The 140,145-nt window shown below is 44.4% G+C and overlaps 3 protein-coding genes across 3 annotated transcripts; 2 read left to right on the top strand and 1 right to left on the bottom strand.

Annotated features, from left to right (window-relative positions):
* Positions 1-17,545: 17,545 nt before the first annotated feature.
* On the top strand, positions 17,546-23,327 carry LOC311117969 (claudin-18-like; the record flags this gene model as incomplete). The annotated part of the gene is made up of 5 exons (XM_084192853.1): positions 17,546-17,765; positions 21,707-21,871; positions 22,067-22,211; positions 22,855-22,974; positions 23,192-23,327. The coding sequence occupies 5 exons, from the start codon at positions 17,546-17,548 to the stop codon at positions 23,325-23,327; spliced, it is 786 nt and encodes a 261-aa protein (XP_084048979.1).
* Positions 23,328-25,012: 1,685 nt separating this feature from the next.
* On the bottom strand, positions 25,013-39,100 carry LOC311117970 (cilium assembly protein DZIP1L-like). The gene is made up of 17 exons (XM_084192854.1): positions 38,914-39,100; positions 37,469-37,740; positions 36,988-37,280; positions 36,134-36,218; positions 35,484-35,608; positions 34,664-34,825; positions 33,923-34,039; positions 33,675-33,737; positions 33,410-33,550; positions 33,248-33,278; positions 33,096-33,158; positions 32,866-32,999; positions 31,603-31,807; positions 31,045-31,204; positions 29,490-29,713; positions 29,133-29,275; positions 25,013-25,328 (listed from the first exon to the last, which is right to left on the bottom strand). Exons 2-17 carry the CDS (start codon positions 37,680-37,682, stop codon positions 25,161-25,163), a joined length of 2,328 nt encoding a protein of 775 aa, XP_084048980.1. The 5' UTR covers positions 37,683-37,740; positions 38,914-39,100; the 3' UTR covers positions 25,013-25,160.
* A 7,825-nt stretch (positions 39,101-46,925) lies between these two features.
* Positions 46,926-110,425, top strand: LOC311117971 (heparan sulfate 2-O-sulfotransferase 1-like; the record flags this gene model as incomplete). The annotated part of the gene is made up of 7 exons (XM_084192855.1): positions 46,926-47,049; positions 104,200-104,432; positions 105,823-105,908; positions 107,998-108,136; positions 108,778-108,875; positions 109,368-109,525; positions 110,199-110,425. The coding sequence occupies 7 exons, from the start codon at positions 46,926-46,928 to the stop codon at positions 110,423-110,425; spliced, it is 1,065 nt and encodes a 354-aa protein (XP_084048981.1).
* Between the last annotated feature and the right edge of the window lie 29,720 nt (positions 110,426-140,145).

The raw sequence follows: 140,145 nt of genomic DNA, 5'->3' as shown, positions 1-140,145 counted from the left end.
CATTAAGTTTTGGTGATTAATCAATGTTCTCATGGTATTTTCATGGTAAACATACATGTTGGATCAATGATTCTGTGGAGAAAGATGAAACAATGAGAAAGAGTACTCACTGAGACCAAGGACTGACCATCCATGATATCAACATTATAACTCTAACCTATACAGACCAAGGACTGACCATCCATGATATCAACATCATATAACTCTATCCTATACAGACCAAGGACTGACCATCCATGATATCAACATCATAACTCTAACCTATACAGACCAAGGACTGACCATCCATGATATCAACATTATATCTCTAACCTATACAGACCAAGGACCTGACCAACCATGATATCAACATTATAACTCTAACCTATACAGACCAAGGACTGACCATCCATGATATCAACATTACAACTCCAACATATACAGACCAAGGACTGACCATCCATGATATCAACATTACAACTCCCAACCTATACAGACCAAGGATTGACCATCCATGATATTCAACATTTATAACGTTAACCTATACAGACCAAGGACTGACCATCCATGATATCAACATTATAACTCTAACCTATACAGACCAAGGACTGACCCATCCAATGAAATCAACATTATAACTCTAACCTATACAGACCAAGGACTGACCAACCATGATATCAACATTATAACTCTAACCTATACAGACCAAGGGACTGACCATCCATGATATCAACATTATAACTCTAACCTATACAGACCAAGGACTGACCAACCATGATATCAACATTATATCTCTAACCTATACAGACCAAGGACTGACCATACACAATATCAACATTATAACTCTATCCTATACAGACCAAGGAGTCCTTGGTTTGTATAGGTTAGAGTTATAATGTTGATATCATGGATGGTCAGTCCTTGGTTTGTATAGGTTAGAGTTATAATGTTGATATCATGGATGGTCAGTCCTTGGCAAGGACTGACCATCCATGATATCAACATTATAACTCTAACCTATACAAACCAAGGACTGACCATCCATGATATCAACATTATAACTCCAACCTATACAGATCAAGGACTGACCATCCATGATATCAACATTACAACTCCAACATATACAGGACCAAGGACTGACCATCCATGATGTCAACATTACAACTCCAACCTATACAGACCAAGGATTGACCATCCATGATATCAACATTATAACGTTAACCTATACAGACCAAGGACTGACCATCCATGATATCAACATTACAACTCCAACATATACAGACCAAGGACTGACCATCCATGATGTCAACATTACAACTCCAACCTATACAGACCAAGGATTGACCATCCATGATATCAACATTATAACGTTAACCTATACAGACCAAGGACTGACCATCCATGATATCAACATTATAACTCTAACCTATACAGACCAAGGGACTGACCATCCATGAAATCAACATTATAACTCTAACCTATACAGACCAAGGACTGACCAACCATGATATCAACATTATAACTCTAACCTATACAGACCAAGGACTGACCATCCATGATATCAACATTATAACTCTAACCTATACAGACCAAGGACTGACCAACCATGATATCAACATTATATCTCTAACCTATACAGACCAAGGACTGACCATACACAATATCAACATTATAACTCTATCCTATACAGACCAAGGAGTCCTTGGTTTGTATAGGTTAGAGTTATAATGTTGATATCATGGATGGTCAGTCCTTGGTTTGTATAGGTTAGAGTTATAATGTTGATATCATGGATGGTCAGTCCTTGGCAAGGACTGACCATCCATGATATCAACATTATAACTCTAACCTATGCAAACCAAGGACTGACCATCCATGATATCAACATTATAACTCCAACCTATACAGATCAAGGACTGACCATCCATGATATCAACATTATAACTCTAACCTATACAGACCAAGGACTGACCATCCATGATATCAACATCATAACTCTATCCTATACAGACCAAGGACTGACCATCCATGATATCAACATCATAACTCTAACCTATACAGACCAAGGACTGACCATCCATGATATCAACATTATATCTCTAACCTATACAGACCAAGGACTGACCAACCATGATATCAACATTATAACTCTAACCTATACAGACCAAGGACTGACCATCCATGATATCAACATTACAACTCCAACATATACAGACCAAGGACTGACCATCCATGATATCAACATTACAACTCCAACCTATACAGACCAAGGATTGACCATCCATGATATCAACATTATAACGTTAACCTATACAGACCAAGGACTGACCATCCATGATATCAACATTATAACTCTAACCTATACAGACCAAGGACTGACCATCCATGAAATCAACATTATAACTCTAACCTATACAGACCAAGGACTGACCAACCATGATATCAACATTATAACTCTAACCTATACAGACCAAGGACTGACCATCCATGATATCAACATTATAACTCTAACCTATACAGACCAAGGACTGACCAACCATGATATCAACATTATATCTCTAACCTATACAGACCAAGGACTGACCATACACAATATCAACATTATAACTCTATCCTATACAGACCAAGGAATCCTTGGTTTGTATAGGTTAGAGTTATAATGTTGATATCATGGATGGTCAGTCCTTGGTTTGTATAGGTTAGAGTTATAATGTTGATATCATGGATGGTCAGTCCTTGGCAAGGACTGACCATCCATGATATCAACATTATAACTCTAACCTATACAAACCAAGGACTGACCATCCATGATATCAACATCATAACTCTAACCTATACAGATCAAGGACTGACCATCCATGATATCAACATTATAGCTCTAACCTCTACAGACCAAGGACTGACCATCCATGATATCAATATTATAGCTCTAACCTATACAGACCAAGGACTGACCATCCATGATATCAACATTATAACTCTAACCTATACAAACCAAGGACTGACCATCCATGATATCAACATTATAACTCTAACCTATACAAACCAAGGACTGACCATCCATGATATCAACATCATAACTCTAACCTATACAGATCAAGGACTGACCATCCATGATATCAACATTATAGCTCTAACCTATACAAACCAAGGACTGACCATCCATGATATCAACATTATAACTCTAACCTATACAAACCAAGGACTGACCATCCATGATATCAACATTATAACTCTAACCTATACAGACCAAGGACTGACCATCCATGATATCAACATAATCACTCTAACCTATACAGACCAAGGACTGACCATCCAGGATATTTAACCATGTTTGTTTACATTTACTTTGTTTACAGACATTGGAGTAAAACAAGTTTATATTTTGGGTTCTGATGGGGTACGGCATTTCAACTAAGTTCATGAGGCATTAATAAGTTATATTTTTCAAGATCAATGGGTATACTGTATATCATTCATTTATACGTCTAAGAATGGATGTAGGAACTGCAGATTGGCCCTTTGACTTGTACCTATTATATAAAAACTTCTCGTCCTCTAAAGCAAAAATTTAGCTGAAAAGTGCCATTTTGTCATTTGTGAAAGCTTATGTAAAAAGCTAATATCATAGGCAGGAATACGAAAAACTTTACAACAAGGTTCTCCCAAAGCAGGGTTTTGTAAAGGAGTGCTTGGATGTAGAATGCTGACCTACACTATTCTCCCGTCAACCACGGAGGTTACATTTGTTCTCTCACAGAGGTTGCTATCTAGCACAACAGGACTCCACTCAGGGCAGTAATCTGCCCTATTCTGTCACTCACTTACAGTCCTTCGAAACAGAAAGGTAAAGCAGGAAAGTACTCTACACTTCCTCCTTCCATGGTTTGTGAGCTCAAGACTGCAGGTAGATGACGTCTGAAGAGACGTCAGATAAGCCCTGACATGGCATGCTGCATCCTGGTTGTGAGGACAGGAGGGTAGGACAGGTAGACTGTGTGTCCTGGTTGTGTCAGATTGGTCCCGAAGAGCATGGTGCAGCCTAGTATTTAAAGCTTCCAACACAAAGCAAGGCTGTCATCTCTCCTCTCCACCTCCACCTCCTCTTCACCTCCCCTCTTCACCTCCTCCTCTCCCCCTCTACCTTCTCTCCACCCCACCTTCTTTTCACCTCCCCTCTTCACCTCCTCCTCTCCCCCTCTCTACCTCCTCTCCACCCCACCTCCTCTCCCCCTCCTCTCTACCTCCAACCCCCTCTCCTCTCCTCTCCTCTCCTCTCCTCTCCTCTCCTCTCCTCTCCTCTCCTCTCCTCTCCTCTCCTCTCCTCTCCTCTCCTCTCCTCTTCTCTCCACTTCACTCCACTCCACTCCACACCACCCTCCTCCTCCTCCACCTCCCCTCTCCTCTCCACCTCTCCTTATCTCTAACTCTCCTCCTCCTCTCCTCTTACCCTCTCCTCCTCCTATCCACCTCCTCTCCACCTCCTCCACTCCACCTATCCACCTCATCCTCCTCCTCCTCCTCCTCATGTCCTCTCCACCTCCTCCTCCTAATCCTCCTCCACCTCCTCTCCTCCTCCTCCTCCTTCCCACCTCTCCTCTCCACCTGTCCTCTCTTCCTCCACCTCCTCTCCACCTCCTCCTCCTCCTCCTCCTCCTCTCTACCTTTCATCTCCTCCTCCTCCTCCACCTCCTCCACCTCCTCCTCCTCCCCACTTCACCTCTCCACCTCCTCCTCCTCTCCTCCTCCTCCTCCTCCTTCTCCTCCTCCTCCTCCTCCTCCTCCTCCTCCTCCTCCTCCCCACCTCTCCTCTCCACCTCCTCCTCCTCCTCCTGAACCCCCTGAATGCAGTGTTCTGACGGATACTGTCTCTAATCCTGCAGCTGTATAGACATAATTAACCCAGGCTGGTTGACTGTGGTTTAGCCTGAAACCTCCACATCCCCCCCCCTACTCTTCTGATCAACCTCAGCTCAGGTAAATAGTGGAATTAAGCACTGCTAAGTATCTTGTTGTGCACAAACAGATCAGGAACTCTGCTCAGTTGCTGCTGGCTTGTTATAGTTGTTGAGCTTCTACTCTGTTTGTTAGGTACCAGAGGTACATCTTATACCCCAATAGAGTCAGTTACACAATAGCCAGGTCCCCAAAAAATGCAGACATGTAGGCTATTACATTTACGTCATTTAGCAGACGCTCTTATCCAGAGCGACTTACAGTTAGTGAATACATTTTTTTTTTTTATACTGGCCCCCCGTGGCAATCGAACCCACAACCCTGGCGTTGCAAACGCCATGCTCTATCAACTGAGCTACATCCCTGCCGGCCATTGCCTCCCCTACCCTGGACGACGCTGGGCCAATTGTGCGCCGCCCATGAGTCTCCCGGTCGCGGCCGGCTGCGACAGAGCCTGGATACGAACCAGGATCTCTAGTGGCACAGTTAGCACTGCGATGCAGTGCCTTAGACCACTGCGCCACTCTATTGTAAGACTATTGTAAGTCTTTGTTGCTAGGCAGACTGTCTGCACACTCAACCAAGATCTAGACCTACTTGGAGCAAGGCAACGTATATTGCGCTGACACAAGACGGTGCACAGAAACCTGACATAGTCCAACTCCCCCTACCAAGCAGGGAAAGAACTAACAGAAGCCCAGTTCTTTTTCCAGAGCAGAGTTTTGTTTTATCAAGTTTCAGCCAAGGTAGAGTAGCTACCGTCTGTCTGTCCCGGAGGTCCAGCCAACTTAATCTCTCGTGCACCCCCCTCAACGCCAAACAGAAGGGAACTAATTTACTGGCTCATCCTCATTCTTTCAGCGGCGCCAAGTAGCTGTACACAGAACATACCAGATCAAAGCCGTAATTGAAAAATAATTATAGGCACTTAATCATAGAAAGCAGTGGGCTAATTGAAGTGGCAACAAGGAGGCGAGCGGCGGCCCTCGGAATCCTGGCAGAATAGATCATATTGTATTGTCTTTAATAAAGCATCTTCTTCAATCCCCATTGTCTCTCAGATTAAATTGGAGAGGGCTATTAGCCTGGTTAATTGACTCTCTAATTTAGATCTCGCCCCACTGAATGCATAACGGATGCGTGCCTGTCGTCCAATGATGTGTGCACTCTGTCACACCATCCTGCTAGACTCCGATTGGTTAATTGCTCAGGGAATTTAGAAGTTTTCAGTCATTCTTCAAAATGTAACAGAACGGTGAGGTGTGAAACTCCCTTCCTCTCCTCTCCTCTCCCTTCCTCTCCTCTCTCTCTCTCCTTCTTTCTTTCTCTCTCTCTCTCTCTATCTCTCTCTCTTTCTCTCTCTCTCTCTCTTTCTCTCTCTCTCTGTCTCTGTCTCTGTCTCTCTGTCTCTGTCTCTCTCTGTCTCTCTCTCTCTCTCTCTCTCTCTCTCTCTCTCTCTCTCTCTCTCTCTCTCTCTCTCTCTCTCTCTCTCTCTTTCTGGCCTCTATTTGACAGAATAGTAAAATGTGCGCTGAAATCCTAATTGTCCTCCTTCTGACCTGTTCACATTCTCTAAAAGTTCCTGAGGCCCGTTGAGAAATACAAATGGCACATTTCTGCTCAAGGCCTCTTTGCGTGAATGAAGGCGTTCTTATCACGCTCTCTGCAAATGTCTCCCCTGCTGTGACGGTGGAGACAGCCACGGTGGAGACAGCCTGCTCCAGCTCTGCCCTCTGGTGGTGAAGGGCTGGCAGGTAAAGTGATTGCTGGCAGAACAAGAGCCCATTTGAGGAGGGGTTCTGCTTCCCAAATGGGACCCTATTCCATATATAGTGGACAACTTTTGACCAGGGCCCATGTTATACCAGGGCGTCATAGTGCTGCACTTAAAAGGGCATAGGGTGCCATTTGGGATTCCGCCGAAGGCGGGCAAGGCGGGCATCTGACGGTGAAAGGAAGGTAGCAGGAAGTAAATAAATACACCTATTTTACCTCCATTTCCCAGGGCAGCCTTTCATCATTTTCAAACAGAGATCGGTGTGTTTTGTGTTCCTTCCTTTTCTCTGTGGCCTCACTAATGGAAGTCCAAATTCACTCACGAAACACGAACTCGGTGGAAAGAAAGATGCCCCCTGAAAGTTACAGTCCTAAAAACTTTTTCTACAACATGTTCAGCGGTTGTAAAATGACAGTAGGCTGATAAAGCAGCCATATCGCTCAAGATTGATTTAGAAATTGGACGTCTGTCCATGTCCTGAGGATTTCTGGAAATCCTTTCAAAAACCGGCCACTAGGGGGGCAACAGTGAGCGCAATTACCGTCAAGTAGGTTTGGGTTTTGCGAGGGATTGTAAGACAGGGGTGACGGATGGTTGTAATCACATGACTCCAGAACCAAAGGTGGCGTCTTCAATCTTACTTTAACCCTATCCCTTCACTTAACCATTCAGAATGAATGCCTAAACATAAGGTTGTAACCCTGTCCAAAACCTTAACTTAGAAATGTTTTGTTTGTGAAAAGGGAACGATGCAGAGCAGCAGGAGTAACCAGGGTAACAGCAGGGTGTCACACTTGGAAATTTGATGTTTGGAGAAACGTGGATAAACGTCAGAATCTGAAGTCAAAATTGGTAAAACCGTGAGATCTTGTTGGCCCTGGTCAAAAGCAGTACACTATCTACAGATGTGGGATCTTAATTTGAGCAAGTTTGCTACAGCAATAAAAGAATCCTGGAAATTAAGATCATACATCTGTAGGGCATAGAGTGCATTTTGGATAAAGCCATAGTGTCACGCCCTGACCTTTAAATGCCTGTTGTTTCTCGTTGGTTTGGTCAGGGTGTGAATTTCTATGTGTATATCTATGTGGTGTATTTCTATGTTGGCCGGGTGTGGTTCCCAATCAGATGCAGCTGTCGATCGTTGTCTCTGATTGGGGATCATACTTAGGTAGCCATTTTGCCTACCTATGTTGTGGGATCTTGACTCTTGTTTGGCTTGTTTGTGTGTAGCCATTTTGCCTACCTATGTTGTGGGATCTTGACTCTTGTTTGTGTGTAGCCATTGTGAGCTTCACATTACGTTGCTTTTGTTGTTTTGTCGTGTGTTAACTTAGTGAATAAACATGTATGCATTCCACGCTGCACCTTGGTTCAATCCTGTACTCAACGAACGTGACCCATAACCTGCTGCAAGAACTACAGTAGCACTCTGTTGACAGAGGGATAACACCAAGTAGTCAGGTCACAGTGGGAATACGTACAAAATACTACTACCGGTATACTACTTGAATACGGCCTAAGTTCCTTATTCTAAAACTATAAACAACTTTCATTAAATATTATAGCTTAGTATTTATTGAGCCCTGTTCCCCGGAATGAGGAAATGCTTGTGTTCTGTTTCTGTCTTGTCACACAGTTTGAGTTGATCTACTGGCACCGTGTGTTCCATTCTCTGGGCGGACTTTCTGTCTTATCACACAAGTTTGAGTTGATCTACAGGCACCGTATGTTCCATTCTCTGGGCGGACCCCGTCCAATCTCTTCATCTAACCGATTAGAGTTCTAATGACCTGAGAAGGCCTTTCCACCACAACACAGTCTCACAGGATATCTCTGTTGACTCTCACATTTTTTTCATAAAACTACATGGAGACGTTGGCTTTTTGTGTTCGTTAGAATGGGCCAGTGGCTTTCAGGTATATCTATCACTCTGCAGCTCAATTGGTAGAGCGCGGCGCTTGTAACGCCAGGGTAGTGGGTTCGATCCCCGTGACCACCCATACGTAAAAAATGTATGCACACATGACTGTAAGTCGCTTTGGATAAAAGGCGTCTGCTAAATGGTATATTATTATTATTGTTACTCTTTCTGTCACTTTCTATCACAGCAAATATATAACGTACTTCTGTCAAAGTGAAATACGTTTCCAAATCAAATATATAACGTACTTCTGTCAAAGTGAAATACGTTTCCAAATCAAATATATAACGTACTACTGTCAAAGTGAAATACGTTTCCAAATCAAATATATAACGTACTTCTGTCAAAGTGAAATACGTTTCCAAATCAAATATATAAAGTACTTCTGTCAAAGTGAAATACGTTTCCAAATCAAATTTGGGCTACTATAACGGACAGATATTTTAAAAATCAGAAACCTACATATTCTGTTGGATAAATCCACTTAATCTTCTGTATGTTATATTCAATGACCTGAAATGACCAATATTTTTTGTCTCTCCGAACGCAGGTGTCTGACATTTCTTTTCAAGGTATCAGCCTTTTATTTATTTCTTTTTTTTTTTCATTTCTTTTTTTTTTGGGGGGGGGGGGGGGAATGGATCAGCTTAATATTGCAGATAGATTGTATCTTCTATCAATGTAATTGTCTGCATCACTTCCAATCCCCCATGTTTTTTTTTTTGTTGTTTGTTTTTAAATATATATACTCCCCTTTATTACTTTTCAACCCCACCATTCTTTCCCTACTTGGAGTAAATTAGTGAACAACAATGCCCAGGCCTCTACTTCCGGTCTATACTTACTATCTACACCTTATGGACAGAGTTAATTTTACAATAATTATATTATATATTTTTTTTTTATATATTTTTTTTATTGCTCCTGAACTTCTTCTACTCTCAACCTCTCCGATCATTTTCATGATGTCCATCCGGTTTGCTTCTATATGCCATATCTTTCTAACTGTGCTCTTTCCCAAAAGCTCCCAACATACAACCTATATACTTATTATGGACACAGTATGCTTACATTATTAGCTATCTTTGTTATTATTTGTTGTTATTTGTTATTAGTCCCATCCTTCAACTCTATTCAATACCTCCCATCTATCTCTTAACACCATCCATATAGGATTTCTATTTGCCATATACAGTGGGGAGAACAAGTATTTGATACGCTGTCGATTTTGCAGGTTTTCCTACTTACAAAGCATGTAGAGGTCTGTAATTTTTATCATAGGTACACTTCAACTGTGAGAGACGGAATCTAAAACAAAAATCCAGAAAATCACATTGTATGATTTTTAAGTAATTAATTTGCATTTTATTGCATGACATAAGTATTTGATCACCTACTAACCAGACCTGTTTCTTCTTTTTTAAGAAGCCCTCCTGTTCTCCACTCATTACCTGTATTAACTGCACCTGTTTGAACTTGTTATCTGTATAAAAGACACCTGTCCACACACTCAATCAAACATACTCCAACCTCTCCTTGCCAATGGCCATCTGGATGATCCAGAGGAGGAATGGGAGAAGGTCATGTGGTCTGATGAGACAAAAATAGAGTTTTTTGGTCTAAACTCCACTCGCCGTGTTTGGAGGAAGAAGAAGGATGAGTACAACCCCTAGAACACCATCCCAACCGTGAAGCATGGAGGTTGAAACGTCATTCTTTGGGGATGCTTTTCTGCAAAGGGGACAGGACGACTGCACCATATTGAGGGGAGGATGGATGGGGCCATGTATCGCGAGATCTTGGCCAACAACCTCCTTCCCTCAGTAAGAGCATTGAAGATGGGTCGTGGCTGGATCTTCCAGCATGACAACGACCCGAAACACACAGCCAGGGCAACTAAGGAGTGGCTCCGTAAGAAGCATCTCAAGGTCCTGGAGTGGCCTAGCCAGTCTCCAGACCTGAACCCAATAGAAAATCTTTGGAGGGAGCTGAAAGTCCGTATTGCCCAGCGACAGCCCTGAAACCTGAAGGATCTGGAGAAGGTCTGTATGGAGGAGTGGGCCAAAATCCCTGCTGCAGTGTGTGCAAACCTGGTCAAGACCTAAAGGAAACGTATGATCTCTGTAATTGCAAACAAAGGTTTCTGTACCAAATATTAAGTTCTGCTCTTCTGATGTATCAAATACTTATGTCATGCAATAAAATGCAAATGAATTACTTAAAAATCATACAATGTGATTTTCTGGATTTTTGTTTTAGATTAAGTCTCTCACAGTTGAAGTGTACCTATGATAAAAATTACAGACCTCTACATGCTTTGTAAGTAGGAAAACCTGCAAAATCGGCAGTGTATCAAATACTTGTTCTCCCCACTGTATATTTCAACCGTACTGTGATGTTTTACAAAAGTTCTGAACCTTTCTATTCTCATTGCTTCTACAGATTGTGAATTAAAAATAAACATTTTTGCTAAAAGTATTATTATATTATTGATTGATTGACTATGACTTTTCAGATCACCCAGTAATGCTATCTGCAAGGTTAGTTCCAGGTAAATATTGCAATCCTTTAGCCATTCCTGGACCTGATTCCAAAAACAAGCTACAAATGGACAGAACCAAAACAAATGATCTAATGATTCTGTCTCTTCACAGCAAAATCTGCAGAGCTGGGAAGATTGTATCCCCCATATAAATAACATTCTATTGGTAGCAAGAATTTTATATAATAATTTAAATTGAAAGATTCTTAATTTTTGAATCCGGTGTCGTTTTGCGTGTCAGTTCATAAACACTATGCCATGGGATCGGTACGTCAAAGATCTCTTCCCAACTATTTTGCAATCTATATGGGACGGCTGTCAACCCTTTGGTCCTTAAGTGAAACTGATATACTTTTTTATTTATCACAGTTTTCCTTAACCAATTATGTTCTTTAATGCAAGGCCGACAGACAAGTTCCTTACTTTCTCCCCCTTCCACTTTCCTCTTCCACTTTTGCGGTAAGGCTGCAATTATTTGGTTGTAATTTTGGGTAGAGCAGACATTTCCATATGTTTTTGTCAGCTGCATGTGCGACATAACTCCACCAGTCCTACCGATGATATCATTTACGAAGATTATACCTTTTTTAAACATTCTGTCAAAAAAGAAAGGTTTTTTGTCAATTAGTATATTTGAATTTAACCACAATATTTGTTGCATTATTTGTTCTGTCGTTTCTGGAGGATTAAATTGAAATTGCAACCAACTTTCTATGGCTTGTTTTAGAAATAGTGACATTTGGGAGATTATTTCCTTTTCAAATAACTGAAAGTGAGAGGTTGTAATCTGAATAAAGGGAAAAAGGCCTTTCTTGAACATTGGGTGAGACAATCTTACTAATTTGCTTGAGAACCAGTTCGGATTTAAGTATAACTTTTGTATGACTGAAGCTTTTAGTGATAGGTCTAATGCTTTAATATTTAATAATTTCTGTCCTCCGAATTCATATTCATTATATAAATATGCTCTTTTAATTTTGTCTGGCTTGCCGTTCCAAATAAAATTGAATATTTTTTTCTCATATAATTTAAAAAACTGTTCGCTAGGCATAGGCAAGACCATAAGCAAATAGGTAAACTGGGATAATACTAAAGAGTTAATCAGGGTGATTTTTCCACAAATTGACAGGTATTTTCCTTTCCATGGTAGTAAGATCTTATCTATTTTTGCTAACTTTCTATTAAAATTTATTGAAGTGAGATCATTTATTTCCTTTGGGATATGTATTCCGAGTATATCCACATCACCATCAGACCATTTTATTGGTAAACTACATGGTAATGTAAAAATTGTATTTTTTTGTGATCCAATACGTAATATAGTACATTTGTCATAATTTGGTTGTAATCCAGAGAGGTTAGAAAATGTATCTAGATCCTCTATGAGGCTGTGGAGGGATTCTAGTTGTGGATTTAAAAGAAAACATGAATCATCAGAGTACAATGACACCTTTGTTTTTAAGCCCTGTATTTCTAATCCTCTGATATTATTATTGGATCTGATTTTAATAGCTAACATCTCGATGGCCACAATAAATAGATATGCCGATAGTGGACAACCTTGTTTCACTCCTCTTGACAGTTTAAAACTTTCTGAGAAATAGCCATTATTTACTATTTTACACCTAGGGTTACTATACATGATTTTGACCCATTTTATAAGAGATTCTCCAAAATTGAAATGCTCCAGGCATTTATATATAAACCCTAGTCGAACTTTATCAAATGCCTTTTCGAAGTCTGCTATGAATAGCAGGCCTGGTTTCCCATATTTTCCATAGTGTTCTATTGTTTCCAATACTTGCCTTATATTATCTCCAATGTATCTTCCATGTAAAAAACCTGTCTGATTAGAATGAATAATATCCGACAATACCTTTTTAATTCTATGCGCTATACAATTTGCTAGGATTGTTGCATCACAACACTGAAGTGTAAGGGGCCTCCAATTTTGTAAATGGACTGGATCTTTATATTTTCCACTTGTATCCTGTTTCAGTAATAATGAGATCAGACCTTCTTCTTGAGTGTCAGATAATCTACCATTTACATAGGAGTGGTTAAAACATGCTAATAATGGTCCTCTTAGTATATCAAAAAAGGTTTGGTATACCTCGACTGGTATGCCATCCAACCCTGGAGTTTTCCCAGACTTAAAGTCTTTAATTGCATCCAGAAGTTCCTCCTCTGTAATTTCACCTTCACATGAGTCTTTCTGTGTGGCTGTTAATTTGACATTATCAATAGAAAAAAAATCTCTACAATTAGCTTCAGTTAGAGGAGATGGAGGCGACTGAAAAGAAAACATATGCTTAAAGTACTTTGTTTCTTCCTTCAAAATGTCATTTGGTGAATTATGGGTGACTCCGTCAATTGTAACCAGTTTCATTAAGTTATTTTTGGTAGCATTCCTATGTTGAAGATTAAAAAAGAATTTTGTGCATTTTTCCCCATATTCCATCCAGTTTGCTTTATTTTTATAATATATTACACTTGATCTTTCTTGAATAAGTTTCTCCATTTCTTTTTGTTTTTCCTCTAATTTATTCTGAGCCTCTATGTTACAGTTTTTATTGCCATCTATCTGTTCTGTTAGACTTTCTATTTCCTTTCTTAGTATAAACTCTTTTGACCTAAATGGCTTTTGTTTTCGAGATGAGTACTGAATTGCATGGCCTCTAAAGGCACATTTAAAGGTGTCCCATACAATAAGGGGATTCGCTGTACCTATGTTATGTTGGAAAAAGTCAGTTATAAATTCCTTAGTTCTAATTATAAATAAATTATCATCCAATAGGCTTTGATTAAATTTCCAATATCCTCGCCCACGTTGAAATTCAGTAAGAGTAATGTACAGTGGGGAGAACAAGTATTTGATCCACTGCCGATTTTGCAGGTTTTCCTACTTATAAAGCATGTAGAGGTCTGTAATTTTTACCATAGGTACACTTCAACGGTGAGAGACGGAATCTTCCAGAAAATCACGTTGTATGATTTTTAAGTAATTAATTTGCTTTTTATTGCATGACATAAGTATTTGATACATCAGAAAAGCAGAACTTAATATTTGGTACAGAAACCTTTGTTTGCAATTACGGAGATCATACGTTTCCTGTAGGTCTTGACCAGGTTTGCACACACTGCAGCAGGGATTTTGGCCCACTCCTCCATACAGACCTTCTCCAGATCCTTCAGGTTTCAGGGCTGTCGCTGGGCAATACAGACTTTCAGCTCCCTCCAAAGATTTTCTATTGGGTTCAGGTCTGGAGACTGGCTAGGCCACTGCAGGACCTTGAGATGCTTCTTAAGGAGCCACTCCTTAGTTGCCCTGGCTGTGTGTTTCGGGTCGTTGTCATGTTGGAAGACCCAGCCACGACCCATCTTCAATGCTCTTACTGAGGGAAGGAGGTTGTTGGCCAAGATCTCGCGATACATGGCCCCATCCATCCTCCCCTCAATACGGTGCAGTCGTCCTGTCCCCTTTGCAGAAAAGCATCCCCAAAGAATGATGTTTCCACCTCCATGCTTCACGGTTGGGATGGTGTTCTTAGGGTTGTACTCATCCTTCTTCTTCCTCCAAACACAGCGAGTGGAGTTTAGACCAAAAAGCTCTATTTTTGTCTCATCAGACCACATGACCTTCTCCCATTCCTCCTCTGGATCATCCAGATGGTCATTGGCAAACTTCAGACGTGCCTGGACATGCGCTGGCTTGAGCAGGGGGACCTTGCGTGTGCTGCAGGATTTTAATCCATGACGGCATAGTGTGTTACTAATGGTTTTCTTTGAGACTGTGGTCCCAGCTCTCTTCAGGTCATTGACCAGGTCCTGCCGTTTAGTTCTGGGCTGATCCCTCACCTTCCTCATGATCATTGATGCCCCACGAGGTGAGATCTTGCATGGAGCCCCAGACCAAGGGTGATTGACCATCATCTTGAACTTCTTCCATTTTCTAATAATTGCGCCAACAGTTGTTGCCTTCTCACTAAGCTGCTTGCCTATTGTCCTGTAGCCCATACCAGCCTTGTGCAGGTCTACAATTTTATCCCTGATGTCCTTACACAGCTCTCTGGTCTTGGCCATTGTGGAGAGGTTGGAGTCTGTTTGATTGAGTGTGTGGACAGGTGTCTTTTATACAGGTAACGAGTTCAAACAGGTGCAGTTAATACAGGTAATGAGTGGAGAACAGGAGGGCTTCTTAAAGAAAAACTAACAGGTCTGTGAGATCCGGAATTCTTACTGGTTGGTAGGTGATCAAATACTTATGTCATGCAATAAAATGCAAATTAATTACTTAAAAATCATACAATGTGATTTTCTGGATTTGTGTTTTAGATTCCATCTCTCACAGTTGAATTGTACCTATGATAAAAATTACAGACCTCTACATGCTTTGTAAGTAGGAAACCTGCATATTCAGCAGTGCATCAAATACTTGTTCTCCTCACTGTATATGCCTATTATATGATGGTCCGACCGCATTCTGTCCCATATCAACACTTTTTTTACTTTTGGTGCCAACGAGAATGACATAAGAAAGAAGTCAAGACGACTAGCTTGATTCAGTCTCCGCCATGTAGATCTCACTAGATCAGGATATTTAAGCCTCCATATATCTACTAGTTCTAATGTATCCATGACATTCACAATTTCCTTAAGAGCATGTGGGTGATTGTTTGTGGTGTGATTTCCTTTACGGTCCATTGAGCTATTTAAAACAGTATTATAATCCCCCACCATAGTAATATTGTCTTGAGTTGCTTGCAGGCTTGATAATTGATTATATATATTGTCAAAGAATTGTGGATGATCATTATTTGGTCCGTAAAGGTTAATGAGCCATATCTGTTTATGGTCCAATAACATATTTAAAATAATCCATCTACCTTGTGTATCTATTTGTACAATTTGCACATTCGGATCGAAATTACTATTAATTAATATCATCACCCCTTTTGAATTTCTTTGCCCATGGGAGAAGTATATTCCCCCCCCCCCCCCCCCATTCTTTTTTCCACGCTACTTCATCTCGAATTGTTGAATGAGTTTCCTGTATACAATAGATATTATATTCCTTCTCTTTGAGCCATGTAAATATTGTTCTTCTTTTGTTATTATCAGCTAAGCCATTACAATTATAACTGGCTATACTTATTTCACCATACACCATAATGAGATACAAGTTTCAAGTCTATTTATCATTATATATGTTTGTAAATTTACCAATAAAAAATAGCGTAATGATTGAGTGTCCATATAGCTGTACCGTGATATTTGCATTGCTACGGAGCAACCCTTCAATTGTTCTCCACTAATTCCCCCGCTAAAGCCCCTCCCCATCCCAAGTTATCAGCCTTTGTCAAATGGGTTTCAGTTCTCCACAATGATACAATCATATCAGTTTTTTCTGTTTACCTTAGCTTGGCTGGCTGGCTGGTGGTGATACAGAACTACAGTGTGTCAATAGCATCACCAGGTATCTCTATCAAAAAGGGACAGAAACGGGCACCAAACATAGAAACAAAAGCAGCAAATGCTTTTCTATCAACATCTGCATTTGAAGGACGCATTAGATACTTCCAGATTATCCTTGATTTTAAGGCATGAATGTAAAAAGTGCTTGTATAGAGGAATACCTGACTTCATGCTGCTTGCTACCATGTGTGGGCATCAAATATACAACAAGTTAAATACTGTAGGTTGAGTTTTTATTGACTTTATTAATAATTAATTAATTAAATACTTTTTATTATTATTTTATTGTCCATTGACTTCTAGGTTCTCAGATCAGTTTGGGTAAACCCCCGGCTAAATGTGGAGTATCAATTTAGAAATTGAATACATAGTCTTCTTATCGAAGTATCGGTCAACCTCTTAACTTCCTGGGTGATCGTTACTCCTAATGTAGCCTCCTACGCCCCACCCAAAGGTACAGCTACGTCCCAAATGGCACCCTATTCTTTATATTATAGTGCACTACTTTTGACCAGAGACCATAGTCAAAAGTAGCGCACTATATAGGGAATAGGGTGCCATTTGGGACGCAGCCGATGACTTGGCAGCAGTGGGCAAACACAGAAGGACAGATGTAACAGTCCTCTATGAGGTCAAGCCTGCCAGTATCAGATTCACTTCAAACACAGCGAGTCTGAAGCCCAGTCTCTGTGTTGGCATTGGGGCATTAGAAACACACAGGAGCTGAGAGACTCCGCAGAAGCCAGGGTTTTAAAAAAAATTTAAGAGTTATTTTTACCTACCGAGAGAGAAGAAGGTTGTGATAGCGTTGAACGTTAGCTTTACCACAGAGAGAGAGGCAGGGTCTGAGTTGGTTTCCCACTGACAGAGAAGACAGAGAGCCATCAGCATCATGGCGGCGACCCTGTGCCAGGTGATGGGCTTTATTCTGAGCCTGCTCGGTGTGGCTGGGATTATAGCCGCCACCGGGATGGACCAGTGGGGGACGGAGGACTTGAATGACAACCTTGTGACCTCCGTTTTCTCCTACTCAGGACTCTGGAGATCCTGCGTCCGACAGAGCTCCGGATTCACAGAGTGCCGACCCTACTTCACCATCCTGGGGCTACCAGGTACGTACGCTATGCCAAATATCCTGATAAAAGGTCGACTGAGACCAAAACATTGGTGATTAGATCCATTAAATGGTTGGCATCAAGATCACTGACGTGCTGGAGTTTTCCTCATTTTCAAACGTTCACCATGCCAACCTTACTTCCTGGGGCTACCAGGTACGGCGAACGCCATTGTCCTCACACAGCAGCAGCAGCAGGCTCTACTCTACACAGTAGTGACCAGAGCAACAAGTTGACATGACATGAGCTCTTTGACAGAACATGTAGAAGTAACTTGTTGATTTACTGTGAGAGTTTAGTTACTCAGTTATTATGGATCCAGTTCAACAGTTAATTGAATGCAACTGACTAAAGTAAGTTGGACAAATTCCCATTTTATGTTACATAAACATAAAGCCAAGAAAGTCAGGAAAAGTAGGACATTAGTTTAGGGAATGTAAATTTACATAATGTATGAATAGATGGACATTAGTTTAGGGTAGGTTAATTTACATAATGTTGGAATAGATGGACATTAGTTTAGGGTAGGTTAATTTACATAATGTTGGAATAGATGAACATTAGTTTAGGGTAGGGTAATTTACATAATGTATGAATAGATGGCAATATTGATTAATTAGTAAAAGTCACACCTCTGGGGGGATAGACTCAGAATCATGATTGAGAAATAGGTAAATATTGTCGTGTGGTGATTGGGAAATGTCTAAATACTTTGGATTTTGTTTCCTGAGAACCACATATGAAAAGAAGGTCAGGCGAGGCACACCCTTACTCGTACTGAAAAACAACCGTTGCCCGAAACTGTGACAGCAACTGATAACAATTTTTTGCAAACACCTCATAAGGTTATTTCCCTGTTCAAGAGTACATAGTGATAAGAACCAGAGGATTGACAGCCATTTCATGACTTCATTTACATCATGAAGCCAAGGAGGGGTTTGACATCGAACAAAAAGGGAACCTAAAATGGCCGCCGCAATGGTTCGCTTATCGGCTTTATGCTGGGTGTATTGGGCCACGTTTTGATATCTGCTGCCACAGCTATGTGGGGTTTACAGGACCATTATTTCTTAGTTGTAACATCTCAATCGAGCTTTGTACGTCGAGTACCTCTCAAAGGTGTGGCTCTGTCTAGAAAATATATTACATCTGTTTATATAAGTAGACATTAATAAGTGGTATATATTTTTTTTCACTTGACTTTGAAACAAACCATTTTGAGCATTTCGAATCTAGTTTCTTCAGCAGCGTTTGATCTTTAACAGTGCGGGTTAAAGGCAGGAAGTGAGATTATCTTCCTGGGAAACAAAATATAGTTTAGTCAGTGGGTCATTTTAAGGAGTAGAGTTCAAGGCAATGATCCATAAAAGGTAAAGTTTGTTTTTGTCTCACAAATTCTAGTTTTATTGATTCAAACAACTTTAATAGATCAGATCGATCTTTAATTGATGCTAATTACGTTTTTTTTTTATCCCCATAAAAATCTGTCTGTTTAAACTAGAGATATTTGTTTTTGCACTGGCTGCATCTTAATCCACCACATCCGCCGATGTAAGCCTTCCGCATCTGCAGTGGAACGTGATAGCCCTGTTCGTCACAAGATATCCCGAAAAATCGGTCTTCTCATGAAAATGTCTGTAGCATCCGAACGGTTTGGCATAACAACTAATGTGACCCCACTATGGAAAGGGGAGACTTTCACGAACACAATGGTGTTTTTCAGCACCCACAAGTGTCACGGGACTCGTCTGAAGGCAACCCGTTACCGGTAAAAAAAAAATAATGGAAGTATGGAAGTAGTTCTGTGCCCTCCCCCCCAAAAAATAAGGGGTTAAATATGTGTCCAAAAAAACTACAATATTTTCTGATCTTTCTTACATCTCCTAGATATAGGACAGACACTTCGAAACCTAATTCCTTATGATAAAATTTTTTGAATGTCTATTTTGCAATTTATTAATGTGTTATTTCATACGTTTCTATGGGTTATAGCAGTAAAGACCAAATTCAATATTTTATCAATTAATTATATATTTTTTTAATTGATACCTGCAGGGGTCCTAAAATTCAAAACCAAATAGCTAAATGATCCATGGTATGACCTTCTTAAAACAATTCCAAATGTTAGCTTAGTAGAGACCCCCAAAAGGCTTAGACCTTTAGGGGTAAAATAATTTGTCAAGAGCAGGAAGTGAGATTATCTTCCGGGCACAAAATATAGTTAAGCGGCCCCTCAAAACAGGAGTACTATACAGTGCCTTGCAAAAATATTTATCCCCCTTGGCATTTTTCCTATTTTGTTTCATTACAACCTGTAATTTTTATTTGGATTTCATGTAATGGACATACACAAAATAGTCCAAATTGGTGAAGTGAAATGAAAAAAAGAATTTATTTCAAAAAATTCTAAAAAATAAATAACGGAAAAGTGGTGCATACATATGTATTCACCCCCTTTGCTATGAAGCCCCTAAATAAGATCTGGTGCAACAATTACCTTCAGAAGTCACATAATTAGTTAAATAAAGTCCACCTGTGTGCAATCTAAGTGTCACATGATCTGTCACATGATCTCAGTATATATACACCTATTCTGAAAGGCCCCAGAGTCTTCAACACCACTAAGCAAGGGGTACCACCAAGCAAGCGAATACTTTCGCAAGCCACTGTAGGGCCCTAATCAATACAATAAAACAGGAGTACTATAGGGCCCTAATCAATACGACAAAACAGGAGTACTATAGGACCCTAATCAATACAACAAAACAGGAGTACTATAGGACCCTAATCAATACAATAAAACAGGAGTGCTATAGGGCCCTAATCAATACAACAAAACAGGAGTACTATAGGGCCCTAATCAATACAACAAAACAGGAGTACTATAGGGCCCTAATCAACTATAGGGCCCTAATCAATACAACAAAACAGGAGTACTATAGGGCCCTAATCAATACAACTTTTTTTGTCTTTTGAATGTAGATTTTAGAATAAATGTAGTTTTTAGCTTTTTTAAATGTTGGAACTGTCACGACTTCTGCCGAGGCTGCCCCCCCCCCCTCCTGGTTCGGGCAGGCTTCGGCGTTCGTCGTCACCGGAGTACTAGCTACTGCCGACCCCATTCTCATCACTCCACTTGTCATGTCTTGTCAATCACACACACCTGGTGCTCATTCCCCTAATTAGTATGTGTATAAGTGTTCCCTCTGTTCCCCTTGTCTTTGTGAGTAATTGTTTCATTGTGAGAGCCAGGAGCTCGGTTGAGCTACTCTTCCATTTGTTATTGCCAAGGTGGAATATTTCCCTTGTAATAGTTTCGTTTTGACGCTGGGTGCGTTTTATTTATGTAAACGGAATAAACTCTTGACTTCGGTGTTTCACCTCCTGCGCCTGACTCCTTCATTCACACCTCGTCACAGGAACGTCTGTGATCTACATTAAACACCACAGTACTTTGGTAGATGTACAGAACACTAATAGGAAAGCAGTACTTATAGGATACACAAAATAACGGGACACCTAAGTTTAAATTGAAGACTAGTTTATCTGACTGTATGTTTTGGTTTGACCCGTAGCTATCTGACTGTATGTTTTGGTTTGACCCGTAGCTATCTGACTGTATGTTTTGGTTTGACCCGTAGCTATCTGACTGTATGTTTTGGTTTGACCCGTAGCTATCTGACTGTATGTTTTGGTTTGACCCGTAGCTATCTGACTGTATGTTTTGGTTTGACCCGTAGCTATCTGACTGTATGTTTTGGTTTGACCCGTAGCTATCTGACTGTATGTTTTGGTTTGACCCGTAGCTATCTGACTGTATGTTTTGGTTTGACCCGTAGCTATCTGACTGTATGTTTTGGTTTGACCCGTAGCTATCTGACTGTATGTTTTGGTTTGACCCGTAGCTATCTGACTGTATGTTTTGGTTTGACCCGTAGCTATGCTCCAAGCTGTGCGGGCCCTGATGATAGTGGGGATAGTTCTGGGAGCCATCGGCTGTCTGATCGCCATCTTTTCCCTCAAGTGTCTGAAGATGGGGAACATGGAGGACAACATCAAGGCTACCATGACGCTGACCTCTGGGGTCATGTTACTGCTCGGAGGTGAGGTGACGTTGTGGTAATGTTTTGGTAATGTTTTTGGTATTGATTTTCATAACTGGCAAGCAAAATCATTCTGATTCAATTTGGGTTTAAAGCCACAAAAATAAAAATTTCCGTGATCTGAAAATGACAATGGACAATACAGTCTTCTTCTTCTTTCTAACAAACATGTCAATGTAATTTCCATCCTCCTAGGTGTTTGTGGCATTGCTGGAGTGTCTGTCTTTGCCAACCTAATCGTTACCAGCTTCCGGTTCACCACCTACGCAGATGGTGGATATGGAGGAGGAGGATTAATGGGGGGAGGGTTAGGAGGACTTGGAGCATCTCTCACTCCCAGGTACATTAAAGCCCTCATGCAGTCTTTTAAAATTTAGTTTATCAGCACTGTAGTCTAATAAACTAGTGTTTTTATTTATTTATTGACGAACAGTAACTCCAAATATATTTTTGTATCATTTGTGCCATTGAAATGCTCGGTCTAATTGTGTGGGCGTGTCAACACAAATGTAAATATATTTACATACACAGCCCTGATTGGCGGATAGGATCGTCTAGAGCCTACCCCGCTTACCCCTTTTTAAAGTAGGAGGATACATATGCAAATAAAAGATGACTGGTCATTGATCATAATAATCAGATCAGATTGTGATGTTTTTTTTTTAAACTGCACTGCCCCTTTAACTGCAACATGAGAAGGATTCAGTTTTGCTGCATCCCAAATGGCATCCTATTCCATATATAGTGCACTACTTTTGACCAGAGCCCTATGGGATGAGATATGGAATTTGTTTCTATTAGTGGACATGAACAAGTGGTATAAAACAAATATGTGGGCCCTGGTCAAAAGTAGTACGATATGTAGGGAATAGTGTTCCATTTAGAAGGCAAGCTTGGTTTATTAGCTGGTATCAATCATAAGGTCGTGATGCCAATTTGTCATTTTTTTTTAAATGTGGCAATGTATCTCTTTGGTTTCTCAGGTACACCTTTGGCTCCGCCCTCTTTGTGGGTTGGATAGGCGGAGCCGTGCTGGTGGTGGGCGGGGTTTTGTTGTGTATGGCCTGTCGGGGGATGGTTCCACCAGAGGAGAAGAGACAAAAGTGAGTCGCATTTTATCCAGCAGAAACGGGCTCATTCCCTCAATAGAAATGACATCATTCTCTTGGAAAAACACACAAGGACTTTCAAATCATGAACACACGCCTCGTACGTGATCCATCAATGGCTTTATAAATGTTACTGTGTGACCAAACTTTCAAGTAATTCCGGAATATTCCCATGTTATTCTTAATCGTTTAGTTTTCTTTCTCTCCTCAGTTATGGGATGGCCTACAAGCCTGCCTCCCACCACACTGCCGCGTACAAAGCTCCCACCAGACCCAGAGCGGCCTACGACGATTCTTTCAGAGCCCAGAGTATGGATGGAAGACAATCCAACCAGCAATATGTGTGAAGAACGTAACATTATGTACCAGTTAGGTTAAAGAGGTTCTCTGAAACTAAGCAAAAACTGTTTTAATGTATCGACGCCAATCTCATGTAGCTCTGAGGGGCTTAGAAGATTTCATAGAGTTGCTATAGAGGTTTCATAGAGGATTGCTTTTTTTTTTAGGTTTGATTAGTTATTTTTGTACTTGGAGCTCCCTTATATTCTGTTTTTGTTATTCTGCATTTAAGGGGACAATATTGTAATTTTCTAATGCATCTGTATTAAAATAACCAAATATCCAGAACTTCATGTTTTTTGTTTTTTTTATATACTCAAACACAGCTATATATATATATATATATATATATAAGGTTGACGAACAATGCATTTCTTCACACATTGATTTGAGAAATATTTAATTAATTTTTCATTATTTATTCATAATGCAAATAAGAAATATTATGAATATTGGTAATTTCCTTTAAAATGAGAAAATAAAAAATATATAACAGTAGCTATTTCAAAATCATAAAAAAAAAAAAAACATGCAGTAAAAACATACAGTACACAATCCCTACAGGGCCTTCAGAAAGTATTTCCACCCCTTGACATTTTAAACATTTTGTTGTGTTACAGCTGGAATTTAAAATGTCTAAACTTATATTTTGTGTCGCTGGCCTACACACAATAACCCATAAAGTCAAAGTCGAATTATGTTTTTAAACGTTTTTACAGATTAATAAAAAAAATGAAAAACTCAACTGTCAATAAGTATTCAACCCCTTTGTTATGGAAAGCCTAAATAGGTTCAGGAATAAAAATGTGCTTAACAAGTCAGATAATGAGTTGCATGGACTCACTCTGTGTGCAATAATAGTGTTTAACATAATTTTTGAATGACTAACTCATCTCTGTACCCCACACATACAATTATCTGTAAGGTCCATCAGTCGAGCAGTGCATTTCAAACACTGATTCAACCACAAAGACCAGGGAGGTTTTCCAATGCCTCGCAAAGAAGGGCACCTATTGGTAGATGGGTATAAATAAATAAAATCTGACATTAAATATCCCTTTGAGCATGGTGAAGTTATTAATTACATTTTGGGTGGTGTATCAGTACACCCAGTCACTACAAAGATACAGGCGTCCTTCTGAACTCAGTTGCCGGAGAGGAAGGAAACCACTCAAGGATTTCACCATGAGGCCAATGGTGATTTTAAAACAGTTACAGTGAAAAGAAGGAAGCCTGTACAGAATACAAATATTTAAAAACCTGCATCGTGTTTGCACTATTATCGCACACAGAGACCATGCAACGTATTATGTGACTTGTTAAGCACATTTTTACTCCTGAACTTATTTAGGTTTGCCATAACAAAAGGGTTGAATACTTATTGACTCAATACATTTCGGCTTTTTCATTTTGAATTAATTTGTAAACATTTCGAAAAAAATAATTCCACTTTGACATTATGGGGTATTGTGTGTAGGAAAGCGACAAACAAATCTAAATGTAATACATTTTAAATTCAGGCTGTAACACACAAAAAATAAGGAAAAAAATCAAGGAGTGTGAATACTTTCTGAAGGCACTGTATTTCATTTTCAATACATTTGCTAACATTTCTGTTGAGTTTTATTCTGGAAGATTGAATAAAACTGAAAGGCTATTACACTCCAGCTCCTCATCACGTTGTAATGCAGCTTCTGTTATTGTTTTATGACTGGGAAAGAATAATGTATATATATTACATATGGCCATTGAAAAACAGAGATTTCCATCTCAAAAGGCACTCATCTGGATAAATAAAAGGACACATACCACTAAATAAAATCAAAAACATGAGAAGCGTTTTAAAGCCCTCCTGCTCTGCTGGTTGAGGAGCTCCACACGCTGGTTCCTGAGGTTCCTCCCAGGCCCACCTCGGTGCTCCCTCGCCCCCCTAGGGACTGAGACTGGCCCCCTACCGGCAGGGGCTCCTCGATGGAAGACAGTTCTAGGTCGCTCTCCTCATCTGATAACTAGGACAAATGGAACATGTACGAACATTGAATAATGATTGTGTAAGTATCACACAATGAAACAGAAACAGGTCTATGGCTAAAGTATTGCGAGAGAAAATATACAATAAAAGTATACTGATGCATCGAGATACATTATAAAAAGGCTCATACATGCTTATAACAATTTATAAAGCATTATACCTACAACCTTAAGTAACGTGTTAGAGTTTACAGTTCCTTCAGAAAGTATTCATAGCCCTGGACTTGTTCTACATGTTGTTGTGTTACAGCCTGAATTCAAAATTGATTAAATTGATATATATATTTTTCTCACCCATCTACACACAATACCCCATAATGACAAAGGGAAAACTTATTTTTTAGAAATGTTAGCAAATGTATTGAAAATGAAATACAGAAATATCTAATTTACATACACTACCGTTCAAAAGTTTGGGGTCGCTTAGACATTTCATTGTTTTCCATGACAACATACATGAAATGAGTTTGAATAGGAAATATAGCAAAATTAATAGGAAATGTAGTCATTGACAAGGTTAGAAATAACGCTTTTTAATTGTGTCCTTCAAACTTTGCTTTCGTCAAAGAATCCTCCATTTGCAGCAATTACAGCCTTGCAGACCTTTGGCATTCTAGTTGTCAATTTGTTGAGGTAATCTGAAGAGATTTCACCCCATGCTTCTTGAAGCACCTCCCACAAGTTGGATTGGCTTGATGGGCACTTCTTAAGTACCATACGGTCAAGCTGCTCCCACAACAGCTCAATAGGGTTGAGATCCGGTGACTGTGCTGGCCACTCCATTATAGACAGAATACCAGCTAACTGCTTCTTCCCTAAATAGTTCTCGCATAGTTTGGAGCTGTGCTTTGTGTCATTGTCCTGTTGTAGGAGGAAATTGGCTCCAATCAAGCGCCGTCCACAGGGTATGGCATGGCGTTGCAAAATGGAGTGATAGACTTCTTTCTTCAAGATCCCTTTTACCCTGTACAAATCTCCCACTTTACCACCACCAAAGCACCCCCAGACCATCACATTGCCTCCACCATGCTTGACAGATGGCATCAAGCACTCCTCCAGCATCTTTTCATTTGGTCTGATTCTCACAAATGTTCTTCTTTGTGATCCGAACACCTCAAACTTCAATTTGTCTGTCCATATCACTTTTTTCCAATCTTCCTCTGTCCAGTGGCTGTGTTCTTTTGCACATCTTAATCTTTTCTTTTTATTGGCAAGTCTGAGATATGGCTTTTTCTTTGCAACTCTGCCAGAAGGTCAGCATCCCGGAGTCACCTCTTCACTGTTGACGTTGAGACTGGTGTTTTGCGGGTACTATTTAATGAAGCTGCCAGTTGAGGACCTGTGAGGCGTCTGTTTCTCAAACTAGACACTAATGTATTTGTCCTCTTGCTCAGTTCTGCACCGGGGCCTCCCACTCCTCTTTCTATTCTGGTTAGAGCCAGTTTGCGCTGTTCTGTGAAGGGAGTAGTACACAGTGTTGTACGAGATCTTCAGTTTCTTGCCAATTTCTCGCATGGAATAGCCTTCATTTCTCAGCATAAGAATAGACTGATGAGTTTCAGAAGAAAGTTCTTTGTTTCTGGCCATTTTGAGCCTGTAATCGAACCCACAATTGCTGATGCTCCAGATACTCAACTAGTCTCAAGAAGGCCAGTTTTATTGCTTCTTTAGAATCAGCACAACAGTTTTCATCTGTGCTAACATAATTGCAAAAGGGTTTTCTAATGATCAATTAGCCTTTTAAAATGATAAACTTGGATTAGTAAACACAATGTGCCATTGGAACACAGGACTGATGGTTGCTGATAATGGGCCTCTGTACGCCCATGTAGATATTCCATTAAAAATCATCAGTTTCCAGCTACAATAGCCATTTACAACATTAACAATGTCTACACTGTATTTCTGGTCAATTTGATGTTATTTTAATGGACAAAAAATTGCTTTTCTTTCGAAAACAAGGACATTTCTAAGTGACCCCAAACTTTTGAACGGTAGTGTGAGTCAATACTTTGTAGAAGCACCTTTGGCAGCGATTAGAGCTGTCAGGCTTTCTGGGTAAAAGGCGCTGCATGGCCAATCCGACGTCTGCATTGGTCATGCAGCATTTACGGTGATACGACAGCAGAAGTCAGGGCATTCATACTTCTTGCGCTTCGCAGAGCAGTGCAGAGCTGTTGTCAAGGAAGTGAGTTTGTGTTTATACAGGACCTCCCGCCCCCACCTACCGTCAACCAATCATGTCAATGCGGAGCTATACGGAGCCCTTCTCATTGTTACAACATTTGGGAGGCGCACAGCGATGCGGCACGGAGCTCAATTTGGCCTCTGCCATGCCTCTGGAGGCACCTCGATATGGAGCCTCCGACCATTGGTTTTAAGTCTCTAAGAGCTTTCCATACCTGGATTGTACAACATTTGCCCATTATTATTTTCTAAATTCTTCAAGCTCTGTCAAATTGGTTGTGTAGCTCAGTTGGTAGAGCATGGCGCTTGCAACGCCAGGGTTGTGGGTTCGATTCCCACGGGGGGGCCAGTATGAAAATAAATGTATGCACTCACTAAAACTGTAAGTCACTCTGGATAAGAGCGTCTGCTAAATGACTAAAATGTAAATGTAAAATGTTGATCATTGCTAGACAACCATTTTCAGGATTTTCAAGTAGATTTAAGTCAAAACTATAACTCGGCTACTCAGGAACATTCATTGTCTTCTTGGTAAGCAACTCCAGTGTTGATTTGGCCTTGCGTTTTAGGTTATTGTCCTGCTGAAAGTTGAATTCACCCCCCAGAGTCTGGTGGAAAGCAGGTTTTCCTCTAGGATTTTGCCTGAGCTTAGCTCCATTCCGTTTCTTTTTAATCCTGAAAAACTCCCCAGTCCTTAACAATTACAAGCATACCCATAACATGATACAGCCACCCCTATGCTTGAAAATATGGAGAGTGGTACTCAGTAATGTGTTGTATTGGCTTTGCCCCAAACATAACACTTTGTATTCAGGACAAAAAGTGAATTGCTTTGCCATATTTTTTGCAGTATTACTTTAGTGCCTTACTGCAAACAGGATGCATGTTTTGAAATATTGTTTTTCTGTACTGACTTCCTTCTTTTCACTCTGTCAATTAGGTTAGTATTGTGGGGTAACTACAATGTTGTTGATCCATCCTCAGTTTTCTTCTAACAGCCATTAAACTCTGTAAATGTTTTAAAGTCACCATTGGCCTCATGTTGAAATCCCTGAGCGGTTTCCTTCCTCTCTGGCAACTGAGTTAGGAAGGACACCTGTATCTTTGTAGTGACTGGGTGTATTGATACACCATCCTAAGTGTAATGAATAACTTCACCATGCTCAAAGGGATATTCAATATCAGCTTTTTTTATTTTTACCCATCTACCAATAGGTGCCCATCTTTGCGAGGCATTGGAAAACCTCCCTGGTGTTTGTGGTAGTCATTCAAAAATCATGTTAAACACTATTACTACACACAGAGTGAGTCCATGCAACTTATTATGTGACTTGTTAAGCTAATTTTTATTCCTGAACTTATTTAGGCTTGCCATAACAAAGGGGTTGAATACTTATTGACGCAAGACATTTCAGCTTTTCATTTTTAATTTGTAAACATTTCAAAAAACATAGTTCCACTTTGACATTATGGGGTATTGTGAGTAGGCCAGTGACAAATAATCTACATTTTATTCATTTTAAATTCAGGCTGTAACACAACAAAAATGTGGAAAAAGTAAAGGGGTGTGAATACTTTTTGAAGGCACTGGGTACCTGTAGGGTTTTTACAGCTGTCCTGGGTTTGGGTACGACCTTGGCTGCTGCTGGTGGCACCACTCTGGTCCCTCCTACTGGCTTGTTCATTGGAGAGTTCAACTGTCTCTCCAAGCTTCTGGTCAGGGATTTAACCACAGACCCTGCCAACACAAACAAGGAACCCAGCTCAAATCATCCTTAAAACGCTGATAATTCTTTAAAATAGAGCCCTGGCAAGATGAAAACTTACTGTATAGTAATGCAATGACAATATAATGTGTTGAACTGTAAGATTTACATAGTGAGATGACAAGCGTTGGGAGATTGGCCCCTATCGTGGGCTAAAAGAGATCCAAATAAACTAACAAGCTTAACCTTGTGCTCCACGGTGGGCAGTTAGACTGGCCGGCCCTTCTGAGAGCTCTGTGTCTGTCCCAGACCAGTCCTCTCCCTGGGTAGAACCAGCCATAGGGTACTTCTGCCTTGGGCTGGATCCAGACCGCACCACCCTCACAGAGGGGCCAGACCTACTGCCAGGGCTGGTGACATAGGCACTGTCTTCTCCTGACTCCTCACCCTCAGAACTGAAAGGAGGGGTGCTGAGAGAGAAATACATGTTTCTGACACTAACGCTCACTTAAAGAGGAGGGGGATCTTTATCTTTATTTAATTTTTTACATAAAACATTAAAACAGACACAATTATAAACTGAAATCTATTCAAAACACATTCTTACAAAACAAATCCCAAGACAGGGAGAGGTGCTGAAAGAGAAATAAATATTTGTCACTAATAACACACACTTACAGGGGAGGGGTTATGCTCCTCAGGGAGTTAAAAGTAAGTACAATACAGGAGAGGACAGGAGAGGAGAGGAGATGAGAGAACAGGACCGGAGGGCACAGGAGAGGAGAGGACAGGACAGTATAGGAGAAAACCGTACAGGACAGGAGTGGGGTGTGTTCAGTGTATACTGTGGGCATGGCAGTGGGGTGTGTTCAGTGTATACTGTGGGCATGGCAGTGGGGTGTGTTCAGTATATACTGTGGGCATGGCAGTGGGGTGTGTTCAGTGTATACTGTGGGCATGGCAGTGGGGTGTGTTCAGTGTATACTGTGGGCATGGCAGTGGGATGTGTTCAGTGTATACTGTGGGCATGGCAGTGGGGTGTGTTCAGTATATACTGTGGGCATGGCAGTGGGGTGTGTTCAGTACATACTGTGGGCATGGCAGTGGGGTGTGTTCAGTGTATACTGTGGGCATGGCAGTGGGGTGTGTTCAGTATATACTGTGGGCATGGCAGTGGGGTGTGTTCAGTGTATACTGTGGGCATGGCAGTGGGGTGTGTTCAGTGTATACTGTGGGCATGGCAGTGGGATGTGTTCAGTATATACTGTGGGCATGGCAGTGGGGTTTGTTCAGTATATACTGTGGGCATGGCAGTGGGGTGTGTTCAGTATATACTGTGGACATGGCAGTGGGGTGTGTTCAGTATATACTGTGGGCATGGCAGTGGGGTGTGTTCAGTATATACTGTGGGCATGGCAGTGGGGTGTGTTCATTATAAACTCTGGGCATGGCAGTGGGGTGTGTTCAGTATATACTGTGGGCATGGCAGTGGGGTGTGTTCAGCATATACTGTGGGCATGGCAGTGGGGTGTGTTCAGTATATACTGTGGGCATGGCAGTGGGGTGTGTTCAGTATATACTGTGGGCATGGCAGTGGGGTGTGTTCAGTATATACTGTGGGAAATGCAGTGGGGTGTGTTCAGTATATACTGTGGGCATGGCAGTGGGGTGTGTTCAGTATATACTGTGGGCATGGCAGTGGGGTGTGTTCAGTATATACTGTGGGCATGGCAGTGGGTTATGTTCAGTGTATACTGTGGGCATGGCAGTGGGGTGTGTTCAGTATATACTGTGGGCATACCTGTTCTTTTTTCTATGAGTGCTTGGTGTCTGTTGAGGTTGTGGAGCTTTCTCTCTCCTCGGGGAGGCCTTCACCTTCACCGGGGTCCTCAGGGAGGCCTTCACCTTCACCGGGGTCAGCCTGCTCTTTGGGCTCTTCTCCCGGCTAGGTCTCCTCTTCTCTGAAGACAAACATGTTAGTGTGCTAAGCAGGGCTGGGGGGGGATTTCAGTTCACTTCCTGAATTGACTGAATTGAAATAGAATTGACCCCATCCCTGGTACTGAGAGCATGAGTGTGTGTGTGAGAATGTAGGGACTGAGAAGCACTGCCCCCTGGAGGTATAATAATATAATAATAATATGCCATTTAGCAGACGCTTTTATCCAAAGCGACTTACAGTCATGCGTGCATACATTATAATTGTTTTGTGTATGGGTGGTCCCGGGGATCGAACCCACTACCTTGGCGTTACAAACGCCGTGCTCTACCAGCTGAGCTACAGAGGACCACAAGGTGGTGTCACATGGTTCTTGGACCTGAGGGTTAGGTACAACATGGAGGTGGTGTTGGTCCTTACTGTGGGACTGAGGGGTGGTACTGGGTAAAGTAGGTATGGTGGTCCCCTGGCTCCTCTGCAGGCGGTGCACCCTGCGGGTTAGCTCTCTTGCCAAGCTCTCTCTGAGCTCCAGGAGGTCTGCTATCTGTCTGGACATCTGCTGTCGCTGACCAGATACCAACGAGCTCAGGCTCTTAAAGGTATTCTTGGATATACCCTTGGTTCCCTGGAATATAACAGAAGGGATTTTAGATATACATGACTTCTCCGATTAGGACTTTTGGGATCACTTATTCAGTTAGAGACAGCACGGTCCTGAATATATGGATTTCCTTGCATGGTACATACATTAGGGTGTCCAACCATAAAATGATTATTAAATTAAATGTTAATTAAATATGTTCATTCAATAGAGAATGACATCAGAAAAATATTAGTCCAACCCGTATGTCTCTACCATATATATATGTTACAGACGATCTACTCTGAGAATTTAGCATGATTAGAGTGAATGGAATGTCATTGGTCAAAAGTGGGCGCTGCTCAATAGAACTCTGTCACTGCTCTGTGGGCAGAACGGCGCTAACTTCGAACGTCAACTCGCTAGCTAGCGGCTGCAGGTCTGTGTGTGATAACATGGGCTTTTTCTAAACGAAATCCGCGGAACACAAAACAAAATTGAGCCTATATATACACAGTATATATTAATTTACAAAGCTAACAGACTGAATTTCAATATCCTCCCTCTCTGAAGAAAATTATAATTTGAATTATGTATTTCTGAGTCTTTCCCTTTAAATCGCCATAGAAACAGCCCCTCAACACTGATTGACCAGGGTTAGAGGAATAGAACACCATGGATCTGGTCAGATGAAAATGACGAGGGTATCAAGTTGATTTTTGATTGGTCCAAAGCGCAGAAACGCCTCCTAAATGTTACCACCTCCCAACGCCGAAATATGGAAGAGATACAACCAAGAGCTGAACAGTCTCAACTACCAACGGTCACAGCAAACAAATGTTCTTATTTAAATCAACACTTAAGTAAAAACATACTTAGGTTATAATATTGAAGAGAACAATCTAATGTTTAATTGTATGTAATTCATAAATGACATAGGCTAAAGAAAATAAGGTTTAGACATTCATTTCGTAGCCCCCTCTTGAACTGACCTGTATTCCCCTACATTCTAGAGCAGAGAACACCCTATATACACTCACTTTAACTTTGCGACAGCTGCTGATTTGATTGACTGAGTGATTGATTGAATACAGTGCACGTACCTTTCTGAGGCCCATGTTCTCCAGCCTCTCCTCCAGGGTTCTCTCTAGTATGGGTCTGAACTCCTTCACCAAGGCGGGGTTCCTCCGGAGGGACTCCAACAGCCTCCTCCTGGTCTCACCAGAGTCCTCCAGACCTAGGAGATATCACAGGATAGCAAAATGTTGACTGTATTGTTCTAGAAAAAGCAGACTCCAAAAGATTCATGATTCATAGTATGATTAATACATACTTTCTTCCTCCTCCTCCTCCTCCTCCTCTGTGGAGTGTTGGACCGCTTGTTTGATGGGAGTGTCTGAAATAAAACCATCACATTAACATAGAACATAGTATCTTGAACACAATAAAAGTCTAGAGTTATGAGGCCTGGTGTTTTTGTATTACCTGCCACTGGTCTTCTAGACATCTTGTTGATCTGTAACGCAGACAGTAATCCAACCCTGATAAAAAAACGCTCTTGACCAAGACAATAACTTAACACAGCGCCATAATTACAGACGAACATCATCAACAACAACGGCGTAGCTTGGTAGCCGATGACAGTACCTTATCCTCCTGAGACCTGATGAGCCGGTCTTTCTGTTTGACCCTGGCAGACAGGGAGGTGACCAGCTGCTCTAGCCTGTGTAGGTCTGACCTTTGGTCTACAGACAGGGCCAGACGCAGCCTGTCATTCTCACTCTGCAGCTGAGGAGGACAACACGTTAGAAGGAGAATACTTTAGTGTCCGCTATTCAACCCAACCCCCGACACACACACACACACACACAAATCCAAAGAAGGGGGCACCAAGCACAGACATGCGTCTTACCTCGTCTCTCTCCAACAGGTGCCTGTTCTGGACCTCCTCAAACCGTTTCTTCCACTCACGCTTCTGAAGGAGACAGACAGACATGCTCTAACATGGATTTTAGTTTAACCTTTTGTTAATTCTCATGATCTCATAGCAACATGTCTTTAATAGCCCACATACTGACATTTCAGCTTGTGATAGATAGATACCGTCCAGAAGTGTACAGAACCCAGGTAGTGGGCATGTTCTGGAACGTTCTGTGTTACCTGCTGAGTCATCTTCTCCTTCACCTCCCTCTCCTTTCTCTGCTGCAGCTCATCCACCTCATGATAGGAGCCCAGGTTAGAAACGGTCACTTCTCTGGTCTGCAGCTCCTGCAGTTTCTGTCAAGTGAGTTTTCACCATCTTGTTAAGTCATGAGACAACATAGCAGAAGCCCACCCACAGTAAGTAAAGACAAAACTGAACTTATGTTAAATGTTGGCGTTAAGCATTTGTTTTACAAAAAATATATCAAGGTATTAAAAAAAAAGGAAAACCTGCATCCGCATTTGGGGAAACAGCGGCACTGTTCGCCTCAGCGGCTTGTTATTGTTTTGATGGTGAAACGGATGAGAGGAGCGTCCGGCAGCGTTGTAAAAACGAATATAATAAATGGCAGTACATATTCTGCTGTTCTATCGTGCGTGCAATGATGTCCGAGGGGAAAGAAACAGTGTTGATTGTTTGCAGTAACTCACTTGTTGTTGAAAATATCCCAAACGGATGTGACCGTTTCGCCATTAAGGATTCTAGCGTCAAAGGCCTCAGAAAAAAAGACTGCTACTGGATTGTGTGTAGGCTAGCAGCAGGGGTGTGCTCCAGCTTTGCAAGCTGCTCATTCTTTACACTGTGGCGCCATCTAGTGGCTGGAAAAACACTACACCTTCTATTGGATCAACATCACTTTACCACCGCGCCACTAGGCCCTGGTTCATGCATGTCCTTTAAATGGGAATAGGACTCACAGCCTCGATGGAGGAGCTCTTGCTGGCCATATGTCTGAACTCCTGCAGGAACAGCCGCTTCAGGTCCCTCATCTCCTCCTGAAACGTCTTCCTCTCCTCCTCCTTCCAGCTCTCCATCTTCTCTCGCTCCGAGGCCTCTTTCCTTCGCTGATAGTCCAGCTCCTGGTGGTTAAACCCATTGAAGCACTCATGAGAGACAGCAGTATAGATATAGATTTGGGATGGGCAACTTTGATGGGGGTGGGGACCACAAACAAAATCTGAACACATCATGAGGGGCCACAGTGCAGAGAGAGTACTGTCCTGAATTTGCCTGTATTGGGGGGGGGAGTGGTTTCACCTCTTTTCTGAGTATATAACCAGCTTCTCAGGCTCCATCTCAGTGTGCTTCATTCTATAGCTAGAGGACTCCTAAATCTCCAGGAGTGATAAGTATAATGTTTGTCTTTATCTGCTGTCGTCTAGTACTGTCTTTTTGCTGGCTAGGGCCATCTACATTAAGTGCTGCCTTTCTTCCCAGTAGCCTACTTGGTGTGTGAACGGCTGACTGCTCATAACTTGCAGATGATTGTTGACACATCAACCGGGATCAAGAGGCAGGGCAAGTTTTGGTAATCAGTGGCTATCACCCACCAGGTGCCCTTACATAGTTCCTCAATGAGCTTTACACCTTGATAAACTAATTTCCTGACGATGGCTCATCGTACGTACGTCTTCCTTCAATTAATTTCTTTCCACCTTCCTTTCCCCTCCTTGACTTCACCCTTTCCCAGTCCCTTCATACTCACAAGGCAGGCAATACACTTGTGTGTGGTGTTACCTGCTGTTTCCTAAGGGCCTCTGCTTCCCTCTCCATCTCCAGTCTGATCTGGGCCAGTTTCAGCCTCTCTCTCAGCTCCTCTATCCCATCCTCCATCTGTTCCACCTGCCTCTTCTTCTGCCGCTCTGAGGAGAGGACAACAGACAGCGGTGATCTGCCTCTCTGAGGAGAGGACCGCGGTGATCTGCCTCTCTGAGGAGAGGACCGCGGTGATCTGCCTCTCTGAGGAGAGGACCGCGGTGATCTGCCTCTCTGAGGAGAGGACCGCGGTGATCTGCCTCTCTGAGGAGAGGAGCGCGGTGATCTGCCTCTCTGAGGAGAGGACCGCAGACAGCAGCGAATGCAACCACTCAGTGAATATTAGATCATGGTGTAAGTAGGAAACATTGAGGTGGAAGGTTCAATTCATGCATGGGGCATATGTGCCACTTTCAATGGTGACAGTTCTGTAAGTCACTTTGGTTAAAAAGAGTTAAGCGTCTACTAAATGAACATATCATTATTTTTTAAAATGTACTCTAATCACATAGTACTGTTCAAACCTCCTAACCAGATAAACATGTTTTATAATGCATTGTGTGTTGACTGACTACATACAATAAAGAGTAATCAGGTACAAAGGGTCTGAGGAGTGTGGTTATCAAACCAACCTGTGTCTGTCACCTCTGGATGCCTGCGTTGTAGGTGGGCTTGTAAGTAGGAATAGTTGATGAAGGATTTCTCACAGCATTGGCACTGAAAAATATCATACTTTGGTCAGGGTGGAGGGTACAGAGATGGTCAGAGTGGAGGGTACAGAGATGGTCAGGGTGGAGGGTACAGAGATGGTCAGGGTGGAGGGTACAGAGATGGTCAGGGTGGAGGGTACAGAGATGGTCAGGGTGGAGGGTACAGAGATGGTCAGGGTGGAGGGTACAGAGATGGTCAGGGTGGAGGGTACAGTACAGAGATGGTCAGGGTGGAGGGTACAGAGATAGTCAGGGTGGAGGGTACAGTACAGAGATGGTCAGGGTGGAGGGTACAGAGATGGTCAGGGTGGAGGGTACAGAGATGGTCAGAGTGGAGGGTACAGAGATGGTCAGGGTGGAGGGTACAGAGATGGTCAGGGTGGAGGGTACAGAGGAAGAACTGTCAGAAGAACAGTCTTTCCTATTGGCTTAGTGTTTTCTGTCATTCTTACAGTCAGTGCAGACTGCAGAGGTGAAGCTTTTCATGAGGCATTTACTTAAAACGAAATTATGACACTTAATAGTATTAAATTCTTGGTCAGGAGGACAAAAGGGTTTAACGACATTGTGATCTCATCAAACTGACATTTAGAACTACGCTCACTTGATACTAAACCTGAGTACCCCAAGCCAATTTGAAAGAATAAATTCAAGACAGCAGTAAAGCACAGAAGTGAGTTGACACTTCTGGGGATGGGTAAAATAAAAGAATATAATTTGATGGTCCATCCGGATGTAAAAAGGAGAACCGGGTGTAGTCCAACGATAACGTTTACCTTGTGGTAGTTGTTGAAGCTAGCCTGTAGCAGAAGCTGCTGTGTGGCGATCATCTTCTTCCTACGCTTGCTCTCCTGTTTGGTGGCCTGTAGCTCAGAGTCCAGCCTGGCCCTCTCCTCTCCCTCTCGGTCTGCCTTAGAGAGGGCCCTCTGTAGACGGTCCTCCAGACCAGACAGCTGGGAGCTCAGGTAGTCCTGACAGTGCAGCAGGTACTCTGTGCTGAGCTGGGACATACGTAGGAGCTTGACAAGGGCCGGGTCAGCAGGGCTACGGCAGTGGGGACACCTCTCACCTTCAGGGATGGAGTTGGGGTCCATTTTAAATCTAAACAGTCCTTGTTTGGTGCATTAAACCAATAAGCAATAAAGTGTTGTTGTTTTTTTTATGGGTGGTTCGCACACAAAAATGGAAAGAACTCAGGACAGTTCAATTGACCGAAGTAAAATGGAATTGACCCCAGCGCCAACCCTGCTCTGTTACCTGTGACATCACAGAAGGTGACAGCAGATATGTACTCCTGCAGTAGAACCACGTCCATCTCCCTGGCCACGCGATCCACGTCCAGGGCAGAGAGGCGCCGCCAGTCCATGGTTTCAGTTCGGGCTCGGAAACATAGGGGCTGCAGGGGGCCAGGGCTCCGTGAGGAGGGGAAGGAGACAGGAGGGTCACTGGGGGTGCTGAACCGGCCAGGCATGGTGGTGTAGGATCTGGGAGGGAAGGAGGTGGGGTAGTGGGCCTCGGAGGAGATGCAGCTGTGAAAGAAAGATAACCATATTTACACTGAACAAATATATAAAACGCAACATGTAAAGTGTTGGTCCCATGTTTCATGAGCTGAAATTAAAGATCCCAGAAATGTTCCATACGCACAAAAAGCTGATTTCTCTCAAATGTTGGTTTACATCCCTGTTAGTGAGCATTTCTCCTTTGCCAAGATAATCCATCCACCTGACAGGTGTTGCATATCAAGAAGCTGATTAAACAGCAGGATCACTACACAGGTGCACCTTGTGCTGGGAACAATAAAAGGCCACTCTAAAATGCGCCGTTTTGTCACACTACACAATGCCAGAGATGTCTCAAGTTTTGAGGGAGTGTGCAATTGTCCTGCTGACTGCAGGAATGTCCACCAGAGCTGTTGCCAGAGAATGTAATGTTCATTTCTCTACCATTAGAGAATTTGGCAGTATGTCCAACTGGCCACAACCGCAGACCATGTGTAACCATGCCAGCCCAGGATCTCCACAGCCGGCTTCTTCACCTTGGACTCAAACATTAACTGGTGGTAACTATCTTGTTTCAATAAACGCCTGGAGAAGAATGGCTGATTACAAAACACAAACAAACAGGATTGTTGCTGCATCCTTGTTGCTATCCTTTCCACAGGAGAGAGAACAACAGATCACCGCCTTCCTTTCAATAGGGATTTGACTGGTCCTGTGTGGCAGTTGATATGAGGGAGGCGCTAGCTAGCAACGCCAATGGGTCGTGGGTTTAATTCCCGCATGGATCGCATACACACAACTAGGATTGTGGCTAGCTAAACTCACGGGACTAACGTTAAATGGCACGAGACGTAACTAGCTACCTAGATCTGACGGCAAAGAGTTACCCGTAAATGAGAAAATGCATCATGGCATATTGAAAGTTTCAAAGTTAGCTAGCTTGCTTACCTGTCCTTGGCTTAGCCCTGTTTTGCCCACTTGCTTGCTGCTGGGAAGTGAACGTATTGGCACTATTCTAAAATTTGCAATATTTCAGTAAAAGTTTTCTAGACACACAACTTTACAAAAAATGTAACTTGCACGAATAATGCACAGGGTGTTCTCTAGCTTGCACCAAAAACTGTGTGATGGGTGGAGGGCTGTCCCCCTGCTGAGTTCTACAGGGGAGGGTGGAGCAACAAGGCACGCTCCGGCTGTTACCTAGGAAACGAAACGCCCTTTGGGCAATTGTCTTGCGTCAGATGGCGTCACTCCTACGCGACGCTCGTCCCACGAACTATTTGGGATCGTATGGGCCTGACTTCAGTGCGTTCAAGACAGCTGGGAACTTGGAAAAAAACGAGCTCCGACTGGGAAAGATATTTTGAACAGTCATCCAACTCGCAATTCCAAGATGGAAACGCAGGTATCTTTCTAGAGCTCCGACTTTCCGACCTGAAGATCAGTGACATCATGATTTGACCTAATTTTTTTCTCGAGTTGCCAGTTGTCTTAAAAACACCATTATGCCGCGTTCAAGTACTAGTCGGAACTAGGAAACTCAGAAATGTTTGACTTGCTAACTGGTTGAACGCAGCACGTGTATAACTACAACCTGTTAGCATGTCTGAGCATGGGCATTAATATCTTCTGGAAAGGCTTTCCACTAGATGTTGGAACATTACTGCGAGGACTTGCTTCTATTCAGCCACAAGAGCATTAGTGAAGTCGGGCAATGACGTTGGGCGATTAGGCCTGGCTCGCAGCCTGCGGTCATCCCAAAGGTGTTCGATGGTGTTGAGGTTAGGGCTCGGTGCTGGCCAGTCAAGTTCTTTCACACCGATTTCGACATCGACCTCGCTTTGTGCACAGGGGCATTGTCATGCTGAAACAGGAAAGGGCCTTCCCTGAACTGTTGCCACAAAGTTGGAAGCACAGAATCGTCTAGAATGTCATTGTGTGCTGTAGCGTTAAGATTTCCCTTCACTAGAACTCTTGGGGCCGAGCCCGAACCGTGAAAAACAGCCCCAGAACATTATTCATCCTCCACCAAACTGTTCTGTTGGCACTATACATTCAGGCAGTTAGCGTTCTTCGGGCATACGCCAAACCCAGATTAATCCGTTGGTCTGCCACTCCAGAGTACGCATTTCCAGTGTCCAATGGCATGAGCTTTACACTACTCTAGCCGACACTTGGCATTGCCCATGGTGATCTTAGGCCCGGCCATGGGAACTAATTTCATGAAGCTCCTGACGAACAGTTATTGTGCCGAAGCTGCTTCCAGAGGCAGTTTGGAACTTGGTAGTGAGTGTTGCAACCGAGGACAGACAATTTTTACACGCTTCAGCACTCGGGTCCTAGATGTTTCCACTTCACAATAACAGCAGAGATTGGAGATTGCATGGCTGTGTGCTCGATTATATACACCTGTCAGCAACAGGTGTGGCTGAAGTAGCCGAATCCACTCATTTGAAGGGGTGTCCACATACTTTTGTATATATAGTGTACTTTTCCCAAAACACCATGCAGAGAGAACATATGTCAATAATAGTAGGATCAAAAGAAAGGCAAGGCAGCTCTCTGATCAGCTTTCTCCATTCAAATCTGAACTTAAAATGTGAATTATTCCACAATACTGACAACGGATCAGCTCCTAGAAAGGTATAATCACATATGGCTGAAAATATTGAGTCATTTTATTATAATGCTTACGCTATAATAATGCACTAAATCAAGATTTGGAACATCATTGCTCACATGTTTAAGGCTACCAATCATGAAAAATATTCAAACAAATTACAGACAGTAGCAATCAATTAGCAAAATAGAACTCAATTGATTGAACATTACATTGAAATAGGTCTATAGCCTACTGTAGGCTATTTAAATGTAATGCTTTCATCTCGGGTTTTAATTTGAAGCATTTTTTATATGTCGCTTGTTTTTATCAATTGCTAAGACATTGGCAACTTTGTATTTGTAGTCCACTTTGTTGTGAAGTTATCTGCGGTCACAGAGAAGCGGATAAACCATGTGATTCTGTGTATAAAGTTATGCGGGAGGGCAAAGAATCATCTAATGACACACGCTTGTTTTACGAGTGGTCTGCGATTACGAGTGTTTAAGTGCAACTTTGGTTTTGGCACAGTTTCTAAACCCAGAGGCGCAATATCGCGAGACTGTCGGGAACGCTTGCAAAACAGACCAAACAGACAAGGCCGGGGTTTGGGGTTTGAGAAGTCAATGAGAGAAATGAACAATTATTCCTTAGTTGTTCATTTTCTCAAAATCTAAAGGCACAACCTAGATTCGATCCAATGTCTTAAGTAGGTAAACATGGTATTACTCCAATCTCGTGAAAGTGATGAACTGACACATTTTCATTTTCGTCAAAAACAACTTTATATCGAAGGAGTACCTTTGATTTAACGGCCAGCTCATGCGCAGATCGGCGCGAGACGACCGTGAGACCCAACGACGTGTTTCTACGCCACAGATAAAACAATGAGAGAGATATTTCACTGGACGTATAAATGTGAAGCATCCGCTGGCTGGCAGTGTGGGAAGATGGAACGAGATGGATTTGGGCCGATATTCTGCAAATTTTCTCATCGATGAAACATTTGCTCTCAATACAGTTTTCTGTTCCCAAAACTAGAATCTGCTATGAACAGAGTGGACTAAGTTTTGTAGACTTTACCCTTTTGCAAAAAAATTTTTTTTAATCGCACTGTGTAGAAGGAGTGCAAAGGCGAATTGAGTTATTGCACACGCAATAACAGAGTAGGCGTTCCCTAACGGAAATATGCAGACCCCTTGCTAGAATGCGCCAATAGGATCTCGCTAATGCGTGCTTGGCTCTGCCCATCTCCTTGCTTGTTCTGCCCACTAGGACTCATTTGTTCCCATTGAAAATTACCAGTAGTGGTCTATCTTGGTTTAGTTATAAATCTTTGGTTTAGCTAGCCAACCTCGCCATGACATTACCTACAAGTGTGATCGGGGATTTGTATTGGAGAAGCAGTTTTAGCCAATCTTCATACTGTACTGTCTTTGCTTTTGGGAAAGATTTGAGATGCTCTTACGAAGGTTCTAATGATGAATTTAGCCATAAGATGCTTTTGGGAAAACGGGCCCAGTGCGGTTGTGCAGAAGGAATCGATGTGCTTTCAAATCAAATACAATTTTATTGATCACATACACATATTTAGCAGATGTTATTGGGGGTGTAACGAAATGCTTGTGTTCCTAGCTCCAACAGTGCAACAGTGCAATCTAACAATTCACAACAATACACACAAATCTAAAAGTAAAATAATGGAATTAAGAAATATATAAATATTAGGACGAGCAATGTCGGAGTGGCATTGACTAAAATACAGTAGAATACAGTATATACATATGAAATGAGTAAAACAGTATGTAAACATTATTAAAGTGACTAGTGTTCCCTTATTAAAGTGACCAGTGATTCCATGTCTATGTACAGTATATAGGGCCAGCAGCCTCTAAAGGTGCAGGGTTGAGTAACCGGGTGGTAGCTGGCTAGTGATGGCTATTTAACAGTCTGATGGCCTTGAGATAGAAGCTGTTTTTCAGTCTCTCGGTCCCAGCTTTGATGCACCTGTACTGACCTCGCCTTCTGGATGATAGCGGGGTGAACAGGCTGTGGATCTTTTTGGCCTTCCTGTGACATCGGGTGGGTGCTGTAGGTGTCATGGAGGGCAGGCAGTGTGCCCCCGGTGATCCGTTGGGCAGACCGCACCACCCACTGGAGAGCCCTGCGGTTGTGGGCAGTGCAGTTGCTGTACCAGGGGGTGATACAGCCCGACAGGATGCTCTCAATGGTGCATCTGTAAAAGTTTGTGAGGGTCTTAGGGGCCAAGCCACATTTCTTCAGCCTCCTGAGGTTGAAGAGGCGCTGTTGCGCCTTCTTCACCACACTGTGTGTGGGTGGACCATTTCAGATTGTCAGTGATGTGTACGCCTGAAGCTTTTTACCTTCTCCACTGCGGTCCCGTTGATATGGATAGGGGCGTGCTCCCTCTGCTGAAGAACACGATCAGCTCCTTTGTTTTGTTGACGTTGAGGGAGAGGCTATTTTGTTTCCTACCTTCACCCGTCAGGAAGTCCAGGACCCAGTTGTACAGGGAGGGGTTCAGACCCAGGGCCCCGAGCTTAATGATGAGCTTGGACGGTACTATGGTGTTGAAGGCTGAGCTATAGTCAATGAACAACATTCTTACGTAGGTATTCCTCTTGTCCAGATGGGGTAGTGCTGTATGCAGTGCGATGGCGATTGCATCGTCTGTGGATCTATTGGGGCGGTATGCAAATGAAGAGTGGGTCTAGCCTCTCAAAGCACTTCATGATGACAGAGGTGATAGTCATTTACTGTAGTTCAGTTACTGTAGCTTTCTTGGGTACAGGAACAATTTCTGACGTAAGATAATGCTGTTGGCAATAATGGGCTCTTTCCAGCAGATCACTTTTGTCAAGACCTTGACCAACGTTGGTCACCGCCTTTCAAAGCGTGTTGCATTATGGGTATAGAAATTGTCCGACATGCCGCATGACCTTTTACAACAACCATGTGATCAAAGGTAATTAACTTTCAACTGCAGTCGACTGGAAACCAAAGCATTGTGGGAGAGAACCTTCTTCGTTTTCTTTGGAAGCAAAAGGCACCACATGCTCATAAATGGTTGATGTCGCCACCTATCATTGGTTATTATCAATGCATGTTTACTGTTTTGGGTGATTGACTATTTAGAGCTTAAATACATCTTTATCCTTACAATCTAATTACATAGGCCTATATGTGATCCAAATTTCTAACATAAATAAATGAAATATCCCACTTGCGACCATATAGCTAACGTATTTATCTAGATGTTACTCACAGGAGGCTGCTGAGGGGAGGACAGCTCATAATAATGGCTGGAACGGTGCAAATGGAATGCCATCAAACACATGGAAACCATGTGTTGGATGTATTTGATACCATTCCACCAATTCCACTTCAGCCATTACCACGAGCCCGTCCTCCCAAATTAAGGTGTCACCAACCTCCTGTGATGTAATTTTATAGCCTACAATTTGTCTAATCTGTAATATTGTTGTCACCAAACAAATTAAAATGTGTTGATTGTCTATTAAGTTTGAATCAAATTGTATACATATTGTAGGCTACACATTGTAGGGGAATTCTACACGGGCAAATTTAGAGGCTTAATCTGTGTCCGGGAAACCGGCCCTTAATTAGCAAGTACTCCAGACACCAGTCGTGGGGTCAATACCAAGTGCATTTGACTGCTTGGCATATTTCTTTTCACAGTGTTTACCCAGTAACTTATGTGAACTGAGGTACATGTAGTCCAACCCTTTTCTGTACAGTGAGTGTTTTGGCCTTCATGTGATTGATTCAAATTCTGTTCTTTACATGCTTACTGAAAAAAAGCAACATAAAGGTTGAGAATTTAAGAAATATACTGCAGGCTGTAGTGATGCTGACATGCAATCAATTACCATACAGTAAGAATCTTTGTGGACTCCATTTAATCACATCAGTTACAATTCTATGTTGCACATTCACAAATAATAATGAGGAAGGTACAAGGTCATGAAGTAATGACAAACAACAGAGCATGTCCTATATGCTGCAAAAAAACACCTACAGTATACGCTCTCATTCGAGTAGTCTATGCACTCACTACCTGGTTATATTTGGAGAAAATACAAAACAAGTTTTGTGAATGTTAGAAAGAGCTTGGGCTGGTATCTAATTTCCTCATCATCAGGATATTCATTCCTTGGACCATGTTGATCATGTTCAGCTTCGTATAGGAGAAGGGAACATTTCGATAGCATCTACTTCATCAGCAATAACGAAGGCGAATGCCATGTCTGCCATTGTTGTGTTTCCTAGAAACAGCAGAAGTTGTCTGACTTGCAGCCAGTGCGTACTGTATGTCCCTCCCCCCAACCACCATCTAGTACACACTAGCTAGCAAGAAACCTTTCTATTGTCACGTACACGAGATTGGCATAGTGAAATGTGTTGTTTTATAGGGTCAGACATAGTAATACACTGCCCCTGCTGCAAATTAGGGTTAAGTATCTTGCTCAAGATCACGTCGACAGAGCTAGTTAGTCCACACTAGTTAGTACACACTGTCCAGCTAGCTAGTACACATAATATCTGCTGGAGCCAGACCCTATTGAACTCAAATCTCGCACGGCAATACTTGGTGGGTGCATTGTGGGAACGAACTTCCGTATACGCTGCGCCCCCCCCAGTCTGCGGTCCGCAGATAGACCCTACTTCTCAATGTTTCCACCACTGAGGTATAAAAAGGTCTGCTAAATGACTAAAATGTAAAAGAACAGTTGCCGCCACCACTTTGCTTGGCTGCCGGATTCACACGATCTTATAATTTATCATTTAAAGGCCCCTAGCTAGCGCAAATGAGAAGTGCAAGATTTAGATTTAGAATGTACAGTTTAGGGCAGTATTTCCCAAACAATGGGTCGCCTGATTTGAAAATGGGGTTGCGGAGAAACTCCGTTGTCACTAGTTACCACACCCAGCAGGTCTGCCTACTCGACCAATCAGATGAGGGAGTGTGATGACGTGTATGCCAACCGGCTTGGCAGCGATTACAGCCTTGAGTCTTCTTGGGTATGACGCTACAAGCTTGGCACACCTGTATTTGGGGAGTTTCTCCCATTCTTCTCTGCAGATCTTCTCAAGCTCTGTCAGGTTGGATGGGGAGCGTCGCTGCACAGCTATTTTCAGGTCTCTCCAGAGATGTGTTCAAGTCTGGCCTCTCGCTGGGTCACTCAAGGACATTCAGAGACTTGTCCCGAAGCCACTCCTGCGTTGTCTTGGCTGTGTGCTTAGGGTCGTTGTCCTGTTGGAAGGTGACCCTTCGCCCCAGTCTGAGGTCCTGAGCAGGTTTTCATCAAGGATCGCTCTGTACTTTGCTCCGTTCATCTTTCCCTCGATCCTGACTATTCTCAGAGTCCCTGCCGCTGAAAAACATCCCAACAGCGTGATGCTGCCACCACCATGCTTCACGGTAGGGATGGTGCCAGGTTTCCTCCAGACGTGAAGCTTGGTAATCAGGCCAAAGAGTTCAATCTTGGTTTCATCAGACCAGATAATCTTGTTTCTCATGGTCTGAGAGTCTTTAGGTGCCTTTTGGCAAACTCCAAGCGGGCTGTCATGTACCTTTTACTGAGTGGCTTCCATCTGGCCACTCTACCATAAAGGCCTGATTGGTGGAGTGCTGCAGAGATGGTTGTCCTTCTGGAAGGTTCTCCCATCTCCACAGAGGAACTCTAGAGCTCTGTCAGAGTGCCCATCAGGTTCTTGGTCACCTCCCTGACCAAGGCTGTTCACCCCCGATTGCTCATTATGGGGTATTGTGTGTAGATTGCTGAGGATTATTATTATTTTTTAAATCCCTTTTAGAATAAGGCTGTAACATAACAAAATGTGCAAAAAGTCAAGTGGTCTGAATACTTTCCGAAGGCAATATACCATACCCCCTTTTGCCTTTTTGCTTAATCATAGCAGTCAAACGAGGTAAATCAACATCCATTGATGGAAAATGATCTGACCAGTTTAATAAGGGTGAATTATATTTTCTCTTGCCACATATTCAAATTCCTTTATCAAGTCATGTCATAGCTTGCAATAATTGTTATTTTGAGGAAACCCGAATTTTGCTTCTAACGTCGTTACAAGTTACTATGATATTCGGTCTTAATTGGCTTGATAACGTTATGGGAAAAGGGTTTATTGTGTAGATATGGCAACTCCTCTCTTGCTGTGAAAAAAAATGTGGGCTAGTTTTCAGACCTTTTTGCGGGTTTTCAGTGGTCATTCGGCTAGAAATATAAGCTTGCCTGGCAACCCTGCTTGAAAGCGCGCTGTGTGTAGCAGGCTGCTTTTCACCGGAGCACGGATGAAACCACGGACGGAGCAGAGAAAATTTGGACCGCGAAAAGAACAAGACCCAACGTTGAACTGATTGATAAGTGTCAGATACTAAATTAGTAGGTAGCATCAGCTAGCTTTTCCATCCTTGATGAGTGAACGCTAGTCTCGGACATTGCCATCGTTCGCCGTGCATTGATGAACACAAGACTTGACTTCGCTCTCTCAGCTTCATTTTTTATAAATATTGAATTCGCGGTATGAATTGTTTGCATCAGATAGTTTGATGGGGCTTTTAAGGATTATGATGCCGCCCAAATTCCAGCTTTTGTCTATTTTGGCTTTTGGAGTGGCGATGCTCTTCATTGAGAACCAAATCCAGAAACTGGAGGAGTCGCGAGCAAAACTGGGTAAGTATTCGAACGTTCTTCTGCAGGATATTTATAAAATATCAACAGTAGTTACATAATAATAATAATAATAATAATAATGTGTTAAGTGTTTGTAAACATTGTGTTGGAGAACTACAATAATCGAAACTTGCGATTTGGGTAACGTTAGCTAACGTTAACTAGCAAGATAGCTTTCCTGCCAAGAGTGCAATTTTACATTCTAATCTAGCTACTTTAGGTCACTAGCTAGTTGGCTGGCTACAATTTTCCCGTATTTCCACATTTAGCAGTGGTCTTTGATGTTTCCAACAACAAACTAGCTAACTTGGCACGTTTAGTATTTGCCAGAAGATACTGAACCTACCTTTACGCTTTTTTACACTGAGCTGCACTGGGGTCGGAACGCAATCATGGTTACATTAACGTTTACATTTTTACATTGAAGTCATTTAGCAGACGCTCTTATCCAGAGCGATTTACAAATTGGTGCATTCAATTTAGGATAGCCAGTGGGACAACCACCACTGGGGGAGGGGGGGTGTTGAAGGATTACTTTTATACTATTCCAGGTATTCCTTAAAGAGGTAGGGTTTCAAGTGTCTCCGGAAGGTGGTCAGTGACTCCGCTGTCCTGGCGTCATGGGGGAGCTTGTTCCACCATTGGGGTGCCAGAGGGGCGAATAGCTTTGACTGGGCTGAGCGGGAACTGTGCTTCCGTAGAGGTAGGGGGGCTAGCAGGCCAGAGGTGGATGAACGTAGTGCCCTCGTTTGGGTGTAGGGTCTGATCAGAGCCTGAAGGTAAGGAGTTGCCGTTCCCATCACAGCTCCGTAGGCAAGCACCATGGTTTTGTAGTAGATGCGAGCTTCAACTGGAAGCCAGTGGAGTGTGCGGAGGAGCGGGGTGACATGAGAGAACTTGGGAAGGTTGAACACCAGACGGGCTGCAGCGTTCTGGATAAGTTGTAGGGGTTTAATGACAGGCAGGGAGCCCAGCCAACAGCGAGTTGCAGTAATCCAGACGGGAGATGACAAGTGCCTGGATTAGGACCTGTGCTGCTTTCTGTGTAAGGTAGGGTCGTACTCTGCGACTGTTGTAGAGCATGAACCTGCAGGATCGGGTCACTGCTTTGATGTTAGTGGAGAACGACAGGGTGTTGTCCAGGGTCACGCCAAGGTTCTTTGCACTCTGGGAGGAGGACACAATGGAGTTGTCAACCGTGATGGCGAGATCATGGAGCGGGCAGTCCTTCCCCGGGAGGAAGAGCAGCTCCGTCTTGCCAAGTTCAGCTTGAGGTGGTGATCCAACATCCACACTGATATGTCTGCCAGACATGCAGAGATGCGATTCGCCACCTGGTTATCAGAAGGGGGAAAGGAGAAAATGTAATTGTGTGTCGTCTGCGTAGCAATGATAGGAGAGACCATGTGAGGATATGACAGAGCCAAGTGACTTGGTGTATAGAGAGAATAGGAGAGGGCCTAGAACTGAGCCCTTGGGGACAACAGTGGTGAGAGCACGTGGTGCGGAGACAGATTCTCGCCACGCAACCTGGTAGGAGCGACCTGTCAGGTAGGACGCAATCCAAGAGTGAGCAGCGCCGGAGGTGCCCAACTCGGAGAGGGTGGAGAGGAGGATCTGATGGTTCACAGTATCAAAGGCAGCAGATAGGTCTAGAAGGATAAGAGCAGAGGAGAGAGAGTTAGCTTTAGCAGTGCGGAGAGCCTCCGTGACACAGAGAAGAGCAGTCTCAGTTGAATGTCAGTCTCAGTACTCCTGAGTGGCGCAGTGGTCTAAGGCACTGCATCGCAGTGCTAACTGTGCCACTAGAGATCCTGGTTCGAATCCAGGCTCTGTCGCAGCCGGCCGCGACCGGGAGACTCATGGGCGGCGCACAATTGGCCCAGTGTCGTCCAGGGTAGGGGAGGGAATGGCCGGCAGGGATGTAGCTCAGTTGATAGAGCATGGCGTTTGCAACGCCAGGGTTGTGGGTTTGATTCCCACGGGGGGCCAGTATAAAAAAATATGTATTCACTAACTGTAAGTCGCTCTGGATAAGAGCGTCTGCTAAATGACTAAAATGTAAATGAATGACCAGTCTTGAAACCTGACTGGTTTGGATCAAGAAGGTCATTCTGAGAGCGATAACGAACGAGATCCATAAAGCAAATAGGGGGCAATGAAACAAAGGAAACCCATTCCTTTTCAATGAAGGAAGCGAAGTGGGTGGGAACAATTGGCTGACGCTAACATGGGTTAGGGACATGAACATGGCAGGACCAAAGTTGGGGAAAGCTGAACTGAACTGTGCAAATCGCGTTGCTATTGACCAATCGAAGCTCACTATAGTTTCCAGCCGCTACTGGATTGGCTGTTGATACCTAGTTGTTGCTAGCACCAACATGAGGGTGAAGCAAGCGTGGTTATCCAAATTTACGTGGAAAAGGATCTCGGCCTTCGGACACCATGGAGCCAGGATGAGATATGGGTCGGAAAACATACCTCAATGCAGGGATGTGATATACCACTCTACTCCAAATTTGACCTTTATCCACATTGATACATCGACAAGATTGAAATACAGCTATTTTTCCCGGAAAAATGCCCTTTTTGTCCTCATGCTAGCAGTAGAGTGGCTACTGCTAGCTAGCATGAGGTGGCTGCGGTGGCTACTGCTAGCTAGCATGAGGTGGCTGCGGTGGCTACTGCTAGCTAGCATGAGGTGGCTGCGGTGGCTACTGCTAGCTAGCATGAGGTGGCTGCGGTGGCTACTGCTAGCTAGCATGAGGTGGCTGCGGTGGCTACTGCTAGCTAGCATGAGGTGGCTGCGGTGGCTACTGCTAGCTAGAATGAGGATGAAAAGGGCAGTTTTCCGGATAAAAACGAGCAGTATTTCAATCTTCTCGCTATAGCTGCACTATAACTCAGTTGGCGGGGAATCTGGGTCGTCTTGTTCAATACAAGTTGATGATACAGCAGGAATGGCTCTCATATCTATGTGTGAAGTGTTTTGATTTGAAGGAGCCAGCTGTCACAGCTATAGCTGTGTTGATCTGCTGGATCCCATTCCCTTAGAGGCAATTCTGCATCATGCAGTTGTCCCGTATTAGGTCTGATCCAAAGGGTTTCCCCCTCCAACAAATAGAATGTCAGGTTATCATTTCACCTGTGTATGATGATACTGCTGCATCCAGACAGCAGAGAGAGCACGCCCCTATCCACATCGACAGGGCCGCAGTGGAGTGGGTCAAAAGCTTCAAGTTCCTCAGGGTGCACATCACCGAGGACCTGTGATGGTCCCCTTCACACCGACAGCTTGGTGAAGAAGGCACAACAGAGCCTTGTTGGAAGAAATTAGTCTTGGCCCCTAAGACCCTCACAAACTTCAGATGCACCGTCGAGAGCATCCTGTCAAGCTGTATTACCGCATGGTACGGCAATTGCACCGCCTGAAACCGCAGGGCTCTCCAGAGGGTGGTGCGGTCAGCCAGACGTATCATCGGGGACACAATGCCTGCCCTCCAGGACACCTAAAGCAGCCGGTGTCATAGGAGGACCAAGAAGATCTCGTCGAGGACCTCAGCCACCCGAGCCACGGCCATTTAGAAGGTGGAGACAGTACAGGTGTATCAAAGCTGGGACCGAGAGACCGATAAACAGCTTCCATCTCAAGGCCATCAGACTGTTAAACAGTCACCACTAGCCGGGCCTCCGCCCAGTACCCTGCCCTGAACCTTAGAAGCTGCTGCACTATGTACATAGACATGGAACACTGGTCACTTTAATAATGTTTACATACTGTTGTACCCACTTTATATGTATATACTGCATTCTACTCATGGCTCATCCTAAATAACTACCGCTATACACACCTTTTCTATTCACATACATATATACTCTGATCCAGAAGCTAATTTCCTGCAATTCTATCCATTTTGCCATAGTGTTTTGTACTGTGTATTTAAATACTATATTCTTGACATAGCACATTTATATATTTCTACTACTGTACATGTCCTTTGTTTATACACACCACATAGTTATTATATACTGGGTTCTTGACATAGCTCACTAATATCTCTACTACTGTACATATCTTTCTTAGTTTATCTTGTGTAAATTCATCCACAGAGCCTTCAGAAAGTATTCATACCCCTTGACTTATTTCACATTTTGTTGTGTTACAGCCTGAATTCACAATGGATAATAAAAAAAATATATATATATATTCTCACCCATCTACACACACTACCCCATAATGACAAAGTGAAAACCATGTTTATAGAAATTTTAGCAAATGTATTGAAAAAGAAATACAGAAATATCTCATTTACATAAGTATTCACACCACTCGAGTCAATACTTTTTGTAGAAGCACTTTTTGCCATTGACTACAGCTGTGAGTCTTTTCTGGGTAAGTCTCTAAGAGCTTTCCACACCTGGATTGTGCAACATTTGCCCCATTTATTCCTTTCAAAATTCTTCAAGCTCTGTCAAATTGGTTGTTGATCATTGCTAGATAACAATTTTCAGGTCTTGCCATTGATATTCAAGTAGATTTAAGTCAAAACTGTAACTCGGCCACTCAGGAACATTCACTGTCTTCTTGGTAAGCAACTCCAGTATAAATTTGTGTTTTAAGTAATTGTCCTGCTGAAAGATAAATTGATCTCCCAGTGTCTGGTTGAAAGCAGACTGAACCAGGTTTTCCTCTAGGATTTTGCTTGTGCTTAGCTCCATTCCGTTTCTTTTTTTATCCTAAAAACTCCCCAGTCCTTAACGATTACAAACATATGAATAACATGATGCAGCCACCACAATGCTTGAAAATATGGAGAATGGTACTCAGCAATGTGTTGCATTGGATTTGCCCCAAACATAACACTTTGTATTCAGGACCAAAAGTTAATTGCTTTGCCACATGTTCTGCAGTTACTTGAGAGCCTTGTTGCAAACAGGATGCATGTTTTGGAATATTTATATTCTGTACAGGCTTCCTTCTTTTCACTCTGTCAATGAGGTTAGTATTGTGGAGTAACTACAATGTTGTTGATCCATCCTCAGTTTTCTCCTATCACAGCCATTCAACTCTGTTACTGTTTTAAAGTCACCATTGGCCTCATGGTAAAATCTCTGAGCGGTTTCCTTCCTCTCCGGCAACTGAGTTAGGAAGGACGCCTGTATTTTTGTAGTGACTGGGTGTATTGATACACCATCCAAAGTGTAATTAATAACTTCAACATGCTCAAAGGGATACTCAATGTATGCTTTTATTTTTATTTATACACATCTACCAATGGGTGCCCTTCTTTGCGAGGCATTGGAAAACCTCCCTGGTCTTTGTTTTAAATTCACTACTCGCCTGAGGGACCATACAGATAATTATATGTGTGGTGATTCAACAGTCATGTTAAACACTATTATTGCACACAGAGTGAGTCCATGCAACTTATTATGTGACTTGTTTTTATATATTTTTTTGTACTCCTGAACTTATTTAGGCTTGCCATAACAAAGGGGTTGAATACTCATTGACTCAAGACATTTAAGCTTTTCATGTTTAATTCATTTGTAAACATTTCTGAAAACATTAGTCCACTTTGACATTGTGTGTGTGTGTGTGTGTGTGTGTAGGCCAGTGACAAACAATCTAAATTGTATAAATTTTAAATTCAGGCTGTAACACAACAAAATGTGGAAAATGTCAAGGAGTGTGAAATACATTCTGAAGGCACTGTATGTTTAGATTGCATTTGGATTACTGTTACAGTGCTATTTGGGTTGTTCATTGGATTCGTTCTGACATTTCTTGATCTAGTTTGTTGTTGATTTATTTGTGTACTTTTACTGCATTTTTAGGAGCTTGTAACATAACATTTCGCTGCACCCGCTATAACATCTGCTAAACTGTGTCCACGACCAATAAACGTTTTTTGATTTCAGGTGGGAAGGTTGGGTTGTTCTGCTTGCCATGTCCATTAGTTTGTCTGCATAGGCTGAGCCATAACCAACATATTCCCTCCAGCTTCCACCGGAGTAGAGGCAGAGCTGCTAGTCTATAGACTAGCCATTATACTCCCCATTGGCATGGTTTAATGGTGTAATTTACATATTTTCATCATTCATTATGGTTTGAAAAGAAGGGGGGGGGGGGGGTTTAAATATAGCTTCATTACATAAACAATCAATCGAGTATATCATGAATAATGAACACAAAGCATGTATTTTTTTTTCATTTTCAAATATATTTATATTCCCATTTATTCCCATCAAATTGTATTTGTCACATGCCTCATAAACCACAGGTATAGACTAACGGTGAAACGCTGACTGACGGGTCCTTTTCCAACAAATGTAGAGTTAAAGACACAATCAAAATAGTGACACGAGGAATAAGTACACAGCTTTCAGTCATGTTCTGCGTTTTTCATTATGGATAATGGAGGAGATGGGGATCTTTTAAATCCAATAATGCTGTAATTAAATGGGATTAAATGTGGACGGCTGCTATATCTGGAGAGGTCAAAGGTGGGGAGCAGCAGTGGGGATTATGCCTTGTAGCGCTGCCAGCCTGGCCACTGTGGTTCAGTCTCTGACACATCAATGGCTGCATCTGCGTCCCAAATCACACCCTATTCCCTAAATAGTGCACTACTTTTGACCAGGGCCCATATGTATTTCATACTCTGAATGGGGGGGGCTTGAACTGTATTGATAAAGTCACTTTTACATATAGGCCTATTATGTAGGCTACCAATACAAATTGATGTTTCAATCAAAAAAAATTAGAGCTAAACCTGGTGCTATCATTGTATGCATTTCCATTATGATATGCTGCACAGTGTCAAATAAAATGTAATTTGTCGCATGAGCCAAATACAACAGGTGTAGGTAGACCTTGCAGTGAACCGCTTACAAGCCCTTAACCAACAATGCAGTTTTAAGAAAAATAAGTGTTATGTAAAGAAATAGATAAATACAAAATAGTTAAAGAGCAGCAGTAAAATAACCGTAGGGAGGCTATATACAGGGGGTACCGGTACAGAGTCAATGTGCGGGGGCACAGGTTAGTTGAGGTAATATGTACATGTTGGTAGAGTTAAAGTGACTATGCATAGATAATAAACAGAGAGTAGCAGCAGCATAAAAGACGAGACTGCATGGGGTGGCGGGGCAATGCAAATAGTCTGGGTAGCCATGATTAGCTGTTCAGGAGTCTTATGGCTTGGGGGTAGAAGCTGTTAAGAAGCCTCTTGGACCTAGACTTGGCGCTCCGGTACCGCTTGCCGTGCGGTAGCAGAGAGAACAGTCTATGACTAGGGTGGCTGGAGTCTTTGACAATTTTTAGGGCCTCTGGTATAGAGGTTCTGGATTGCAGGAAGCTTGACCCCAGTGATGTACTGGGCCGTATGCACTACCCTCTGTAGTGCCTTACCGTCGGAGGCTGAGCAGTTGCCATACCAGACAGTGATGCAACCAGTCAGGATGCTCTCGATGGTGCAGCTGTAGAACCTTTTGAGGATCTGAGGACCCATTCCAAAGCTTTTCAGTCTCCTGAGGGGGAATAGGCTTTGTCGTGCCCTCTTCACGACTGTCTTGGTGTGTTTGGACCATGATAGTTTGTTGGTTTTGTGGACACCAAGGAACTTGAAGCTCTCAACCTGCTCCACAACAGCCCTGTCGATGAGAATGGGGGCATGTTCGGTCCTCTACTTTTTCCTGTAGTCCACAATCATCTCCTTTATCTTGATCACGTTGAGGGAGAGGTTTTTATCCTGGCACCACACGACCAGGTCTCTGACCTCCTCCCTATAGGCTGTCTCATTGTTGTCGGTGATCAGGCCTACCACTGTTGCGTTGTCGGCATACTTAATGATGGTGTTGGAGTCGTGGCTGGCCATGCAGTCATGGGTGAACAGGGAGTACAGGAGGGGACTGAGCACGCACCCCTGAGGGGCCCCCGTGTTGAGGATCAGCTTGGCAGATGTGTTCTTACCTACGCTTACCACCTGGGGGTGGCCCGTCAGGAAGTCCAGGATCCAGTTGCAGAGGGAGGTGTTTAGTCCGAGGGTCCTTAGCTTAGTGATAAGCTTTGAGGGCACTATGGTGTTGAACGCAGAGCTGTAGTCAATGAATAGCATTCTCACGTAGGTGTTCCTTTTTTCCAGGTGGGAAAGGGCAGTGTGGAGTGCAATAGAGATTGCATCATCTGTGGATATGTTGGGGCGGTATGCAAATTGGAGTGGGTCTAGGGTTTCTGGGATAATGGTGTTGATGTGAGCTATGACCCGCTTTTCAAAACACTTCATGGCTACAGACGTGAGTGCCAGGGGTCGATAGTCATTTAGGCAGGTTACATTAGTGTCCTTGGGCACAGGGACTATGGTGGTCTGCTTGAAACATGTTGGTATTACAGACTCAGTCAGGGACATGTTAAAAATGTCAGTGAAGACACTTGCCAGTTGTTCAGCGCATGCTCGGAGTACACGTCCTGGTAATCCGTCTGGCCCTGCGGCCTTGTGAATGTTGACCTGCTTAGAAATCTTACTCACATCGGCTACGGAGAGCGTGATCACATAGTCATCCGGAACAGCTGGTGCTCTCATGCATTTTGAGAGTTGCTTGCCTCCAAGTGAGCATAGAAGTGATTTAGCTCGTCTGGTAGGCTTGTGTCACTGGGCTTCCTTTTTGTAGTCTGTAATAGTTTTCAAGCCCTGCCACATCCGACGAGTGTCAGAGCCGGTGTAGTACAATTCAATCTTAGTCCTGTATTGACTCTTTGCCTGTTTGATGGTTCGTCGGAGGGCATAGCGGGATTTCTTATAAGCGTCCGGGTTAGAGTCCCGCTCCTTGAAAGCGGCAGCTCTACCCTTTAGCTGAGTGCGGATGTTGACTGAAATCCATGGCTTCTGGTTGGGGTATGTACGTACGGTCACTGTGGGGATGACATCATCGATGCACTTATTGATGAAGCCAGTGACTGATGTGGTGTACTCCTCAATGCTATCTGAAGAATCCAGGAACATATTCCAGTCTGTGCTAGCAAAACAGTCCTGTAGCTTAGCATCTGCATCATCTGACCACTTTTTTTTATTAACCGAGTCACTGGTGCTTCCTGCTTTAGTTTTTGCTTATAAGCAGGAATCAGGAGGATAGAGTTATGGTCAGATTTGCCAAATGGAGGGCCAGGGAGAGCTTTGTATGCGTCTCTCTGTGTGGAGTAAAGGCGGTCTAGAGTTTTTTTCCCTCTGGTTGCACATTTAACATGCTGGTAGAAATGAGGTAGAACGGATTTAAGTTTCCCTGCATTAAAGTCCCCGGCCACTAGGAGCGCTGCCTCTGGATGAGTGTTTTCCTGTTGACTTATGGCCTTATACAGCTCATTGAGTGCAGTCTTAGTGCCAGCATCGGTTTGTGGTGGTAGATAGACAGCTACGAAAAATATAGATGAAAACTCTCTTGGTAAATAGTGTGGTCTACAGCTTATCATGAGATACTCTACCTCAGGCGAGCAATACCTCGAGACTTCCTTAGTGTTAGATTTTGTGCACCAGCTGTTGTGTACAAATATACACAGACCGCCACCCCTTGTCTTACCGGTGTTAAGTTGCGTCAATTCAAATCTGGTATTAGGAACAAAAGAGGTCAATACACGTCTTCTAAAATAGACTAGTATTCTAATTAATGCAAAACACTTCAATGGTAAATATGATGTTCATATATACGGGTCCGCTGAAATACCATGCAGGGCACTCAGAGAACTGATCCATTGTTCTAAGTTCTTCTTTAAATACTCTGACAGAGATAGTTCCCGCTCCCTGCTGGCCAATCAGAGTAGAGACTGAGCGTGGTTTAGACTTACTCAGCCAATCGTTGGCGCACAGGCTGGTCCCAGGCCCTTGGCGCTTTACCGTTGCACACTGTTGCCAAGCATAAGTTGTTATCATCACAACCTGTAGAGTCAGCACCCATAGACACTGTTCCCCTGTACTCCTTGTACCTACGTCCTTGAGCGCGGTTTAACAAAGAGGCAGTGTGCATGTGTCTGTGAGAAATACAAGTCTGTCTCACCCTACTCCCTAACATTCCTCACATGAATCACAGCTTGTTATGTGAAACAATTTATATCAGTACAGTACAAACCTATTATGTTTAATCATTAATGCATTCTTTCTAAACTAGGCATCACATCTAGATCCCCACACCGGAGTCAGCCGTTCTATCCTGCGATGTAGCGTATATCCCATCAGCTGTATGTTGTCCATGTCGTCGTTCAGCCACAATTCGGTGAAACATAAGATATTACAGTTTTTAATGTCCCGTTGGTAGGATAACCGTAATCTTAGGTCGTCCAATTTGTTCTCAAATGATTGAACATTGGCTAATAGGATTGATGGAAGAGGCAGTTTACTCGCTCGCCGTCGGATCCTTACAAGGCACCCCGACCTACGTCCACGATATCTCCATCTCTTTCTCATGCAAATGACAGGGATTTGGGCTGTAAAACGGCAGCCATCTTCTCCGGCGCCACAAGCAACGCCTCATTTTCACCCAATTCTCTCATTCTGAAAATTTAACCACATACTGTAGAGGGAAAACATTAGTTCATAGGTAGCAGTTAGTTAGCTAGTTAACATTTCACACAGATTGCCAGGGTCCAGTGAGCAACTAACGTTATATAGCTTGAGGAACGGCAAGGAGTCATATACCAGTTTATTACAGTTTTTCAGGTCCCGTTGATAGGATAGTCTTAAAACGGAGCTCATCCTGTTTATTCTCCAGTGACTGCTTGTTCGCCAATAGAACAGAGGGCAATGGCGGTCTATTTCCTCGCCTGGCTCTCTTCGCCGTCGCTTCCTCTTTCGAGTCCCGGGGATTAGGGCCTGGTCCGGAGTAAGCAGAACATCCAGAGCAGCTGACTCGTTTTAAATATAAATCTTCCTCCAAATCGAGGTTAGTGATCACTGTTCTGATGTCCAGAAGCTGTTTTCAGTTATAGGAAATGATGGTGGAGACATTATCTACCAAAAAAAGATACGCGTAAAGATACCCAGAATTGCAGAATTGGTCAGGAGCCTGTAAGACGGCTAGTATCCACTATAGCGCCATATCGTCGGTCATATCCATAATGTGTGAATACTAGAGTGTAGACTAATTGAAGAGGTGCCATGTGCCACCTCACCTCTGTTTAAAGACTGCAGAGAGCAACATTAGTCTATTTAGTCTCAACTTTGATGTGCTTGCATGAGAGAGCCTACACACTCCCTCTGGCTTCATTTTTTTTTTTTTACTTCAAGGAAACATGAAAGATGCAAGGGCACTGTCAGACAGTGTGAGAGTTCAAGCATCTGCTACTACTCCTTAGTGAACCACTAATAAAACACCTTTTGGGTAGACTGGATAAAGAGTAATTTAATTGCGCTAAGACTCCGATTTTTCACTTTAAAATGTATGCAAAACAAAAAACCATTTGATTTCAAAGTTTAACAAACCATACAACTCTATGCACAAGGACTACTTTTAACAATTTTACACTGACGATTTTACAGAAAAACACATTTACTGGGAGAACTGTGCAGATGCAAAGTTTGGTATTTGAGAATTTTTGTAAAATGTCCCCTTTTTGTGACCACGTTTTCCAAAAACTCTTAAATATCTGTTCCGAATTAAGAACCAAAGATGTGACATGATCAGCTGTTACGTGACACCTTTACTTTTACATGGATAATGCCCATATCTAAAATGCCATCCTCCATAGCTCAGAAAATAGATAGCCTAGGCCTAAGTATGTTTTTGAAGGATTTCCTGAGAGTATTTTAGTGAAGTAATCAATAAAAAAGCAACCCAAAATAAAGAATTGTAACTGACTGACAAATACTCAAGGCAGCACAGAGAACTAGGCAGACAGACACAACAGCCCTGTGGAAGCGATCCGATCGGTGACAGACAGTGAAAGAGAAGGCCACCGTAATCTCTAGGATCTCCCTCTCCTCTCCCAGTCCTTATCACCACCAATCACTTCCCTCTTGTCTGGATCAATACAGCTGTCCTGTCCTGGATCATGTTGGAGCTCAAACGGTTTGTCGTTTCACCACCAGAAGTTGGGTTTGTTTTCCGGTGAACTGGTGTAATAGCAGGAAGTGGAACAAGTTCAGAATTACAGTAGTCAAGAGTCCTGATCATGAACTGGAATGTCTGGAAAGTGATAGGTCATTAATTCAGTATGGTAGTCTGGCTGCAAGGGCATGATCAATTATGCATAACATTTGACATAAATTACTAAAAACGATACAAAAAAGGCCCAAACTATAAAATTCAAATCCATTCAAAGAAACACACACACCGAAATTGAGGCCTAAGCATTATCAAGCAGGACTAAACATGTATCTTATTAACGTTCCAAAGGATATCTGTAACACTCTGGCTCTATGGACGTTTATATTGAGCCAGGGTTGTTCATTTTCTTGTGTTTGGGTGTATTTCATTTGGTGGTGTTGGGGATGGGTGAGTTTCATTTTGTTTGTATGTAGTGTGATTGGTTAATGACTCCCAATCGGAGGTAACGAGTGTCAGCTGTCGGCTCGTTATCTCTGATTGGGAGCCATATATATTCTGTGTGTTTTCACCTTTGTTTTGGGGGTTATTGTTTCTTTGTTGCTGTTAGTAGATTTCAGTATTAGAACTTCACGGATCGTCATTTGTTGTTTTCTTCGTGGTTGCTTTAAGTTAATAAAGTCATCATGTTCACTCGCAACGCTGCGCATTGGTCTCCTCCTTCAGACGATCGTGACAGAATAACCCACCACAAAAGGACCAAGCAGCGTAACAAGCGGCAACAGGACCTACCTACACAGGAGCCGAGGGTCTGGACATGGGAAGAGCTTTTGGACGGAAAAGGGTCCTGGACGTGGGAAGAAATCCTGGACGGCATGGATCGCCGTCCATGGAGCGAGACAGAGGAGAGGCGACGGAAAGAGGAAGCGCGGAGTCGAGGCTGGAAGCCCGTGGTTACTCCCCAAAAAATTTTTTGGGGGGGGCACATGGCTTGGGCGCCTGGGCAGCAGGAGGCTGCCACAGGGAGAGCTGGAGAGAAGGCTATCGGATTACGGGAGCCATTGGCGAGTAGAGGGAGGGAAGTTGTTGTGGCACGGCATGAGAGACTGAAGTGTGTTCCCAGTCTGGTCCGGTCCGTTCTTGATCCCCAGTTAAGGCCAGTGGTGGGTGTTCCCGGTACGGACCGGTCTGTTCCTACTCCACGCACGAATCCTACGGGGTGCGTCACCAGTCGGCCAGAGTCTGCCGTCTGCCCAACGGCGCCTGAACTGCCCGTCGGCCCTATGGCGTCTGAACTGCCCGTCTGTACTGAGCCTGCAAAGCCGCCCGTCTGCCATGAGCCTTCAGAGCCATCCGCCAGACAGGAGCCGCTAGAGCCTTCCGCCAGACAGAATCATACACCTGCTATGGAATCAGCAGGAGCCGACGCAGCCCATACTAGACTGGAAGCTCAGGTTCGGGACCAGAAAGAGCAGATCCTGCAGATGGGAGCCGCCCTGCTGGAGGTGATGACTGCAATCCGAGGCTGGGGTCCGCCTCCACCGCCAGCCTCCCAGCCAGCACCGTCGGCCAGCCATGAGCAGCCAGATCCGTCAGCCAGCCATGAGCAGCCAGACCCGTCAGCCAGCCATGAGCAGCCAGGTCCGTCAGCCAGCCATGAGCAGCCAGATCCGTCAGTCAGCCATGAGCAGCCAGATCCGTCAGCCAGCCATGAGCAGCCAGACCCGTCAGCCAGCCATGAGCAGCCAGATCCGTCAGCCAGCCATGAGCAGCCAGACCCGTCAGCCAGCCATGAGCAGCCAGGTCCGTCAGCCAGCCATGAGCAGCCAGATCCGTCAGCCAGCCATGAGCAGCCAGATCCGTCAGCCAGCCATGAGCAGCCAGACCCGTCAGCCAGCCATGAGCAGCCAGATCCGTCAGTCAGCCATGAGCAGCCAGATCCGTCAGCCAGCCATGAGCAGCCAGATCCGTCAGCCAGCCATGAGCAGCCAGATCCGTCAGCCAGCCATGAGCAGCCAGATCCGTCAGCCAGCCATGAGCAGCCAGATCCGTCAGCCAGCCATGAGCAGCCAGATCCGTCAGCCAGCCATGAGCAGCCAGATCCGTCAGCCAGCCATGAGCAGCCAGATCCGTCAGCCAGCCAGGATCCGCCAGAGCCGTCCAGCCAGGATCCGCCAGAGCCGTCCAGCCTGGATCCGCCAGAGCCGTCCCGCCGGGATCCGCCAGAGCCGTCCCGCCGGGATCCGCCAGAGCCGTCCAGCCTGGATCCGCCAGAGCCGTCCCGCCAGGATCCGCCAGAGCCGTCCCGCCAGGATCCGCCAGGGCCGTCCAGCCAGGATCCGCCAGGGCCGTCCAGCCAGGATCCGCCAGAGCCGTCCAGCCAGGATCAGCCAGAGCCGTCCAGCCAGGATCCGCCAGAGCCGTCCAGCCAGGATCCGCCAGAGCCGTCCAGCCAGGATCCGCCAGAGCCGTCCCGCCAGGATCCGCCAGAGCCGTCCAGCCTGGATCCGCCAGAGCCGTCCCGCCAGGATCCGCCAGAGACGTCCCGCCAGGATCCGCCAGAGCCGTCCAGCCAGGATCCGCCAGAGCCAGTCAGCCAGGATCCGCCATCTAGTCAGGTACTGCCCCTTAGTCCGGTGCTGCCCCTTAGTCCGGTGCTGCCCTTTAGCCCGGTGCTGCCCCTTAGTCCGGTGCTGCCCCTGAGTCCGGTGCCGCCCCTTAGCCCGGTGCTGCCCCGTAGTCCGGGACTGCCCCTTAGCCCGGTGCTGCCCCTTAGTCCTGTACTGCCCTTTAGTCCGGTACTGCCCCGTAGTCCGGTGCTGCCCCTTATCCCGGTGCTGCCCTTTATCCCGGTGCTGCCCCTTAGGCCGATGCTGCCCCTTAGTCCGGGGTTGCCCCTTAGTCCAGGTGGGGTTAGGTGGAGGGTGGTCATTGGGAGGAGGCTACCGAAGCAGGTTGTGACTGTGGTGGGGTGGGGATCACGACCGGGGCCAGAGCCGCCACCATGGACAGACGCCCACCCAGACCCTCCCCTAGTCCTGATGTTGGTGCGCCCGGAGTTCGCACCTTTAGGGGGGGGTACTGTAACACTCTGGCTCTATGGACGTTTATATTGAGCCAGGGTTGTTCATTTTCTTGTGTTTGGGTGTATTTCATTTGGTGGTGTTGGGGATGGGTGAGTTTCATTTTGTTTGTATGTAGTGTGATTGGTTAATGACTCCCAATCGGAGGTAACGAGTGTCAGCTGTCGGCTCGTTATCTCTGATTGGGAGCCATATATATTCTGTGTGTTTTCACCTTTGTTTTGGGGGTTATTGTTTCTTTGTTGCTGTTAGTAGATTTCAGTATTAGAACTTCACGGATCGTCATTTGTTGTTTTCTTCGTGGTTGCTTTAAGTTAATAAAGTCATCATGTTCACTCGCAACGCTGCGCATTGGTCTCCTCCTTCAGACGATCGTGACAATATCTCAGGATATCTCGGATGAAATGCCTGTAGAAACTGTCATGTAGCCAGTTTTCCACTCAATGACTAGCCTATTCTACAACACTATTCGGTTGAGTCGCCGATGACATAAGTGAATGTGGATACCCAGCTGGAATTGAGATGAGGGTATGGGTGTGAACGTTTAAAACAATAAAACGAAATTGGGATCCTTAACGTTAATAAAAATCCCTGACCGAGAAACTTTAGTTTTTGCTCCCCCCCCAAAAAATTTTTTTAATCACTGTGCAGTTATCACAGAACATTTTATTCTCCGTGTTATAGCCCAAAAAGACAATAGGCTATAAAAGGGGAAAGTTGTGTAATTTGAAATGGTAGACTCAGCGTTAGACAGGAATCAGCATGCCTTCAGCTGAGACAGGGAGAGGAGGAATACATGTGACTGGAATAAGGAGAGTAATGGTGAGCTCGGCGGAGCTCTTCCTGCTTTTCCCTTCAGGTCTCATCATTTAGGCCACCAGGTCTGCCATAGTGCTCATGTACTCACTTCCACTCTAGTTTAGAAGAATGAGTCAGAGGAAGCTTGGGTATTTGTCAAGTAAATAAGCCTAACAAAACTAGAATAAGACCCGAGTCATTTGTTTCTAAAAAGAGAACGATGAACCTCATCCACTGCGGTCTGTCTCGGTCTGTCTCTGCCTGTCCGTCCAGCAGTCTGTAACACGGCTGAGACTGCGGTCTGTCTCGGTCTGTCTCTGCCTGTCCGTCCAGCAGTCTGTAACACGGCTGAGACTGCGGTCTGTCTCGGTCTGTCTCTGCCTGTCCGTCCAGCAGTCTGTAACACGGCTGAGACTGCAGTCTGTCTCGGTCTGTCTCTGCCTGTCCGTCCAGCAGTCTGTAACACGGCTGAGACTGCGGTCTGTCTCTGCCTGTCTCTGCCTGTCCGTCCAGCAGTCTGTAACACGGCTGAGACTGCGGTCTGTCTCTGCCTGTCCGTCCAGCAGTCTGTAACACGGCTGAGACTGCGGTCTGTCTCTGCCTGTCTCTGCCTGTCCGTCCATCAGTCTGTAACACGGCTGAGACTGCGGTCTGTCTCTGCCTGTCTCTGCCTGTCCGTCCAGCAGTCTGTAACACGGCTGAGACTGCGGTCTGTCTCGGTCTGTCTCTGCCTGTCCGTCCAGCAGTCTGTAACACGGCTGAGACTGCGGTCTGTCTCGGTCTGTCTCGGTCTGCCTGTCCGTCCAGCAGTCTGTAACACGGCTGAGACTGCGGTCTGTCTCTGCCTGTCTCTGCCTGTCCGTCCAGCAGTCTGTAACACGGCTGAGACTGCGGTCTGTCTCGGTCTGTCTCTGCCTGTCCGTCCAGCAGTCTGTAACACGGCTGAGACTGCGGTCTGTCTCGGTCTGTCTCTGCCTGTCCGTCCAGCAGTCTGTAACACGGCTGAGACTGCGGTCTGTCTCTGCCTGTCCGTCCAGCAGTCTGTAACACGGCTGAGACTGCGGTCTGTCTCGGTCTGTCTCTGCCTGTCCGTCCAGCAGTCTGTAACACGGCTGAGACTGCGGTCTGTCTCTGCCTGTCCGTCCAGCAGTCTGTAACACGGCTGAGACTGCGGTCTGTCTCGGTCTGTCTCTGCCTGTCCGTCCAGCAGTCTGTAACACGGCTGAGACTGCGGTCTGTCTCTGTCTGTCTCTGCCTGTCCGTCCAGCAGTCTGTAACACGGCTGAGAGGAAGACGACTAAACCGGTGGAAATCAAACCTGAACTCTCATCGTGGCAGTTTGGTAGGGACTCGCACGAGGAGAGCCCACAGCAGCAGAATGAGGAACCCTGTCTTAGTAGAACCCCACCCACCAGAACCCCACCCAGTAGAACCCCACCCACCAGAACCCCACCCACCAGAACCCCACCCACCCACCAGAACCCCACCCACCAGAACCCCACCCAATTGGCGGTCTGGCCTGGCATCGCTCCCCTCACCACTAAATTTGCAGTTTGACCGGCAGCTCGTTTATCAAAGCACTGCTGAGTAATACAAAAGCCAGCCTCCTGAGAAAAGATGAATATAGACATACACAGAGAGAGAGGATAGTCCTGCTGCAGATGCATTAATCACGTACATACATACATTCATTCATACATACATGCATGCATACATACACATCTCCATTCATCACTCAGCTAACCAGTATCATAATGGATGTGCTGCCAATCACCAACTCAACCAAACTTACTCCAGTGGACTCGGAGGATGCTTACAGTGAGCAAAAACATGAATAATTTATTAGTTACACAAAAACAAAACAACCTTATTTTGGGGCTGGCAACACCTAGTTATGTGGGACAACAGATAAGGTTTGTAAAAAAAAAAATATATATATATATATATATATATTATATACACATACCTTTTTAATGAAAATTTATTTTTTTGTCCTTGTCAAATCGCCAGTTGGCAATCCTTCCCCTTATGGAATGAATTGACACAAAACAAACATTACAATGATTCTCAGAGATAACTTCGTAGTGTGAAAAACAAATCAAGACATAATAGTAGATAAGGTTATCCAATCAGTAATAGTAGCTCAATCCTAGAACAGTAAAACAATTCAACACATTTTAAATATATGGAACCAAACATGGAAGTTAGCTCTGTCTCTGCACCATTTGCAACAACAAATCAGAGGGCGTTTTGCTGGGATTTCCTACCTTCCATGACAATACAATGGCTCCAGCAGGTTCAATGGAAAAGCTGCAGTCTTTGTGATAAGGCTGCTGAGCAGAGATCCAGACTGCGCAGACCAGAAAAGCAGTCCCACAAAAGAACAGGGCTTACTGAACTGTGTTAGAGGTGTTTGTCAATCGCGCCACCTCATCCTCTTTCCTTCTTCACTCCTTTCTTCCCCTCCATGAAGCCCACTTTGCCATGGAGACCTGCCAAGTACCAAGAGAATCCACTCCACAACTAGAGCCCTGCTAATGTTGCAGTGGGATGAAGTGGGGAAATGCATTGAGGACACCCTTGGGAGGACACCCTTGGGAGGACACCCTTGGGAGGACACCCTTGGGAGGACACCCTTGGGAGGACTTGAAGGAAACAGCCCCATTTAGTTTAGTTTCACAATGAAATGTAGAATAAAAGTAACATGAATATGAAACCCATCACAGCTCACATACCAGAGTTAAGATATACAAATAGTGGCTTGCGAAAGTATTGACCTTTTCCCTATTTTTTTGATTTTTGGGGGGGTTTGTATCATTTGATTTACACAACATGCCTACCACTTTGAAGATGCAAAATATTTTTTATTGTGAAAAAAAAAACAGAACTTGAGCGTGCATAACTATTCACCCCCCCCCCAAAGTCAATACTTTGTAGAGCAACCTTTTGCAGCAAATACAGCTGCAAGTCTCTTGGGGGTATGTCTCTATAAGCTTGGCACATCTAGCCACTGGGATCTTTGCCCATTCTTCAAGGCAAAACTGCTCCAGCTCCTTCAAGTTGGATGGGTTCCGCTGGTGTACAGCAATCTTTAAGTCATTCCACAGATTCTCAATTGGATTGAGGTCTGGGCTTTGACTAGGCCATTCCAAGACATTTAAATGTTTCCCCTTAAACCACTCGAGTGTTGCTTTAGCAGTATGCTTAGGGTCATTGTCCTGCTGGAAGGTGAACCTCCATCCCAGTCTCAAATCTCTGGAAGACTGAAACAGGTTTTTCCCTCAAGGATTTCCCTGTATTTAGCGCCATCCATCATTCCTTCAATTCTGACCAGTTTCCCAGTCCCTGCCGATGAAAAACATCCCACAGCATGATGCTGCCACCACCATGCTTCACTGTGGGGATGGTGTTCTCGGGGTGATGATAGGTGTTGGGTTTGCACCAGACACAGCGTTTTCCTTGAGACTAAAATTGAGCTTTTTGGCCATCATCTGACCAGAGTACCTTCTTCCATATGTTTGGGGAGTCTCCCACATGTCTTTTGGCGAACACCAAACGCGTTTGCTTATACATTTTTTTAAACAATGGCTTTTTTCTGGCCACTCTTCCGTAAAGCTCAGCTCTGTGGAGTGTACGGCTTAAAGTGGTCCTATGGACAGATACTCCAATCTCCGCTGTGGAGCTTTGCAGCTCCTTCAGGGTTATCTTTGGTCTCTTTGTTGCCTCTGATTAATGCCCTCCTTGCCTGGTCTGTGAGTTTTGGTGGGCGGCCCTCTCTTGGCAAGTTTGTTGTGGTGCCATATTCTTTCAATGTTTTAATAATGGATTTAATAGTACTCCGTGGGATGTTCAAAGTTTCAGATATTTTTTTTTATAACCCAACCCTGATCACAACTTTGTCCCTGACTTGTTTGGATTGCTCCTTGGTCTTCATGGTGCCGCTTGCTTGGTGGTGCCTGTTGCTTAGTGGTGTTGCAGACTCTGGGGCCTTTCAGAACAGGTGTGTGTATGTGTGTGTGTATATATATATATATATATATATATATATATAAGATCATGTCACACTTAGATTGCACACAGGTGGACTTTATTTAACTAATTATGTGACTTCTGAAGGTAATTGTTGCACCAGATCTTATTTAGGGGCTTCGTAGCAAAGGGGGTGAATACATATGCACGCACCACTTTTCCATAAATTATTTTCTATACTTTTTTAAAACAAATTATTTTTTTCATTTCACTTCACCAATTTGGACTATTTTGTATATGTCCATTGCATGAAATCCAAATAAAAATCCATTTAAATTACAGGTTGTAATGCAACAAAATAGGACAAACGCCAAGGGGGATGAATACATTTTTATAATGCACTGTATAAGCCTATTAGGCCTACTTGTTCTTGTGAATTCAGCCATGTAGCCTAGGTAATGGACACTGTCGTATGTGTGCATTCAAAAAGCTGTTAAGACTGCAACAGGGAGGGGATAATGATCAATCCTGCACATGGCAAAATGCACCCTACAAAATCATAGGGCAGATGAATCCTGTTAATAGGAGAGGATTTGAAGGGGATAGTCACATCTGGTCAGGCCAGGTAGTCACATCTGGTCAGGCCTGGTAGTCACATCTGGTCAAAAGGGTTGACAATAGTAACAACACAGGGTTGATTCATCTACTTTGGATCCATTGGCATGATGGGTATTGCCACTGTAATTTGGAGTTCCGATCTGTCTACTCAAACATCCCTCCAATTAGCCTAGGATTCCCGTCGTCAGAGCAATAACTTCAGAGGTATCGTCCCGTCCCTACCATCTATTAATACAGAGCCCTCCTTCCACTCTATAGCCCTTCAAACTTCAATCATTGGACACTGCCCTCAATGTTAACCGATCCCTGCGGACAGAACAACAACCCCTATGAATGATGCTGCTACTGTCTAGTAGCCTAACCCCAACATCAATCTGATGTTCTTCTGTTGAACGATCAACAGGGACATGGACAACAGAGGATAATGGTCTGTCTAAGCGGCTTCTTGTCTACCTAGTAACAATTATTCTAATCCACTTTGTTTCCAGGGTTATGTCAGCAGCTTCCTGGTGTTATGGGCCTTGACAATAGCCTTAATGACAATAGCAATCTATTAGAAAGTACAGTACCACAAGGAAACTGCTTAGGCTAGGTCCAATGCTTTTCACACAATGACCTAGCCTAACCTATAATGGCTGCCTTTTTTTACAGGCTCCTAACCAATTGTGCTATTCGTAGGAGAAAGAGCCGGAGATGGGTCGGGGTGCCTTGTAAGGATCCGACAGCGAGTGGGTAATCTGCCTCTACCATCAGTCATATTAGCCAACGTACAATCATTGGACAACAAAATAGACTTAACTACGATCACGGATATCCAACCAACGGGACATTAAAAACTGTAATATCTTATGTTGCATCGGCAAGATAGAACAGCCGCCTCCTGTAAGACAAGGGGTGGTGGTCTGTGTATATTTGTAAACAACAGCTGGTGCACGAAATCTAATACTAAGGAAGTCTCGAGGTTTTGTTCGCCTGAGGTAGACTATCTCATGATAAGCCGTAGACCACACTATTTACCAAGAGAGTTTTCATCTATATTTTTCGTAGCTGTCTATTTACCACCACAAACCGATGCTGGCACTAAAACCGCACTCAATGAGCTGTATAAAGGCCATAAGCAAACAGGGAAACGCTCATCCAGAGGTGGCGCTCCTAGTGGCCGGGGACTTTAATGCAGGGAAACGTACATCCGTTTTACCTAAAGAAAACTCTAGACCACCTTTACTCCACACAGAGAGGTGTACAAAGCTCTCCCTCACCCTCCATTTGGCAAATCTGACAATAATTATATGCTCCTGATTGCTGCTTACAAGTTAAAACTAAAGCAGGAAGCACCAGTGACTCGGTCAATAAAGAAGTTGTCAGATGCTAAGCTACAGGACGGTTTTGGTAGCACAGACTGGAATATGTTCCGGGATTCTTCCGATGGCATTGAGGAGTACACCACATCAGTCACTGGCTTCATCAATAAGTGCATCGATGATGTCGTCCCCACAGTAACCGTAGGTGCATACCCCAACCAGAAGCCATGGATTACAGACAACATCCGCACTGAACTAAAGGGTAGAGCTGCCGCTTTCAAGGAGCGGGACTCTAACCCGGACGCCTATAAGAAATCCCGATATGCCCTCCGACTAACTAACAAACAAGCAAATCGTCAATACAGGACTAAGATTGAATCGTACTACACCGGCTCCGATGCATGTGGCAGGACTTGCAAAGTATTACAGACTATAAAGGGAAGCACAGCCGCGAGCTGCCCAGTGACACGAGCCTACAAGACAAGCTAAATCACTTCTATGCCCGCTTCGAGGCAAGCAACACTGAAGCATGCATGAGTGCATCAGCTGTTTCGGACGACTGTGTGATCACGCTCTCCATAGCCGATGTGAGTAAGACCTTTTAAACAGGTCAACATTCACAAAGCCGCATGGCCAGACGGATTACCAGGACGTGTACTCCGAGCATGCGCTGACCAACTGACAAGTGTCTTCACTGACATTTTCAACCTGTCCCTGACTGAGTCTGTAATACAAACATGTTTCAAGCAGACCACCATAGTCCCTGTGCCCAAGGACACTAAGGTAACCTGCCTAAATGACTATCGACCCCTGGCACTCACGTCTGTAGCCATGAAGTGTTTTCGAAGGCGGGTCATGGCTCACATCAACACCATTATCCCAGAAACCCTAGACCCACTCCAATTTGCATACCGCCCCAACATATCCACAGATGATGCAATCTCTATTGCACTCCACACTGCCCTTTCCCACCAGGAAAAAAGGAACACCTACGTGAGAATGCTATTCATTGACTACAGCTCTGCGTTCAACACCATAGTGCCCTCAAAGCTTATCACTAAGCTAAGGATCCTCGGACTAAACACCTCCCTCTGCAACTGGATCCTGGACTTCCTGATGGGCCGCCCCCAGGTGGTAAGCGTAGGTAAGAACACATCTGCCAAGCTGATCCTCAACACGGGGGCCCCTCAGGGGTGCGTGCTCAGTCCCCTCCTGTACTCTCTGTTCACGCATGACTGCATGGCCAGGCACGACTCCAACACCATCATTAAGTTTGCAGATGACACAACAGTGGTAGGCCTGATCACCGACAACGATGAGACAGCCTATTGGGAGGAGGTCCGAGACCTGGCCGTGTGGTGCCAGGATAATAACCTCTCCCTCAACGTGATCAAGACAAAGGAGATGATTGTGGACTACAGGGAAAAAAAAGAGGACTGAGCACGCCCCCATTCTCATCGACGGGGCTGTAGTGGAACAGGTTGAGAGCTTCAAGTTCCTTGGTGTGCACATCACCAATGGTCCAAACACACCAAGACAGTCGTGAAGAGGTCACGACAAAGCCTATTCCCCGTCAGGAGACTGAAAAGATTTGGCATTGGTCCTCAGATCCTCAAAAAGTTCTACAGCCGCACCATCGAGAGCATCCTGACTGGTTGCAACACCGCCTGGTATGGCAACTGCACGGCCTCCGACCGCAAGGCACTACAGAGGGTAGTGCATACGGCCCAGTACATCACTGGGGCCGAGCTCCCTGCCATCCTAGACCTTTATACCATGCGGTGTCAGAGGAAGGCCCTCAAAATTGTCAAAGACTCCAGCCACCCTAGTCATGGACTGTTCTCTCTGCTAACGCATGTGAAGTCTGGAACCAACAGCTTTTGCCTCCAATCCATAAGACTGCAAAAAAAGACTGCTAAATAGCTAATCAAATTGCGAAATAGCTAATCAAATGGCTACCAGGACTATCTGCATTGACCCTTTTTGACACTTTACTCCTTACCTATACAGTGGGGGAAAAAAGTATTTAGTCAGCCACCAATTGTGCAAGTTCTCCCACTTAAAAAGATGAGAGAGGCCTGTAATTCTCATCATAGGTACACGTCATCTATGACAGACAAATTGAGAAAAAAAAATCCAGAAAATCACATTGTAGGATTTTTAATGAATTTATTTGCAAATTATGGTGGAAAATAAGTATTTGGTCACCTACAAACAAGCAAGATTTCTGGCTCTCACAGACCTGTAACTTCTTCTTTAAGAGGCTCCTCTGTCCTCCACTCGTTACCTGTATTAATGTCACCTGTTTGAACTTGTTATCAGTATAAAAGACACCTGTCCACAACCTCAAACAGTCACACTCCAAACTCCACAATGGCCAAGACCAAAGAGCTGTCAAAGGACACCAGAAACAAAATTGTAGACCTGCACCAGGCAGGGAAGACTGAATCTGCAATAGGTAAGCAGCTTGGTTTGAAGAAATCAACTGTGGGAGCAATTATTAGGAAATGGAAGACATACAAGACCACTGATAATCTCCCTCGATCTGGGGCTCCACGCAAGATCTCACCCCGTGGGGTCAAAATGATCACAAGAACGGTGAGCAAAAATCCCAGAACCACACGGGGGGACCTAGTGAATGACCTGCAGAGAGCTGGGACCAAAGTAGGATTACTTTATCCTATCCCAGATATTCCTTAAAGAGGTGGGGTTTCAAATGTCTCCGAAAGGTGGTGAGTGACTCCGCTGTCCTGGCGTCGTGAGGGAGCTTGTTCCACCATTGGGGTGCCAGAGCAGCGAACAGTTTTGACTGGGCTGAGCGGGAACTATGCTTCCGCAGAGGTAGGGGAGCCAGCAGGCCAGAGGTGGATGAACGCAGTGCCCTCGTTTGGGTGTAGGGACTGATCAGAGCCTGAAGGTACGGAGGTGCCGTTCCCCTCAAATACCAGCAACGGTGTGTGAAAACCTTGTGAAGACTTACAGAAAACGTTTGACCTGTGTCATTGCCAACAAAGGGTGTATAACAAAGTATTGAGAAACTTTTGTTATTGACCAAATACTTATTTTCCACCATAATTTGCAAATAAATTCATAAAAAATCCTACAATGTGATTTTCTGGATTTTTTTTTCTCATTTTGTCTGTCATAGTTGACGTGTACCTATGATGAAAATTACAGGCCTCTCATCTTTTTAAGTGGGAGAACTTGCACAATTGGTGGCTGACTAAATACATTTTTCCCCCACTGTATGTACACCGCATACCACGTGTATGGTGTCGTTTGGGCGAGCGGTTTGCTGTTGTCCATGTTGTGAACAGAGTGCCCCATGGTGGCGGTGGGGTTATGGTATGGGCAGGCATAAGCTATGGACAACAAACACAATTTGCATTTTGCATTGAGGATTGGGACAACATTCCACAGGCCACAATCAACAGCCTGATCAACTCTATGCGAAGGAGATGTGTTGCGCTGCATGAGGCAAATGGTGGTCACACCAGATACTGAGTGGTTTTCTGATCCACGCGCCATGGTTTTTTTTTTGGGGGGGGGGATATTTGTGACCAACAAATGCATATTTGTATTTGCAGTCATGTGAAATCTATATATTGCTCTGTATGTGACGCAGCTGCTTAAATGATTTATGAGGTTGTGATTGGCTTTACCTCTATTTATCCCATCTGCTCTGTCTGTCCGTAGAACAGCATGGGAGCATAGCCGACATTCACCACATTATCCCATCTGCTCTGTCTATCTGTAGAACAGCATGGGAGCATAGCCGACATTCACCACATTATCCCATCTGCTCTGTCTATCTGTAGAACAGCATGGGAGCATAGCCGACATTCACCACATTATCCCATCTGCTCTGTCTGTCTGTAGAACAGCATGGGAGCATAGCCGACATTCACCACATTATCCCATCTGCTCTGTCTGTCTGTACAACAGCATGGGAGCATAGCCGACATTCATCACATTATCCCATCTGCTCTGTCTATCTGTAGAACAGCATGGGAGCAAAGCCGACATTCACCACATTATCCCATCTGCTCTGTCTATCTGTAGAACTGCATGGGAGCATAGCCGACATTCACCATATTATCCCGTCTATCTGTAGAACAGCATGGGAGCATAGCCGACATTCACCACATTATCCCATCTGCTCTGTCTGTCTGTAGAACAGCATGGGAGCAAAGCCGACATTCACCACATTATCCCATCTGCTCTGTCTATCTGTAGAACAGCATGGGAGCAAAGCCGACATTCACCACATTATCCCATCTGCTCTGTCTGTCTGTACAACAGCATGGGAGCATAGCCGACATTCATCACATTATCCCATCTGCTCTGTCTATCTGTAGAACAGCATGGGAGCAAAGCCGACATTCACCACATTATCCCATCTGCTCTGTCTATCTGTAGAACTGCATGGGAGCATAGCCGACATTCACCATATTATCCCGTCTATCTGTAGAACAGCATGGGAGCATAGCCGACATTCACCACATTATCCCATCTGCTCTGTCTGTCTGTAGAACAGCATGGGAGCAAAGCCGACATTCACCACATTATCCCATCTGCTCTGTCTATCTGTAGAACAGCATGGGAGCAAAGCTGACATTCACCACATTATCCCATCTGCTCTGTCTATCTGTAGAACAGCATGGGAGCATAGCCGGCATTCACCACATTATCCCATCTGCTCTGTCTGTCTGTAGAACAGCATGGGAGCATAGCCGACATTCACCACATTATCCCATCTGCTCTGTCTATCTGTAGAACAGCATGGGAGCATAGCCGACATTCACAACATTATCCCATCTGCTCTGTCTGTCCGTAGAACAGCATGGGAGCATAGCCGACATACACACCACATTATCCCAATTGTAATGTCACTGTGTGAGTGGTGCAAAGACTGGTTCTCCGATGTACTAGGAAAATATGAGAGTTTCTTAAATAATTAACATAAGATCCGTGGGTAGAAGTAATTTATTTCGCGTAGGTCTCATCGCACTTGGGAAGTACTTTCAGAGTACACCAGCAGGGCTTCTCCAACATGGCTGAAGAGGACACCGCAGAAAGATGACATGTTAACTTCCATGTTGAATCTTTTGCACAGATCTCCCACTGGCATCAACAGTCCGCAGCAATAGATGTGTATTTAATTAGCGTACGCAACACGCGGTAGCCTAGCTCCAGGAAAATATCAAACTGTAGGTCAATGTTGTTATGAGACTGACAACGTCATTCATTAGAACACCTGTTTTAGTTATTGATTTAGCTGTGAAGTGGGATGATAATTATCATTTGATGAAGCACGTGGCTTGAATTGATTAGGTCTATTAATCATCATTATATCAACACAATGTGTCCAATGCTGTGTCCCAAATGGCACCCTATTCCTGTTGTAGTGCACAGGGCCCATAGGGTTCTGGTCAAAAGAAGTGCACTATATAGGGAATAGGGTGCCATTTGGGATACGTACAGGTCTACATGTTTCACTTGCCAATGCCTTATTGGCCTGTGATTCATATGCTATGCTGCAGATAGTTAACAGAGAGAGAGAGCGGGAGGGAGAAATGAAATCAAATACTTTCTCTCTTTAGCAGTGCCTTTTGTAGTGATAAATAATTCAGGGAGAAGTCAGTTGGGACGCTGATAAGTGAACTCATCTCTGACAATAAGATGCAGTTCCCAATGTTGGTGTAGCCTACAGTAAGCAGAGGTAGGTTATATGGCTGGGAATTGCCAGGGACCTCACGATACAATATTATCACGATACTTCGGTGCTGATTATGATATGTATTACGATTCTCACGATTTTCACGATTCTGTGTTAGGATTCGATATTTGATGTTCCATACATATTGCTCACCATGCAGAGAGACGAGACAGCATGAAAAATGTATGCACTCACTAACTGTAAGTCGCTCTGGATAAGAGCATCCGCTAAATGACTTAAATGTTAAATGTAAGCATGATAAAAAATGTGTTTGGATCATTCAAGGAAATAAGGTCTGAACATGTTGACTCAATATTTAAAAAGATGTAGAACAAGCTAGAGGATGAAATCGATACTTAGTCAAACATCTACGACAGAGACTGGATCATTCTTAAAAGGAAGACGTTTGGAACCACCAAGACTCTTTCTAGAGCTGGCCGCCGGCCAAACTGAGCAATCGGGGAAGAAGGGCCTTGGTCAGGGAGGTGTCCAAGAACCTGATGGTCACTCTGACAAAGCTCCTCTGTGGAGATGGGAGAACCCTCCAGAAGGACAACCATCTCTGCAGCACTCCACCAATCAGGCCTTTATGGTAGAGTGGCCAGACGGTGAAGCATGGTGGTGGCGGCAGCATCATGCTGTGGGGATGTTTTTCAGCGGCAGGGACTGGGAGACTAGTCAGGATCGAGGGAAAGATGAACGGCGCAAAGTACAGAGAGATCCTTGATGAAAACCTGCTCAACGCAGGAGTGGCTTCAGGACAAGTCTCAATGTCCTTGAGTGGCCCAGCCAGAGCCCGGACTTGAACCCGATCAAACATCTCTGGAGAGACCTGAGAATAGCTGTGCAGCAATGCTCCCCATCCATCCTGACCGAGCTTGAGAGGATTTGCAGAGAAGAATGGGAGAAACTCCCCAAATACGGGTGTGCTAAGCTTATAGCGTCATACCCAAGAGGACTCGAGCCTGTAATCGCTGTCAAAGGTGCTTCAACAAAGTACTGAGTAAAGGGTCTGAATACTTATGTAAATGTGATGTATGTCTAAGAACCTATTTTTGCTTTGTCATTATTGTGTGTAGATTTGAGATTTTCTTATTTATTTTTCATTTTAGAAAAATGCTGTAACGCAACAAAATGTGGAAAAAGCAAAGGGGTCGGAATACTTTCCGAATGCACTGTATGCTTAGTCTAATACAGTGATAACTAAGCTACCAAAAACAATTTAGTCCAAGGCACTGATTTCTGTGTAGAAATCTGAGCAGGTTTTCATCAATGATCTCTCTGTACTTTGCGCCGTTCATCTTTCCCTCGATCCTGACTAGTCTCCCAGTCCCTGCCGCTGATAAACCTCCCCACAGCATGATGCTGTCACCACCGTGCTTCACCGTAGGGATGGTGCCAGGTTTCGTCCAGACGTGAATCTTGACATTCAGGCCAAAGAGTTCAATCATGGTTTCATCAGACCAGAGAATCTTGTGAGAGTCCTTTAGGTGCCTTTTGGCAAACTCCAAGTGGGCTGTCATGTGCCTTTTACTGAGTAGTGGCTTCTTTCTGGCCACTCTACCATAAAGGCCTGATTGGTGGAGTGCTGCAGAGATGGTTGTCCTTCTGGAAGGTTCTCCCATCTCCACAGAGGAACTCTGGAGCTCTGTCAGAGTGACCATTGAGTTCTTGGTCACCTCCCTGACCAAGGCCCTTCTCCCCTGATTGCTCAGTTTGGCCGGGTGGAGGTTCAGAACTTCTTCCTTTTAAGAATGATGGAGGCCACTGTGTTCTTGGGTACCTTCAATGCTGCAGAAATGTTTTGGTACCCTTCCCCAGACCTGTGCCTCGACACAATCCTGTCTCGGAGCTCTATGGACAATTTCATCGACCTCATTGCTTGGTTTTTGCTCTTACATGCACTTTCAACTGTGGGGCCTTATATAGACAGGTGTGTGCCTTTCCAAATCATGTCCAAACAATTGAATTTACCACAGGTGGACGCCAATGAAGTTGTGGAAACTTCACATCTCAAGGATGATATGAAATGTAACAAAATGTGGGAAAAGTCTGAATTCTTTCCGAATCCACTCTAGGTGATTTATCTTTTATGATTAATAAAAATATTTTTACCCCTTTTTCGTGATATCCAATTGGTAGTTAGTCTTGTCCCATCGCTGCAACGCCCCGACGGACTTTGGAGAGGCGAAGGTCGAGAGCCATGCGTCCTCCGAAACACGACCCTGCCAAGCCGCACTGCTCGCTTAACCCGGAAGCCGGCCGCACCAATATGTTGGAGGAAACACTGTCCAGCTGACTGAAGCGACTCCTTGTGGCGGGCTAGAGCGCGATGGGACAAGCAAATCCCGGCCGGTCAAACCCTCCTCTAATCCAGACGATGCTGGGCCAATTGTGCACCGCCTCATGGGTCTCCGGTTCACGACCGACTGTGACACCGCCTGGGATCAAACCCGGGTCTGTAGTGACTCCTCATGCACTGCGATGCAGTGCCTTAGACCGCTGCACCAGTCGGGAGGCCCGCCCTGTAGGTGATTTTTGATGATGTTGAAATGGTGCTGGAACAGTGGAGGCAGCTCCTGTTCTCTTTGCGACTTGCGATTTTAACTCTCTGGGGTTATAAATCAATAGTTTAGTAGTCTGAAAATGTGGGAAACATTAACTTGCTTGACCATGCTGTGGGTAACGTAGCTGTTTTGTTACATTGTAATATGCTTTGTGGATTTCACAGGACAGCTCTTCCTCTCCGGTTTTGTGATGAAACAAAGGTGTGGTTGAATTTATTCTGCCACTGTCTTCATATTGTCTCGGCCTTAGGCCTATATATCACGGTGGCCTTCACTTCAAAATGGCTGTCCATGTTGTGACTTAAGACAAACTCAAGACTTTTGCTAATATGTTCAGTCTCCCAAAAAAGCTTGTCCATTTCATGTAACACCCATAAATAATGCTTCTTATCTGCTTTATTTCTCCAACATGCCAATGTTTTTAGAAATCTGCCTTTTTGGGTATACTCACCCCTCAAAGGTTACTATAGACACACACCAAAGTTTCATTAATATTTTTGTCCATTCTGTGAGACATTAAAGTTGTGATTTTGCGTGCAAATGTAACATGGAATCGTTGAAAAGGGACTGAAACTGGGAGGGACTACCTGGGCTTTTTTCTTGGTTTCAGTTGCAAAGTGTTTTAAAACATTTGGTTGCAGTGTGACCTAATGAACACGTTGATGAGACTGTTTAGTGAATCATTGTGGTGTAGTCAGCGACAGTTTCACTGGGGCACAACACATCCATACAGTATTAACAGAGTTTAGACCAAGGGACAGGAAACAAATCTAATCCTAGAGTGAAAATAGACCCTGTCTGCAGGAGAGAGGGGGGGGATCGAGAGGGAGGGAGGGAGGGAGGGAGGGAGGGAGGGAGGGGGGGATCGAGAGGGAGGGAGGGAGGGAGAGAGAGAGAGAGAGGGAGGGAGGGAGGGAGGGAGGTGACTTTGCTGAGCTATTCTCTCTCTGTTATCAAACCTCTCTCTTTCACTGACTGAATTCGCAAGTCTGCTACTGTTTTGATTCCTGTCTGTCCTTGAACACTATCAGATATCAAGAGGAATGGGTGGTGAGTCCAGTGAGTCCACCTGAATGATTTATGATAAAACAGAGATCATTCCAGTGTAATGAAATTTTAGCTCGCCTATTGGATATTGACAATCTTTAATCTGCAGCACAAAAGATTAACTTGAATAATGGTCATGTAAATTAAGCATTGGCAGCAATGGTAAGGCCTAAATGCCACCTGTGCAGATACTGTTTACATAAACTCAGTATTATTATGCGAGATGATTATCATGAAGTTTCAAATTTATTATGGATTATTCTCTCCTCTCTCGGTCTCTCTCTCTCTCTCTCTGTCTCCACTTGGGTGGCAGACCTCTCTCCATTATTTCGCTATACTGAAGTGAGTTGAGTGGAAACTTTTGGCACATTTCCATTTCCACACTGCTAGATGAAGACGTGGCTGTGTAGCTTTTATTCATGCATAATTCATGAATGAGAAAGTTAAATAGACTTAGCTTGGTGAAATGTGGCTAATAGGAAGCTTGGTGAAATGTGGCTAAAAGGAAAACGCAATTAAATATTATGAATGAAACTAAAAGTAAATGTGATCAGACTTGGATTGGTTTGCATTTTTTGCACGTTTTTTAGAAATGCATAGGCGTTCAACCAAGTTGGCAACTTTTAAGAGGGATAGGCCCACCTTTGTTGGAGTTTCTGCTTAATTTTCCACCATTTTCACCTTGCTGTTGGTGATTCATGATTAGGCCTAACCCCCATGGTCAGTACTGGTGAGGCCTAACCCCCATGGTCAGTACTGATGAGGCCTAACCCCCATGGTCAGTACTGGTGAGGCCTAACCCCCATGGTCAGTACCGGTGAGGCCTAACCCCCATGGTCAGTACTGGTGAGGCCTAACCCCCATGGTCAGTACTGGTGAGGCCTAACCCCCATGGTCAGTACCGGTGTGGCCTAACCCCCATGGTCAGTACTGGTGAGGCCTAACCCCCATGGTCAGTACTGATGAGGCCTAACCCCCATGGTCAGTGCTGATGAGGGCTATGGTTGCTCAGTGGACCAGATGAGAGAAACGGCCCAATGGATTTCAGTAGCTGTGAGGACCTGAAGATGGCTCTCAGCCCAGCAGACTGCTATGTCTTGTCTCAGAATAAAAACACAGAATATCTTTCATTTCTGTTTATGGAAAAATGGAAAAGAATCCAATATTCCAGTAAGATAATATCAAAAGGGTAATAAGATGACCTGCTGTTTTAAATTGATCTGAATGACTGCTCCCTTGATAGTCATAAAATATCTTCATCATTGTAAAAGTGACTAGCTTGCATAGCGTGTCGCATACCCCACCCACACACCTTTCAAGGTTAAAGACCTGCATGCATGCATTACAATACAGTTCTGGCAGAACTAGATGAAATATTGACCGTTCTGTCAAACCTGCCTTTTATCCTGTCAGTAGATAAGAAGACTATTTCTAGTCAAATGTAACTTGATGTTGGGTAACAGTATTTTCCACATCCTCCTAGCTGCTAGGAGGATGTTGCCAGAGGAGGTGTCTGCCGTTTTACGTGCTCCTAACCAATTGTGCTATTATCTGTTTTTTTTGCGATATTTGTAACTTATTTTGTACATAATGTTTCTGCCACCGTCTCTTACGACTGAAAAGAGCTTCTGGATATCAGGACAGCGATTACTCGCCTCGTACTGGACGAAGATCTTTTCTTCAACGAGTCGGACGCGAAGGATTTACTTCAGGCACCCGACAAGGCCCAAATCCCCGTCATTCGCAGGAGAAAGAGACGTAGGTCGGGGTGCCTTGTAAGGATCCGACGGCGAGGGGGTAATCTGCCTCTTCCATCAGTCCTATCAGCCAACGTACAATCATTGGATAACAAAATAGACGAGCTACGAACACGAATATCCTACCAACCGGACATTAAAAACTGTAATATCTTATGTTTCATCGAGTCGTGGCTGAACGACAACATGGATAACATACAGCTGGCGGGATATACGCTTCATCGGCAAGATAGAACAACTGCCTCCGGTAAGACAAGGGGTGGCGGTCTGTGTATATTTGTAAACCACAGCCGGTGCACGAAATCTAATATTAAGGAAGTCCTGAGGTAGAGTATCTCATGATAAGCTGTAGACCACACTATTTACCAAGAGAGTTTTCATCTATATTTTTCATGGCTGTCTATTTACCATCACAAACCGATGCTGGCATTAAGACAGCACTCAATGAGCTGTATAAGGCCATAAGCAAACAGGAAAACGATCATCCAGAGGCAGCGCTCCTAGTGGCCGGGGACTTTAATGCAGGGAAACTTAAATCCGTTCTACCTAATTTCTACCAGCATGTTAAATGTGCAACCAGAGGAAAGAAAAACTCTAGACCACCTTTACTCCACACACAGAGACGCATACAAAGCTCTCCCTCGCCCTCCATTTGGCAAATCTGACCATAACTCTATCCTCCTGATTCCTGCTTAAAAGCAAAAACTAAAGAAGGAAACACCAGTGACTCGGTCAATAAAGAAGTGGTCAGATGACGCAGATGCTAAGCTACAGGACTGTTTGCTAGCACAGACTGGAATATGTTCCGGGATTCTTCTGATGGCATTGAGGAGTACACCACATCAGTCACTGGCTTCATCAATAAGTGCATCTATGATGTCGTACCCACAGTGACATACCCCAACCAGAAGCCATGGATTACAGGCAACATCTGCACTGAGCTAAAGGGTAGAGCTGCCGCTTTCAAGGAGCGGGACTCTAACCCAGATGCTTATAAGAAATCCCGCTATGCCCTCCGAAGAACCATCAAACAGGCAAAGAGTCAATACAGGACTAAGATTGAATCGTACTACACCGGCTCCGACGCTTGTCGGATGTGGCAGGGCTTGCAAACTATTACAGACTACAAAGGGAAGCACAGCCGCGAGCTGCCCAGTGACACGAGCCTACCAGACAAGCTAAATCAATTCTATGCTTGCTTCGAGGCAAGCAACACTGAAGCATGCATGAGAGCATCAGCTGTTCCGGACAACTGTGTGATCAAACTGCCTAAATGACTACAGACCCGTAGTGTAGCCATGAAGTGCTTTGAAAGGCTGGTCATGGCTCACATCACCACCATTATCCCAGAAACCCAAGACCCACTCTAATTTGCATACCGCCCCAACAGATCCACAGATGATGCAATCTCTATTGCACTCCACACTGCCCTTTCCCACCTAGACAAAAGGAACACCTACGTGAGAATGCTATTCATTGACTACAGCTCAGCGTTCAACACCGTAGTGCCCTCGAAGCTCATTACTAAGCTAAGGACCCTGTGACTAAACACCTCCCTCTGCAACTGGATCCTGGACTTCCTGACGGGCCACCCCCAGGTGGTAAGGGTAGGTAACAACACGGGGGCCCCTCAGGGGTGCGTGCTCAGTCCCCTCCTGTACTCCCTGTTCACTCATGACTGCATGGCCAGGCACGACTCCAACACCATCATTGAGTTTGCCGATGACACAGCAGTGGTAGGCCTGATCACCGACAACGATGAGAGAGCCTATAGGGAGGAGGTCAGAGACCTGGCCGTGTGGTGCCAGGATAACAACCTCTCCCTCAACGTGATCAAGACAATGGAGATGATTGTGGACTACAGGTAAAGAAGGACCGAGCATGCCCCCATTCTCATCGACGGGGCTGTCGTGGAGCAGGTTGAGAGCTTCATGTTCCTTGGTGTCCACATCACCAACAAACTATCATGGTCCAAACAAACCAATACAGTCGTGAAGAGAGCCCGACAAAGCCTATTCCCCCTCAGAACACTGAAAATATTTGGAATGGGTCCTCAGATCCTCAAAAAGTTATTCAGCTGCACCATCGAGAGCATCCTGACTGGTTGCATCACTGCCTGATATGGCAAATGCGTACGGCCCAGTACATCACTGGGGCCAAGCTTCCTGTCATCCAGGACTTCTATGCCAGGCGGTGTCAGAGGAAGGCCCTAAAATTGTCAGACTCCAGCCACCCTAGTCATAGACTGTTCTCTCTGCTACTGCACGGCAAGCTGTACCGGAGCGCCAAGTCTAGGTCCAAGAGGCTTCAAACAGCTTCTACCCCCAAGCCGTAAGACTCCTGAACAGCTAATCAAATGGCTACCCGGACTATTTGCATTCTACTTAGAAGAATTTAAAATATAAAATATATTTTGATTTGTTTAACACTTTTCTGGTTACTACATGATTCCATATGTGTTATTTCATAGTTTTGATGTCTTCACTATTATTATACAATGTAGAAAATAGTAAAAATAAAGACAAACCCTGGAATGAGTAGGTGTGTCTAAACTTCTGACTGGTACTGTACATATTACCTAAATTACCTCGACTAACCGGTGCCCCTGCACATTGACTCTGTACCGGTACCCCCTGTACAGTCGTGGTCAAAAGTTTTGAGAATGACACAAATATTAATTTTCACAAAGTCTGATGCCTCAGTTTTTATGATGGCAATTTGCATATACTCCAGAATGTTATGAAGAGTGATCAGATGAATTGCAATTAATTGCAAAGTCCCTCTTTGTCATGAAAATTAACACTGCATTTCAGCCCTGCCACAAAAGGACCAGCTGACATCATGTCAGTGATTCTCTCGTTAACACAGGTGAGAGTGTTGACGAGGACAAGGCTGGAGATCACTCTGTCATGCTGATGGAGTTAGAATAACAGACTGGAAGCTTTAAAAGGAGGGTGGTGCTTGAAATCATTGTTCTTCCTCTGTTAACCATGGTTACCTGCAAGGAAACACGTGCCGTCATCATTGCTTTGCACAAAAAGGGCTTCATAGGCAAGGATATTGCTGCTAGTAAGATTGCACCTAAATGAACCATTTTATCGGATCATCAAGAACTTCAAGGAGAGAGGTTCAATTGTTGTGAAGAAGGCTTCAGGGCGCCCAAGAAAGTCCAGCAAGTGCCAATACCGTCTCCTAAAGTTGATTCAGCTGCGGGATCGTGGCACCACCAGTGCAGAGCTTGCTCAGGAATGGCAGCAGGCAGGTGTGAGTGCATCTGCACGCACAGTGAGGCGAAGACTTTTGGAGGATGGCCTGGTGTCAAGAAGGGCAGCGAGGAAGCCACTTCTCTCCAGGAAAAACATAAGGGACAGATTGATATTCTGCAAAAGATACAGGGATTGGATTGCTGAGGACTGGGGTAAAGTCATTTTCTCTGATGAATCCCCTTTCCGATTGTTTGGGGCATCCGGAAAATCCTGTCCGGAGAAGACAAGGTGAGCGCTACCATCAGTCCTGTGTCATGCCAACAGTAAAGCATCCTGAGACCATTCATGTGTGGGGTTGCTTCTCAGCCAAGGGAGTGGGCTCACTCACAATTTTGCCTAAGAACACAGCCATGAATAAAGAATGGTACCAACACATCCTCCGAGAGCAACTTCTCCCAACCATACAAGAACAGTTTGGTGACGAACAATGCCTTTTCCAGCATGATGGAGCACCTTGCCACGAGGCAAAAGTGATAACTAAGTGGCTCGGGGAACAAAACATCGACATTTTGGGTCCATGGCCAGGAAACTCCCCAGACCTTAATCCCATTGAGAACTTGTGGTCAATCCTCAAGAGGTGGGTGGACAAACAAAAACCCACAAATTCTGACAAACTCCAAGCATTGATTATGCAAGAATGGGCTGCCATCAGTCAGGATGTGGCCCAGAAGTTAATTGACAGCATGCCAGGGCGGATTGCAGAGGTCTTGAAAAAGAAGGGTCAACACTGCAAATATTGACTCTTTGCATAAACTTCAGACAAGTCTGTAGACACTTGTGGGGGGTCGTAGAGCAAAACGGAGACCACCATCGTGTTCGAGAGTCTCCCCTTTCCGTAGTGGTCATAATAGATTGTAGGCCAAACCGTTCGGATGCTACATACGTTTTCGTGAGAACACCGATTTTCGGGATGTCTCATGGTCTGACAGAAATCTCCCATAGCTCTGCCACCTTTCACCACAGATGCGGAAGTGCGACATTGGCGGATGCGGTGAATTGAGACTCCTCCAATGCAAAAACTCAGATATCTCTAGCTTAAACTGACAGATTTTGATGGAGATGTATTTATTATGTTATTTAGATTGATGCAAATTTGCGTCAGTCGACTCTATGGGGTTAACTTTTAACTCGGAAGTTCAAAGACATTCAAAGATCCTCCGTAGAAGCCGCTCCTCCGTAGGTATAGTTCTGTGGGCCTAATTCAGATAGATAATGCATGTCATAACAAGATGCCCAGCGCTTCAAGGCAAGCTTCCTTCACCCTCTCTCGCTCTCTCCTCACCCGCAAAATTTCAATTGCATCTCGTGCCTTACACTGGTCTGTCCATTGTGACTGGCAACACATTGTGTGTGTGTGTGTGTGTGTGTGTGTGTGTGTGTGTGTGTGTTTTGTCTTTCATTATGATTAAACCATGCTGTTACGGGAAAAAATACAATTTGCCGTTAGCGACTTTCCTATACAGATGAAATTGCTTACTCGCTCCATAGCAAGCTGCTCTATCCGCACTGATTGGTGAAGTAATTTTAATGTGGAGCTGATTTCAGAGGTTTAAAAAGGAACAAAAAGGAATGATACAAACCAGTACTTGTTTTTCGGTTCTAGAACAGTACTAGTTCCTCCAGACAGTTCGGCCCACAGAGAGTAACTAGAACAGTACTAGTTCCTCCAGACAGTACAGCCCACAGAGAGTAACTAGAACAGTACTAGTTCCTCTAGACAGTACCGCCCACAGAGAGTAACAAGAACAGTACTAGTTCCTCCAGACAGTACAGCCCACAGAGAGTAACTAGAACAGTACTAGTTCCTCCAGACAGTACAGCCCACAGAGAGTAACAAGAACAGGACTAGTTCCTCCAGACAGTACAGCCCACAGAGAGTAACTAGAACAGTACTAGTTCCTCCAAAAATGTACATAAATATTGTAACGTGTTACTACCCACCACTGACAAATACTGGATTGATGAAAATAATCATATAATCTATTCTGCCAGGTAAGCATAGGTTACTTTGTAGTTAACATTTCATTGAGAAGGTTTTTGGGAAAGCCTGTCCATCTAGCAGAACAGTGGGCATTCTCGTTGCATCTACAGAAAGTTGCAGGAAATAAACTCAGCAAAAAAAGAAACGTCCTCTCACTGTCAACTGCGTTTATTTTCAGCAAACTTAATGTGTAAATATTTGTATGAACATAACAAGATTCAACAACTGAGACATAAACTGAACAATTTTCAGACATGTGTCTAACAGAAATGGAATAATGTGTCCCTGAACAAAGGGGGGGTCAAAATCAAAAATAACAGTCAGTATATGGTGTGGCCACCAACTGCATTAAGTACTGCAGTACATCTCCTCCTCATGGACTGCACCAGATTTGCCAGTTCTTGCTGTGAGATGTTACCCCACTCTTCCACCAAGGCACCTGCAAGTTCCCAGACATTTCTGGGGGGAATGGCCCTAGCCCTCACCCTCCGATCCAACAGGTCCCAGACATGCTCAATGGGATTGAGATCCGGGCTCTTCGCTGGCCATGGCAGAACACTGACATTCCTGTCTTGCAGGAAATCACGCACAGAATGAGCAGTATGGCTGGTGGCATTGTCATGCTGGAGGGTCATGTCAGGATGAGCCTGCAGGAAGGGTACCACATGAGGGAGGAGGATGTATTCACTGTAACGCACAGCGTTGAGATTGCCTGCAATGACAACAAGCTCAGTCCGATGATGCTGTAACACAACGCCCCAGACCATGATGGACCCTCCACCTCTAAATCGATCCCGCTCCAGAGTACAGGCCTCAGTGTAACGCTCATTCCTTCGATGATAAACGCGAATCTGACCATCATCCCTGGTGAGACAAAACCGCGACTCGTCAGTGAAGAGCACTTTTTGCCAGTCCTGTCTGGTCTAGCGACGGTGGGTTTGTGCCCATAGGCGACGTTGTTGCCGGTGATGTCTGGTGAGGACCTGCCTTACAACAGGCCTACAAGCCCTCAGTCCAGCCTCTCTCAGCCTATTGCGGACAGTCTGAGCACTGATGGAGGGATTGTGTGTTCCTGGTGTAACTCGGGCAGTTCTTGTTGCCATCCTGTACCTGTCCCGCAGGTGTGATGTTCGGATGTACCGATCCTGTGCAGGTGTTGTTACACGTGGTCTGCCACTGCGAGGACGATTAGCTGTCCGTCCTGTCTCCCTGTAGCACTGTCTTAGGCGTCTCACAGTACGGACATTGCAATTTATTGCCCTGGCCACATCTGCAGTCCTCATGCCTCCTTGCAGCATGCCTAAGGCACGTTCACGCAGGGACCCTTGGCATCTTTATTTTGGTGTTTTTCAGAGTCAGTAGAAAGGCCTCTTTTAGTGTCCTAAGTTTTCATAACTGTGACCTTAATTGCCTACCGTCTGTAAGCTGTTAGTGTCTTAACGACCGTTCCACGGGTGCATGTTCATACATTTTTTTATGGTTCATTGAACAAGCATGGGAAACAGTGTTTATACTCTTTACAATGAAGATCTGTGAAGTTATTTGGATTTTTATGAATTATCTTTGAAAGACAGGGTCCTGAAAAAGGGAAGTTTCTTTTTTTGCTGAGTTTATGAATCACTGAATCATTCTGTTCATGTCTTATGATAAACTTGGCCAAATAATACATTTTCAATACATTTTAATTGATTCCCTACTAAGGTCAATACATTTCTTTATAGTGTTGAATTCTGTTTTAGTGCCTGGATTCCGTGTGGGCCCCAATTATCATATTTGGACCAGAATGAGGCTCTCCACTACCTATTGTTCCTGCAGTGATGATTCACCATCTTCTTCAAATGTTTTCATAATTTATCTACCAGTAGCCTATGCAAATTAGGGAGCCAAATGAAAGGCTCTCTCATGGATGTGATTCGGTAGGCTACACTGACTGACTGACGAGATGAGTCACTCACTTTAGCATCACTGTTTGGCAAGCCCCGACATCCTAGGAAAGGAAACCAAGGAAATCCTTGGGTTTACTTGTCCCGATGCAATACTTTACATTTACGTCATTTAGCAGACGCTCTTATCCAGAGCGACTTACAAATTGGTGCATTCACCTTATAGCCAGTGGAAAAACCACTTTACAATGTTTTTTTTTATTTATTTTTTTTGGGGGGGAGGGTGTTGGGGTAAGGGGGGGTAGAAGGATTACTTTATCCTATCCCAGGTATTCCTTAAAGAGGTGGGGTTTCAAGTGTCTCCGGAAGGTGGTGAGTGACACCGCTGTCCTGACGTCGTGAGGGAGCTTGTTCCACCATTGGGGTGCCAGAGCAGCGAACAGTTTTGACTGGGCTGAGCGGGAACTGTGCTTCCGCAGAGGTAGGGGGGCGAGCAGGCCAGAGGTGGATGAACGCAGTGCCCTCGTTTGGGTGTAGGGTCTGATCAGAGCCTGAAGGTACGGAGGTGCCGTTCCCCTCACAACCGTAGGCAAGCACCATGGTCTTGTAGCAGATGCGAGCTTCAACTGGAAGCCAGTGGAGTGTGCGGAGGAACGGGGTGACATGAGAGAACATGGGAAGGTTGAACACCAGACGGGCTGCGGCATTCTGGATGAGTTGTAGGGGTTTAATGGCATAGGCAGGGAGCCCAGCCAACAGCGAGTTGCAGTAATCCAGATGGGAGATGACAAGTGCCTGGATTAGGACCTGTGCCGCTTCCTGTGTAAGGCAGGGTCGTACTCTGCGAATGTTGTGGAGCATGAACCTACAGGATCGGCTCACCGCCTTGATGTTAGCGGAGAACGACAGGGTGTTGTCCAGGGTCACGCCAAGGCTCTTTGCACTCTGGGAGGAGGACACAACGGAGTTGTCAACCGTGATGGCGAGATCATGGAACGGGCAGTCCTTCCCCGGGAGGAAGAGCAGCTCCGTCTTGCCGAGGTTCAGCTTGAGGTGGTGATCCGTCATCCACACTGATATGTCTGCCAGACATGCAGAGATGCGATTCGCCACCTGGTTATCAGAAGGGGGAAAGGAGAAGATTAGTTGTGTGTCATCTGCGTAGCAATGATAGGAGAGGCCATGTGAGGATATGACAGAGCCAAGTGACTTGGTGTATAGCGAGAATAGGAGAGGGCCTAGAACTGAGCCCTGGGGGACACCAGTGGTGAGAGCACGTGGTGCAGAGACAGATTCTCGCCACGCCACTTGGTAGGAGCGACTTGTCAGGTAGTCACAAGTCTCAAGATTTCATCTGGAGAGAGTGGGGAGAAAGAAGTCAAAGCATAGGGTAGGGCAGTGTGAGCAGGACCAGCAGTGTCATTTGACTTAACAAACGAGGATTGGATGTCGTCAACCTTCTTTTCAAAGTCATCCACAGAGAGGGAGGAGAAGGTGGCAAAGAGCTTCCTAGGGTTAGAGGCCGATGCTTGGAATTTAGAGTGGTAGAAAGTGGCTTTAGCAGCAGAAACAGAGGAAGAAAATGTAGAGAGGAGGGAGTGGAAAGATGCCAGGTCCGCAGGGAGTCTAGTTTTCCTCCATTTGCGCTCGGCTGCCCGGAGCCCTGTTCTGTGAGCTCGCAATGAGTCATCAAGCCACGGAGCTGGAGGGGAGGACCGAGCCGGCCGGGAGGATAGGGGACATAGAGAGTCAAAGGATGCAGAAAGGGAGGAGAGGAGGGTTGAGGAGGCAGAATCAGGAGATTGGAGGGAGAAGGCTTGAGCAGAGGGAAGAGATGATAGGATGGAAGAGGAGAGAGAGAGAGCGAAGGTTGCGACGGCGCATTACCATCTGAGTAGAGGCAGAGTGAGTAGTGTTGGAGGAGAGCGAGAGAGAAAAGGATACAAAGTAGTGGTCAGAGACATGGAGGGGAGTTGCAGTGAGATTAGTAGAAGAACAGCATCTAGTAAAGATGAGGTCAAGCGTATTGCCTGCCTTGTGAGTAGGGGGGGACGGTGAGAGGGTGAGGTCAAAAGAGGAGAGGAGTGTAAAGAAGGAGGCAGAGAGAAAGGAGTCAAAGGTAGAAGTAGGGAGGTTAAAGTCACCCAGAACTGTGAGGGGTGAGCCATCCTCAGGAAAGGAACTTGTCAAGCTCATTGATGAACTCTCCAAGGGAACCTGGAGGGCGATAAATGACAAGGATGTTAAGCTTGAATGGGCTAGTGACTGTGACAGCATGGAATTCAAATGAGGAGATAGACAGACGGGTCAGGGGAAAAATAGAGAATGTCAACTTGGGAGAGATGAGGATTCCTCTGCCACCACCCCGCTGACCAGATGCTCTCGGGGGTATGCGAGAACACATGATCAGACGAGGAGAGAGCAGTAGGAGTAGCAGTGGACATATAACCACGTTGCATGATTTATGAATGGCAAAGGGATATAGATAGACTTTATTCAGTCAATGTGACACCTTTTATAAACTAGTCAACACTTGCTGTTCAGTTGTCAATCAACGCACAGTAAATAGGCTACTACTTGCCACCACTCCGTGCGGCTGGCTATGTGAAACACGGCAAAGAAAATACATGAATTTGTCAGAAAATAGTAATTAGGCTAAGTGGAATTTGCCTCATCGTTACCACTTACATTACATGGGATGTGCAAATTCACCAGCATCATGCTCTCTACCTCTGTGTAAAGACATTTGACTGCAACCAGAGATCTGTATATAATGACGGGATGCTCATGTCGCCGCCCTAACAATGGGAATTGTTGTTCCAAAGGTGGGCTTATTTTAGACAGATTTTGGCGAGAGTGAAACCTCTCGCTTCGCCTCTTCCTCTCTGCTGCGTTACCCTGTCATCGCTCACTTTGTGACTGACAGGCGCCTATCCTACCAATGGATCAATAGAAGATGCATATCGTTTCATTCTAGCGGGAGAGGGCTTGACGGACTAGCGGATTGAAACTTGAATGAAAAGTAGTATGGTTAATATGAAGTGGAAAACGTAGCCGCCGCTAATGGAAAACACTGGGGTAAGGAAAGGAACCCTCAGTGAGGTGATTGATGGCAGTGACACAGTAGAATCTCTCTCGCGCTCTTTGTTTCTCTGTGATCACATATCACTGTTAATGTTTATCCTTCACTGAGGGGATAAGGGGGTGGTTCATTTTACAGGGCATCTAATGGCCACTTCTGATGATGCATGGCACTGGCTTGTATCCCAAATGGCACCCTATTCCCTATATAGTGCACTACTTTGGGAGCCCTATGTGTCTCCAAGTAGTGCACTGCATAGGAAATAGGGTGCCATTTGGGACTCTGGCAATGGTGGCACTCTCTTCAGAGACAGAAAGCTCATCACACTTCAGGAAATCAATAGATCAATTAGACTGCAGGGTTGTTAGTGAGTCAGGTTCAGAGGACCCGATTGGTCATCAGCCAATTCCGGCTAGATCTTTTGACATTGTGTTGTGCTGTTAGTGCCATGTGTACTACATAGGGTTAGGGCCTTCATCTGTAGGGACCACTGATTATATCAGTTAGTAGGACAGACAGACAGGCAGGCAGACGGACAGCGCCCGGCAGACAGTTAGTAAGGTGACAGACATATGGACAGTTAGTAGGGTGACGGACAGTGTGGGCTTGTCTGATCAGCAGACAGTAGTGTGACGGACGGACGGACAGTGTGGGCTCTGATCAGTTTTCCTCACTCTGATTGATGGTTGATTGACTCAACGTTGGAGTGGCAGTTGGCATGGTAAACTGTATGGGCTAAATTAGTTAGAAAAGGTATTTGTTGTAAATTGCTGCTTTTTTACCAGCCAAGTCTTTGGTGCTGCTGCACGGTGAGGTGTGCTGTACTGTACGGTACTGTGCTGTAGGCTAGGCCTATATATCAGGAAGTTATCATCTTCTCCTAAACCAATCAGAGGAGAGCTTATATCAAGGACCTCAGCAACCCAAGCCACGGCCGTTTCTCCCCGTTTCCATCACTCAGACGCGGGCCGTGTAGGAGTATCATGGCAATAAATGACTGTCATACTGGTCAATAGCTTCTACCTCAGCCCATCAGGCCCCCAACAAACATTTACCCTGCCCACACACTCCAATGGACATTTATCGTTGCTACAGTTGTAAAATGTGTAATTATTATTATGAATGTCTCATTCACTTCTCTTATTTTGACCTGCACTGTTGGAGCTCGGGGCAAAATAATTTCACTGTACCCTGCGATTCCATTTGTGACCTTGTGCGTGTGAACTAATAAACTAATCTATCTCTATCAGGAAGTGATCTTCTCCTAAACCAATGAGAGGAGAAGATGGGACTATATCAGGAAGCCTGCGTTTCTAGCAGGCGGCGAAAAATGAATGAGGAAGGCAAGAGCATCGAGGAAATACAAATTGAGAAAGGGCCAAGGTTTTTCTGAATCTGCAGCAGCCTTTTTCTCCCCTTCTCTCTGCAATTGATGGAGAGGAGAAGTAAAGATGAATAAACAGAGGAGAGGGATGAGAGGAGGAGGGTGAGCCGAGGGGGATTGTAGTGGAGAGGGAGCTAAATGCCGGCCCTCTAATTAGTCCCAGCGGAGAGGAGGCTCCTGGCGTGTGTTTGTGAGTGAGTGCGTGCGTGCGTGTGTCTGTCTGCTGGCCCCGGCTCAGAGAAAACCACTTCTCCATTTCCAGCATCGACAACCTCTCCTCTCCTTCATCCTCCATTGATCTCTCAATCCGCTCTTATTGAAGCGGACTGACATAGCCACTCAAACTGAGATGATAACCACCAGATGCAATAGCCTCTAGGCCTATTCTCAGTCTGGGCTTTCGTATGGCTTCTCATACATCTAGGCCTATTCTCAGTCTGGGCTTTCGTATGGCTTCTCATACATCTAGGCCTATTCTCAGTCTGGGCTTTCGTATGGCTTCTCATACATCTAGGCCTATTCTCAGTCTGGGCTTTCGTATGGCTTCTCATACATCTAGGCCTATTCTCAGTCTGGGCTTTCGTATGGCTTCTCATACATCTAGGCCTATTCTCAGTCTGGGCTTTCGTATGGCTTCTCATACATCTAGGCCTATTCTCAGTCTGGGCTTTCGTATGGCTTCTCATTAATCTCTGCTGTATATGTGTCGTGTAGACTGGTGTTGCATGTTGCTCATTATATATGTTATATGTTGCTTATTTATTATACTGAACAAAAATATAAACGCAACATGCAACAATTTCAAAGATGTTATGGATTTCACATTTACATTTAAGTCATTTAGCAGACGCATAACTGGGAAGACAGATATGCATATTTTGGTCACAGATACCTTTAAAAAAAATTTGCCTCACAATGGGCCTCAGGATCTCGTCACGATAAAATACAATTGTGTTCGTTGTCCGTAGCTTATGCCTGCCCATACCATAACCCCACCGCCACCATGGGGCACTCTGTTCACAATGTTGACAACAGCAAACCGCTCGCCCACACGACGCCATACACGTGGTCTGGAGTTGTGAGGCCGGTTGGACGTACTGCCAAATTCTCTGAAACGACATTGGAGGTGGCTTATGGTAGAGATATGAACATTACATTCTCTGGCAACAGCTCTGGTGGACATTCCTGCAGTCAGCATGCCAATTGCGCTCTCCCTCAAAACTTGAGCCATCTGTGGCATTGTCTTGTATGACAAAACTGCACATTTTAGAGTGGCCTTTTTATTGTCCCCAGCACAAGGTGCACCTGTGTAATGATCATGCTGTTTAATCAACTTCTTGATATGCCACACCTGTCAGGTGGATGGTTTATCTTGGCAAAGGAGAAATGCTCACTAACAAGGATGTAAACACATTTTGTGGAAATGTTTTGAGAGAAATAAGCTTTTTTGTGTGTCTGAAAACTTTCTGGGATCTTTTATTTCAGCTCATGAAACATGGGACCAACACTTTACATGTTGCGTTTATATTTTTGTTCATTGTACATTTAAACCCCCACCGTGCTAATTATAAAACATATCTTAAAAAGCATAGGCTCCTCAATAGAACCCAGAGGGACACAATTTTCCAACCAGCTTATTGATGTTCTGACAAAGCATAGAACATCAGTATTGAATGAATACTCTCTGAGGGATACTGGTCATCTCTCTTCTAACACAACACACCAGCTGCCACCTTTCACCCCACAGCCTGAGGACATGAGAACCGCACCACCATGTGTTTGACCCTGTGACTCCAGCCTGGTGTCTTAACACCCTCCACCAGATGCCTGTTAATTGGGCCGGCTGGTCGGTGGCACCGGGGCTCAGTAAGACATGGATCTCAACATGTCAGACACCTCCAGAGGACAAGATATATATATATATATATATATATATATATATATAACATGTCTCCTTTTTAAAGGGGCAAGCTGGGATTCAAACAACAACAAAGCGGTCACCCCGCCACTTAAAAGCAATTATGTACCAATCCCAGATTTTCCCCTCTGATCTCAGCCTCTCGGAGACCCTGTTTTTTAAACCATGAACTGTCTGTCTGCTGCTGCAACCGCATCTTCAGTTTAGTCCTGAAGAAATGTCTTCAGAGAACTGCTTACATCCTTGTTTCCAGCTGTCAACTGTGATCTTCCTCTTATCTGGAAATGCATCCCAAATGGTACCCTATTCCCTTTATAGGGCCCATAGGTACCTGGTCAAAAGTAGTGCACTATATAGGGAATAATAGGATGTCCCCTCGGGACGCAGCCCTTGTCACTGCTCTCCCCTCGGGGGACAGTGGGGGGCAGGAGTTACACGGTGGCCCTCCTCAGCCCCTCACCTGATCCACAGTTGCATGCTTCGGGGGACACGTTAGCCTCACGCCTGGGGCATGCAGTGACAGGCAGCCAAACGGTGACATTAAGTGAAATTGGACAAGTCTGGTCTACCTCTGCATCACCAGTGATCTGGGCTCCAAAGAACTGGACATCACGACTGGAGGAGAGCGAAACAAGACAAAGTTCTTGAAAGATGAGTCACACAGGTTGGTTCCATTTGGAAAATGGGCAGTTTGTTTGGTCAAAAGCTTGGTTCATTTTGGGGACTCCTGTTTCTGCTGCGCCCAACCTGTGCACGTTTCACCAGTGATGTTGGTCTGTGCATCAGATGTGTTTTCAGGCCACGATAATGTGTGGACACATGTTTTCACTCATTTATCAAAGCATTTTTGAAGATTCCTAGACTTCTGCTAAATCATTAGTCTTCTGGTCATTGCGGAAGGAAGGAAAGTACAGAGCCCCTACGGCTGGGTACAGGAAACAGAATAATTAGGCCAGAGCACAATATGTAAGGGATTTTTCCCTCCCTCTTGTTCTCTGCTCCCAGTAGTCTTCTGTAATTTCATTAAACTGTCTGTTCCCCCCCCCCCCCCCCCCCCCATGCTATACAGTGGGAAGCGTAACACTCTCTAATTGGGAACAAGTATTAGAGAGGTCTTGTCTGGTGATTTGACAGGGTTCAGGGCAGGCTGGCAGGGATTGAGGAGGGAGGGGGTGGGGACGGGGTTGAGGGGGTGAGGAGGAGGAGGTGGGGACGGGGTTGAGGGAGGAGGAGGGGGGGGTGGGGACGGGGTTGAGGGAGGAGGAGGGGGTGAGGAGATGGGGGAGGAGAGGAGAGGTGAGGACTGGGTGAGACGGGGGTTAGCCCTACGCTAGTGTTCAGACATGGTGGGCTGTGAGATGAGATTTCATCAGAGAGGAAGCTTCTTAATTGGGATGAGTATTTCATGCCAGTGTTGAGTCAGAAGACGGATTCACTGAGGCTCTTTTTTGAGATCTTCCTCTGGGAGGGAGAAGGACCAGGAAGAGGTTCCTGCTTTAGTTAAATATGCTTTTAAGCATTGCAGTAGCCTAAACATCATGCATCATCATGCAGGCTGGTGGCGTTTTGAGTCAGTCAGCTAGATATCGTGATGAGAGTGAGATGTTTCAGTGGAAACTGATAGATGAACAGATCTGTTGGCTCAAAATGCTAAACTGACTCCTAATTTCCTCAAGAGCACAATGTTGGTCGCCTGTTTCAGTCTCTATTTCTGAGGGTGCAGCACGGTGGTTGTGGTTTCACCAGTCTTTATGTTGGTGACATTGACTGTGGTTAGACTAGGTCAGGGATCGTCAGCGGCCCGCGGACTATTTTATTTTGCCCCCCCAAAGTTTTCGGTGCAAAAATCAAATAAAAATAAAAAGTTAATATGTATTTATGACTTTTTTTTATTTGGGGGGGGGGGGGGGGGATTTGTTTTGTTAAACTTTTTGATCATAAAATAATGTAAAATCACTAGGAATTCAGGTAAATATAATTGTAATATAGGAAATGTATTTCCACTCATAGAGATGTGATCGTGTACCAATGTAATCAAGGTTAGAAATTATTATATTTTTGGCAAATACAGTATCTTGTTTGAGCTTCTTGCATCAAATTATTTATTATTATGTTCCCCCGCCCCGCCCCCCCCGACCACCCACTCCAAGAGAAAATCATCCCGCGGCTGAATCTAGTTGGGGACTCCTGGATCAGGTCATGCTGAGTGATGGGGACAGGTGGCTAGATGACAGCAGGGTGAACGGGTGACGTCCCAATGTGCAGCAGCTCCAGGTTTGGGACTAACATGGCTTTTGTCCCAAACCATGGATCAAAATCTTGTCAGAATTTGTCCTAAATTCACCTTGCTGACATGTCGGGTTTGTCTGGTGAATTGTGACCGCTGACCAGCTCTAGAAACATTAACTTAATAGAAAGCGCTAAAGTATATCTCCATGGAACCAAACAAATTAAGGTATGTCTGAATAAACCAATAAATATGTCCCAAATGCAGTTAGTCCTGAAGTTTCCCATTTTCCTAAGCAGCTGTGCTCTGTCCCAAAACAACTTTAGAGTCACTGTGTCGATCAAAAGGACCAAGCGACTGTAGCCGTTTATTCATCGTTGCCTGTCCACCACCTCCCAGAATGCTGTGTGCTTATCCCCTTGTGTCCTGTGGTAGAGGGTGTGTCCCAAACGTAAGGCTCTGTTAAAAGTAGTGCACAACCGTGCGCTACAACAGTTATTGGGACAGTGACAAATGTGTTGTTGTTTTGGCTCTGTACTCCAGCACTTTGGATTTGAAATGATACAAGCTTGATGTAATCATTGCATGCTAGGAATATGGGACCAAAATATTAAACTTTTGACTACTTTAATACACATAAGTGGATTTGTCCCAATACTTTTGGTCCCCTAAAATGGGGGGTGGACTATGTACAAAAAGTGCTGTAATTTCAAAATGGTTCACCCGATATGATTTGAAAATACCCTCAAATTAAAGCTGACAGTCTGCACTTTAACCTCATAGTCATTGTATCATTTCAAATCCAAAGTGCTGGCGTACAGAGCCAAAACAACTAAACATGTGTCATTGTGCCATTTTGGACGCAACCAGAGCGACACAGGTCGGGTATTTCCGGGTAGAGGGTACCTTTTATCTGACATCCCATGGAGGCCATTAAAAGACACGGTTCAGGGCAGCATCAAACTGCTCATGCAGAGAGGGAGAGAGGAAGCTACTTGTCCTTCCTGCTCAGTCTTTCATCTCTTCCTGATGATGACTGGTCTTGTTTGTCTCCTTACATTCTCCACTGTGGAAGTCAAGAGTAGGTCGATAGGTGGTCCATTATGGCTGTCCACGGGGATGTTTATACCCATAAATCGGTTGAACTTAGCATAGAATATGGTGGAGCTGTACAATGGTCTTTGGAACGTTTTCTCTCTCTGCCTCTCTCTCTGCCTCTCCTCTCTCTCTCTGCCTCTCCTCTCTCTCTCTGCCTCTCCTCTCTCTCTCTGCCTCTGCTCTCTCTCTCTGGCTCTCCTTTCTTTCTCTGCCTCTCCTCTCTCTCTCTCTGCCTCTCCTCTCTCTCTGCCTCTCCTCTCTCTCTCTCTCTCTCTCTCTCTCCTCTCTCTCTCTGCCTCTCCTCGCTCTCTCTGCCTCTCCTCTCTCTCTCTCTCTCTCTCTCTGCCTTTCCTCTCTCTCTGCCTCTCCTCTCTCTGTCTCTCTGCCACTCCTCTCTCTCTCTGCCTCTCCTCTCTCTCTCTCTGCCTTTCCTCTCTCTCTGCCTCTCCTCTCTCTCTGTCTCTCTGCCTCTCCTCTCTCTCTCTCTCTCTCTGCCGCTCCTCTCTCTCTCTCTCTGCCGCTCCTCTGTCTGTCTGTCTGTCTGTCTGTCTGTCTGTCTGTCTGTGTCTCTCTCTCTCTCTCTCTCTCTCTCTGTCTCTCTTTCTCTCTTTCTCTCTCTCTTTCTCTCTCTCTTTCTCTCTCTTTCTCTCTCTTTCTCTCCTCTCTCTCTCTCCCTCTCTCTCCTCTCTCTCTCTGCCTCTCCTCTCTCTCTCTCTCTCTCTCTCTCTCTCTCTCTCTCTCTGCCTCTCTCTCTGCCTGCCTCTCTCTCTGCCTCTCCTCTCTCAATTTAATTCAATTTAAGGGCTTTATTGGTATGGGAAACATATGTTAACATTGCCAAGGCAAGTGAAGTAGATAGTAAACAAAAGTGAAATAAACAATAAATAAACAGTAAACATTACACTCAGAAGTTCCAAAAGAACTCTCTCTCTGCCTCTCCTCTCTCTCTCTCTCTCTCTGCCTCTCCTCTCTCTCTCTGCCTCTCCTCTCTCTCTCTCTGCCTCTGCTCTCTCTCTCTCTCTGCCTCTCCTCTCTCTCTCTCTCTCTCTCTGCCTCTCCTCTCTCTCTCTCCTCTCTCTCTCTGCCTCTCCTCTCTCTCTCTCTGCCTCTCCTCTCTCTCTCTCTCTCTCTCTGCCTCTATCTCTCTGCCTCTCTCTCTCTGCCTCTCTCTCTCTGCCTCTCCTCTCTCTCTCTCTCTCTCTCTGCCTCTCTCTGCCTCTCCTCTCTCTGCCTCTCCTCTCTCTGCCTCTCTCTCTCTCTGCCTCGCTCTCTCTCTTCCTCTCTCTGCCTCTCTGTCTCTCTCTCTCTCTCTCTCTGCCTCTCTCTGCCTCTCTCTCTCTGCCTCTCTCTGCCTCTCTCTGCCTCTCTCTCTCTGCCTCTCTCTGCCTCTCTCTGCCTCTCTCTCTTCAGCACAGATGTATGTTTTAGAGCTTGTTTTAATGATATTTTTGAATATCATATTTACAGTTTGAATGGTCCAGATTTCCTTGAAATTCAAATGTTTGCCTTTTGTTAGCATTGAAGTGTAAGGAGTAGGCATGTGGAGGCTATTCTATGAGCTCATCTGCAATAGATCACTGCTCGCTACTTCTTTATTCTTGATAAGGGAGTAGCACGGCTCGGCTCCAAATTTGATTTGTATCATTTCTCTGCATATCTGCTGACACAGACTTCTACTCCCGGTCGGTCGATTGTTGTTTTAATCAGGATCAAGTGTAGCGCAGGCCTCTTGAATAAACACACCTAATTGGTTGACTTCATATTTCACCGAGGCTGACTGGAACACTATAAGAAGGGGACTGCCTCGCTTGTCCTCCCTCCTTCCCTCCCTCCCTCCCTCCTTCCCTCCCTCCCTCCCTCCCTCCCTCCCTGGGTGCCATTTGAGATGCAGTCCATAACTCTAGATTCAGTAACTTTACTGCAGAGGAAACACTGATAGTCTTCCGTCAGCAACGTTGAAGACACTGGAATGTTTTGGGTTATGTGTGCCGCTCTCTGCTCACAGTTAACCTAAGGACAGAAACATGAGTTATGCAGCGTGGTGACTAAGGGCCAGGCAGAGTATAAGAATTGCTCCCTTTGGGCTAGTGTCAGACAGATGTCGCTGTTATGTTTTCTCCCTTGTACATGTTCATGTTTTCCTTGAGAGTGATTTTAAAACAGGATAATATAGGCTTGACTTTTGATGATGGAGACTTGTTCTGTACTTGCAAGTACAATACTGCATGTGCAAATAGCTAGAGAAATGTATCCACATTGAAATGCTGTTCTATAGCTCAGCGTTGTGGCTAAGGTTGACCTTTTTTTAACTTAAATAAATCAAAAAGAGGCGGATCGATAGCTGGACTCCACAACAGGGAGCTGACTGACTGTGACAGTGCCAGACGGTGTGGCCATCACTCTGGGCTGCAGTCCAAATGACACCCTATTTCCTATATAGTAGACTATATAGTAGACCCTATTTCCTATATAGTAGACTATTTTTGACCGGAGCCCATAGGGTGCGATTTGGGACAGGTCCGCTCTGTGCTGCTGAGATGAGATGATATAGCAATATGATAGTGACCCATCTCTGGAATAGGTGATCGTATAACAGTGTCAGGCGTTTGTCAGGCTAGGTGCGTTTGCTCCACTCTAGGTAGGCCTGAGATGGCTTGCCTTGTTGTCACGGTCTACATACAGGGTTCAGAACGGTTGAGGAGAAGCTTCTCTAATACCTACTGTTCTTGGAGTATGTTGTACCGATCTGCACGACATGATACAGTCTCTATTATTTGGCTTCACTTAAGAGTTCAGACTGGTTTAACCGGGATTCCTCTCCATTACTGCCACAGTAAAAGCAGTGTTCCTTCCTTCCCATCTGTTCTCAGTGTCGGAAATACCCCACTCCTGATCCTGGAATGCTTTGGTACTTTATTGGTTTACTTTGGACTTTGAGAACAGCATGCAAGTCTGGTGTCTCAGCCCAGATAAGGGAGAGTGGAGACTGAGAGACTATATTCCAAAGCAGCTCTCACACCTAAGTAGATTCATCACGGGTGTTTGTCTCCTGGAACTCTGGTGTTTTGTCTCCTGGAACTCTGGTGTTTTGTCTCCTGGAACTCTGGTGTTTTGTCTCCTGGAACTCTGGTGTTTTGTCTCCTGGAACACTGGTGTTTGTCTCCTGGAACACTAGTGCTACTCTCCTGGAACACTGGTGCTACTCTCCTGGAACACTGGTGCTACTCTCCTGGAACACTGGTGCTACTCTCCTGGAACACTGGTGTTAGTCTTCTGGAACTCTGGTGTTAGTCTCCTGGAACTCTGGTGTTAGTCTCCTGGAACACTGGTGTTAGTCTCCTGGAACACTGGTGCTACTCTCCTGGAACACTGGTGCTACTCTCCTGGAACACTGGTGTTAGTCTCCTTGAACTCTGGTGTTAGTCTCCTGGAACTCTGGTGTTTGTCTCCTGGAACTCTGGTGCTAGTCTCCTGGAACTCTGGTGCTAGTCTCCTGGAACTCTGGTGCTAGTCTTCTGGAACTCTGGTGTTTGTCTCCTGGAACTCTGGTGTTTGTCTCCTGGAACACTGGTGTTTGTCTCCTGGAACACTGGTGTTTGTCTCCTGGAACACTGGTGTTAGTCTCCTGGAACACTGGTGCTACTCTCCTGGAACACTGGTGTTTGTCTCCTGGAACACTGGTGTTAGTCTCCTGGAACACTGGTGCTACTCTCCTGGAACACTGGTGTTTGTCTCCTGGAACACTGGTGTTAGTCTCCTGGAACACTGGTGCTACTCTCCTGGAACACTGGTGTTAGTCTTCTGGAACACTGGTGTTTGTCTCCTGGAACTATGGTGTTTGTCTCCTGGAACTCTGGTGCTAGTCTCCTGGAACTCTGGTGCTAGTCTCCTGGAACTCTGGTGCTAGTCTCCTGGAACTCTGGTGCTAGTCTCCTGGAACTCTGGTGCTAGTCTCCTGGAACACTGGTGTTAGTCTTCTGGAACAATGTTGGTTGTACAACAGATGGGTCGTTTCACCAAGAATGCCTTTGATAATTTAAATATAAATTGCACCAATATAGAATTGTAAAAGCCTGTTATATTAAATGAAGTGCCCTTTTAATATAGACCACATGGAGAATTCAATAAATCAGATTTTTTATATGAATAAATGCTTGCTAAATTGCCAAAATTCAGAATTTTCACGTCCCTCTGTCAACCCTGTATCACGTCTAGGAAGATTTTAGCCCACTCCATCCCAAAATGTCTGCAGGTTTTCAGTCATTGTAAAGCCCTAGTTATTTTGTTGCTTTGACAAAGTCATTTCTGAAGATTATAATTTATTTCATGTGATTTAGTGATTCATTTACGTCTGTCCCTCATTTTAAGGTCAACCCTGTTACGTGAACTGAACACCACTTTAATATGGTGACACTTCATTTTATTCATATTTTTTTCTAAAGAATCATTGAACATCTAATGGTCAAATCAGCAGGTGATCTGGTTCTACTCTTTTTGGCCATTTTCTGGTGTTTTGTGGTGGAAAACTGAGCGAGTCGAGCATAACACGTCAACCCTGTTACCCATGGATAGACAGGCTAGAAATGTTTTAACAATTTCATTTTTGTTGTTGTTGGAGCTTGCATTCAATTGCCACTCCCTGTTGCACACAACAAGCTTCCATTCCCCTTGTCACAAGGGGATTTATGACTGATTTAAGGAGAAATTGTCAACCCTGTTACGGTCAACCCTGTTACTTTATTTGGCACTTAATAGGCACTTACTATAGTATTTTATTTATTTAACCTTTTGAGATGGGAAATCATATTTTTATGAAGTTGAACATGTTAAAATTAGACCAAGTTACACTTCTCAAAAGGCACTGAATTGGTGAAATGACCCAGACAGGCCCACCAGCAGGGAGCAGGATGCCAGGAGCATGCCCGCCAGCAGAGAGCAGGCCCGCCAGCAGAGAGCAGGCCCGCCAGCAGAGAGCAGGATGCCAGCAGAGAGCAGGATGCCAGCAGGATGCCAGCAGAATGCCTGTCCTCTGAGACAGCAGCAGCGACAGAAGCACCCCAAACACACACACACACACACACAGTGACAAGGCCATACCTGTAATTAACTCCCATCAGACTGTGACAATAGAAACAAACTTCACTTGTAATTATGCCTCCTCTCCTCAATGTTATCATCAAAGGCTTAATCACCTGGAAACGGGTTTGTGCGTTGCGAAGGAGCAGGTTGTTTTAGATAATTAAGCCATGCTAACGAGTGAAGATGTGCGGTGCTCGGCTCGCTGGCCTGATGAGCCTCACGACCACCCCCCACTCCCTCCTTTTTGATTTTCATTTTCAGAGAACATGCCTGCCTGCAGTAAGTGCAGTGCATAGTGTAGTGCAGAGAGTGGTGTGTAGAGAGCGCAGTGGAGTGTAGAGAGTGGAGTGCAGTGTAGAGAGTGGAGTGGAGTGTAGAGAGTGGAGTACAGTGTAGAGAGTGGAGTGCAGTGTAGAGAGTGGAGTGGAGTGTAGAGAGTGGAGTACAGTGTAGAGAGTGGAGTACAGTGTAGAGAGTGGAGTACAGTGTAGAGAGTGGAGTGCAGTGTAGAGAGTGGAGTGGAGTGTAGAAAGTGGAGTACAGTGTAGAGAGTGGAGTGGAGTACAGTGTAGAGAGTGGAGTGCAGTGTAGAGAGTGGAGTACAGTGTAGAGAGTGGAGTGGAGTACAGTGTAGAGAGTGGAGTACAGTGTAGAGAGTGGAGTACAGTGTAGAGAGTGGAGTGCAGTGTAGAGAGTGGAGTACAGTGTAGAGAGTGGAGTGGAGTACAGTGTAGAGAGTGGAGTACAGTGTAGAGAGTGGAGTACAGTGTAGAGAGTGGAGTACAGTGTAGAGAGTGGAGTGCAGTGTAGAGAGTGGAGTACAGTGTAGAGAGTGGAGTACAGTGTAGAGAGTGGAGTACAGTGTAGAGAGTGGAGTGGAGTGTAGAGAGTGGAGTGCAGTGTAGAGAGTGGAGTACAGTGTAGAGAGTGGAGTGGAGTACAGTGTAGAGAGTGGAGTGGAGTGCAGAGAGTGGAGTACAGTGTAGAGAGTGGAGTACAGTGTAGAGAGTGGAGTGGAGTGTAGAGAGTGGAGTGGAGTGTGGAGTGGAGTGTAGAGAGTGGAGTGCAGTGTAGAGAGTGGAGTGGAGTGTAGAGAGTGGAGTACAGTGTAGAGAGTGGAGTACAGTGTAGAGAGTGGAGTGTAGAGAGTGGAGTGCAGTGTAGAGAGTGGAGTGCAGTGTAGAGAGTGGAGTACAGTGTAGAGAGTGGAGTGGAGTGTAGAGAGTGGAGTGCAGTGTAGAGAGTGGAGTGGAGTGTAGAGAGTGGAGTACAGTGTAGAGAGTGGAGTGGAGTGGAGTGCAGAGAGTGGAGTGGAGTGGAGTGGAGTGCAGAGAGTGGAGTGCAGAGAGTGCAGTGCAGAGAGTGCAGTGCATCAGTGAGTATGCAAACAAGCAGAGTGGGAGGCAGGAGCTGAGTGGAGCCTGAACGGTGCCTGGGGACTTAGTCTGTCTGCCCTCCACAGGCCCGTAGACAGCAGCAGCTCTTTTGATCCAGTGGTTTCTGAACTTCTGAGCCTTCTGCTGTGTATTCATTACCCAGTGTGTTCTCACTTAGTGTGTGTGTGTGTGTGTGTGTGTGTGTGTGTGTGTGTGTGTGTGTGTGAGAGAGAGAGAGAGAATTTTGATGCAGCAGTTTTTCTGAGCTCAGACTGAGCTAGAGATACAGATAGCATATAGACCCTCCGGTCTTAGACAGCTGTGGTGTGAACTGAAACAACTATCCCTCTGCTACAGTATGATGGAGACATTTTGGTCTTAGAAGGCTCTTAACAGAGAAACAAGCTTCACTTGCAGGAGGCTCTCGGGTTGATGTGTGGTGCCTTGGGAAGCTGTGATCAATAATGGAACCTGGTTATTTTATGCACAAGTGGGCATCCATCTACTGTAGAGGAAGGATGGGTCAATTACCAGCTTTGTGTAATTACACTGTCAGTTTGTACAGGGGCTAGCCACCAGCGGAACGTGTGAATCGTCCTGCCTGTGTTGTCGTCGTTGAAACAAGCCCGTCCTTCACCCTCTCTATCACCCTCTGTCACACCTTCAGCGAAAACACTGGCCCAAATAATTGACTAGCCTGGTTATCTGGAGGCACTCGTCATAGAAGATGGAAGGCAATTGTGTACACGTCCTGAGGCCCCCAGCTCCCTCTGCTGGTACCCTGTGGCACTCCAGTCTATCCAGCAGTACACACACTGCCTTTATCATTTATCCCCCAGAAGCCCCCTTTTTTTTGTATTGTGAAACCAGTTCATTGTATTGCTAACTAAATTGCCTAATGTTGGCACAATAAAGCTTTTCTGAGTGTGTGAATCTGAATTTCCCCTGCGTCTCCCTCCTGCAGAGCGCACCATCGCCAGACACGAGGTGATGGAGGTGGAGCGACGCCACACCCAAGATGGCGTACGGGACACGCCGCCGCTGGCAGAGGACGTGGTCATCATATATAACAGGGTACCCAAGACGGGCAGCACATCGTTCACCAACATCGCCTACGATCTCTGTGGGAAGAACCACTTCCACGTGTTGCACATCAACACCACCAAGAACAATCCTGTCATGTCCCTACAAGACCAGGTGGGGACGTAGCTAAGACCTGCCCTCTATAAAGAATCCTCCACAAGAAGCATCCACAAGCATTTAGTATTAAACAGGAGTATTAAACAGGAGTAGCATGTAGTAGAATGATGTCAGCATGATTTGGAGGGAAAGGAAGGATCCTTCAGTTTGAATCCATCATGCACTTCACAAATGTCTTTGGGGGAAACCTGAACACAAATAATAATAAATAATATATAATCTGATCTTAGTCTCTTTTAGCCCTCCTGCATATATTGACCCTGGTATTGCCTCATCAAGCCCCTGGTCAGACAAACAGTGTGGTTGTGTTCTGATAGCCCTGAAGTGTTTAGTCTGATCTTGATAACCCTGATGGGTTTAGTCTGGGTGTGTTCTGATAGCCCTGACGGGTTTAGTCTGGGTGTGTTCTGATAGCCCTGACGGGTTTAGTCTGGGTGTGTTCTGATAGCCCTGACGGGTTTAGTCTGGGTGTGTTCTGATAGCCCTGACGGGTTTGGTCTGGGTGTGTTCTGATAGCCCTGACGGGTTTGGTCTGGGTGTGTTCTGATAGCCCTGACGGGTTTAGTCTGGGTGTGCTCTGATAGCCCTGACGGGTTTAGTCTGGGTGTGTTCTGATAGCCCTGACGGGTTTAGTCTGGGTGTGTTCTGATAACCTTGAAGGGTTTAGTCTGGGTGTGTTCTAATAGCCCTGACGGGTTTAGTCTGGGTGTGTTCTGATAGCCCTGACGGGTTTAGTCTGGGTGTGCTCTGATAGCCCTGACGGGTTTGGTCTGGGTGTGTTCTGATAGCCCTGACGGGTTTAGTCTGGGTGTGTTCTGATAGCCCTGACGGGTTTGGTCTGTTTCTGGCTGTGCGTGTGTATTACAGACTGTCACTGTGACTGCTGTTGAGAAAACACAGAGAGAGAGAGAGAGAGCGAGAGAGCAGGGGAAGTGCCTTGGAGCCTCTGGCTAGAGCCGGGATAGTGTTATTTCTGTCTGCTCCTCTGCTCTGCCAAGGTAATAACCTGTCTGTTCTCACTGCAGTCTCTTCCCTGTGCAGACAATACGACGTGGGTGGGAGAATCTGAGCATTGTTAAAGTGTCACCTGCAGAGATGAGAGAAACTTGTGGCCAGAAGGGACTGTAGTGTTGATTGAACATCAATCCAAATTCTTTTAAACTTATCTCTTTGCGTAAGAGAGTTACGCCAAAATAAGGAATAGTAAAATGGGAACCGTTTAACAAAACTTTTCAGTTTACAGAAGAAGAGGAAGGAAGGAGGGGATAAGTAATGGGGACAAGAGGGGAGTTGTTAGAAGTCTGTCTGTCTGTCTGTATCAGGCATGCATAGACTTAGATGACAAACTAATCCGCTTGTGTGATTAGGACTCTGATTGTGCTTCCAGGTGCGTTTTGTCCGTAACGTGACGTCCTGGAGAGAGATGAAGCCTGGATTCTACCACGGACATGTGGCCTTTGTCGACTTCTCCAAGTAAAACCCTCCACAATCTTCATTACTTAAATTATATCCAGATGAGTAACGAACACATTTTATGTGACACATGAAAGAAGGTCTTGGCTTTTAGAATTGGTGGTTTAGTATTTATTAATTTACTTATTTGATTTTACTGCTATACTTGTATACTTCTTCTACTGTGTGGGAATCTTTGCTCTTCATTTTCTCATACGGCTGCTGCCACCTTGTGGCTGAAAGTGGAACTAGTCCTGTATTTGTGAAATGTGTTGAGCGTGAATCAAAAGCGCCAAAGAAGTTCAGCTACTCTTTTAGCAGTTCACTTCTATCTATTGTGATGAGGTACAGGTATACTACTCATTCAAGGGATTTTCTTTATTTTTACTATTTTCTACATTGTGGAATAATAGTGAAGACATCAAAACTATGAAATAACACATTTGGAATCATGTAGTAACCAAACAGAGTGTATATTTTATATTTGAGATTCTTCAAATAGCCACCCTTTGCCTTGATGACAGCTTTGCACACTCTTGGCATCCTCTCAACCAGCTTCACCTGGAATGCTTTTCCAACAGTCTTGAAGGAGTTCCTACATATGCTGAGCCCTTGTTGGCTGCTTTTCCTTCACTCTGCGGTCCGACTCATCCCAAACCATCTCAATTTGGTTGAGGTCGGGGGATTGTGGAGGCCAGGTCATCTGATGCAGCACTCCATCACTCTCCTACTTGGTCAAATAGCCCGTACACAGCCTGGAGGTGTGTTTTGGGTCATTGTCCTGTTGAAAAACAAATGATAGTCCCACTAAGCCCAAACCAGATGGGATGGCATATCACTGCAGAATGCTGTGGTAGCCATGCTGGTTAAGTGTGCCTTGAATTCTAAATAAATCACAGACAGTGTCACCAGCAAAGCACCCCCACACCATAACACCTCCTCCTTCATGCTTTACGGTGGGAAATACACATGTGGAGATCATCCGTTCACCCACACCGCGTCTCACGAAGACACAGCGGTTGGAACCAGAAATCTCCAATTTGGACTCCAGACCAAAGGACACATTTCCACCGGTATAATGTCCATTGCTCATGTTTCTTGGCCCAAGCAAGTCTCTTCTTCCTATTGGTGTCCTTTAGTAGTTGTTTCTTTGCAGCAATTTGACCATGAAGGCCTGATTCACACAGTCTCTGAACAGTTGATGTTGAGATGTGTCTGTTACATGAACTCTGTGAAGCATTTATTTGTGCTGCAATTTCTGAGGCTGATAACTTAATGAACTTATCCTCTGCAGCAGAGGTAACTCTGGGTCTTCCATTCCTGTGGCAGTCCTCATGAGAGCCAGTTTCATCATAGCGCTTGATGGTTTTTGCGACTGCACTTGAAGAAACTTTCAAAGTTCTTGAAATGTTCCGTATTGACTGACATTCATGTCTTAAAGTAATGATGGACTGTCGTTTCTCTTTGCTTATTTGAGCAGTTCTTGCCATGATATGGACTTGGTGTTTTACCAAATAGGGCTATCTTCTGTATACCCCCCTACCTTGTCATAACACAACTGATTGGCTCAAACGCATTAAGGAAAGAAATTCCACAAATTAACTTTTAAGAAGGCACACCTGTTAATTGAAATGCATTCCAGGTGACTACCTCATGAAGCTGGTTGAGAGAATGCCAAGAGTGTGCAAAGCTGTCATCAAGGCAAAGGGTGGCTATTTGAAGAATCTCAAACATATAATATATTTTGATTTGTTTAACACTTTTTTGGTTACTACATGATTCCATATGTGTTATTTCATAGTTTTGATGTCTTCACTACTATTCTACAATGTAGAAAATAGTAAAAATAAAGAAAAACACTTGAATGAGTAGGTGTGCCCAAATTTTTGACCGGTAGTGTCTATTCCTAATTATTGTGATTAGGTAATATCCTAACTATTGTGATTAGGTACTGCTAATATCCTAACTATTGTGATTAGGTACTGGTAATATCCTAACTATTGTGATTAGGTACTGGTAATATCCTAACTATTGTGATTAGGTACTGGTAATATCCTAACTATTGTGATTAGGTACTGGTAATATCCTAACTATTTTGCCCTCTGATTAGGTATGGGGTGAGAGGTAAACCTGTTTACATCAACGTGGTCCGGGACCCTATAGAACGCCTTGTATCATACTACTACTTCCTGAGGTTTGGAGATGACTACAGGCCTGGTCTTCGACGGAGAAAACAAGGCGACAAAAAGGTATTGTTCCATACATATAAGATACTTGTTTTCTATGGTGTTTTTAAGATTTCTTATGAACCTAGTGAGTGTCTGTGTAGCTCTTATTTCTGACATGCTTGTGTGTGTGTCTCTCTCTCTCTCTCTGTCTCTGTCTCTCTCTCTCTCTCTCTCTCTGTCTCTCTCTCGCTCTCTCTGTCTCTCTGTCTCTCTCTCTCTCTCTCTCTCTGTCTCTCTGTCTCTCTGTCTCTGTCTCTCTCTCTCTCTCTCTGTCTCTCTCTGTCTCTCTCTGTCTCTGTCTCTGTCTCTCTCTCGCTCTCTCTGTCTCTCTGTCTCTCTGTCTCTCTCTCTCTCGCTGTCTCTCTGTCTCTCTGTCTCTGTCTCTCTCTCTCTCTCTGTCTCTCTCTGTCTCTGTCGATGTCTCTCTCTCCCTCTCTCTGTCTCTCTGTCTCTGTCTCTCTCTCTCTCTCTCTCTGTCTTTGTCTCTGTCTCTCTCTCTCTGTCTCTCTCTCTCTGTGTCTCTCTCTCTCTCTCTCTCTCTCTCTGTGTCTCTCTCTCTCTCTGTGTCTCTCTCTCTCTCTCTCTCTCTCTCTCTCTCTGTCTTTGTCTCTGTCTCTCTGTCTCTGTCTCTCTCTCTGTCTCTCTCTCTCTGTGTGTTTCAGACCTTTGATGAATGTGTGTCAGCAGGGGGTTCTGACTGTGCCCCTGAGAAGCTGTGGCTCCAGATCCCATTCTTCTGCGGACACTACTCAGAGTGCTGGTGGGTACCAACGTGGCTGCTAGTTCTGGTGGGTACCAACGTGGCTGCCAGTTCTGGTGGGTACCAACGTGGCTGCCAGTTCTGGTGGGTACCAACGTGGCTGCCAGTTCTGGTGGGTACCAACGTGGCTGCCAGTTCTGGTGGGTACCAACGTGGCTGCCAGTTCTGGTGGTTACCAACGTGGCTGCCAGTTCTGGTGGGTGCCAACGTGGCTGCCAGTTCTGGTGGGTACCAACGTGGCTGCCAGTGCTGGTGGGTACCAACGTGGCTGCCAACACTCAGACCCACTCATCCCCATTGCACCGGCTGGGGCTTAGGGGTCTTTGGACTAGTTTAGTCACTGTGTTACTAATCAGAACACATTGATGACGTAATGATTAGGTCATCTGTTGTCATTAAACGGCGTGTACACCACAGATATCCCATTAAATTAGTATTCTAAATGTAATGATACAGTGTGAACTATGTGTTGTGTGTGTGTGTGTACTATAGGAACGTGGGTAGCAGGTGGGCCCTGGAGCAGGCCAAGTACAACCTGCTGAATGAATATCTGCTAGTAGGGGTGACAGAGGAGCTGGAGGACTTTATCATGATGCTGGAGGCAGCCCTACCGCGCTTCTTCAAGGGTGCCACAGACCTCTACAAAACAGGTACTGTACTGGCACATAATGTATCCTGGTTCGTCTCACTTAACCTCAGCAGCTAAACCCTGACCCTTAGTGTTCTTGCCTTCTCTCCGTGGCACCACGTCCGTCCTGACACGCTCCTCCTGACAGACCCTGGTCTGCAGCCACACTCTGCTCTCTTCCTGGTAACAGCATTTAGTACACTTGGGCAGACTAACCGAGTATTTAGTACACTTGGGCAGACTAACCGAGTATTTAGTACACTTGGGAAGACTAACCGATTGTTTAGTACACTTGGGCAGACTAACCAAGTATTTAGTTCACTTGGGCAGACGAACCTACTATTTAGTACACTTGGGAAGACTAACCGAGTATTTAGTACACTTGGGCAGACTAACCTACTATTTAGTACACTTGGGCAGACTAACCGAGTATTTAGTTCACTTGGGCAGACTAACCTACTATTTTGGTGAAAACATCCCTCTCCTTCACTTGGGCAGGCTAAGTGAAGGAGTAGCCTGTTGGATAGAAAGACCGTAAATGTGTTTAGCCAGTTGTAGAAGCCGCACACATCTGTTGCCAGATACTCCATAAACCCTAACTGATCCTCTCTTGTCCCCGTGTGTTCCCAGGTAAGACTAGTCTGTCAGATAGCTAGACCCTAACTTGATCCTCTCTTGTCCCCGTGTGCTCCCAGGTAAGAAGTCACACCTGCGGAAGACCACAGAGAAGAAGCCACCCACCAAGGAGTCCATCGCCAAGCTGCAGCAGTCGGACATCTGGAAGATGGAGAACGAGTTCTATGAGTTTGCCCTGGAGCAGTTCCAGTTTGTCCGGGCCCACGCCGTCCGGGAGAAGGACGGGGAACTCTACCTGCTGGCCCAGAACTTCTTCTACGAGAAAATCTACCCCAAAGGGAACTAGGCTGGAACTGGGCTAATATCAGGCCAGGGGGATGTTGATGAGGTCTGGGCTAATATCAGGCCAGGGGGGATGTTGATGAGGTCTGGGTTAATATCAGGCCAGGGGGGATGTTGATGAGGTCTGGGTTAATATCAGGCCAGGGGGGATGTTGATGAGGTCTGGGTTAATATCAGGCCAGGGGGATGTTGATGAGGTCTGGGTTAATATCAGGCCAGGGGGGATGTTGATGAGGTCTGGGTTAATATCAGGCCAGGGGGGATGTTGATGAGGTCTGGGTTAATATCAGGCCAGGGGGATGTTGATGAGGTCTGGGTTAATATCAGGCCAGGGGGGATGTTGATGAGGTCTGGGTTAATATCAGGCCAGGGGGATGTTGATGAGGTCTGGGTTAATATCAGGCCAGGGGGGATGTTGATGAGGTCTGGGTTAATATCAGGCCAGGGGGGATGTTGATGAGGTCTGGGTTAATATCAGGCCAGGGGGGATGTTGATGAGGTCTGGGTTAATATCAGGCCAGGGGGGATGTTGATGAGGTCTGGGTTAATATCAGGCCAGGGGGGATGTTGATGAGGTCTGGGTTAATATCAGGCCAGGGGGGATGTTGATGAGGTCTGGGTTAATATCAGGCCAGGGGGGATGTTGATGAGGTCTGGGTTAATATCAGGCCAGGGGGGATGTTGATGAGGTCTGGGTTAATATCAGGCCAGGGGGGATGTTGATGAGGTCTGGGTTAATATCAGGCCAGGGGGGATGTTGATGAGGTCTGGGTTAATATCAGGCCAGGGGGGATGTTGATGAGGTCTGGGTTAATATCAGGCCAGGGGGGATGTTGATGAGGTCATATACTCTACTGTCTGTGTTAGTTCAGATGGCAGAGCTGGACCAATATTCACCCTGTTACACACACGTTGAAGAATGCCATCGTAAACAGTCATTTGGATGAACTCTGCTCTGGTTGTCAGCGTCTGACCTGTGTGGATGGGAACCTACTGTGTAGCTGTACTGTAACGGGGGAATAGGGAAATACTGTGCTGGTTTCATTGGTTCCTTGTTCTTCACTGTAGCTGTTGACTTCTACAAGATGTTTGAACAGGTCTCAGATCCAACTTTGTGTCCTGTACTTCTCTGTAGCTGGTCATTTCTACAGGTTATTTAAGCCAGATCCAACTTTGTGTCCTGTACTTCTCTGTAGCTGGTCACTTCTACAGGTTATTTAAGCCAGATCCAACTTTGTGTCCTGTACTTCTCTGTAGCTGGTCATTTCTACAGGTTATTGAAACCAGATCCAACATGGCGGATTTATCAGGGCCCCTATATACACGCAGGTCAGAGGTCAATAAAACCCCCCTTTAACTAACCACAACCACACCGGAAGACGTCCAGCAAAAGCTTTTGAGTCTTTTTTTACGTTTCGTTTTTTTTATAAAAGAACATATGAGAAGGTCAATTCAAAAGAAAAAGAAAACGGGGAGTATGTCAGAAATTCGGACTTTTGATCTGTAGTACATAACTTCAGATCAAAGAGTCAGAAGGACAGATTGCTGGCTCATGCCTAAACTGGGTGACTGTGAAAGGGAGATACGGTACTAACAAGGGGGAAAGGTTATTCACTAAACACATCTGCTGTCGAGAGTGGCTTCAGCTCAGTGTGATGCTGCTAGGACTGTGTGTTTTAAGGGATGTCGTTCATCTACATTGTGTGTATATATTTAGCCAGATCCATTGTTAACGGTTTACAGACTGAACACATGAGAGGATAGGGAAAATATCTCTACAGTACATAGTGTATTTACACACTACATATCTGATGCACTGGACCAAATGGTTGGGAAGACATCTGAAGTACTGGACCAAATGGTTGGGAAGACATATATATGATGTACTGGACCAACTGGTTGGGAAGACTTCTCTGAAGTACTGGACCAAATGGTTGGGAAGACTTCTCTGAGCATTGTACCTTTTGGTTGTCTGTAACATTAACATCTAGTAATTTGTAGCCCACAGAGAAAACATTTATCAGATTTTATAAGATAAATCTCCATACTGTTTTTATCGACTGATGTCTCTCACATGTTAACCACCGCACGTCCTAAATGTGTGTCATTCATCAGTTTGTTGGGATTGTCTGGATAATTAACACGTTTTTAGCCCGAGGTTTAGAATGCAGCAGCAGTATGTGGCTGTGACTCAACAGTGGGTGTGCTGATACAAGGTTTACCAGAAATAACAGACTTACCCCAGCCAGTCCCAAATTGCTGTCTACCCCTCTCCCTTGGCCCTAACCCTTTAGTGTTTGCAGATCAGAAGGGTCTGGTTAGCTATACGCAGTGGTAAATCGTCCACCATGTTGCATACACCTTAGAGATCTACAGACATGGAAGTGTTGGTTCCCATGGGGAAAAGAGCAAATCGGGAACGTCTAGTCACATGTTTTAATGCCTAAGAATGTTTTTGGTAACGGGGTCAAGCTCGTTAGGGAGAGAGCTACACTAAGAAGAGAAAAACATCAGAGGCTTGATAGTGCCTTCATCACAACATTGTGTTCTGTTTCCCAAATAACACCCTATTCCCTATGTAGTGCACTACTGTTCACCACTGCACTATGGGCCCTGGTCTAAAGTAGTGCACTACATAGGGAATAGGGTGTCATTTGGGATGCATGATTATACAAGACCCCCCCCCCCAAGCCACTTTTTGATATCTCATGTCATCTTCCCGTTCACTTTGTTCCGAGTGTTGCGCTCGTTCATTTGACACCTTTATCTGTTCAACTGCCAGTATACCGTTTCTTTGTTTTTGTTTTTTCAAATTCATTTCTTATTATAAACAACCTAAAATATTTGAAATAAATACTTAACTGTGTCACATTTTCCGCCGGCCTTCTGTTTTAAGTGTAAACTTAGATTAATTAAAGATGTCCTCCAGCGATTTTTGAACTTTTCCTGTTGAAAAGCGATATCCCAAGAATAAAAACGGTAAAGTACAAGGGTAAAACATTTTTTGGGGAGTAAAATTGTGGGTTTTTTTTTAGACCACTGCAAACTTCAAGGTTAAGGCTACTGCAAACTACATCTGTAACCAATGTGTTTATGCAATGCTTGATTGATTTGACTTTAGCTCACTTACCTGAGAGATACTTCTATTCTCTTATATTGCTTAATGCTTACTGGCTTGTCTTTGACTCTGTCCTGTTGAATTTACATCAAGGATATGCTAAAGGCTGTAAGCCATTCTTGTTGTATAGCCTTTCTCCAGGTGCAGGAAAAAGACCCCCGGTCAAACAGTGGCATTGTCTTTTTAAACCACTGTTTTGAACAGAGTGACGTTGATAAGTATTCAACATCAAGCTAGCTAAGCTTAAAGAGAGGATGTTGTCTACTGGAAATGAATGGCGACAGAACAACAACAGTAATAATAGCCTTATTTAATCACTATGGAAACAGTAGCCGTCTATAAATGCACACCAAGGTCATAAGAAATAAACCTGAACTTTAAAAATCATAATTTTTTTTTATAGAAGAGGCAAACATCGGGATCTTATTAACAATAATAGCCTTGAATATTATGAGTATGATCTGGGTGAGATGGTCTGCTGAAGAGGGCGTTGGTGACACCTCCTCCTGCACCGTCTGTGCCACACCCAGGGGAAAGGTGGAGGGGTGAAGTTGTCCCTAGATACCGATCTTGGGTCAGTTTTGCATTTTCCCCACTAATGGATAAGGTTAGGATTTGGAGGAGGGGGAGACTTATCCTAGATATGTAGCTAGTGGAGGACCTAACTTCGCCCAGCAGTGGGAACGTGCCAGTGGTCCCCCACTCCCCAGGCCTATAGGCCCAGCACAGAGGCCCCAACCAATCTCATGCTCTCACTGTGGCCAGCAACACAGGGAGAGCATCCCAAACGGCACCCTATTCCCTACATAGTTCACTACTTTTGACTAGGGCCCATAGGGCTCTGGTCTAAAGTAGTGCACTATGTAGGGAATAGGGTGCCATTTGGGGGGGGGGGGGGTGGTAGAACATTCACAAGGAGAGCCAGCCCTTCCATCTCAGAACTCAATTACCAGTTTAGCTGTAGGCAACATGGAGCGTTGGTTGTGTTCATTAACTAGATCCAGTAGGATAATTACTGCTTCTCAATTAAAATACTGTCTCTCTCTCTACAGTGTATCGATCTCAGCTGGTGAGCTCTCTGAAGGTTAATAGGGAACAGCAAATCACAGAAGTGAATGTTTCCATTATGTTTTTATGTTGGTGATGACGGGTTTATTTTGGGGTGTTTTTATTATTTCAGTGTTTTCAATGATTGATAGTTTTTTTTTGTGATTTAATGATAGTGATATTGATCTGCCGTTTTTTGCTATTTGGCTTTTTTGTTTTTATAACAAATCATGATTTTCTTTATGTTTTATATAATGCTAAAATAACATCCCCCCCCCATTCAACTGTCACATATGACTGGGAGTTATAGTCTTCTTGGACAGCCTCCTCTTATTTAGTCAATCTGAGTCCTGTAAATAGCCACGATTTGTTCTGGTTACTTAATATGGTAGCTGATTTGGTCCTGGGTGCTGTGATTTAATGCTCTCACCATTCCATTTAAGCTGCCTTTTTACTGACCTTAGTCTTTTCGCCACTAGAGGGTGCTAAGACACCACTGAACCCTTACACACACAACCCTGTTCATTCTCTCAGCTCGTCTGCTTTCACCCGGGAACTGTTCACTGGTCTGCTCACCAGCGGACCCCATTAATGCACCTGTACAGAGCAGAGCCACATGGGACAAACTAATAGGGGTATCACCATTAAGAATACAGATGGAGCCATTACAGCTCAATTGGCTCTGGGCCCTAATGGAGACCGCTATAAATAGGTATATCTTCTTGGTCTTGGACAATTTGTGCTGCTGCAGTCTCAGGCCGTTGCATAATGACACCGCTCTATTTAATCCAGGGTTTTACGCGTAAATGGTTGTTCCCATGGCGTCGCTACTTTATTGTAAAAGGACGTTTTTTAAGGGACCTACTCACAGCGGCGGCAGCATCGTGGTCCTCTGTAGCTCAGCTGGTAGAGCACGGCGCTTGTAACGCCAAGGTAGTGGGTTCGATCCCCGGGACCACCCATACACAAAACATTTATGCACGCATGACTGTAAGTCGCTTTGGATAAAAGCGTCTGCTAAATGGCATATTATATTATTATTATTATTTATCTCACCTCTTCACAAACAGGACCTGAGCTTAACTAAACCGGTGGGTTCAAAAAACAATGCGACTTCTCCGGGCATTTAACATTATTGCTATTACAGCGATTTACTGTGATTGAAAAGACCTTCCATTGATCTTTAATGGAACACGTGATCCTATTAGTTAATTTGCTCCAGAGCAGTGACCTCATTCGGCTGATGACAGTTGGCCTGACTGTTAGCCGCTAGCTATGTAGCCGTAACCCTCTGGACTATTCTAGCTATGTAGCCGTAACCCTCTGGACTATTCTAGCTATGTAGCCGTAACCCTCTGGACTATTCTAGCTATGTAGCCGTAACCCTTTGGACTATTCTAGCTATGTGGCCGTAACCCTCTGGACTATTCTAGCTATGTGGCCGTAACCCTCTGGACTATTCTAGCTATGTGGCCGTAACCCTCTGGACTATTCTAGCTATGTAGCCGTAACCCTCTGGACTATTCTAGCTATGTAGCCGTAACCCTCTGGACTATTCTAGCTATGTAGCCGTAACCCTCTGGACTATTCTAGCTATGTAGCCGTAACCCTCTGGACTATTCTAGCTATGTAGCCGTAACCCTCTGGACTATTCTAGCTATGTAGCCGTAACCCTCTGGACTATTCTAGCTATGTAGCCGTAACCCTCTGGACTATTCTAGCTATGTAGCCGTAACCCTCTGGACTATTCTAGCTATGTAGCCGTAACCCTCTGGACTATTCTAGCTATGTAGCCGTAACCCTCTGGACTATTCTAGCTATGTAGCCGTAACCCTCTGGACTATTCTAGCTATGTAGCCGTAACCCTCTGGACTATTCTAGCTATGTAGCCGTAACCCTCTGGACTATTCTAGCTATGTAGCCGTAACCCTCTGGACTATTCTAGCTATGTAGCCGTAACCCTCTGGACTATTCTAGCTATGTAGCCGTAACCCTCTGGACTATTCTAGCTATGTAGCCGTAACCCTCTGGACTATTCTAGCTATGTAGCCGTAACCCTCTGGACTATTCTAGCTATGTAGCCGTAACCCTCTGGACTATTTTTGGACTTCAGTGGAGCGTGTCAGAAGCCTTATATTTGGATCTCAATATTAAGCTCTTGACCATGGGAGACCCACCCAGCTCTCCAAGCTAATTGACCGCGGGTGTAATTTTAACTGGTGCTCCGTAACATTCTCTGTTTCACGGAAACATGGCTCTCTCGGGATATACCTTCTCTGTCCATTCAGCCAGATGGGTTCTCAGTACATAGCGCAGACAGGAATAAAGAACTCCCTGGGAAGAATAAAGGCCGGGGTGTATGTTTCATGATTAACTACTCATGGTGTGATTGTGATAACATACAGAAACTCAAGTCCTTTTGTTCTCCCGACCTAGAATACCTCACAATCAAATGCAGACCGTATTACCACCCAAGAGAATTCGCTTCAGTTATAGTCACAGCTGTGTATATTCCCCCTCAAGCCGATACCACGACGGTCCTCAAAGAACTACACTGGACTTTATGCAAACTGGAAACCACATATCCTGAGGCCGCATTTATTGTAGCTGGGGATTTTAACAAAGCAAATTTGAGGAAAACGCTACCGAAATTCTACCAACACATTGACTGTAGCACTCGCTCTGAGAAAACATTAGACCACTGCTACTCAGCTTTTTCGAAATGCCTACAAGGCCCTCCCCTGCCCTCCCTTCGGCAAATCTGATCACGACTCCATTTTTGTCCTCCCTTCCTATAGGCAAAAACTCAAACAGGAAGTACCTGTGCTAAGGACTATTCAACGCTGGTCTGACCAATCGGAATCCATGCTTCAAGATAGTTTTGATCACGCGGACTGGGATATGTTCCGGGTAGCCTCTGAGAATAACATTGACGTTTACACGGACACGGTGAATGAGTTCATCAGGAAGTGTATAGGTGATGTTGTACCCACTGTGACTATTAAAACCTACCCAAACCAGAAACCGTGGATAGATGGCAGCATTCGCGCAAAACTGAAAGCACGAACCACCGCATTTACATTTACATTTACATTTTAGTCATTTAGCAGACGCTCTTAACCAGAGCGACTTACAGGAGCAATTAGGGTTAAGTGCCTTGCTCAAGGGCACATTAACGTCATTTAGCAGACGCTCTTAGCCAGAGCGACTCACAAATTGGTGCGTTCACCCTATAGCCAGTGGGATAACCACTTTACAATTTGGGGGGGGGGGGGGGGGGGGTTAGAAGGAATACTTTATCCTATCCCAGGTATTCCTTAAAGAGGTGGGGTTTCAAATGTCTCCGGAAGGTGGTGAGTGACTCCGCTGTCCTGGCGTTGTGAGGGAGCTTGTTCCACCATTGGGGCGCCAGAGCAGCGAACAGTTTTGACTGGGCTGAGCGGGAGCTATGCTTCCGCAGAGGAAGGGGAGCCAGCAGGCCAGAGGTGGATGAACGCAATGTCCTCGTTTGGGTGTAGGGACTGATCAGAGCCTGAAGGTACAGAGGTGCCGTTCCCCTCACTGCTCCATAGGCAAGCACCATGGTCTTGTAGCGGATGCGAGCTTCAACTGGAAGCCAGTGGAGTGTGCGGAGGAGGGGGGTGACGTGAGAGAACTTGGGAAGGTTGAACACCAGACGGGCTGCGGCATTCTGGATGAGTTGTAGGGGTTTAATGGCACAGGCAGGGAGCCCAGCCAACAGCGAGTTGCAGTAGTCCAGACGGGAGATGACAAGTGCCTGGACCAGGACCTGCGCCGCTTCCTGTGTAAGGCAGGGTCGCACTCTCCGAATGTTGTAGAGCATGAACCTGCAGGAGCGGGTCACCGCCTTGATGTTGGCGGAGAACGACAGGGTGTTGTCCAGGGTCACGCCTAGGCTCTTCGCACTCTGGGAGGAGGACACAGCGGAGTTGTCAACCGTGATGGCGAGATCATGGAACGGGCAGTCCTTCCCCGGGAGGAAGAGCAGCTCCATGGCAAGGTGACTGGGAATATGGCCGAATACAAACAGTGTAGTTATTCCCTCCGTATGCAATCAAACAGGCAAAACGACAGTACAAAGTGGAGTCGCAATTCAAAGGTTCAGACACGAGACGTATGTGGCAGGGTCTACAGACAATCACGGACTACAAAGGGAAAACCAGCCACGTCGAGGACACTGACGTCTCGCCGCAAGACAACCTAAACACCTTCTTTGCCCGTTTTGAGGATAACACAGTGCCACCGACGCGGCACGCTACCAAGGACTGTGGGCTCTCCTTCTCCGTGGCCGACCTGAGTAAGACATTTAAGCGTGTTAACCCTCGCAAGGCTGCCGGCCCAGACGGCATCCCTAGCCGCGTCCTCAGAGCATGCGCAGACCAGCTGGCTGGAGTGTTTACGGACATATTCAATCTCTGCCTATCCCAGTCTGCTGTCCCCACTTGCTTCAAGATGACCACCATTGTTCCTGTACCCAAGAAAGCAAAGGTAACTTAACTAAATGACTATCGCCCCGTAGCACTCACTTCTGTCATCATGAAGTGCTTTGAGAGACTAGTTAAGTATCACCTCTACCTTACCTGACACCCTAGACCCACTTCAATTTGCTTACTGCCCCAATAGATCCACAGACGATGCCATCGCACTGCACACTGCCCTATCCCATCTGGACAAGAGGAATACCTATGTAAGAATGCTGTTCATTGACTATAGCTTAGCATTCAACACCATAGTTCCCTCCAAGCTCATCATAATGCTTGAGGCCCTGGGTCTGAACCCCGCCCTGTGCAACTGGGTCCTGGACTTCCTGACGGGCCGCCTCCAGGTGGTGAAGGTAGGAAACAACACCTCCACTTTGCTGATCCTCAACACAGGGGCCCCACAAGGGTGCGTGCTCAGCCCCCTTCTGTACTCCCTGTTCACCCATGACTGCGTGGCCACGCACGCCTCCAACTCAATCATCAAGTTTGCAGACGACACAACAGTAGTAGGTCTGATTACCAACAATGACGAGAGAGCCAACAGGCAGGAGGTGAGGGCCTTGGGAGTGTGGTGCAAGGAAAATAACCTCTCCCTCGACGTCAACAAAACGAAGGAGCTGATCGTGGACTTCAGGAAACAGCAGATGGAGCACGCCCCTATCCACATCGACGGGACCGCAGTGGAGAAAGTGGAAAGCTTCACGTTCCCCGGTGTACACATCACTGACGATCTGAAATGGTCCACCCACGCAGACAGTGTGGTGACGAAGGCGAATTAGTTTTTTTGTTTGTTTAATAAAAAAATAAAATCTTTATTTATTTTAATTTTTAAGGGGTAGATCAGCTTTAATATTGCAGATAGATTGTAACTTCCAATGTAATTGTCTGCATCACTTCCAATCCCCCATGTTTTTTTTCTGGCAAATATATATATATATATATATATATATATATATATATATATATATATATATATATAAATATATACATACATACCCTTTAAAAAATATATATTTCCCTTTATTACTTTCCAACCCCACCACCCCTTCCCTAATTGGAGTAAACTAGTGAACAACAATGCTTAGGCCTCTACTTATACATACTATATACATTTTATGGACACAGTCAATTTTACAATAATTCTATTTTGTTTGTTTTTACTCCTGAACTTCCTAAACCTCTCATTTTCATGATCATTTTCATGATGTCCATCCGGTTTGCTTCTATATGCCATATCTTTCTAACTGTGCTTTTTTTTCACTAAAGCTCTCAACCTATAACCTATATCCTTATTATTAGTTATCTTGTTGTTGTTAGTTGTTAGTCCCATCCTTCAACTCCATTCAACACCACCCATCTGAAGAAATTTGCCTTGGCACCTAAAACCCTCACAAACTATTACAGATGGCCCATTGAGAGCATCCCGTCGGGCTGTATCACCGCCTGGTATGGCAACAGCACCGCCCGCAACCGCAGGGCTCTCCAGAGGGTGGTGCGGTCTGCCCAACGCATCACCGGGGGCAAACTACCTGCCCTCCAGGACACTTAAAGCACCCGATGTCACAGGAAGGCCAAAAAGATAATCAAGGACAACAACCACCAGAGCCACTGCCTGTTCACCCCGCTATCATCCAGAAGGCGAGGTCAGTACAGGTGCATCAAAGCTGTGACCGAGAGACTGAAAAACAGCTTCTATCTCAAGGCCATCAGACTGTTAAATCGCCATCACTAGCCGGCTACCACCCGGTTACTCAACCCTGCACCTTAGAGGCTGCTGCCCTATATACATAGACATGGAATCACTGGCCACTAATAATGTTTACATATTTTTGCTTTACTCATCTCATATGTATATACTGCATTCTATTCTACTGTATTTTAGTCTATGCCGCTCCGACATTGCTCGTCCTAATATTTATATATTTCTTAATTCCATTCTCTTACTTTTAGATTTGTGTGTATTGTTGTGAATTGTTAGATATCACTGCACTGTTGGAGCTAGAAACACAAGCATTTCGCTACACCCGCAATAACATCTGCTAAATATCTGTATGTGACCAATAAACTTTGATTTGATTTGATTCAAGGGGAGACCTACCCAGCTCTCCAAGCTAATTGACCTCATTGTGATTTTAACTGATGCTCCAAATGACCTCAGTGTGATTTTTAACTGGCGCTCCATAAAACAAATAGAGCAGGGCCAGGTTGTGTTCGGAAGGTACCTGAATTCATCCCATAACGAACGCTAATGAACACAACCCAGAGGCAGCCTGACTTGACTACCTTCCTAGCTGGGGCTAACAGGACAGGACCTGAAAGTGCTTGGCCAAAGGGGATCATAATGACTAGGTTGTTTCTTACACTGTGTCCTGTAAATGTGGCAATGTGGTTGTTACGAACCCCGTGGCTTTAAAAGTATAGGGTGGATGGAAAAGAGGCCCGTAACATAACTCATGCAAATAGAGACAGCCGCCCCGGTCAGTTTCTCTGGACTGTCTATCTGAGTGACGGGTCTGGTGTGGTATGTCTTCAACATGTTAATGTAGCACACACGATATTGGCGTTTTCTATCAGGAGTCTGTATCACGTAATCAGTTTCACTTAGTTTCTTTTCAATTACATAAGGACCAGAGAAACGTGCTGACAATGACGCTCCTGGCACAGGCAACAATACAAGAACTTAGTCACCTGGCTGCAGTGAACGAGAAACAGCCTGGTTGTCATAGTGCCGTTTCATACGTTTCTGTGAGGAAGACAACGCTTCCTTTGCTAGAGCACAGGCACCATGTAGGCGCTCACGAAAGCGACTGACGTAGTCCAACACATTTTCTTTCACACACAAAGAAAATGTGATAAAAACGGATCCTTAAGGACTTTCATAGGTCCTTTCACGGTGTGTCCAAACACCAGTTCAGCTGGGCTGAACCCTAGGGATTCCTGTACTGTCTCACGGACAGCAAACAAAACTAGAGGAACTCCCTCATCCCAATCCTTCTCAGATTCCAAGCAATATTTACGGAGCATAGACTTCAGTGTCTGATGCCAACGTTCAAGCGCACCCTTAGACTCTGGGTGATATGCGCTTGACACACAGTGTTTAACTGACAAGGATTTTAACAATTCGTATCCTGATCAGTTCGTACCACCTTAGGTAACCGAAAAGTTGAGAAGAATTTGATCAAAGCTTTACTCACAAACGGGGCAGTAATCCTTCGCAGAGGAATGGCCTCTGGGTACCTGGTGGCCACACACATAATCATTAACAGAAACTGGTTACCAGATTTTGTCTTTGGTAATGGTCCAACACAATCAACCATCACATGTTCGAATCGTTCACCTATGTCAGGTATGGGACAAAGAGGCACGGGAGGAATAACCTGGTTCGGTTTCCCAGTTACTTGACAGGTGTGGCATGTCCGACAGAACTGAGCCACATCTTGTTTTAAACCAGGCCAAAAGAAATGTAGCAAAACCTGATCATAAGTCTTGGTGACTCCCAGATGTCCGGACCACTGGTGATCATGAGCGAGGGATAAAACATTTTGTCGAAAGGCTGTAGGAATCACTATTTCAAATCAAATCAAATCAAATTTTATTGGCCACATGCGCCGAATACAACAGGTGCAGACATTACAGTGAAATGCTTACTTACAGCCCTTAACCAACAGTGCATTTATTTGTAATAAAAAAGTAGAATAAAACAACAAAAAAGTGTTGTGCGGGGGCACCGGCTAGTTGAGGTAGTTGAAGTAATATGTACATGTGGGTAGAGTTAAAGTGACTATGCATAAATAATTAACAGAGTAGCAGCAGCGTAAAAAGATGGGGTGGGGGGGCAGTGCAAATAGTCCGGGTAGCCATGATTAGCTATTCAGGAGTCTTATGGCTTGGGGGTAGAAGCTGTTGAGAAGTCTTTTGGACCTAGACTTGGCACTCCGGTACCGCTTGCCGTGCGGTAGCAGAGAGAACAGTCTATGACTAGGGTGGCTGGAGTCTTTGACAATTTTGAGGGCCTTCCTCTGACACCGCCTGGTATAGAGGAAAGGTGATACCCGTATTGGAGGTATTAGATGAAAGTGACCAGTCTCTCTCCGAGGAGCTGGCACAGAGTTATCCAGATTGGTAAACAGCATTCCAATCTCCCCCAGCGTCAACATGGGATGTCCATGGTTTTCTTCTTTAGCTCCTCCACTGAGACAACACTAGAAAAACATTTAGCCAGGCTAATGTCAACCTTCTGGTTAGCGATCAGCTGCTCACGAGTGACTGGTAACTGTATTGCCTCAGCAACAAGTTCCACATCCTTCTTCCTTTCTCTGGGCTGTTGGTCAGACTGCACCAGTTTACCAGAGGTAGCACCCAAGCTATCCTCTGGGACACACTCTCTGAATAGAATCGTGTTCGACAAATCCATCACGTCACCCACTTGTCGTGCTTGAGCACGTGTGACAGCACAAGCGGGGAACACATCTGGATAACTCTGTGCCAGCTCCTCGGAGAGAGACTGGTCACTTTTATCTAATACCTCCAATACGGGTATCACCTTTCCTCCGGCAATATCGTTGCCCATTATAAATGTCACACCTTTTCCTGGCAACATAGGGCATACTCCAACTCTGAACAATCCACCGACTAACTCAGAGTGTAGGTTCACAAAGTGCAATGGCACTGGGACGAATCCCATTTCAATTCCTTGTACTAACACACTGGAACCACAATATGTATTATCGGACAAGGGCAACACATCAGATAGTATAAACGACTGCGCCACACCTGTATCTCTAAGGATTCTAACCGGACGCTGAGGCGCTTCGTCATCTGATATGGAAACAAACCCCTCAAAAATGAACGGTTCATAACTGCGATCTGGGAGTGGGACTTTCAAACCACCTTTACCCTGAGGCATCTGTTTTGAGTCTGGTCTTACAACCGTACGAATCAGCCCAACACTCGTTTTGCGGCCTGGCGTGCAGAGGCATCCCCTGTTTGCGTTTTAGCAGAAAGCAATCATTAACCATATGTCCCACCTTATGACAATAGAAACAGTGACGCACATCTTTCGGGCGTGCTGGATGTACTGCTGGTCGACTAGGGCTAAGAGTTAGCAACTCCGCGGCCCTGCTCTCCGTACGAGCCGAAAACACGCTCTTATGCGTCAACACAAACTCGTCTGCCAATAGAGACCCTTCCGACAGTGAGGATACTTTCTGTTCGTTCAGATAAACTACAATGTGTTCGGGTAAGCAATTTTTTAACTCTTCTAACAAGATTAACTCCCATAGAGTGTTAAAATCAGTTACCTTACTAGCAGTGTGCCATTTGTCAAACAGATTTCCCTTGTCTCTAGCAAGCTCCACATAAGTCTGAGTAGATGACTTTTTATGAGACCTAAATCTCTGTCGATATGCCTCAGGAACAAGCTCATAGGCACGAAGAACAGTAGCTTTGACCACGTCATAATTCAAGCTGTCTTCAAGAGGTAGCGCTGACAGAACTTCTTGGGCTTTACCTGTTAATTTACACTGAAGTAATAGGCACCATACCTCTTCGGGCCATTTCAATGCTACCGCTATACGCTCAAAAACACTGAAATAGGAGTCAACCTCAGATCACCTTGGTACCTGTGTTTAGGGAGTCAATCTACTAATATCAAAAGTAGCAGACGACACAGCTGGTGAGGACGGCTCACTAGCAGGCTTAGCATGAGCAGAGAGTAACTTCGCTGTCTCTGCCTCCAGTTCCATCTTACGCATCTCCAGTTCCATCTTACGCGTCTCCAGTTCCTGATCAAGTCTACGCGGCTCCAGTTCCATCTTACGCATCTCTAACTTTTCTTGCCTGATTTGTGCCCTCCCTTCTGCCTCCATTTGGAGCCGTGTCGAGCGGACATCCATCCTGGCATCGCTGTCGGACAGTGGGGAGAGTGGGTCAAAACAGGGCAATGTGGCTGGAGCCTTAGCCTCGTCCTCAGACACCGACGGGCTTACAGGAGCAGCAGCCACATCCCCTACAGGAGCAGCAGACTCAGGCGGCAGTAACTCAAACACTCGCTCGTTCAATAATATCTCTAACACCGCTTTCCTAACTTCTGCTTTCACTAAAACCCTTGGTATGGGTGAAGAAAAGCGGTCAGCCAAAGCATGTAGATCCACTCTACGGCAATTATCAAAAACCTCCCACGTAGGGTTTTCCAAAAAGGCATCCAAATCAAAAGTAGCCATATTAAGTTAGCAACACGAGCCGACGAATACTGAACAGAAAACCAGTTAGTCACAGCTGCCAAGCTCAACACTGAACCAGACACTAAACCAATTTGCATGAGTGGTATGGGTATCATTGAGATAGATCCCGGACGAGCCCCCACGTTATGTTACGAACCCCGTGGCTTTAAAAGTCTAGGGTGGATGGACAAGAGGCCTGTAACATAACTCATGCAAATTAGGCTATTGCCAAGGAACAGTGAGAACAAAATACGCCAACAACCAAATGCTACTGTCAAACACAAAATGTTTATTATAAAACACACGGTAAATGGTTTGGGGAAAAGGGGCTGAGCTGGACCCAAGGAATGAAACAATAATGTCAAAAACCCCTAAACTGATCTTGCCTGCCTCAAGAACTACTAAGCGTACTGCTAACCATACAAAAATACAGTGGCTGGTCCGCTCAGGTCTAACTAGTGTGTTTAGACAAGGTTTTCCTACGGGTAGTGTATGCCCAAGGGCGACTTGCTAAATCCCCCTTTTCCCAGGCACAAACAAACAATATATGTACCATACGGACTAAACAGTTAACGAGTGAGTACACAAAAACAAGACACCACCATATCTATACTCACAAACAAAAACTGACTAGCTTTTAACACAAGGGGATGCGTGATATGATTGGGTAAGAAAACAGAAACAGGTGGTGCAATCAGGAGAAATGTCCACTGATTGGTCCACGTCAGCAATCAGCAAATTAACTGATGACTGACAGGTGGAACACACCAACGACCTCCAATCAGGAACACCAAGGACACCTGTGATTAGGGCAGGAGGAGAGGAAAAACACAAAAACACATACAGGATATCCGTAACAGTGGTGCTCTAAATCGGAAGGGTAAAACTGTAACCTACACGTCTGAGCAAGGAAAACACATATAAGGCAGTAATTAAAGGCCCAGTGCAGTCAAATGTGGTTTGACTGTGTTTAATATATATTTCCACACTATGAGGTTGGAATAATATTGTGAAATGGTAAAAATGATGACAATGCCCATTTAGTGTAAGAGCTGTTTGAAAAGACCGCCTAAAATTTCTGCCTGTTTTGGTAGGATGGAGTTTTAGCCTGCCTGGTGACATCCCCAGGTGGTAAATTAGTCAAAAGTTCCAAACTTCTCTGCAAATAACAGCTAGTTTAATGCAGGGAAACTTAAATCCGTTTTACCAACAAACAAAGAAAACTCTAGACCACCTTTACTCCACACACAGAGACTCGTACAAAGCTCTCCATCGCCCTCCATTTGGCAAATCTGACCATAATTATATCCTCCTGATTCCTGCTTACAAGCAAAAACTAAAGCAGGAAGCACCAGTGACTCGGTCAATAAAGAATTGGTCAGATGACGCAGATGCTAAGCTACAGGACTGTTTTGCTAGCACAGACTGGAATATGTTCCGGGATTCTTCCGATGGCATTGAGGAGTACACCACATCAGTCACTGGCTTCATCAATAAGTGCATCGATGATGTCGTACCCACAGTGACCGTACGTACATACCCCAACCAGAAGCCATGGATTACAGACAACATCCGCCCTGAGCTAAATGGTAGAGCTGCCGCTTTCAAGGAGCGGGTCTCTAACTCGTATGCTTATAAGAAATCCCGCTATGCCCTCCGACGAACCATCAAAAGCGTCAATACAGGACTAAGATTTAATCGTACTACACCGGGACCAACGCACGTCAGATGTGGCAGGGCTTGCAGACTACAAAGGGAAGCACAGCCGCGAGCTGCCCAGTGACACGAGCCTACCAGACGAGCTAAATCACTTCTATGCTCGATTCGAGGAAAACAACACTGAAGCATGCATGAGAACATCAGCTGTTCCGGACGACTGTGTGATCACGCTCTCCATAGCCAATGTGAGTAAGACCTTTAAACAGGTCAACATTCACAAGGCCGCAGGGCCAGACGGATTACCAGGACGTGTACTCCAAGCATGGGCTGACCAACTTGCAAGTGTCTTCACTGACACATTTTCAACCTGTCCCTGACTGAGTCTGTAATACCAACATGTTTCAAGCAGACCACCAGAGTCCCTGTGCCCAAGAACAATAAGGTAACCTTCCTAAATGACTACCGACCCGTAGCACTCACGTCTGTAGCCATTAAGTGCTTTGAAAGGCTGGTCAAGGCTCACATCAACACCATTATCCCAGAAACCCTAGACTCACTCCAATTTGCATACCGCCCCAACAGATCCAGATGATTTAATCTCTATTGCACTCCACACAGCCCTTTCCCACCTGGACAAAAGGAACACCTATGTGAGAATGCTATTCATTGACTACAGCTCAGCGTTCAACACCATAGTGCCCTCAAAGCTCATCCCTAAGCTAAGGACCCTGGGACTGAACACCTCCCTCTGCAACTGGATCCTCGACTTCCTGACGGGCCGCCCCCAGGTGGTAAGGGTAGGTAACAACACATCTGACACGCTGATCCTCAACACGGGGGTCCCTCAGGGGTGCGTGCTCAGTCCCCTCCTGTACTCCCTGTTCACCCATGACTGCATGGCCAGGCACGACTCCAACACCATCATTAGGTTTGCTGACGACACAACAGTTTTGGCCTGATCACCGACAACGATGAGACAGCTTATAGGTAGGAGGTCAGAGACCTGGCCCTGTGGTGCCAGGATAACAACCTCTCCCTCAACGTGATCAAGACAAAGGAGATGATTGTGGACTACAGGAAAAGGAGGACCGAGCACGCCCCCCATTCTCATCGACGGGGCTGTAGTGGAGCAGGTTGAGAGCTTCAAGTTCCTTGGTGTCCACATCACCAACAAACTATCATGGTCCAAACACACCAAGACAGTCGTGAAGAGGGTACGACAAAGCCTATTCCCCCTCAGGAGGCTGAAAAGATTTGGCATTGTTCCTCAGATCCTCAAAATGTTATACAGCTGCACCATCGAGAGCATCCTGACTGGTAGCATCACTGCCTGGTATGGCAACTGCTCGGCCTCCGACCGCAAGGCACTACAGAGGGTAGTGCGTACGGCCCAGTACATCACTGGGGCCAAGCTTCCTGCCATCTAGGACCTCTAAACCAGGCGGTGTCAGAGGAAGGCCCTAAAAATGGTCAGACTCCAGCCACCCTAGTCATAGACTGTTCTCTCTGCTACCGCACGGCAAGCGGTACCGGAGTGCCAAGTCTAGGTCCAAAATGCTTCTTAACAGCTTCTAACCCCAAGCCATAAGACTCCTGAACATCTAATCAAATGGCTACCCGGACTATTTGCATTGTCCCCCCCACCCCCTCTTTTACGCTGCTGCTACTCTCTGTTTATTATCTATGCATAGTCACTTTAACTCTACCTACATGTACACATTACCTCAATTACCTCGACTAACCTGTGTACCCGCACATTGACTCTGTACCGGTACCCCCTGTATATAGCCTCCCTACTGTTATTTTATTTTACTGCTCTTTCATGATTAGTTTTTTTATTTTGTATTTTTTACTTATCTATTCTTTACTTAACACTTTTTCTTAAAATGTTGGTTAAGGGCTTGTAAGTAAGCATTTCACTGTAAGGTCTACACCTGTTGTATTCAGTGCATGTGATAGATAACATTTGATTTTATTTGATATTCAGTTTTCCCCTCCCCACTCAGACAACTCCCAGACAGTCCTAGCAAATTCTTGCTCTAAACTAAGAAGCTATTTTTTGTTTCTTATTGACCATTTTAACTGAATCACAGTAAGCTACCTAATTGTTCCCCAAATGTTTTTCAATATTGAGATATAAAAAAAAACGGCTGCATTGACCTAATGTAAAGAGCATAGTTGGGGGAAAGACGGGGATAGAATATAATGAACATTCTACAATGACGTACAATAGTCCACCCCTGAACCGGAAGGTTATTTTCAATAGCAGTACAAAATCTAATGATACACTCCAAACAGATTGAAGGTATTGAATCAGCCCATTTGCTATATTAACAGGACAACAATGGTATCCTTCATCAATATAGCTGTGAGAAATTCAAACGAATATGAAAATAAAGGGTTTTGTTAAAGAAAATAGTTGTATTATTAGTCGGGCCATCTCCACCATTTATGCGTACAGAAGATCATTTTGAAGGAATAGGTGCAAATCTTGATGCTTTATTTATCATATCTGAGTTAAAATCATGGCGTTTTCTAAATGTTTCAATAGCTTTCATGAGAATGTATATTATATTACAATAGTCCAACCATGATAGTCATCATGAACACAACACAAAGGATGGTTGACCCTGATCAGGAAACACTGACACTAATTAGATCAGTATTGTAGTTTGACATTGGTGGAAGACACTGTACACTCCTCTCTCTCACTCTCTTCCCCTCTCATCCTCTCTCTCTCTCTCTCTCTCTGTGTCTCTGTGTATCTCCGTCTCTCTCACTCTCTCTCTCGCTCTCTCTTTTCCCCGCTCTCTGTCTCTCTCAAACTCTCTCTGCCCCCCGCTCTCTGTCTCTCTCAAACTCTCTCTGCCCACTATCTATCGCTCTCTCCCTTCTCTCTCTCTTCTCTCTCTCTCTCTCTCTCTCTCTCTCTCTCTCTCTCTCTCTCTCTCTCTCTCTGTCCATTTCTCCAACCCCCCCTCTCTCTCTCTCTCTCATTTTCTCTTTATTTTGCTCTCTCTCTCTACCCCTCCTCTTTCTCTCTCCCCTCCTCTCTCTCTCTCCCCCTCCTCCCTCTCTCTCCCTCTCTCTCCCTCCCTCTCTCCCTCTCTCTCTCTTCCCTCCCATCAGCTGGCGGGGCTGAGTGCACATAGCCAAATGTCAGTGTGGGCATGTTCTCCTTGAAGGTCCCTTTGGGGCTTTCACCAAATTGTGCTGAAAAACGGTTCATTACCCAAGGCTTTTAACACTGGGCATTAGTGACATCTGCTGGTCAGGAATAAATATCAGCGTGCCTTGCTCATAGGCTGACGTTAATAGGTGAATGAAATTCCGAGCGCTTGCTATAATAGTAAAAGAGGAGGAGAGACGTGACACTATGCTGATGAGGTAACATTATGATACTACCCTATGAATACCTGCTATGCTGATGAGGTAACATTATGATACTACCCTATAAATAGCTGCTATGCTGATGAGGTAACATTATGATACTACCATATAAATACCTGCTATGCTGATGAGGTAACATTATGATACTACCATATAAATACCTGCTATGCTGATGAGGTAACATTATGATACTACCATATAAATACCTGCTATGCTGATGAGGTAACATTATTAACGCTACCCTATAAATACCTGCTATGCTGATGAGGTAACATTATTAACGCTACCCTATAAATACCTGCTATGCTGATGAGGTAACATTATGATACTACCCTATAAATACCAGCTATGCTGATGAGGTAACATTATAAACGCTACCCTATAAATACCTGCTATGCTGATGAGGTAACATTATGATACTACCCTATAAATACCTGCTATGCTGATGAGGTAACATTATGATACTACCCTATAAATACCTGCTATGCTGATGAGGTAACATTATGATACTACCATATAAATACCTGCTATGCTGATGAGGTAACATTATGATACTACCATATAAATACCTGCTATGCTGATGAGGTAACATTATGATACTACCATATAAATACCTGCTATGCTGATGAGGTAACATTATGATACTACCATATAAATACCTGCTATGCTGATGAGGTAACATTATTAACGCTACCCTATAAATACCTGCTATGCTGATGAGGTAACATTATTAACGCTACCCTATAAATACCTGCTATGCTGATGAGGTAACATTATGATACTACCCTATAAATACCAGCTATGCTGATGAGGTAACATTATAAACGCTACCCTATAAATACCTGCTATGCTGATGAGGTAACATTATGATACTACCCTATAAATACCTGCTATGCTGATGAGGTAACATTATTAACGCTACCCTATAAATACCTGCTATGCTGATGAGGTAACATTATGATACTACCATATAAATACCTGCTATGCTGATGAGGTAACATTATTAACGCTACCCTATAAATACCTGCTATGCTGATGGGGTAACATTATGATACTACCCTATAAATAGCTGCTATGCTGATGAGGTAACATTATGATACTACCCTATAAATACCTGCTATGCTGATGAGGTAACATTATGATACTACCCTATAAATACCTGCTATGCTGATGAGGTAACATTATGATACTACCCTATAAATACCTGCTATGCTGATGAGGTAACATTATGATACTACCCTATAAATAGCTGCTATGCTGATGAGGTAACATTATGATACTACCCTATAAATACCTGCTATGCTGATGAGGTAACATTATGATACTACCATATAAATACCTGCTATGCTGATGAGGTAACATTATGATACTACCCTATAAATACCTGCTATGCTGATGAGGTAACATTATGATACTACCATATAAATAGCTGCTATGCTGATGAGGTAACATTATGATACTACCCTATAAATACCTGCTATGCTGATGAGGTAACATTATGATACTACCCTATAAATAGCTGCTATGCTGATGAGGTAACATTATGATACTACCATATAAATACCTGCTATGCTGATGAGGTAACATTATGATACTACCCTATAAATACCTGCTATGCTGATGAGGTAACATTATGATACTACCCTATAAATAGCTGCTATGCTGATGAGGTAACATTATAAACGCTACCCTATAAATACCTGCTATGCTGATGAGGTAACATTATGATACTACCATATAAATACCTGCTATGCTGATGAGGTAACATTATGATACTACCATATAAATACCTGCTATGCTGATGAGGTAACATTATTAACGCTACCCTATAAATACCTGCTATGCTGATGAGGTAACATTATTAACTCTACCCTATAAATACCTGCTATGCTGATGAGGTAACATTATGATACTACCCTATAAATACCTGCTATGCTGATGAGGTAACATTATAAACGCTACCCTATAAATACCTGCTATGCTGATGAGGTAACATTATGATACTACCATATAAATACCTGCTATGCTGATGAGGTAACATTATGATACTACCCTATAAATACCTGCTATGCTGATGAGGTACCATTATGATACTACCCTATAAATACCTGCTATGCTGATGAGGTAACATTATGATACTACCATATAAATACCTGCTATGCTGATGAGGTAACATTATTAACGCTACCCTATAAATACCTGCTATGCTGATGGGGTAACATTATGATACTACCCTATAAATAGCTGCTATGCTGATGAGGTAACATTATGATACTACCCTATAAATACCTGCTATGCTGATGAGGTAACATTATGATACTACCCTATAAATAGCTGCTATACTGATGAGGTAACATTATAAACGCTACCCTATAAATACCTGCTATGCTGATGAGGTAACATTATGATACTACCATATAAATACCTGCTATGCTGATGAGGTAACATTATGATACTACCATATAAATACCTGCTATGCTGATGAGGTAACATTATGATACTACCCTATAAATACCTGCTATGCTGATGAGGTAACATTATGATACTACCCTATAAATACCTGCTATGCTGATGAGGTAACATTATTAACGCTACCCTATAAATACCTGCTATGCTGATGAGGTAACATTATGATACTACCATATAAATACCTGCTATGCTGATGAGGTAACATTATTAACGCTACCCTATAAATACCTGCTATGCTGATGGGGTAACATTATGATACTACCCTATAAATAGCTGCTATGCTGATGAGGTAACATTATGATACTACCCTATAAATACCTGCTATGCTGATGAGGTAACATTATGATACTACCCTATAAATACCTGCTATGCTGATGAGGTAACATTATGATACTACCCTATAAATACCTGCTATGCTGATGAGGTACCATTATGATACTACCCTATAAATACCTGCTATGCTGATGAGGTAACATTATGATACTACCATATAAATACCTGCTATGCTGATGAGGTAACATTATTAACGCTACCCTATAAATACCTGCTATGCTGATGGGGTAACATTATGATACTACCCTATAAATAGCTGCTATGCTGATGAGGTAACATTATGATACTACCCTATAAATACCTGCTATGCTGATGAGGTAACATTATGATACTACCCTATAAATAGCTGCTATACTGATGAGGTAACATTATAAACGCTACCCTATAAATACCTGCTATGCTGATGAGGTAACATTATGATACTACCATATAAATACCTGCTATGCTGATGAGGTAACATTATGATACTACCATATAAATACCTGCTATGCTGATGAGGTAACATTATGATACTACCCTATAAATACCTGCTATGCTGATGAGGTAACATTATTAACGCTACCCTATAAATACCTGCTATGCTGATGAGGTAACATTATGATACTACCATATAAATACCTGCTATGCTGATGAGGTAACATTATTAACGCTACCCTATAAATACCTGCAATGCTGATGGGGTAACATTATGATACTACCCTATAAATAGCTGCTATGCTGATGAGGTAACATTATGATACTACCCTATAAATACCTGCTATGCTGATGAGGTAACATTATGATACTACCCTATAAATACCTGCTATGCTGATGAGGTAACATTATGATACTACCCTATAAATACCTGCTATGCTGATGAGGTACCATTATGATACTACCCTATAAATACCTGCTATGCTGATGAGGTAACATTATGATACTACCATATAAATACCTGCTATGCTGATGAGGTAACATTATTAACGCTACCCTATAAATACCTGCTATGCTGATGGGGTAACATTATGATACTACCCTATAAATAGCTGCTATGCTGATGAGGTAACATTATGATACTACCCTATAAATACCTGCTATGCTGATGAGGTAACATTATGATACTACCCTATAAATAGCTGCTATACTGATGAGGTAACATTATAAACGCTACCCTATAAATACCTGCTATGCTGATGAGGTAACATTATGATACTACCATATAAATACCTGCTATGCTGATGAGGTAACATTATGATACTACCATATAAATACCTGCTATGCTGATGAGGTAACATTATGATACTACCCTATAAATACCTGCTATGCTGATGAGGTAACATTATGATACTACCCTATAAATACCTGCTATGCTGATGAGGTAACATTATTAACGCTACCCTATAAATACCTGCTATGCTGATGAGGTAACATTATGATACTACCATATAAATACCTGCTATGCTGATGAGGTAACATTATTAACGCTACCCTATAAATACCTGCTATGCTGATGGGGTAACATTATGATACTACCCTATAAATAGCTGCTATGCTGATGAGGTAACATTATGATACTACCCTATAAATACCTGCTATGCTGATGAGGTAACATTATGATACTACCCTATAAATACCTGCTATGCTGATGAGGTAACATTATGATACTACCCTATAAATACCTGCTATGCTGATGAGGTAACATTATGATACTACCCTATAAATAGCTGCTATGCTGATGAGGTAACATTATGATACTACCATATAAATACCTGCTATGCTGATGAGGTAACATTATGATACTACCCTATAAATACCTGCTATGCTGATGAGGTAACATTATGATACTACCCTATAAATAGCTGCTATGCTGATGAGGTAACATTATAAATGCTACCCTATAAATACCTGCTATGCTGATGAGGTAACATTATGATACTACCATATAAATACCTGCTATGCTGATGAGGTAACATTATGATACTACCATATAAATACCTGCTATGCTGATGAGGTAACATTATGATACTACCATATAAATACCTGCTATGCTGATGAGGTAACATTATTAACGCTACCCTATAAATACCTGCTATGCTGATGAGGTAACATTATTAACGCTACCCTATAAATACCTGCTATGCTGATGAGGTAACATTATGATACTACCCTATAAATACCTGCTATGCTGATGAGGTAACATTATAAACGCTACCCTATAAATACCTGCTATGCTGATGAGGTAACATTATGATACTACCCTATAAATACCTGCTATGCTGATGAGGTAACATTATAAACGCTACCCTATAAATACCTGCTATGCTGATGAGGTAACATTATGATACTACCATATAAATACCTGCTATGCTGATGAGGTAACATTATGATACTACCCTATAAATACCTGCTATGCTGATGAGGTAACATTATGATACTACCCTATAAATACCTGCTATGCTGATGAGGTAACATTATGATACTACCATATAAATACCTGCTATGCTGATGAGGTAACATTATTAACGCTACCCTATAAATACCTGCTATGCTGATGGGGTAACATTATGATACTACCCTATAAATAGCTGCTATGCTGATGAGGTAACATTATGATACTACCCTATAAATACCTGCTATGCTGATGAGGTAACATTATGATACTACCCTATAAATAGCTGCTATACTGATGAGGTAACATTATAAACGCTACCCTATAAATACCTGCTATGCTGATGAGGTAACATTATGATACTACCATATAAATACCTGCTATGCTGATGAGGTAACATTATGATACTACCATATAAATACCTGCTATGCTGATGAGGTAACATTATGATACTACCATATAAATACCTGCTATGCTGATGAGGTAACATTATTAACGCTACCCTATAAATACCTGCTATGCTGATGAGGTAACATTATTAACGCTACCCTATAAATACCTGCTATGCTGATGAGGTAACATTATGATACTACCCTATAAATACCTGCTATGCTGATGAGGTAACATTATGATACTACCCTATAAATACCTGCTATGCTGATGAGGTAACATTATAAACGCTACCCTATAAATACCTGCTATGCTGATGAGGTAACATTATGATACTACCCTATAAATACCTGCTATGCTGATGAGGTAACATTATAAATGCTACCCTATAAATACCTGCTATGCTGATGAGGTAACATTATGATACTACCATATAAATACCTGCTATGCTGATGAGGTAACATTATGATACTACCCTATAAATACCTGCTATGCTGATGAGGTAACATTATTAACGCTACCCTATAAATACCTGCTATGCTGATGGGGTAACATTATGATACTACCCTATAAATATCTGCTATGCTGATGAGGTAACATTATGATACTACCCTATAAATACCTGCTATGCTGATGAGGTAACATTATGATACTACCCTATAAATTCCTGCTATGCTGATGAGGTAACATTATGATACCACCCTATAAATACCTGCTATGCTGATGAGGTAACATTATGATACTACCCTATAAATACCTGCTATGCTGATGAGGTAACATTATGATACTACCATATAAATAGCTGCTATGCTGATGAGGTAACATTATGATACTACCCTATAAATACCTGCTATGCTGATGAGGTAACATTATGATACTACCCTATAAATAGCTGCTATGCTGATGAGGTAACATTATGATACTACCATATAAATACCTGCTATGCTGATGAGGTAACATTATAAACGCTACCCTATAAATACCTGCTATGCTGATGAGGTAACATTATAAACGCTACCCTATAAATACCTGCTATGCTGATGAGGTAACATTATGATACTACCCTATAAATACCTGCTATGCTGATGAGGTAACATTATGATACTACCCTATAAATACCTGCTATGCTGATGAGGTTACATTATTAACGCTACCCTATAAATACCTGCTATGCTGATGAGGTTACATTATTAACGCTACCCTATAAATACCTGCTATGCTGATGAGGTTACATTATAAACGCTACCCTATAAATAGCTGCTATGCTGATGAGGTAACATTATGAATTACTGGCTATGCTGATGAGTGAGATAAGAAGCGATGTGAATGATGTGTTTACAAAGTGATGAGCCATTCAGAACTGCCTTCTTGATTTGAACTTTCGTAAACTGCATTTGTTCTCCCGTTGTATCCATCAAAATCCTGTGGCGCAATGGATAGGTGTGAGAGCTAGTAAACTACATGTAGTTAGAATGTGGGGTTCACATCCCACATCACTCGTACCCTTTTTGCCCCCAGGTTCAAATTATTATAATGTTTTTAATGTGCATCCATGGTATTTTTTAGGATGCTGAAGACAAAAGATGATCATAGGCTACACTAAATATAATAAATATTTGAACAACAATGGTGTGTTTTCACAAAGTAATTTTTCAACCATAGTCGTGATTTGATCTTGTGCCCATGCTGGTGTCTGATCCCAGACCCCTCTCCCTACCTGTTCAGGTGCTGTAAACTGAATCAAATCTAAGTCAATTCGTAAATAAGGTTTCAGTAGAGGTCGACGTTTGAAAGCAACTTTGCATCAAAGAAATCACCGGCACCACGACGAAATCAGAGGGATCTCACATTTTGCAACACGTATAGGTCCTCTAATACAGGACCAGTAAAGGCCCAGTGCTACAGACTGCTATATACAGTGGGGAGAACAAGTATTTGATACACTGCCGATTTTGCAGGTTTTCCTACCTACAAAGCATGTAGAGGTCTGTAATTTTTATCATAGGTACACTTCAACTGTGAGAGACGGAATCTAAAACAAAAATCCAGAAAATCACATTGTATGATTTTTAAGTAATTCATTTGCATTAAAAAAAATAAAAAAAATGGTTGTCTGTGAGAGCCGGAATTCTTACTGGTTGGTAGGTGATCAAATACTTATGTCATGCAATAAAATGCAAATTAATTACTTAAAAATCGTACAATGTGATTTTCTGGAATTTTGTTTTAGATTCCGTCTCTCACAGTTGAAGTGTACCTATGATAAAAATTACAGACCTCTACATGCTTTGTAGGAAGGAAAACCTGCAAAATCGGCAGTGTATCAAATACTTGTTCTCCCCACTGTAGGTCTGTTAATACAGGACTAGTAAAGGCCCAGTGTTACAGACTGCTATATCGGTCTGTTAATACAGGACCAGTAAAGGCCCAGTGCACTACTTTTTAGGGAGTGCTGCAGTACCCTCAGTAGCCCTACTTCCTGTGGCTATGAATAAATACAATGTAGCCACTTCTCTACAGGCAGAACCACCTGTCTGGTGAGAAATGGAGAAGAATATCTAGACCTAAGTCTTTAAGTCGTGTTCAGCAGAGGTCAAATGTTTGGAAGCCACAGCGGGATCCACTGACTGAGGGATCAAACAAAGCTTTGTACGTCATTTATCCCGTGGTAACTGCTTGGCAACGTTTCTTTGGGTTTGAACTGACTTTTACATATTAACAAAAAACTTTGGATCTAATTTGTAATTAGATAATTACCAATAACAACTACTAGCGCTGTCTGATGTCTGATGTCCAGAGGGCTGTACACCTGTCAGATGGTAGTCTGACGTCCAGAGGGCGCTACACCTGTCAGATGGTAGTCTGACGTCCAGAGGGCGCTACACCTGTCAGATGGTAGTCTGACGTCCAGAGGGCGCTACACCTGTCAGATGGTAGTCTGACGTCCAGAGGGCTGTACACCTGTCAGATGGTAGTCTGACGTCCAGAGGGCTCTACACCTGTCAGATGGTTGTTTCTTTGATACAATCATTTCTACATTGTGCCAAATCAGTACTGCTTTGAAAACTGCATCGGAGATCCGGTATCAATCGTCCCATCACCAGGTATAAGAGAGAGATGCAATTAGAAATTCAACCGTGTCCCTTGTGAAGTGGTGCTGATGAGCTTTTCAGAGCATATAATGGACTAAATTATTCATCCTCCCTCCTCAGTGCTCATTGTTGTCTCTTTGTGATGCTCCAGCAGTACATAGACCTCCTCCCATCCCCTCCTTTTCTCCTGTTCCACTCTCCTCCTCCTCATCTCTCCCTCTCCCTCTCTTCCTCCCATCCCCTCCTTTTCTCCTGTTCTACTCTCCTCCTCATCTCTCCCTCTCCCTCTCTTCCTCCCATCCCCTCATTTTCTCCTGTTCTACTCTCCTCCTCCTCATCTCTCCCTCTCCTCCTCCCATCCCCTCCTTTTCTCCTGTTCTACTCTCCTCCTCCTCATCTCTCCCTCTCCTCCTCTTCCTCCCATCCCCTCCTTTTCTCCTGTTCTACTCTCCTCCTCCTCATCTCTCCCTCTCCTCCTCTTCCTCCCATCCCCTCCTTTTCTCCTGTTCCACTCTCCTCCTCCTCCTCCTCCTCCTCATCATCTCTCCCTCTCCTCCTCCCATCCCCTCCTCCTCCTCCCATCTTCATCTCTCCTCCTGTTCTCTCATTTAATTCCATAATGAGCAGATAATAACCATCAAGGTCTCGTTAAATGAGGAGGTGTGACAGAAGGTCTGTGAAGTGTCTTTGAATACACTCTGTTTATTTTTACATAATAGTCATTTAGTCTGCAGCGACTTACTGAAGCAATTAGGGTTAAGTGCCTTGCTCAAGGGCACATCGACAGATTTTTCACCTAGTCAGCTCGGGGATTTGAACCAGAAAACATTTTGGTTACTAGTCCAACGCTCTTAACCGCTAGGCTACCTGCCGCCCTGCATGTTATTACTGCTGAGGACCAGTATCCGATCACAGAGAAGGAGAGCATAGATGTCATATATTACCGTTCCCTATGACGACCTTCAGTCCGAAGTTGAATTTGAATACGTTTTGATCACTAAGGATGGACAGTTATTACCAAATGAACCCGTACGTGCAGTAGAGTACTGCCTCGTTTTTAATGTGAACAGGAAGATTTTCAATTGAAGTACCTCTTGTTTTCTACCACTAGGCTGTACTGCTGCCTTATTCAGTC

The sequence above is a fragment of the Coregonus lavaretus genome, assembly GCF_964263955.1.
Source record: "Coregonus lavaretus genome assembly, contig: HAP1_SCAFFOLD_1281, whole genome shotgun sequence".
NCBI classification, from domain to species: Eukaryota; Metazoa; Chordata; class Actinopteri; order Salmoniformes; family Salmonidae; genus Coregonus; species Coregonus lavaretus.
This window is presented reverse-complemented; position numbering and strand designations above follow the sequence as displayed.

Excerpts from the sequence above, each read along its gene's own strand:
- LOC311117970 (XM_084192854.1), bottom strand. The coding sequence starts at position 37,682 with ATGCCTGGCCGGTTCAGCACCCCCAGTGACCCTCCTGTCTCCTTCCCC. Across the intron at positions 37,281-37,468 it reads CACCTTCTGTGATGTCACAG|GTGAGAGGTGTCCCCACTGC; the intron begins GTAACAGAGCAG and ends CCATCCCTGAAG. Across the intron at positions 33,000-33,095 it reads GGAGGAGGAGGAGGAAGAAA|GTCTGGAGGACTCTGGTGAG; the intron begins GTATGTATTAAT and ends GATATCTCCTAG.